Genomic DNA, 144179 nt, shown 5'->3' with positions numbered 1-144179 from the left:
AATAGGGGTATAGTGTGAATAGGTGCGCTCTTTCCATGGTATGGGGCTGTGGTGTGCGGATGTGGTTGGTGTTGGTGTTGAGAGAATGGAGGTAAATGAAGAGACAGACAAAATTGTGGAGGCCAAATAGTTTATTAGAGCAGACACAATGCTACTCCGATAAGGTCTTGGGGAGGGGGGGTTGGGGTGGAGGTGGAGGGGAAGGATAGAGTGTGATGGAACTTTGGGTGGGAAGGTAGGTGGACCCTAACCATGCGGTTCTTGACCAGCTCGTCTTCCCTGCTGGACCTATAGTCTACAGTCTTAAGAGCCTTCTGGGAGTGTCTAGGTGCCTTGAAAGTCAATGATTATATTATAATTGTCCTGCTGTAGGCGGCGTCCCACACAGTGGTTCAATAGCCACAAGTACTTATCTACCGGTAGGTTTTTGGCGATGAGTTGACGATGTGGCCGTGTTGCTTGGGGTGGATGATGTGCAGTGGTCTTCCTGGTGGGCTCTGCTGGTTCGGTGTTTGGAATGCAAGATTGCAGAACGCTTGCTGCAGGAGGTAGCTGGACAGACATGGTGGGTGGTTTGATAAGTTAGTGTGCCCCATGAGCCCATAAGGTCTTAGCATGGCTGTTTGCTGTTGATGTGCTCACAGTGTGTGTAGGGTTCCAAGTCCCCTGAGTCCGCTGACTGCTGCTGTGAAGTCTGTTGGGCTGGCAGTGGGGATGACCTTCTTCTTCAGAGGACACCTGTGTTGCACCACAGTGGGTGTAAACACCCTTTGTTGAGAGGCTGGTACGGGACAGGAGGCCGGTCACTGATGGTGCTATCGACAGTCCAGACCAATGGATGCCCCTTGGTGTCATGGGTGGGTAGCCATGGGTAGGATAGAGGTGGAGTGAACTGGCACTGATGATCCTATTTTCCATATGCAGGCATCGGTGGGTTCAATAGGGGGTGTGTGGTGCTGGAGTGACTCCAATGCATTTTGGCAGTATGTGCCTTCTTCCAGGAGTTTGTAAGTGGACAATGCTGGTGCAGGTGTTTTATCGGGCATCTCCCTGTGGTGTATCTGTGATGTGGCAGATGATTCTGGGTTGTGGCCAATGAGGGATGGGACTGCAACCAATGTGGAGAGGGTGGGAGGGTGGCGTCTTGCTGTGATGTATCTGTGACATGACGGGGGATTCTGGACTGTAGCCAATCAGGAATGGGAGCTGAAGGACTGGGTATGATGGTGTGTGGAAGAGGTGAAGTGCTGATGGAGGTTATGTGAGCTGATCTCCATGGTGGAAAAGGGCTGGTATGTGGTGTTAAGGTGGTGAGCTGGGATGTGGGAGGACGTAAGTGGGGAGGCATTGATATGTAGTGTTCTTGTAATGTGGGAGGGAATCCTGAGTGGCGTCTCAATAATGCAGCCAGTAAAAGTGGGGCTGATTGGAATGGGGTGTCGGTGATCTGTTAATCTGTAATAGAATGTGCTAGTAAGGGAAAGAATCTGGGTTGGTGAGTAATGCAGTAGTGATGATGTGCTTACATGGCTGAGGAGTGTGTGTAACTCACACTATTATGATGTACAGTCCTTGCTGAGAGCAATGTCACTAGGGGTCCTTAGTATTGTGACGGGAGGGATGTGCATGTGATACTTGCGTGATTGTGGGGTTGTGTTTGTCGAGCATGGATGGGAGAGGGAATCTAGGTGGTGGAGTGTGGATCACTCCATCAAAGTGGACCTGGGAAGTGTGGTGGAATAGATGTGTATGCAATGGTGTGAAGGATGGGGGGCTGTGTGGAGAAATAGGTTATGGGATGGGCAAGTAAGGAATGTGTATGTGGTTGTTAGCAAAGTTATGGTGAGTGGGGATGAAGGGCTGGGTATGTGGCATGGTGGGGAGGATGTGTGAAGTGGTGGTCGGTGGCTGTCAGGGAACAGGCTGGGGAGTGGGGCTCCCGTGATCTGTCAGGGTAATCAGGGGTGATGTGGTGATACTATGGTGCATTACAGATTGGAGGATTGGTGCTTGATGGGGTGGGGTGGAGGTTGGGGGGGCATGGATATGTGAATGTGGGTGGTTGGGATGTGTAAGGGGGTGGTGAAGTATAGTGGTCTGACTGTGGAGGTGCGTGATGGGTATAGGGAAGAAGGGGGTTTGCTTGGGGTAGAGTGGTGCACAATAGAGGGCAGAGATAGGGAATGATTGTGTGGTAAAGGTAATGGTTTATATGGTTATGATGGATTTCACATCGTTATCAATGTTGAGTCCTTTATGTGTCAGGGTTTGGAGCATAAAGATCCATCTAAGCTCCTCTTTGTTAAGGATTCTGGTGTGGTCTCCACCTCTCCAGTTCTTCTTCACATGTTTGGTCCCTATGAATCTGATGCCATGAGTCTTGCTGTGGTGGTGCTCTTTGAAGTGTATGGGTATGCTGTAGTTATCTTTTTTTTTAATTATATTTCTGAGATGTTCATCGATTCTAGTTTTGAGTTGTCTGATGGTCTTTCCTATGTATTGCTGGTTGCAGGGGCATTGTATTAGGTAAATCACATTGGTGGTGGTGCATGTGATGTGTTCCTTTATTTTGTATGTTTGTCCTGTTTGTGTGGACAAGAATGATGTGGTGGGTGTAGTGTTTCTGTATTTAAGGGTTGTGCAGTTTGTGCATGTGCCTCAATGGAAGAAACCTCCTATGAGTTTTGAGCTGTTTAGGGTGCTTTGTATTGAACTTGGGGGTGGTATATGGTTGAAGACCAATTTGTTATGGATGTTGGGGGCTTTATGGTAAATTACTTTGGGTTTGGCGGGTAGTATGTCGACAAGCTGATCATCTTTCAGCAACAAAAGCCAGTGTTTGTTGATGATTCTCCTTAAGTGTGTTGCATGGGTATTGTACTGTGTGATGAATGGGATGTGGCTTTGTGTGTTCTGTGGGCCTGATTCAGACCCGCTCACAAGCACTATGCATTTGTGAGCGGGTCAATGTTTGGTCACTGCGCATGCACATGCCAGAGCCAGCTCTGACGTGCGCAAGACCCGGCTAGCGATGGGCACGAGACCACAGCTATGCGAGCGGCACGGAGGCCGCACCAAAAAAAAAAAGCGCCCTGATTCAGAGCAAGCGCTCTTTCAGAGCGTCTGGCTCTGAATCAGGCCCTGTGGTCGTTATTTGTACTGTAGGAGAGGTTTTCTCTCTTCTTCCTCTATTTGGGTGAGTGTTGCTTCTAGTCTCTCTGGTTTGTATGCCTTGTTTATGAATTGTTGTTTGAGAGTGTTGGTCTGTTCCCAGTAGTCTGTGAGTTTGGTGCAGTTTCATCTGATGTGTTTGAATTGTCCAGTGGGGATGTTGTTGAGCCAAATGGGGTGATGACCACTACTTGATAGAATGTGACTATTGTCGTCTATGGGTTTTTGGAAGGTTTTCATGTGAATCTGGCTGTTGTCGATGAAGATCTCAAGATCAAGAAAATTGACTGAGGTTTGGCTGTAATTTGTTGAAAAGCAGAGATTTCTATTGTTGTTGTTAATGTATCAGATGAATTCCAGGAGCATTTGAAGGGGGCCTTTCCATATGCAGAGGACGTTATCTATGTATCTAGTCCACAGCATGCCTATATTGTGTGACTGTGGGTGTTGTTATATTTTGATGTACCTTTCTTTATAGCAATGACTCATCAAGTATGCTGTTTATGTAGTTTATTTATTATCAGTAATATTTGCATTATTACAGGTAGCTAAAGACATCATCTCTTCATGGCTGTTCTCCTTTCTCCTACTTTCTCCTATATCTCTCCACTTCCTGATCACATGTCCTTCTATGCTGCAAGATCCTTAAAGGTCCACTACCTCATTTTACTATTACATGCCAATGCACATAAACTATCTTTATAGATACTACAGGTGTATCTGCATGCTAAATACTACGTTACTCTGTTACAGCCGCTGACACTGTAACATATCATTTTGCATGCAGATGCTCCCGCACTCGCTCAGAGAACATAGGCATGCTGCATATTATTTTAATAAGCAGAAGCTGCTTGTGCTAACTATACTCATCGCTGTGCAAATAAGACACATTTGAAGGTAAAAAGATGCACAAAAAGACGCTCAGCACTACCAAGTCACACCACGGCAAGTTGTGACTATAAGGGCTGTTTAACACGCCAGGAGGCTAGATGTATGTGGACCCATCTGTATCTTGCGTGTGTTATTGGCATGTTGATGGAATTGAAGTCTACTAAGAAGAAAGCATATGTAGACATCTGTCCGACTTCAATCTGATCTCTCGCACAAATGAAAGGGATGGTGCACATGTACAGTATGCTGCTGATGAAGATGACTGCTACATTCACCAGCAGATGGATGGAGACAGTGTAGTTGCATAGATGCCACTCTCTCTAAATAAAGAGTCAGTTGCATCTATTGTAGTTCATCTCCAATTTCATCCATTTGTAGATTGACACACAAGGCCTGAAATTACTTTCCTGCACTCTTTGTGCCTTGTTGGTATAATATCAACATTATGGGCCTGATTCTGAGTCAGACACCTATGTCTTTATGATAACTGTTATACCTTTCCTGGTGTACATCCATGTGTCTGAATGTCCAAGGACTGAGATTCCCACTTGCAGTGTCTATTGACGCATTACTGTCTGGAGCATCTTTAAACTCATCATCAGTCGCACTATCAAAACATGCACCTGCCCTATACAAGGTGCAGTTTCTCCATCTGAGTATGGTCTTTGTACTCAACTGCTTTCAGGGACACACCTGCAACACTCACATAATATGCAACATTTCTGTTTTTATTTTTAGTCACCATCCTGTTACCTCCAAGTCACTGTCCAGGAACACCTCATACATTTCTGCTACTGTTAGAAGAAAAGGAATATATGCGCTCAGCTATAGTTCACCATGCTTAAAATGCGGAATGTTTAATTGGGAACTAAAGAATATAATCAATATTCTAAATGTGCTTCTAAGTGACAGGATGAGATATATACAAATGAATAGAATGTAATAAAAGAAACAACACTTTACTAATATGAAAAACGCAAAACACATATATGAAAGCAGTGTTTGAAAGAACATAAACACATGCATACAATAAATGCAATATCAAAGTGGAATAGTAATATCGGGTCTGCCAGGGGAACCCCCAACACGGAATAGATGCTAACATAATGATAATCCAATGTATCATAGACTCCTGAGTGTTCTACTGAGTCTAGTACATGATAATATTCAACCAAGTAGAAGTGAGTGTGAAGGAAAAAGCTGGCTTGTACTGATAGTAAATAGCGGCGTCCCGCTAGGGTACAATGTATATACAGTGCTGCTGGCCCAGGGTGATCTTCCCGAGGAAGGCAGTATGGGTTTGCAGCAATGGACGGTGGAACTCCACACAAGCTGCTAACACCTGGTGCTCTAGCCGGCAGCACACCCGTCGTGGAGGTCTGCCCGCAGTGCATGCTGAGGAAGCTGCTGTGGATGGGGAGGAGATGTCAAAGGCTCGGGCTTGCTGACACCATCCCCCGTGCTCCCTCTCCTCAAACAGAGACACACCTTCCTGCGCCTTGCCGATAGCCACTCCTTCCTCTAGCCGGCTGTGCTGTCCTGCGGCCGCTAAAACAAACACACAGCTGCCAGCACCGACGGCTGTGTGTTTGTGCTGTGCCATCCACACTACCACCCTGCCCCAAGCTGATGCAGCAGCACTGACTGTGCTGCTGCATGCAGTAGAATGGTGGCAGCTGCAACGCGCCCTCCTCCCAGGAACAGGTGCCGCCGGCACCTGTTCTCGGCAGGGTCACATGTCACCAACCCTGTGTGGGGGCCCTCTGTGTGTGGGGGCCCAGGGACGACCAACCCTGTTGCCCCCCCCCTTAATCCGGCCCTGCCTACATTCCCTACCACAAAGAAACAAACAAATTCTAGGGGTAAATTTACTAAAGGTAGATTTTGGTCGACTTTATGTTGTTGGCCGATTTCCCATCGGTTTTGCATAATGGAGATTTACTAAAGTCAAAACCGACCGCAAATCTACCAAAAATCAGACTTTAGAACAAGTTAGAACATTGGACCAACAATCAATACTTTCACATACTGTAAACAAGTATAGAAACTGGAGATTAACTAATGGTCAGTTTTAAAACCAACCAAAAATCGACGCCAAACCTGAGCAAACAATAACCCTGCTTGTGGCAGGTGAGTTTGGGAGAAACACTGCACAGATCAGTATGATCTGTGCAGGCTTCTAAGGGTTACAAGTATAGAAAGAGTTACATTATTTAAAAAAAAAATAGCATTGGGTCCCCCCTAAATCCATAACAAGTACAGGACCTTTCAGCCTGGTCTGGTCATGAAAACTCCAGGCTGAACCTGCTAAGGGTCTTACTCTAAAGCAGGGAGACACACAGCATTGGGTCCCCCTTCTATAATGCAATACAATCTCTAAATTGATCAGCCCAGGACTGGAAATCCTTGGAAAAAATGGGGTCCCATCTCCAGAGAATCTAACTGTAGGGACAGTGTGAAGAAAATATTAGAATAATGATAGGAAAAGGATAACGAATTCATGGGTTGATGATCTTTGCAGTGCTTTTGTACAGGTTCGCCGTCATGTTTTAGGTTCTGTTTGCTGTTGGTTTTGAACTAAAATATCAACACCAATTGAAGTTGAAACCTAATGGATGATAAATATGTAGATTTTTCAGTCGGAAATCCCATCAAAGTTGGTCAAATTAGATTGATTGGATCGATTTTAAAATTGAACTAAAATGACCTTTGATAAATTTGTCCCTTGAAGTAACCTACACAAACATGAGGAGAACAAATAAACTGCACAAAGGTCAAAATCAAACCTATAACATGGCCATGGACAGAATCAAACTCATAACCCAAGGAAACAATGCTAACCACTGTGCTGCACACATGTTACATTTAATGATTTTACTACCTCAGTAATTCACCAGGTGTGATGCCAAATGCTGCATACTGTATATTTATATTTGTTAGTCAGTGTTTATTCATGATAATGAACATTAGCCTAAAATGGGTAATGTAACCTCCTCCTTTTAATACATTAAAATAAAGGTTTATTTTTATTGTATGTATTGAGGTGTTGTGGAGTGCTGACCTCTTGTTTATTAATAGTGCAAAGAAGACAAACTACTAGTCTTGCACCTGCTGCAAGGAGTGCTGCCTTTTTTATTCTCATGAGAGATACAACTGTTCAGGAGATGATCATCTACAGTATACTACACTTCTACATTTTACAGACTGCTAGATTCTCGGACTAAACTAATTCACATGCATATATCCATGTGGACAGCGGTTTCTGCTCAGAAATATTAAACAGTTACAAATTGTGAAGGCAGTGGGAAATCACAAGGTGGTGTCAAACAGTGTCATCACGCCAAGGATCCAGAAGCCATCTCAGTTTGGATTTTGGACCTACAAATAAAACTGCTTTTACTGTTGCTCCTCTGGTCGTCTCTGTGGCCACCTTGATGGCAACTTCTGCATCTATGAGTATAAAGTGTCTTGGCTCTATGCAGTGACACACACCAACTCTGAGCTGGCAGATAACTGTAAGAGTGCTCAAGGTGCAGCATATAATCGACTTCAGAACCAGAACAGGATGGAGGTTTCTATTCTTTATTTGGCTGCTTTGATAATGGTGGTTGATAATATTTCTGCCTTACAGTTAGTCACACAATCTTTCTCCACCAGCTGGAAATTTTCTTTCCACTACCTTATGTACAGTATTGATTGTCCTCCACACCTATTACATTGTAAACTCACTTTGAACATGGTCATTGTTATATTTCACAATTCCTTGTTAATATATATTAATTATATGTATAATAAATCCAATTATTGTACAGCACTGCACACTCGAATGTAACAGTGAAAAATGGAGAGTGGTTGATAAAATCTCCGACCACAAGCTTCTGAAGGAGGTTAAACTTGGCTATGGGCCATATTCAATTAGTCGCTGGAGTTCACCCACGACTAATTGTCGCGCTGATCCAATTCAATTAGGGGGGATTCCTCACGTGGGAGTCCCCGCAGTCGGAATTTACTATGCACCTCATGGAGGTGCGAGGTAAAATCCACATAAAAACGGCCTAATCGGCCTTGCGCGCGAGGGAAAAACACACTGATTCTGCAGTTTACGCACATGAGCCCCGATTTTATGATGCAGGGAAAAAGCTATTTAATTGAATAGCTAATCCCCGTGCTGCGGGACTTTGGGCCGGCAATTAGTCGCGGGTGAACTCCTGCGGCTAATTGAATATCGCCCGATGTGATTGCAGTGTGGAAATTCAGAAGACAGTGGCTCTGATTCAGAGGTGGTTGCTGTTGTGTCCGCTCTTGTGTCTGTTGTTGGAATCGCTGCTGCGATAATATGATAATGCTAGTTTCTGACTTCCCCTGGTGTAGTAGCCTGTGTTTGAAGATTGAGCAAGCACTGAGACACTGAGCGTCTTTGCACACTGTAACACCACCAGTTACTCTTGCCACTTCAACATTGGTGCAACATTGTGCACACCATCAAAACTTGCACCTGCCCTATGCCAGGAGCAGTTTCTCCATCTGAACATGGCCATGTGGCTGCAGCTGTGCATCCAAGAATGCAGCCGCTTTCTCTGATATGCCCACGGCACTCCCATTACACACCCATGGGCCTGAATTTTTTGCATTCACTTGAGGCCACCTCCCAGTCACCAGCCGGGAACGCCCACCACTTTGCCACCCCATATCTGATACCATCTGTCCTAAGCGCAACAGTTTCTTTGTGTCTACACTCTGTAATGCATGTGCCGTAGGGGCTTTCTGGAATTTTTGTGCATGTGCAGTTGTAAACAATCTGTGAACATCAGCAGTGGGTTCAAATTGCATGCACCTCTTAATCAGGCCCAGTATGTGCAAGATCACTAGTGTTGTGATTCCTGGGTTTCTTTATTCCCCTTACTTTTTATCACTCATTCATACAAGTCTCTTTTTCAAGATGTTTTAAGGACATAACGTCATTAGTTCAAATTGTTTTTGTTTTCTGTTTTGATATTTTTTAATATTACTTTGGCATTACATGAGTTTTCTAATAAGGTACAATAATGTTAATTAACGATAGTTTGGTTTCTGAAACATATTCAAATATCAATCATCTTTGTAATTCATGGCTCATTATTGTTAAAAATATAGGGGTCTATTTACTAAGCAGTGTTAGGAGACAGAGTGAAAAGTTTTAAGGAAGTGATAAGGTGCCAGCCAATTAGCTCCCAACAGCCATCTCCCAGGCTGTGTTTGAAAAATGACAGTTAGGAGCTGATTGGCTGGCACCTTATCACAGACTTATCACTTTTCACTATGTCTCCTAACACTGCTTAGTAAATAGACCTCATAATTATTTGTAATGAACATGAAATTAAAGACAAATAATAATACTAATAGCAATAGCTATATAAAAATTATTATTAATCATTATTTTATTATATGATAGTGCATGAGTCAGAAAATACTGTAGAGTACTATGAGGACCTACACATGGCTAAGATCCAAAAATATGGGTTAGAAATTAAGGAAATAACCCATCCGGTTTTATGCAGTACGCTTGCTGCAATTTCTATCAGCAAAACCATGAATTGGAATAATAAAATCTACCAACATTAAACTGCATGAGTTCTTTCTAGGTCATCAGATTGTTATTTTTAGGTTAGTTATACATTTGGTAGTCAAATACTTACTTACTTAAGTTTATTGTAATTAGAGTAATTTGCTCAGACATTGCTTTTTATTAATGAGCGATATAATAGATGTTTGCTTTCCCTCCCTTTCACTACATTTTTTTCCGTTGGGAAAAAAAGATTGAAACTGCAGTTTTAATTAATCTGCAGGTTAAATAAAATAAATAAATAAAACAAAACCAGTCTGGCTACTTCTTTCCCCTGTAGCACTTAGACAATCAATTCCATACTCCTATCTTGGTCAATGTGAAATTCAGTGACTCATAATACATATTAATGCTTGAGATTGAAATTCTCTTATTTAAACAAAGGGCATAATTTGATTCTGTCCACAAATACTCATTATCTTTTGTTCTATTTCAATATATCTATACAGATATATATTTTATAGCTGAATTACTTATTTTAAATATTGCCAGGCATCTAAAACTGAGCAAAGAGGATTTTATGCCAACCAGGAGATCAATCCTTAATTATACAAAACAAGATCCAAAGAATAAAATGTGAGGATATGTTTGGCTTGCTTTGCTGGCTGCCATGTGGTCTGCAAAAAATATTTGATTACTTTCTAATGAAGTTTTGGTGAAATCTTAAACAATTTATTTTCCTAAACTCATCTATGTTGATTATGCACCACACTAACACTCCCATGGTTCATTGTAAAGTACTGTATGTAATTTGAAATGTTACAGTTAATGATTTTCACATGTTCAGACAGTTATCATTGCTTAGGTTTCTTGTATGTCCATACTGAAATGTTACAGTTAATGGTTTTCACATGTTGAGACAGTTATCATTGCTTAGGTTTCTTGTATGTCCATACTAAACTGTATATTAAAATAATCAAAGTAATTTGCAATGGATAATATAAATAATATAATCCCATCAGAACGAATCACAGAAAGGTATAGCCAAAAGTATATACTGTATACAGTATATATTCGAGTCAAAAATTATCCACACCCTGGTTGTAGAATTTATTTTAATCAACTTTTAGAAAAGACAATTACATTATTTTTCGACATAATCTCTCTGCTTTTCAAAACACTTTGTCCATCTACTGTATCAACAAGCTTTTGTATTCCCTCATTAAAAAATGTTTTTGGCTGAGCTGTGAGCCATGAATGTACTGCTGTCTTCAACTCTTCATCAGACGTGAATCTTCATCCTCTTAGGTCTTCTTTCAGGGGACTAAACAGGTGATAGTCCAATGGGGTAAAATCAGGACTATAGGGAGGATGCTTTAACACCTCAAAACTAAGTTTTTGGAGAGTGTCGACAGTATGAACAGTGGTGTGTGAACGTGCATTTTCATGCAACAACACAACTCCCTTGGATAGCAGTCCTCTGCATTTTGTTTGAATTTTAGGCTTCAGCTATTCAGTGGCCATCTCACTGTAATGAGCACTGTTGCTTGTTGAACCTTTTTCCTGATAATCCCAGAAAACTGTAAGCATCAATTTTCCAGCTGATGGTTGACTTTTTAACTTTTTCTTGGTCGGCGATTGAGGATGTTTCCATTCCATACTCTGCTATTTACTCTAAGGGTCGTAGTGATGAATCCTTGTCTCGACACCGGTAATGATTATTTTAAGAAACTTTCATCTTCCTTAGAGTATCAGTCCAAATTTTGTTTGCAGATGTCCAAACGCTTCTGTTTGTGCTCTCCCATGAGTTGTTTCAGTACCCATCTCACACAAACCTTTTGAAACCCAAGTCTGATATGGATTATTGCATAGGCAGAGTCATGGCTAATTTGAAAATGATTTGCAACATAATCCACTGTCACTCGTCTACCCAACAGAATCAGTTCAAGTGCGTGCTCAATGTTCTCATCAGTCATGGACATGGATGGGCGTCCGGCTCCTTCTTCATGGCTGACACTTGTGTGACCTTCTTTGAACTTCTCTATCCATTCATACACACTTCTTCATGTGTATGTATATATATATATATATATATATATATATACCCCTCATCTGTGTGGCACTCCACGCAAAAGAAAGACTCATTAGTCGTGGCTTCAAAGGTCAACGTTTCAATGCCTATGTGGTTGGCATTTTCATCAGGACATACAAAATACAGATACATGTCTCACCTTAAATAAGGACACCCAGTGAACCAGCCTCGCTGTAGTGGGACTGCGCACCCGCCTGGCGGTGCTAAGATCTGACGTCATCAAGTAATAACGTGTGACGTCTGTGTACCATCACAGTGGCAACATATAAACAAAACAAATCCCACAGCACGATATAGCTGCAGCAGCACTCTGCCATGCAAATAATGGCACAAGTATCAAAATAGCAAACAAAATACATGTGACCGGAATAGCAGATATGAATACATATAAATATAACATCACATATGTAAAACCATTATCAATGCTGTCTAATTACAAGTAGTTAGAACAATATGGATGGATAATTTATGTATATTATTCAATGGATCAAATATATCTAGAAAAAAAGAAAATGTAAAATAGGTAGAAAGCATTCCGTCCATTGATATATTATTTATAGTGTCTCTGTTCAGTTGTTAATTTTGTTGTTATTTTACATTTTCTTTTTTTCTAGATATATTTGATCCATTGAATAATGTACATAAATTATCCATCCATATTGTTCTAACTACTTGTAATTAATAATGGTTTTACATATGTGATGGTTTTACATATGTGATGTTATATTTATATGTATTCATATCTGCTATTCCGATCACATGACGTCATGAAGCACATCTCGATGTAGACGCATCGGCAAACTGCTGGGGGCATGTCCACCCTTGTGTACCCATTACCAAGACAACAAGGCTACACAAAAACAAATACGATCAAATGACACCAAAGAGCAACTATTGAAATATAGATGGTACTAAATGAAAGATATAATCTAAAACAGGAAAATCCTGTAATAAAAAAAAATGATTTCTATGAAATCATGGCACAAAACTAAAGAAATCAATTAAATGAAATTCTCTCATTTAACCCTAAGTGGTAAATTTATTAGGAATCATGTCTGGTCTGAGTTTAAACTTTCACAGCATCGCTGAAACTTGGGTGGCTTTGCCAGATGAAACTGACAAATTTTCCAAGAATTTTGATTAGCTGAGTAGAATTTTTTTGATGGTGTATATGATCGAGTTTGTCACCAAGTTCCCTGAGTCTGACTGCAGCCAAGCTCACCCGAACATGCAGCCTACACATATCAGTTAGATCTTTGCAGGCTGCTTGTGTTAGGATAAAAAATAACTAAAGGGTTAATGTTTTTTTTTAAATGATGTACGGTCCCCCCCCAAAAAAAAGCATAACCAGACTCGGGCTCCTGAGCCAGTCCTAAATCTAAAAATACAGGGTAAAAAGCATGTAGGGCTCCCCGTATTTTATGAACCAGCACTGGGTTCTGTGAGCAAGTCCTGGTTTTAAAAATAGGGGAAAAAATGGCATGGGGTTCCCCCTATTTTTAAAAGCAGCACTGGACTGAAACCTAGCCGAGGTGTAATGCCACAGTCAGGGGACCCTTTCACCAGGTCTCCCCAGCCGAAGCATTAACACCCCAAGCTAGTCAGACCAAGGTGGGGATCTCAGGGGAGGTGGGGACACCCCCAAAAAAGGGTCCCCCCTCTGCTGCTCACCCTAGGCTTATGCTGAAGCCCGGGGCTCTTCCCTGCATCCCTGGCTGGTATGTGCAGGGGTAATTGTGTCAAAAACATATTTATTCTATTGTTTTTTTACAGTGAAACTAGAGATACCAGCTTTCCTGTCTTTTAGCACTTGTGAAACTACAAGTGCCAGCAGGCGGCCGGCATCCGTACCCCCACTGTAAATAAAATACATAACAAACTCACACATACCTTCCTTCCGCCAGATTTCTGTTCACTTCTCTAGTAGAATTCCCACGGTTTACCTGTGAAAAACAAATCCAGTACTCACCTACCTCCTGGCGTTGCATCTATTCCCTTCTCCAGTAGGCTCCAGAAGACTTGGCAAAACAAAAAAATGAGTTATGCAGACCAATTCGGACATGTAAAGATATATGTGTTACCACATATATCTCTACCACCATGAATGCCAGAAACCGGGATGGTTCTGTTATTCATCTGGCCCGCCAGCTAATCAGAAGCCACTCTACAATTAGCGGACGCTGATTGGCTGTGACCCACGTGCTGTTGACTGACAGCCACATTGACTGCACATTCTATATCACTTGCAGAAGAAGCTCCACCACTTGATGTCTCCGTATCAAATTGGACTTTTCTCAATTTGGCATTCTGTTGTTTTTTGTGATATGTCGCATCAGGGCCGTAATGAGAATCGTGTGACCTGTGCCATGGCACAGGGCACCGCAGGGCAAGGGGCGCTGTTTGGGCCTGTCAATTTTCCTATTGTCATTCTCACTTAGCTTCCTCTTCTTTTATCCCCTGCATCTCCTGGCCTCCTCTGTCTCTTCCTTGGCCCTTCCCCATGAAGCCAAGGCCCTTCCCCATGAGGCCAAGGCCCTTCTTCAAGTGAACTATCTTATGTCCTTATTTGAAAAAATGGAGGGGCACCAATGCTGTCTCTGGCACAGGGCACCAAAAAGTCTAGATACGGCTCTGTGTTGCTTTAATGTTTTCCCAACTGTAAACTCTATTATATAAAATCCAACTGGTATTTATCGATCTGTGTAGCAAATTTATCAGTCCATTTAGTAGAAGGATATGACAATAATTTTGTTAGATGTAACTTTTCAATTTCCTCAATCCTTGTTCTCACTAGGGCTAGATTCCTTGCCGATTCCTCTATTACTAGAAGGATGAGATCGAAGGAACACTTTTTAAAAATCCCAGCCCATATTCTACAGAATTCTGGATTGTGCCTGCCCATTGTGGGTATATTTTTGATTTGAAAACCTCGGGGTATCCTTTTATCATGAAAGTAATCAGAAAGTGTATGAATCTCTTTTTTCTTTCACTTCATCAATTGGGCATACATTTGCTCAGGTGTATCTTCTCCTGCCATATTACCAGCAGCAGCTCCTGCCCTCTGACCTGAGGGGGCTGTCACTGCTGCTGGTCTGGCTATGGCCAGCTGGGTCCTGGCGCCTGTGCAAAGAATCTGACAGGTGCTGGGACCGGCGCATGCACATGAGCGGCAGTGGCGCCGAGCATGTGCATAACAGCAGCTTCTCAGGACTACATTGGTTGCAGCCACAAGAAGCCCTGTAGGGCTGCCCAAGAGGCAGAGCAGTGGCTTCCACTGGAAGCCGCTCTATGCTAACTGCAGGCCCGGACTGGCAGTCCCAGGGGGAGGAGACACCTCACCAGGGGGCTGCCTGTCCTTTGCGTAAATGTCAGGTGGCACTTCCAATGGGAAGCCATCTCCAGTCACAGTGAAGCCAGTGCAGTCACGGACTGCAACTGTCTCAATGAAGTAGCAGATTTTACTGGGGGGGGAAGCTGCAGCCCCTAGGTAAAATCTGCCACTGCGTATTACCCAGTATACTCTCAGCATCTTAAAATTTGAATGTCTGTGCCTCTCAAATCATCCAAGGAATCTAAGCTGAAACATTTCCATGCATGTTACTAAGCTTTCATATCTTACATTGCACTGCTGCTGCCATCAGTGAAAGCAATCCATGAAATAAAGTGGAAATACTTTTCAAGCATACGACTGTGTTTAATGAAAGAACCATGCCCCTAATTTATTCTCAATAACTTGCTACTTGCCACTACACATTATTTTGTATTGAATTGTTATGTGTAATAGGAATAATGAAAAGCTAAGACCTTTTTTTCAGTACATTCAGTGTCTTTTTCCATTAAGCACTCCCTGTAATTGCTTCTGTCTCTTCTATATTTTAGCTGAAAAGAGTTCAGAGGTGCCCTGTGGATTGTACAATTGTGCTTGAATGGCGGAGGATTGATTCCGCTCAGCAAAAGAGGAGTTGCCTATATTATCTGGGACTCTGTGTGTGTCCAGCCCAGTTCAATCTGTATCGGTGGCCAACAAGCATCTGTCCATGTATTCAGAATTCACAAGATGCCACAAATCTTAAATATCAAAAGCTAAGATGAATCACTTTGGGGGAGAAAATCTTGCCGTTGACCTTTTGGAGGTATTCGTTAGCAGCTTATTCCTTGATTAAATTTATCAGTGATATTGCATGTGAACACAGGAAACTGCATACTAACAACCAAACAACCAGAGGCTGCAGTGTCTGCAGGGACTTAAATTGTTATTCAACACGTGTCACAGCCAAGGAATAATGCCATGTTTGTGCTCTAATCAGTCTTGCCATGTTATTATTATTTTTGCATTAATGTAATACCTGCTACAAAGGCCAAATAAGTTATCTTTGAAATTATGTCAAGTGTATCAACTGCCGAATGACATTCCAAATTCGAAATATGTTGGAGTAATTAAGCTTTTGATAATTGCAAAGTTTGCCTTATTAGAAATAAGGCATTTTCTCTATTTAGACATCTATTTATTTCAAACAGACATCTTCGTGCTGCGACACTTAGTAACTAGGAGTCTTGCCTTTAACTCTTTAATGTCCAGATTAGATCATTAAGTGGATACATTCTATTCTACATTACAATGAATCTCCTGGAGTGTGATTAAGCTCAACAGGAGCTGCGATGAAACTATTGATTCTTAATTCATGTTGTGCTTTTGTTTTGCTAATTTGTGAACAACAATTTTGCTTATGCGATCATTTGCAATTTGTTTTTGTTATTATTTGACATTTTACAGTCAATGCACAGTAAGAATGTCAACATGAACCCAAAGCAGTTGTCTAGTATTTCTCACTCTGATTGTGTTGTTTGAGTAGGGAAGTACATACCAGAGGGCCTGATTCATGGCTGAGCGCTCGCAAGCGGGTCGATGTTGCCCAAGTGCGCATGCGCACGACGGAGGCGGCTCCGTCGTGCGCATGCGCGAGACCCGAATAACGATGGCCAAGCCGTCGTTATGGGTCTCGCACCAAAGGGGGCATGCTGTCGATGGTGATTGACAGCACGGCCCCTTTGGTAGGCGTGCTGGGGGTGTGGCTGCCCAGACGGAGGCGTTCCCATGGGAACGCCTACCGTCTGGGGCCGGCCCCACTGACATCACTAGTGATGTCAGTGGGAGTGCTTTTGGCTCTGAGCCAAAAGCACTCCAGGGCTTGCGGCAGATGAGACCCTACTGCAAGGGTCTCGTGGCATGCCCGATGGTCGCGATGGTCTTGACCATCGCGACCGTCATTTTGGCCGCTCACTATAGCTGTCGGTGGTCACCCACAGCTATGCGAGCGCCAGGAGGCTGCTCCAAAAGCTAAGAGGGACGGCCCTGATTCAGAGCGAGCGCTCTGTCAGAGCGTCCGGCTCTGAATAAGGGCCAGAGTGCAGTCACTGAGATGTGTCTTTGTGATGATAATAGCTCTTGTGTATTTGTTGCAGATATGTCCCTCAATAAACTCTCTATTACTAGAATGGGTAGATCTGAGACATAATTTACTATTTATCACTCAAGACTCACTTCTTCTCTACAACCCATCCTGTTTCCATCTGATACTACTTTTGCTGCATGTTTTATGAGCCCCAGTCCACTCCTGTCCTATAAACGCTCTATGGTCAGATCACCCAACACACTCACACACACCATGTCACATCTTATCACTAAAATAAAGAGACAGACACAGTACATTGGCGGGAAACGGGTCAGCTTTTTATTGTTACTACAATAATGACCTATTTAAATGAAACTATCTTTATTTAACTAATGAAAATACTAATCCTTCTATGGAAAAAATGGTGGCGGGGATCTGAACGGCCTAGCACATGGCTAATACAATATGCGAAAAATAACAAAAGACAGGCCTAATCAGCCCGCTAGAAATTAAAACTCACGGGACCCACTGCCACCTTCCATTGCAGCTCGCAAACGTCTTTGGCCTCCTGCCTGACCTTGCGGGGTCTACAACTTGGGGAGCCACCCCTGCGGCCTAGAATGACAGGACTCACCTGGACCGGTGGCTATCCCAAATCCTTCTCAAGTTGTCATCAAACCAACCCAGCTGCACGGTTAAATTCCCCAGGGCACTAAAACACACAGAACCAGTCTACGTACCCAAAGGCCATTCAGAATCAGGCCAAGCCAGGACTTAAGTCCGCAGCCGTCACCATTGAACTCACTACCCTAAACGTAAGCATTTAAACCTCTGAAAGCTTCCACTAATGTCCTTTACAAATAACTTCCATCTCCCCTGGATAGATGTACCACATCACTTCGTAAAAAGTGTCTATCAAAAAAACAAAAATTCTGGGATGTCTCGCTACAGCCCCAACTCTCTCCATCACTTCTCTGCTGCAAAAAGAATGAATCCTCCTCCGAAACTGCTCAAAGGTTGTAGGGGTAACTGCCCACCACCAAACTAATCCCGGAACTATTTAAGATCCTGTGAGGCAACAAAAAAGGGGCCATCTCTCTAGCAACCTCACCGCATATTAACTACTTAAGACATTTAGCTCGAACCCAAAACAAACCTCTGACCTAGCCAGCCAGAAAATATAAGAATGATCCAAAACCCATATGAACGAGTCAACCCAATTGACAACTTGGTAGAAAAATCAAAGAAATATGTTATTATTTAGAGCATTCAAATTATAAACCAGAACAGTAGCCAAAACAAAATTATTATAATGAGGCATCACCTCCCTAAGCTCATACTAGGCCTATTTAAAGGAACCCTAGCACCTGACAAGGAATGGGTGATTGGGCAGGGGAAAAAATCCCAACTTGACAAGAGGCAAAAACACAAAACCTCCACTGGTTGACAAAAGCCTCAGTTAACACCAGTGGTCAAACAAAAATTCCTCATGACCCCCACCGGAGTGTCTAGTAGCTAGTCCTCAAGTTAGGATGGAAAGCAGACTGAACTCTGATGTACTGTAACTGAAGCGAACACCCATCCTTCAATCCACCTAAGTGCCTGAGGGCCTGATTCAGAGCCGGACGCTCTTTGCGCTCGCTCATTCAGAAAAAGGGGCCAGATATTTAAATAGAGCACTCGCTCTTTGCGGTCTGTTGACACCTCTATGTCTGAACGAGCGAACGAAACATGCGCTCGCTATTTTGTAAAAAATGCCCCCTGGCCGCTCGCATCATACGTCATCTCCGCTATTTATTTGATTAATTGAGTATATCGAAAGGCGTATGAACTGCTCGCAGTGCTTGTGGTAGGATTTTCCTACCGCAATCATGCGAGCAGTTCAGGCTAAAAGAGAACCAAGTGACGTGGCCGATGACGCTGCTTTGTTAATTATGCACACCCTTAAAACGCCAGTTTTGACCGTTTGGCACGCCTGCGTTCGGATCACTACTCCCCCGTTTTCAAGCACCTTCCCCTGTTACTACCCACAAACGCCTCATTCTGTCACTCAAATTAGCAGACATTCGCTATTTTGCGAGCACACAATTTCCGACCGCAGTGACTGGTTTGCGCATGCGTATTACAACCCATATGCATGCGCAGTTGTGCGAACATCGCTCAGAGCGAACGAGCTCTGAATCAGGCCCTGAATTCCCACCGCACCGGTCAATCCGCCCAGTATGAGACGATGCGGGCCGAAATCAGCAGGCCACCGACCCAGCAACCAGGTGCAACGTCGCAAACCCCTGCCCCAAGACTAAGCTGGATGAAAGCTGGCCTCAACAGGACAGGAACACAAAACAGCCACTGCAGAGGCCACTGAAACATGCCTGCGGCCCTTCCAGCGCTGCAATACATCCCGCGTCCTCTACCAAATGTAGGCTCTGTGGGCGGCACCGTCGACATCCCACGGCCCCTGCTTCTGACTGCAGGGTGCCTGTAACAACGCCCTGCAGCCAGCATCACTGCAACAGTGCTGCCTGTAGCGTCCCGCAACTGTGAAGCCCCCTGCAAGCACGTCAGTCTTGCTCCATTTACAAAAAGCTCTGGAACCCCATTCCTGAAACCTGTGTGTCCCTCAACATTTGCATATGGTGAAAACCCTTAACCCCATCTACCATGCGCTACCCTTCGTAGCCCTAAAGTGTTGTGCAACGAAACCTACATCTATACAGCTACGAACTACTCCAGCCCCCGCTCCCCCTATCTCTTACGCCAAGCCCTCGCCACTTCATAGCTTTACAGCTGATGGCGAAATATAACATAGCGTCCCTGCCTGGCCCATACCTAACCCTCCAAAAGCACCCATATCCCAAGCTGTGATCGCGCATGACCCCATAGGGATGCTAAATGCAAATGCAAAACTACTAGTAAAGAAGACGCCTGTGCTTGCTTCCCTACTTGCCACCATTTTCCTCCACCTCCCCAAATCAGAAGAGGAATCTGAATAAGTGGGGTCAGAGTCGCTGCCCAAGGAAATTACCAGCCCATCGTAGTCCGCAGATGCTCACCATCACAAACACCCATCGCGCATTTTGCAACGGCTCCTGCGCTTCCTTCGAACCATCTTGACTTAGCATCCTGGCATCGGAATGTACCCTCCTTTTGGTAAACAAACAAAATCATTCATAACAAACCTATTCAATGTATGCCCCACAGGTTCTGGCCCAAATCCCCCACCCGAATTGCTCTCCATTGCAGCCGCAGCAGCCCGAAGCACAATGCCAACAGACTGACAGCAAATGGTTCCCCTGCAGAGCAATTATGATGCAATGACCCGGAATGGTTGTTTAGCCAGCAGCGACGCCGGGGAATAACAGAATGCAGGGACATCACACGTCCAACCCAACAATTAAAAATCCCCCACTCCTACACTCACCACGCCGATGTCTCACAGGCCAGTGGCGCCGCTAGAGAACCGCGACCTACCGCTGCAAGCTCCTGGTGGGCGTGAACCAGAAACAGTTCTAACGGACCCATGTGTAGAGAATATAAAGTACCAGCTGCAGCTGAGTGTGTAAGTCACAGTGAAATAATATCACATACCAGGTGCAGGGTAGATTGTAGGGTCCACCGTGTAATAATATGAGTATAATGGATTCGGTGCAATGAGGGACTCAGTGTAATAATATATAATGTAATAAAATAATGTACCAGGTGCAATGAGGGACTCACCGTGTAATAATAAATAATGTAATAATATAATGGACCAGGTGAAATGAGGGACCCACAGTGTAATAATATATAATGTAACAAAATAATGGACCAGATGCAATGAGGGGCCCACAGTGTAATAATAAATAATGTACTAGACGCAGGGACCGAGTGTAGTAGGTACAGCATAATAATATAATGTACCAAGTGCAGGCACTGAGTATAGGAGTCACAGTGCAATAATATAATGTACCAGACGCAGGCACTGAGTATAGGAGACATAGGGCCTGATTCAGACCCACTCGCGAGCGGCTGTCCACTCGCAAGTGGGTCGATGGTGCGCATGCGCGAGATGCGACGAGCGAAGGACTTTCCTTCGCTCGTTGTGTCTGATCAAAGGGGGCGTGCTGTCGATGTTGATTGACAGCACGCCCCCTTTGGTGGGCGTGCTGGGGGCGTGCCTGCCAAACGGAGGCGTTCCCAAGGGAACGCCTACCGTCAGAAGCCGGCCCCACTGACATCACTAGTGATGTCAGTGGGAGTGATTTTGGCTCTGTTAGAGCCAAAATCACTCCTGGCCTTGCGGTTGAGAAACTCAACCGCAGGCTTCTGCTCGCACTGGCGATGGTCGCGATGGTCAAGACCATCGCGACCATCATCCTGCACGCTTGTATAGGCTGTGGGTGGTGACCCACAGCTATAAGAGCGTCCAGGAGGACTCTCCATATTTATGGAGGTGGGCCCTGATTCAGAGCGAGCGCTTTGGTCAGAGCGTCCGGCTCTGAATCAGGGCCATAGTGCAATAATATAATGTACCAGGTGCAGGCATTGAATATAGGAGACACAGTGCAATAATATAATGTACCAGGCGCAGGCACTGAGTATAGGAGACACAGTGCAATAATATAATGTGCCAGACGCAGGCACTGAGTATAGGAGACACAGTGCAATAATATAATATACCAGGCACAGCGTGTGGCAGCTACCGAGCAATCATAAACTGCACCATGTGCAGGCACTGAGTGTAGTAGACCCAGAGTAATAATATAATGTTACAGGTGCAGCCATTGAGTATAGTAGACATGGTGCAATAATATAATATAACAGGTGCAGGCAAACCGTGCGGCAGTCACCGAGCAATAATGTAACAGGCGTAGGCACTGAGAGTAATTTAAGGTGGAATGGAAAGGACTGACCCCAAAGTGACCAGAAAGGGGTGTGTGTTGACACGCCCCAACTATCCGAGACCACGTCCCCTGTGACCGGGGGAGGGGCCTGGGCCCCAAAGACCCCTTTTACGCCAGCGAGTCTCAGTGCATCAATATAAATGAACCAGGTGCACATATGTGTGAGACTGGTCCTTAAATGTAGCACAAACTTGGACCCGTTCCCTTTCTTTGTGAGAAGACTCCGAATTTCCAATGAGTTATGAAGCTGCCATTATGGCTGGTGGTACAGTACTCACTTTGGGAGATGCACCAAGTCTTAGAGAGTGATAAAGTGGAGAGTTATAAAGTGCCAACCAATCAGCTCCTAACTGTCAGTTTACAGGCTGTTAGGAGCTGATTAGTTGGTACTTTGTCACCACTTTAGTACTCTCCATAGTTTTGTGCATCTCCCGCAAAGTGGGGCCATTCAAGTAGCCGCAAACTGCAATATTTTCCATGTGTATTCCAGCTATTATTGTGAATGTGTTTATAGTGTTATAGTGAATGTGTTATGAAATTAAGTTAATGCTCCGCTCTGTTATTGGGCAAAACATTGTTGGGAATTACTCTGCAGTCTGTGAATACCTGTTAAAACACATAACAGTATTTTTCTTAAGCAGCAGATTTATTAAGTGATCTACTATATTTCAGGTTTGATTTAATAACAATTAAACTGAACATGTAACATACAGTACAGTATATCATAATAATGGCTTTGGCAGTGAAAAGTAATAACTTATTGCCACAATTTACCATTATTTTATCAGCTGAGCAATACTCAATTTCTATGGGAAAAATATCCAGAGCTAAAAGTGTTAATTATTAATCTGGAAGCAACAGATTACCTGTAATGAGCATATAGGAGGCTTGGATTAAGCTTCCTGTTCCACTAATAGAATGAAAACCCACACATTTTTTTTATTTTTTTAATTAATAATAATGTTTTAGATATAAAAATTTAGGTCAGCTATCATATAAAGTTATGTCATTATTATTATTATCCTTTATTTATATGGGGCCACAAGTGTTCCGCAGCACCTTACAGAGTACATAAACTAATAAGTGAACAAGAAACAAGTAACTTACATTACATTACAGTGCAGTGCAAGGACATGGTTTATATATATTACTGCAATAGCGATTAAAACACTCACAATAAGCAGCAGGGTGTTAGCAGTCACGTGTTAGGTGCCGTTGTGGGGAGGGGAAGATGTCCCTGCTTGTGAGAGCTTACATTCTAAAAGGAAGTGGCAGACAGACAGTGAGGAAAGAGCATGAAATGGGTTAGGATGAAAGCTGGAAGACCTTGATGAAGCAGTGGGTCTTGAGAAGACATTTGAAAATTTGTAGATAGGTGTAAAGTCTGATAGGGAGAGGGAGAGAGTTTCAAAGGACGGGAGTAGCATGGGCAAAATCTTGGAGGCGGAAGTGGGAAGAAGTAATCAATTGGCAAGAGAGGTGGCATGCATTTGTTGAGCAAAGTGGACGCGCTGGAGTATGAAGGGAAATTAAGTGGGAGAGGATTGGGTGAGGGCTTTGTAGCTGATTGGAAGGCCCTTAAATTAGCATCTGAAGGGGAAGGGGAGCCAGTGTAGGGCTTGAAGGAGAGGTGAAGCAGATGTAGAATGTCTGGAGAGGAAGATGAGCCGAGCAGCAGCATTGAGGACTGATTGTAGTGGAGGAAGGTGGTAGACTGGCCAGCTAGGAGAAGATCACAGTAGTCCAATCTGGAGATGACCAGCAAGTGGGTGAGGGTTTTAGTAGCATCCAGGGTGAGGAAGTGTCTAGTCCTGGAAATATTTTTGAGATGGAAACAGCAGGACTGCAAGAGGTGCTGAATGTGTAGTTTAAAGGAGAGGGAGGAGTCTAGGATAACTCTAAGACAGAACACTTTAGGGCTAGAGGAGATAGTTGTGCCATCAATAGATAATTAAATTGTGGGAAGTGAGGTAAAGGAAGAGGTTGGGAAGATGATCAGCCCAGTCCTAGACATGTTAAGTTAAAGAAATTGCTGGCACATCCAGGAAGAGATATCAGAGAGACATTTGGAGATATGGGTGAGGAGAGAGGGGGAGAGGTCAGGGGTGGAAAGGTAGATTTGCGTATCATCAGCATAGAGATGATATTGGAGGTCAAAACAGTTGATTAGTTCACCTAAAGAGGACATGTATAGGGAGAATAGGAGAGGTCCAAGAACAGAGCCTTAGGGAACTCCTACTGTTAGTGGAAGTGGGGGGGGGGGAAGGAGTCATGAGAGGAGATAGAGAAGGAACAATCAGTGAGGTAGGAGGAAAGCCAGGAGAGGGCAGTGCCATGTAGACCAAGAGAGTGAAGGATTTGCAGGAGGAGAGGGTGGTCTACAGTGTAAAATGCAGCAGAGAGGTCAATGAGAATGACCAGAGAGTAGTGGCCCTTGGATATGGCAGCAAGGAGGTCACTGAATACTTTCATGAGGGCAGTTTCAGTGGAGTGGAGAGAACGGAAGCCAGATTGAAATGAGTCAAGGAGGGAATAGGAGGAAAGAAGGGTGGTAAGGTGGTTGTAAACAATGCGCTCAAGGAGTTTGGAAGCAAAAGGGAGCAGAGAGAGGGGTCGATAGTTGGAGAGTATGTTAGGATCAAAGGTAGGTTTTTTTAAGAATGGAGGTGACAAGGTTAAGTTTAAATGTGGAAGGGACAGTGTCAGATGATAGGGAGAGATTGAGGAGGTATGCAAGATGGGAACAGGCAGAAGGAGACAGGTAACAGAGGGCCATGACTTCCTCTCCAGAGTTGGTGAGACAGATGGGGAGGGGTGATCAGGGAAAGAAGGGGCAGGAGTGTTGATGGCCTGATGGGATATGATGTCCTCACGTATGGAGTCAATTTTAGATGTAAAGTGGGTGGCAAAGTCAAGGGCAGAGAGCGAGGAGGGGGGCGAGGAAGGGCAGGGCAGAGGAGGGAGTTGAAAAGTGATGCCGGGGTTTGAGGACTGGGTGGAAATGAGGCTCTTGAAATATTGGTAAATATGTATGCACATTAACACAAGTTTGTTATTGAGCGGAATAAAAGTGGGGATATAATGCGTGCAGAATTTGAATAATAATGTAGACTGTAAGCAGATAAAGGATGTGATGCTAGGAAAGAGAGTAAAGATAAAAAACAATATTTACCAGTGGAAAGAGGCAAACTGACATACTGTAGGCACAAATACGGTATGCATTGAGATGTATGTGAAAATCAGAGGGCCAGCATTATTAATAGCAATAGAAGAGTTGAGTTCTTGCCGTGACCACACAGGGAGTCCAGTTGTAACAGTCCTGGATATGTAGACAGCTGAGGTTTGTCGCGATGAGATTTTGAATTCACAACTTTTGATGCAAGTTTGTCCTTATACTGAGTGGATTGATTTAAGAAGGAATATTCTCCTTCTGTTTATCTTTGGTTTAACACAGGTATAACACTACAGTTAAGCACTTAAAAAAAACTGCTCTTTGAAAAAATGCACCCTCCAGCCTAGATATAGGAATAAAACATACTACAGTACAAGAATATACTCTTGTTTACCCCCAGAAAATAAAATATTTATTCCTGTAAAATGTGTATTACAGTAACTTAATTCATTGTAGAAAGTTTTTTTTGTCTGAAAAAAAAGTAAATAAATAAACATTGCCGTAATTTTTTTTTAAAACTTCTGTCTCTTAGTGGTATATTTACTAAAGTGCAGGTTTTTAGAAATGGAGTTGTTGCCCATAGCAACCAATCAGATTCTAGCTATTATCTTCTAGAAGGTGCTAGATAAGTGATAAGTAGAAACTGAATGGTTGCTATGGGCAACAACTCCACTTCTAAAAAACACTTTAGTAAATATACCCCTTACTGTCTTTTTAGATGGCATTAACAGGACATAATAATTGAAATAAACTATAGAATGTGCAATTTACATGATTTTCCTAAATGCCTCTATTTTTATAAAAGACGATATGTACAACTCAGGGGCAAACACAGGATTTTTAAGGGGGGTTCCATTGTATATACATATACACACGCAGCACCCACACACACATAACACACACACAACATACTTACAAACACACACGGCATACATTCACATAGCAGACTTACCCACACCCTAGTTGCCAGGCTACTGCTGCTTGGGTGGCCGTGATGATCCTTCCCTTTCCCTGGGACTCCTATGTCTCACACACATACATCCCAAACACCCTTCCCCTCCAGGACTTCAATGTCACACACACACACACACACACACACACACACACACACACACACACACACATACATATATCACACACACACAAACACATACAACAGACACACATACAACACACATACCACCTACCCGGGCCAACACTAACAAGAGTGACCTGACCTGTCTCTTCAGGGTTTGAGCCTCTCAGTGCGCCAAGCAGGAGCCAGGGGAGGCAGAGGTCACAGAAGGGTTGTGGATAGATCCCCTTCCATAGCTTTACCTACAGAAAAGGGATCTATAAAGGGTGTAGTAGGTATTACCACCGGACGCAGGGCCGGCGGTTCAAATCTCGACAGCGGAAGCTCAGCAAGAGTGAAAATCCCAATCATCCCTAAGGTAAGTATCGCTAACCTAATTCCCCCCCTAACCCTAACCCTCCCTAAGGGGTGTCTAACCCTAAGTCCCCCCGGGAGCCCTAAACCTAACCCTCCCCCCCTGCGGCTGCCCGCGCCCGGTTTACCTTCGTTCAGTATGCCGGGCGTCAGTCTTCTGGCGTCTGGTTAATGACAGGCATCGAGTTTTCGTCGCCTGTCATTAGTACCTCGACGGGATTAGAAAGTCTGGAAGCCAGCGGTCGGCATTGAGACCGTCAGCTTCCAAACTACATCCCTCTATAAACAATCTTCACAGCAGTCAGGACAGCCGATTGCGCTGCTGATATACATCACAGCAGGCGCCCGGCAAATACACATTGCAGCAGCTGCTGGGCAGACCTCTCTCCAGAGAACTCCCACAGAGGATTTTCCCCTCTGTGCGGCCACCCTGGATACAGCCTTAGACGTAGACAAGACTGTCTCCGTCAGAAACCCCCCCTGCGTGCGCTAGTGCAACTTTTCACAACTTTCTGAGAAACGATTTTCAAAGCATTTGCCACTAGTGCAGCATAATAATGCACAATAACTTTAGAAGGATTTAACAATTAAATTGGACTTTATATGTCTGCTTATAGTTTTTAATAGAAAAGATGAAAATAAATATACAAAACAGGGACATATACTCTCGGGAGGTGAAAAAACAAATATCACAGATGAATCATTCAACCATGTTCATGTTTAACTGAATTGTCCCATGAGCTGCATTGTAAGTAAAATAAACATTTTAAATGAAAATGAAAAACACCAACTACCATTTTCCCTAAAATACAAATCTCAATTTTTTCTTATTTGTTTGAATCCGGTCTATATTTTTACTAGATAGGAGTCTAAAGCAGTGATTTTCAACCTTTTTCAACTCAAGGCACACTACACAAGATTTTAAAATTGCCAAGGCACACCATCCAGCGATGCGGCGTGCATGACCAATGAAAAAACATAAACACTGGATCCCACATAAAAAAATACACACGCATTAGCCTCCACAGGAATAAAACACACACATTGGCCTCCACAGGAATAAAACACACACATTGGCCTCCACAGGAATAAAACACACACATTGGCCTCCACAGGAATAAAACACACTACATTGGCCTCCACAGGAATAAAACACACACATTGGCCTCCAGAGGAATAAAGCACACTACATTGGCCTCCACAGGAATAAAACACACACATTGGCCTCCACAGGAATAAAACACACTACATTGGCCTCCACAGGAATAAAACACACACATTGGCCTCCACAGGAATAAAACACACTACATTGGCCTCCACAGGAATAAAACACACACATTGGCCTCCACAGGAATAAAACACTACATTGGCCTCCACAGGAATAAAACACACACATTGGCCTCCACAGGAATAAAACACACTACATTGGCCTCCACAGGAATAAAACACACACATTGGCCTCCACAGGAATAAAACACACTACATTGGCCTCCACAGGAATAAAACACACACATTGGCCTCCACAGGAATAAAACACACTACATTGGCCTCCACAGGAATAAAACATACTACATTGGTAACCACAGGAATAAAACATACTACATTGGTAACCACAGGAATAAAACATACTACATTGGTAGCCACAGGAATAAAACATACTACATTGGCCTCCACAGAAATAAAACATACTACATTGGCCTCCACAGACCGCCACGGCACACTTCACAGTGTGACGTGACACAGTGGTTGGAAAACACTGGTCTAAAGGGTCAACTACTGTATGTGACATACTTATCGCACAAAACAAGATGACAGGATGGATAGAAGGAGCTAAGCTACTTGACTTATTCATTGCAATGTGCACAAAAGCGATTGTGGTATATTTTGTCAACATTCATGATGTCGACACGAGATTGTCAACATGGTTGTAATATCAACATGCAGAATGTTAACAAGCTTGGCATGCCGACATTGACCATGTCAATATTCATCATGTCTACACTGATGAAATGTCAACATGATTAGAATGTCAACAACACATCCCTGGTGGTCTAGTGGTGACTTACCTGGTACTGAAGGTCCGATGGCTCCAGCGATGTCTTCTGGGTCCAGCGTCAGCTGATGAAGACTCCTAGCAAATCCAGTGGTGCTTCCTGCTTTGAGTATCACTTACCTAACTCTCCCCATTGTGCCTAACCCTAACCTCCCCTCCACAGGCTAACCCTCACTCTTAGCTACCAAACCATGCAGAATGCTGGCATTTCACATGTTGACATTCTATGCATGCTAACATGTTCAATGTTGACATTTTAATGTTGACATTATAACTGTCGATATTGTGATGTCAACATTATGAATGTTAACATTATAAATGTTGACATTTTGACTTCATCTCCGCAAAAGCATATATGTTTATTGTCTGTAAGTTAACCATATTCTTACTTATTTTTAGTTTTGTGATCTGCATGCAAACTAGTAAATGACAGGGTTAAGTCCTTACTGAATGGCAGCAAAATTGTGTATTTTCAAAGTGAATGACTGAGCTTGGATAGTGAAAATAAGGAGAACACTGCGCTTTATTATTCAAGCTGGGATATCAGTAAACCATACATAAATACAGATGAATAATAAAGATGTATTTATTTATTGGATGGAGCCTAGTCGCACCATACAAATCACATTAATTAAACATACATTATAAACAATTAGCACAATGAATCCTAGTATACCTATAGGCAATAAATACAATATATTCAACCAAAAAAGAGTTGACCAGACTCTTGTACAGGTATAAAAAATAAAAACAATTGAAAAATAAAATGAAATAAAAATGTAGCCAAAATAGTATCAACAAGAGAAAAGTATCCAAATGACTGTTGCAAATGGGTACCTCTAAACGATACCCTGGAGATCCTAACAGGAGTTTGGGCATGTGGCAATTCCTTCTGGTAGTAAATATTGATAGTCACCTACCAGTATTGTATTAAGGAATTAGTAGCCATAAAAAAGTCTATATCTAAATAGCCAATGTTAATAGCAAACTTCCGTAGGTCCGTGTCTGCTCACAGCAGATAATTAGGCAGTGGATATTCACTGATACTCTGTATCTGAAGCTGAACTTTCTAGCAGAAAAGTATAAGTACAGAGCATATCGTCAGCCCCAAAGTACTCACGGCTCTGATAATGATATGGTGACAACGGCACAAGTGGGAGGATCTTCTGCAGGGTGTTCTGAGCCACCGTGAGCTTGGATAGTGGTCTCTTACCCTTTAGTAATTATATATATATATATATATATATATATATATGCAAAACCAGAACAAACTGGTACACCAGCACACCAATGTTCAATGCAAGAAAAGAGTTTTATAGTTCCATATCAAAAAAATGTCTTCTGGCACCTTCCTTCTGGGGCATAACCAACGCACTGAGCATATGCCCTATATAAACCATTGTTAATGCATCGCACCTGGTCAGTCAACAACCTATTACACCTGTATAACTCACCTTAATAATATATCAATCTCCATGGCCGTGCTGTCCGCCACGTCCAACGGGGACCTGGAAGTGACGCAAACGGTCCAACGGGGCTTGCGTGTCAATAGCCGGAAGTGATGTTCCGGTCAAAAGATCACTGCAGTAAATCTGATACTTTTAAGCAACATAGTAACAGGCGCATATGGTTGATGACCCCAGAAACGACTGCATTAAATGGTAAAACACAGAACAAACAAACTTATACATAAAAGAGAAAAAAGGAAAAGAGTACAAAAAGTGAAGAGAAGAATGAAGACTCTATTGTGGGGGCACACTATGTCATATAAAACTAAACTTTTATTAGATCTATATTAGATCAGATCCACAAACGGACCTTGGACGAAGCCTTTAGGGTGAAACGCGCGTTGGTCACATGTGTGGGGGTTTTTCCTGGACTGTGCACACCAGGCTCTCTCACACTCGGCAGCAGACTTCCTGACTTCTCCCATTTGTATACATATGGAGGTACTCTTTATCTGTCTCTATATTTCTAGGATACAAGGCTTTCAGATAGTGAGGGTTATCCTCACCAAGGGAATCATTCCCCCATATCTGAGTATAAGCCTAGAATCTCTATGCCTCTTAGTAGGTCATCTGGCTCTGACTGCTGAGTATTCACTGCAATTAACACATACTTTGTTCAGCTCTGCCAATTGTGAATAGAACGGAGGCTTTATTTTTCTATCTTCAAGAATATATCCTATATTTCCATTTGTCCTCCTGAATAGACATAGTGGTACAAGTACAGCATGCAGCTGTGGTGAAGTCTATATATTAGAGAACTGTATATATATCTTATATCTATATTATGGAAGTCTGACAATTATAAAAAGTGAATAAACACTGTTTAAGAATGCTTATTGATTAACAGCATGTCATAATTGAATACAATACATATGTTCACCCGTCTTAGGACAAATCTATTGCTGTTGTGATTTTTACATTTTCTCATATTAAGGTTATTATATTTATATGTGGAACCCTATATTATTGCAATCACATATAAAAAAATATCTCTCTCTTTTTGTTTCCCCCATCTGCACTTTCTGTAATCTCATTAGTTCCATCTCTGGGAGCTGAAAGTAGATGCAGGGAAATCTTTGAACGTTTGTTGTTTGGGGTGCGTGACTCTCATTAACCATCTCTGCCAACGGGCAAATGGTTAAAAGCAGATCACTCCCCCAATTGGATACAGACGCTTTTCATTTGACTTTTTCTATATCAACATCAGACATGGACACAAGATGTAACTGGTTCACAAATTTTTAAATATTCCTCTATTGAAGATAAAAGTCATTATATATCTTCTCAATTCATTTTATGTATGATTTTGAACAAATTTGTTACTGCATACTACGATATTGCCGCTGAGCAACTGTTATTGAACAAATTTCTTTATCATTATTGTGGTAACTGTGTTGTCTGGTCAGATATTATTGCTGTTGTCAAAAACGATTTTGCATGTTTAAGATTATTATCTACAGAGGGAGATCTAGTGTTTATCAGATATAGTCATCTATAGGATCCATTATAACCAGGTATTATCCAATACCAGCTGTTTAATAACCAGATATTATCTAATACCAATCATTCCAGCTTAATACTTTTTTAATTCTGGGTGTCTTTTTGTGTATATGTGATATTGATTTTTTGTCCCACAATGGTCCAGTTCTTGTAGTTTTTGTATTTATTTATTTTTTGAGTTTGTGGATCTGCTCTAATATAGATCTAATAAAAGTAAAGTTTTATATGACATAGTGTGCCCCCACAATAGAGTCTTCTTTCTTCTCTTCACTTTTTGTACTCAATTACATTGACTCCAGGGGAGCACCACCGGCACACATATAGAATTGTGTATCGTCTCTAGAAAACTTTATCATAGTAGACGTCTGATCCCCGGTTAACTATTTTCCTTAAGTCTCACGGATTTATTGTGTATCAAACTTGTGCCCAGACCACCCCCCAAAATATTTTTATACAAAAAAGGAAAAGAGCAAGGAAAAAGTATATTGCTATACTAGAGAAAATCATTACAAAAAGCAATTAAAGTTCAGTTCTTCATTCAAACCCAGAGGTGATAGTGTTTGTAGATTATATATCCAACGACTTTCACTCTGTAGCAGACATTTATTACGATCTCTGCCTCTCGTAAATGGAGGTATGTGGTCAATAGGCATAACTTTAAAATCCAGAGGATTATGTTTGCTTTCAACAAAATGTCTGGCGACCGGAGGAGTATTGCCATCAATAATCTGGAATGCTTTGCGTTTTAAAGATCTATGTAATGCAATACGTTCTTTCAGCATTCTAATTGTTTTGCCAACATAAAGATGGTTACATGGGCACTTGATGATATATACTACGAATTTGCTTTCGCAGTTGAGACGATAATTGATTTTATATAGCCTCTTAGTCTTGGGGTCTTCAAATTGGTCACTGGTAAGTAAAAATCTGAAATTAATGCATCCTGAACATCGAAATACTCCTTTCTTTAAGGACAGCCACGTTCTAGGACTTTTAATGCTGATGTCAGACTGAGTGATGATATCTTTCAAATTATTACTTCTTTTTTTTTTACAGCTTTCTGATAGAAGAGGGTCAGTTTGCACTATGTGCCAATGACATAGCACTGCACTTTTAATAATTGGTGAACTGATTGGTCTTCAATACTATTTTTTTCAGTCTCTCTGATTTTTTATCAGTAATTTTGCTGCTATTCAAAAGAGTAGTTCTGTCGAGCTGTATACATTTCTGTACAGCTTCATGAATTTCATTTGGATCATAACCCCGATCTACAAATTTCTTGCCCATCTCGTTTAAAGCATTTAGTAAATCATTACTATTAGAAGTTATGCGGACCACACGGAGAAGTTGGGAATATGGCAAACCTTTTTAAAGAGGTAAAGGATGAAAACTGTCTGCAGCCAAAAGAGTGTTTTTGTCAGTTTTTTAGAGAAAACAGAAGTCTCTATTACACCAGTAGAGACATATACATACACATCTAGGTAGTTAATTATCTGTGTACTGAAACTGATGGTAAACTTAATTGTACTTAAACCAGTATTCAAATCATCCACAAATTTAAGGAGATTTTGTTCACCACCAGTCCACACCATGAAGATATCATCTATATACCGTACATAAAAACTTATGTATTTAGCAAAGTGATGAGTCATAATATGTTTTTTCTCATACACATACATATGTAAATTCACATATGCCGGGGCCATATTCGAACCCATTGTGGTGCCTCGGCATTGTAGGTAAAAGGTGTTATCAAAAAGAAAATAGTTCTTATGTAAAATTATACCTCTAAGCAAAATTATGAAATCAACTGGTGGACCCTCACAGTGTGAACTGGTGGTAAGCAAATCTCTGATGGCTTGCATGCCATCCGCATGTGGAATATTAGTGTAAAGATTGACGATATCCATCGTCACTAATAATACATTACCATGAAAATTGTCTCAGCAAATTCAGGAAATGTGTAGTATCTCATATATAATATTCAGATTTTTGGACCAGTGGCTGCAACAGAAAATCAACGTACTGGGAAAGTGGTTGGCATAAAGAATTTTGGGGAGGAAATTATCGGCCTACCAGGCGGGTTAACTAAGGACTTGTGAACCTTAGGTAAAATATATAGCAGGGGAATGACAGGATGTTCTTGAGTTAAAAATGTTGCTGTGTTTTCATCTAACCAAAAATTAGATAAACCCATGTTAATAATACTGTCGATTTCTTTTTTGTATTTCCACGTAGGGTCAGTGGGGAGTTTTTGATAGCACATCTGATCGGATAGTTGCCTCATAACTTCATTGATATAATCAGATCTATTTAAGATGGTTATGCCTCCGCCCTTATCGGCTGGCCTAATTATTATTTCTTTATTATCTTGAAGAGAATTAATCGCTGCTAATTGATCAACCGTAAGACTTGCACTTGACCCCTCCCCTTCTACAGGGTTTTGGTTTTCTGGCCTCTGTTGGTTTTGTATAAAAGGTTTTCCTTTTAAAACATTCGTCTTTGACTGAACACTATCTGAGTCACTCAAAGACATGTATGTCTCCAGATCCGTATATGATCTATTTATCCGTTGTTTCCTGTAAACAACACCTGAATTCCATGCACGTCTCTGTTCTCTACCATGCACCCACTGGTACACTCTATTATCTTTGTAATCTTCACGTACAATTCTATATTTATTTTTTTTAAACATCAACAGATCATTCCTGAAAGTTGACACCATATTCTCTAAACATGATAACCAATCAGTTTCAGTATCATCAGATAAAGATTTTAAGCCAGTGGTTTCACACAAAGCAATTTCTTTTTCCAATGCAACAATCTCTGTATTCACTTGTTGAATCACTAAAATCATAAGATCAAAAGAACATTGATTTAATATTAAACACCATTGTCTACAAAATTCTGAGTTCCCACGACCTAATGTCTGTTGATTTCTGATTCTAAAACCGCGTGGGATAAGGTTTTCCTTATGGTATTGAGACAGGGTAAGTCCATGCAAAGTCAATTCACCATGTCTTTTCTTCAATTTCAACAAATCATTATAAATCTCGCGAGGACTGTCCTTGTCAAATTCCAATATCTCAGTATTTGGAAACAAGATTTGAGATATATCTTTTTCACAAAATCTATTAGTCCCAGTAAAGTCACTCATGTCCAGTGATTGTGAATCCATTTCTCCTTTATAATTTCATTCAATTTCTTTTTTTTTTTAAATAATGAAAAAAATATAATAACTAGTAAAAAATCAGCGGAGGTGCAATAACTTCATACAGATAGTTACATAGAAAAAATTTCAAGTCCTGCACACTCAAACCTTCTTTTTTATAATTCTGGGTGCTTGGTCATATGTTGTATATAGAAGCAAAACCAGAACAAACTGGTACACCAGCACACCAATGTTCAATGCAAGAAAAAAGTTTTATAGTTCCATATCAAAAAATGTCAAAGATAACATGATATCAGTTCACTAAAGTGCAAAAAGTGCTAAACAGTGCATATCATAAAAAGTATTATCAGTGACCATTCATCGTGAACCGATATAGCAGCATAGTGAGAGGAATTTAAAGTTATGCCTATTGACCACATACCTCCATTTACGAGAGGCGGAGATCGTAATAAACGTCTGCTACAGAGTGAAAGTCGTTGGATATATAATCTACAAACACTATCACCTCTGGGTTTGAATGAAGAACTGAACTTTAATTGCTTTTTGTAATGATTTTCTCTAGTATAGCAATATATTTTTTCCTTGCTCTTTTCCTTTTTTCTCTTTTATGTATTTCTTTGTTTGTTTGTTTGTTCTGTGTTTTACCATATAATGCAGTCGTTTCTGGGATCATCAACCATATGCGCCTGTTACTATGTTGCTTAAAAGTATCAGATTTACTGCAGTGATCTTTTGACTGGAACATCACTTCCGACTATTGACACGCAAGCCCCGTTGGACCGCTTGCATCACTTCCGGGTCCCCGTTTGATGTGGCGGAAAGCACGGCCATGGATATTGATATATTATTAAGGTGAGTTATACAGGTGTAATAGGTTGTTTGACTGACCAGGTGCGATGCATTAACAATGTTTTATATAGGACATATGCTCAGTGTGTTGGTTATGCCCCAGGAGGAAGGTGCCAGAGGGCGCTGAAACAGCTGTCGGGCTTCCTCTCACTATGCTGCACACCCTGAACCCATATCTATAATGGGTTCAGGGTGTGCGGTGCACACGGGCCCTGGGCCCCGCATCTTACACCCTGCACCCATATTATCTTAATACTTACCTCTCCGAGGTCCCACGTCAGTTGTCTCAGTCCTTCACAAAATGGCGGAAAATGCCCTTGACACCTAGCAGGGTCCATAAACCCTTAAGTTGCCAGCACAGCAACATAATCTACCTCTTGACTACATTAGCCAAAAGCTACCTAATGGTAGTGGTGGGCCAGGTTATTCCTTATAATAGTCACTTTTAATAAATAAAGATTTAAATATTTATGTTGGATTTGGTTTACTTCAGCTTTCATTGAATTTACTTTATTTATATGAGGGAAATTATTTCTGTTTTGTAAGAGGTCTGTCTATTAATCAGAGAGCTTGTCCATGGTGAAGGTACTAGGTGTAACCTGGCGCAGGGGTGGTTCTTGGGGTATTGGTGTCAGTGTAATCTCTGGCTGAGGACATTTAAATGGAGAAAGAGATGAAAAGCAAAATGAGATGTTTTATTCAAACACAATGTATGGACACCGGTAAGATATATTATACATCTTTCACTGTCTGACATAGCTAGCCACCAAAGACAAGGTTAATACAGTTGTGTTCACACTACTCACGTATTTAAAGTAATTATTATCCATTATCTGAGTTACGTATTTGAGAACCATAAAGTAGTAGATAAGGGCATATGGCTTTCAGATAATGGATTGTTAAATACTAGCCATTGTGATTAAATAAGAAATGTTCAGATTGAATTTATGTTGTCTTTGAGCACTGGCTGATTATCATAAAATGTATATGATTATTTTAAAAGTCTAGAATGCTGTGGAAAGCTTGGTCTTGTGTCTGCTATGTAACTGTCAATCACACTGGCCTTTATACTCCATTACCCCTAAACCACTCTCTTTAAAATGATAAAGCTAACCAGTATATTTAAATAAATACATTAGTAACACATTTTACATTCAGTACAGAATTGAAAAACAGAAACAGAAAGTTCATGTTGCCATGACAAGATTAATTTGATTTTTGATAAATTTTGTATAGGTTTAATTTATTTATTTGACAGCTCTGCTTACTTCCTATCATTAATGTCATCCATTTTGCATTTATAAGGCTAACACTACAAATATATGCTATACATTATTTTACTTAATTTCCAAAATGTTATATACTTTACTTAAAAAGCACAATTTTACAAAAAGTGTAATATATAAATAATATTTTTTGTTATTGCTATATCATTATCATACCTTTGCTTTATAATTTGAGGCACATAAACTAGTTAGAAGTTTCCTTGTGGGAGATATCAGATCATTTTACACAATGTTGTGATCACAACAGAGCTCTGGCATATTAGAACATTCTCATCATTGTACTGTGCTTGGTGTAATCCTTAATTTAGCTTCAATCCAAAGCAAAGCAATTATATTGGCCACAGAAAGCTTTGCCATGACAGGAGCATATCAAAATGTATGCATGCAATGTAAATACTTATAACAAGTGCTTTTGTTCTATGAAACAATTTACCAGTATGTACTATGAAAGCAATGTCTCCCTGGTATATTAAGTAGCTGACATGTACTATTCTGGTGATATAAGTTCTAAGAAGGAGTGGTAAAATTAGGGATGACCAATCAGCATTCCCGTATCGATCTTTAGGATCTTAGGGGTCTATTTACTAAGCCTTGGATGGAGGTAAAGTGAATGGAGATAAAGTTCCAACCAATCAGCTCCTAACTGTCATTTTTCAAGCACAGCCTGTGACATGGCAGTTAGGAGCTGATTGATTGGGACTTTATCTATGTTCGCTTTTTCTCCATCCAAGGCTTAGAAATAAACCCCTGTATGATAGTCTAAGAAGTGTGAAAACAAGGTACAAATGTAAGTAACAAGCCTAAAAACAATGTTCCCATTCACAATAGTCCCATCAGAGAAAGATGAATCTAGCAGTAAAGAAAACTATTAGAACTGTGGCCCTGATTCAGAGCCGGACACTCTGACAGAGAGCTCGCTCGGAATCAGGGCGTTTTTTTTTTTTTGTTTTGTTTTTTTAGAACAGCCTCCTGGCCACTCGCATAGCTGTGGGTGACCACCCACAGCTATAGCGAGCGGCCAGGAAGATGGTCGGAATGGTCAAGACCATCGCGACCACCAGGCTTGCGACGAGACCCTTGTGGTAGGGTCTCGTTGCCGCAAGCCCCAGAGAGCTTTCGGCTCAAACAGAGCTGAAAGCTCTCCCACTGACATCACTTGTGATGTCAGTGGGGCCGCCCCCAGACGGTAGGCGTTCTCATGGGAACGCCTCCATCTGGGCAGCCACCCCCCCCGGCCCGCCCACCAAAGGGGGCGTGCTGTCACTCAACATCAACAGCACGCCCCCTTTGGTGCGAGACCCGGAGCGACGGCTTGCCTGTCGCTATCCGGGTCTCGCGCATGCGCACGACGGAGCCGGCTCCGTCGTGCGCATGCACTCTGGGCCACAATCAACCTGGTTGCGAGCGCTCAGCGCTTGCGACCAGGTCTGACTCAGGCCCAGTGCCCAAATTGCATGCAACTCTGCATTCTAATTCATGAAGGATTTGCTATACCAATGGTCCTACTTTCATACTTTCAACATTGCATCAGCACTATTGGCAGTAACCTCCCTATCACAAGCACTGAACATTCAGACCTCTTCTGGTCCTACAAATCTTGTTTGCTGCATAATACAGTGGCCACATATGCAAAAAGAACTGCACTGTTCACCCTGAGACAGGCTAGTTCAGCGCTTTCTTTTATAGTGTGTGTTATTCAGCATGTGCATTTGATGTACAGATAGGCCAGGTGTTTAAACATTTTATCCATCAGAATTGTACTAAAACACTTTATTAAATAACAATTCAAATGCAAGTTAGCAAAATTGCATTTCCTTGTGCATTTGACCAATGCTTAACTAATAATGGTGATTATCTATGCTGGTACATGCTCAGGGACCCGTGCCATATATTTTACATAAACTCAACACACAGTGGATTTGCAGAGCGTGGAATGAAAAATCTGCAGAGGAGCTACAAATCTGGCATCTCAGCATATGCTGTATCTTAATGCCAGATTGCTTTATCTTTTTATAGTATGCACATGGAGATCCTTTTAGTAATATTTTTATACATATTGATATATAGCGGCAGGTACAGATGTTATTTATTTACACTACAGTACTGTGTTAGTCTTCTGTTGCTGATAGAATCTGTCAGGTAATGCGTGATTTTTAACAAACAAAAGTATTACCACCATGGAACAATGTTTATTTTACAGTACTTGTCTTCTTGTCTAAGTAATACCTCATGAGGTGTCACACATTATGTATATACTATTTATTATTTAGTATTGCACTTTATGTTATGTCTAGTAAAACAAAAAACAAAGTCTCTGTTAGTTAAAGTTATTATTTCATTATAATTGTTATGGCGGTGTATACTGTACATATAATTGTTATTATTTTTATTATTATCATTAATAATAATAATAATAATAATAATGATAATAATAATAATAATAATAATAAGACACAAATTGGAGAATTTACGAAGCAGCAGCTTCTGTAAGCCGCTGCTTCCTGGTTGGTTGCACGAGCATATTTAAAATGGCACCCGCAGTCAGTGTAAAGCCCGGCATTCTTTACACTGATTCCTGATGCCGTTTAATGCTGCATACACACGGGACGATTGTCCTGAATGATATGAACAATAACGATATAGTTGAACGATATATCGTTCATATGGTTCATTTTTAGGCAGTGAACGATCGACCAGCGATGCGCGTTCCCACATGGACGATAAAGATATCTTTCATCGTCCATGTATACAGGCCAACTTGGATGATATTGTCAATTTTCCCTGTTCAGAGATGTGGCAGGATGACTCACTGAAAGATATCTTTGAACGATCTATGAACGATATCTATGAATGATATCTTTGAAAGATATCTTTCAAGTCGTAATGGAGCATACACACGGTCAGATTTGTCAGATGTGTCAGATGAACGATTGAACGATTTGACCAACCATTTGAACGATTTGAACTATGAACAATTTTTAACTGCATTAAAATGAATGGAATAATCCAAATCTAACTGCAAACACATCAGATGTCAGATATCGTTATCTGACCATCGTTCATCGTTCAGACATGTCAAATATGTCAGATTTTCCTTCAGATATGAACGATTGAATGATTTTTTAAATCGTTCTTTCAGATCTGAAGAAAATTCTGACCGTGTGTATGCACCAAGATATTCCATACTTGCCTACTTTTGAAAACTGGTTTCAGGGAGACATAAGATTGTAGTAGAATGTGCCGCGTGTAGCAAGGCGTTGAGGTGGGGTGGCCATCTCTGCCCAAAAGGGCGTGTCTATCCACCTGGGGGGATACCCATCTACACCCCTATTGTATGGTATACAATACATGTATTGGTAACTACACTGGACTGCATATATATATATATATATATATATATATGTATATACAGTATGTAGTTGGCTTGACCTTATTGAATAGCAGCTTGCCATGCATGACAATGATTTGTGTACTGAAATATATATATATATAGCAGACAGGGACACTAGTACTGACAATGTGGGCTCACCTTTTCCATGCTCCAGTCCTGGTGCAAACAGTCCTCAGCTCACTCCGCACTGCAAACAGAGTGGAGGGAAGCAGGCTGGTCCAACGCTGATCAAAAGCCCCACACTGGTGTCCAGGGGACATGGGATTAGCTTGGGCCAGCAGCCTGGGGGAGAAGAGGATACAGCTGCTGCCGCCAGTCGATGCCATTGGGCGTGTAGGCAATGCAGTCAGCGCGACTGCGTGATGGGTTGGTGACCACCGCTATCCACAACCCCGTGGTGGCTGGCCTATAGTATTAACGGGATGTAGTCAGGACTTCCTCGAGCCCTGGCCCTGCCCCTGCTACATCCAGACTCGCGCATGTGCAGTCCATATTTCAATGGGACAGTGGGGAAACCGGGGGATTCTCTGTACTTTCCGGGGCAGCGGGAGCTCTCACCTTAAAGCGGGAGGCTCCCACTGAATTCGGGAGGGTAGGCAGGTATGAGATATTCACATGCAACTGGCTGGGAGGAAGTGGCTTACAGAAGCTGCTGCTTCGTAAATTCTCCCCAAAGTGTCCCCAGCACTGTACAGGGTAACAAAGAAACTTTATACAATAAAAGTATCAGAGAATAATTACAGTATAATTCCAGTACGGTTGAACATAGCATTAAACTTTACAATAACACCACAGACAGGGAAGGAGAGCTACAGTAAAAGGTAGGGGGAATCAATCAGGATAGCAGTAGCATGCTATGGGGAGGTGTGGGTCAGGATCTATACAGTAATCAGTGCACAGTGATCACATACCCCATGTAAGCAGCATGAGAGCCTAAATGGAGAGCAGCACTTGTGCCATTGGGAATGCTGTCTTGCAGAGGGTGGAGCTGGAGCTGCAGCTAGGTGCATCTACATTGTAGAAGCATCTCCCAAATGTAGAGTGTAGGTATGCACCATGATCAAAATGAGTGCACCATCGAGATGTAGCTGTAAAAAAGCAAAGAAATATAGGTGTGCATTGTTGTACGTTATAAATGACCTGCTGTGACTGAATAGCCTATGTTCTTGCTTTGCAGCTAATGAATCTTGTTGCTGTGGTAATGAAATGGTCTAAAGGGGCCTATCCATTAGCAGATGTTTTTCTGAAAGATGAAAGACAAAATATATCTATTGAAATTCCGGTGGCTGTACTGAAAGTTATCTGTCATGTACATGACAGATTTTGGCAAACGAAGAACGATGAACGATATCGCATGACATTATTCAGGGAGTGGATTTTTTTCTCTGCAGCGCTCTGTAGCTGCTGCTAATATCTTTCGTCGTTTGTCGTTTACCGCATATAAACTGCCAGATATTTCTAATATCGTACAGCTATATGCGATAATTGGCCAACATGTTGGAGAGATGAAAGATTCAATTTATCGGCTGCTGGAGTGTGCTTCTGCCATTGTTCAGGGCCTATCCATAGCAGATAAATTGAACGAATGAACGATATATCATTCAGTTGTTCAATGGATAGGCCCCTTTAGTTTGATCCTATGCTGCTGATATGGCAAAATGTAGTGACGTGAGCAGTCGCTGCTTTGTGCAAATCATCATTTTTCTTTGACAACTGAAAATGAGTCATAGTTGGAACACCAATGTACTGTACTGTACTGTACTGTGAACCATATAGTGTTATAGGCACCAATATGATAGGGATATACTGTACATTGCCATCATTACCAGTAGTCAGTAAGGAAGAACTGTTTCAGCAGATTGGTAATGAAGCAGGTGGGGGGTTTCAGTAAGAAAAAACAAAAACTTTGAAACCTGTTATTATAGATAATAGGAAGTGTTATTTTCTATTACAATAGAAGGGGATTCTCTTACACTTTCAACACTTTGTGTGGGGCTGAAGAAGTAGTTAAAGAACCTCTTTGACATAATATAAATTTAAGGAGTTAATTCCTTCCTTTTTCATAAGAAATAATTTATGCCCCTTTCACATCGCCAAAATAACCCAGGTTATTCCCTGCTTACTTTTTCTGCTCAACCCTTATCAAAACTCATTTGAAATTGTAAATTAATAAAAAAAAAAAAATACAATAATCATAATTTAAAAAATGATAAATGTTGCAGAGTGTATGCAGTGTGTAGGTGGGAGGATACCACCAACACGCTTGATAACATTACTGCTGTTTTGTATATCCTCACTGCAAATCGAATTATTCTATCTCTTGTGCCCACAGTATATACTGTACCGTCAAGGAGGAGGAGGCCAAATAAAACTGAGCAGGCAGCCAAGGCCATGACGAGTGTTTTGCTGGAAAAACTTGAGCAAATGGATGCAACTTTGGCAGCCAGGGAAGATGCTCGCATGGAGCGTAATATGCTGGCGATACAAAATATGCAGAACAATTTTCTGGAGCAATTCCACAGAGATGCTTGTGAGAGCCAGAGGGAGAGCCAGGAATTTATCTGGTCTCTATTTGATCGCACTTTTCCAGCTAGCGAAGGTCAACGTTCAGGGCCCCCACATCATCTGCCTCACCAATATGGTCACTCTTATCCTCAGTATAACCCTGCACCTTACCCAGCCCCATATGGGTATGCTCATCCCCAACCTCCTCCTTCAGAAAGGCCGGAAAATCCCAATAAACCGCTTTGTCATAATTTGCCTTAATCTATTAATTTTACTTATATTTGTTTGTTTTCTTGATAATATATTTCACATTACTTTTCACTTGAAAAAAATATTTTACATGATATTTGCTATGTTTATTGCAAATAATTGTAAGGTTTCACACCTCCTTTGTTAACCTTTAAAAATTTAATATGTAATCCAAAAACAAAGTGTAACACACGTCTATTCGGTTTTAGCTGTTGTACATGGGCAGTTTAATGTCAACAAACACATTCTGATTTTTGAATACTATAACAAACAAAAAAACATTTAAAGCAACAAAGATGAAAGTTTGGTCATTATTGGAGCCCTAATTTGTTCTGCACTTGCAGTATGGTCACCCAAATAGGCCTCAGGATCAAGTGCAGGATAGACACATTCTGAGTCCTCTACTGCCCACTCTGGTAGGAATTCCTCCCTCTAAAACTCACATAGATTATGTAGGATACAGCATGCAGCCACAACGTTAGGCATAATCAAAAGGTCGACATCATTACGCTTCAAAAGACAACACCAACATAGTTTCAAGCATCCAAATGCATATTCCGCAACCATTCTTGCAGAGCTTAGGGCAGTGATTTTCAACCTTTTTCAACTCGCGGCACACTGAAGAAGATTTTAACATTTCCAAGGCACATCATCCGTCCCTCATGGGAAAAAAACACACACATAGGCCCCCACGTGAAAAACAAACACTCAACTTGCCCCCCACAGAAAAAAATAAAACACAATGGCCTCCACAGAACAAAATCAAATGCACTGGGACCCACAGAAAAAAAATAAAATGCAATGGCCAAACAGAAAAAAATATAAAAGAAAATGATCCCCACAGCAAGAACACAAACAATCACATTTGAAGGCCCCCACAGAAAAAAAAATAAAATAACCAGCGGAGAAGGTACACGGTTGTCCCTGTCCTTTCCCTCATCCGCTAGGGTAGCTTAGTCACACTCAGTGACTGAGCGCACAGGGCCGGATTCAGAGCCGGACGCACTGACCAAAGCGCTCACTCTGAATCAGGGCCCTCCTACCTAAAAATGGAGCTGCCTCCTGGCCGCTCGCATAGCTGTGGGTGACCACCCACAGCTTATGCGAACGGCCAAAAAGATGGTCGCGATGGTCTTGACCATCGCGTCCATCGGGCTTGCGACGAGACCCTGCGGTAGGGTCTCGCTGCCGCGAGCCCAGGAGTGCTTTTGGCTCTATCAGAGCCAAAAGCACTCCCATTGACATCACTAGTGGGAATGCCTCCGTCTGGGCAGCAACGCCCCAGGGGCGTGCTGTCAGTCACCATCGACAGCACGCCCCCTTTGGTGCGAGACCCATAGCAACAGCTTGGCATTAGGGCACCATCGACCTGCTTGCGAGTGCTCAGCGCTCGAGAGCGGGTCTGAATTAGGCCCACAGTACAGAGCTGGGAGCTGGAAGGCGTGCAACGCAGCGTGCGTGACTTATGTCATACCAGCCGTGTCACCATAGGTCACGGCCTTGGTGCGTCTGAGCCTCCCTGAAGAGTCCAGCACTGCCCAGGCCAGTAAATTCAGCTCTGACCTCGCGGCACACTTAACAACCACTCGCAGCACACTAGTGTACCACGGCACAGTGGTTGAAAAATGTTGGCTTAGGGCAGTGTTGGCTAACCTTGACAATCCAGCTGTTATGGAACTACATAACCCAGCATGCACTGCTACAGTTTTGCTATTAGGGCATGCTAAAACTGTGGCAGGGCATGCTGGGATATATAGTTCCACAACAGCTGGAGTGTCAAGGTTAGCCAACACTGGCTTAGGGTGTGAGTGTACGTAATTTGATTTTGGGACAGCTGGACGTGTTGCGTGAAGCCCTTCATCAACCATCTTCTTAAAGGGTAGGCTGCATCACCAATTATATGTACCGGTACTTCCACTCCATCAACTGTTTTAGATTTCTATTTTAAAAAGAGAAAAATTGCATTCAGAATAGGACCAGAATCATCCATGAGGGTCAGACTGGTGGGCACAGAAGGAGTGTTGTTGTTTGCAGGTATGGAATATTTGTGTGCAATGGTCACTGAATCACATTCTTTAGGAAACATTAACCACTGTATAAATGCTCATGATGACAGGTTACAAAAATATACGCATGAACAACAACAGAGCCTGCTATTATAAAAAAGATTAATTAATATTTATTTACCTCTCTTGGGAACAGCCAGCCACCTTGCTTGTCCACTGCTAGCTGGAAAATTTGGAAATTGGCAAGTACTCAAGCATCATGTGCCCGTCCAGGCCACCCTATAAAGACATCTGTGAAGCTGGAAGAAAACATAAATTAGTTTTAAGAAAGGGGCTGCCAAACTAAAATAATAAATAAAAAATGGACAGAACAGTCTTACCAATATTTATAATCCACCACAGCCTGTAAAACAATGGAGTGCTATCCTTTTCTGTTGTAATAATCTGCATGGTTTTTGCTAGGGGCAATTATAGGAATGTGGGTACCATCAATTGCACCTGCGCACTGTGGATATCCACGGGCCACAAAACCATTTATTGTGTCCTGTAAACGCTGTCCTTGGGGAAGACAAATAAATTGATGGTATAGACTTTGCACCAGTGCCCGTGTGACCTGATAAACAATGTAGCACACTGTTGATATGCCCACACCAAAGTGACACGACAGGGTGCGATATTCACCAGGAGTAGCGTACCACCACAAGGCAATGGCTAGCCTCCTGCTTGGCTCGATGGTTGTCCGGAAATTAGTGGTCTGCCTAGAAAGTGCTGGGGTCAGTAAGTTCAAAAGGTACTGGAAGGTCATTCTGAAGTGTGACTTCCACTGGACATACTCAAAATTAAGTACACTTTACATGAACGCTTGCCCATGCTGCCGTTCTCTAGACAACAATCTTCAGTCAGAAGAGAGGTGGAGGTTCAAGATAGTTGTCACCGAAGCAGTTATGAGAAATCTCCTCCTACGCAGATACTGTCTCCACAAAATATCACTTTCAGCCAAAACCTGCACCATCCACGGGCTTGGAACATAGCTGCAGAAGAAGCTACAGAAAGTGAGAAGCTCTAATAACCTCTCACAAGCTCAATCCACCAGCAGTATAGCAGAAACAATCATAAATGCAGGACTCTATGCTGTGACATGTGCTCTGTCAGCCATGATTGATGCACTGCAAGCATTCCCCAGCCCCTCCTTTTCTTTACTGAAAACATCATCATAATTGTGAGCCAATAAAATCCTTTAAAAATGACATCACACTGTTTTAACATGGGCAACCCGGGTTGAGTTAAAAGGCGCCAAATATGCAATAACCCAGGAATAACCCAAGTTATTAAGGCGATGTGAAAGGCTCTGACCGGGGTCCAACCCGTTTTTGTGATGCAATAGGGGTATTACTGAGTGTACGCAAAGTCCGCTGTTGCGAACAGAGTTGCTTGTAATACAGCTGGAGGACAACATCCAAGGACATTACTGGGAGGCGTATGGGAGATGGTCTGAAGTGAATGTAAAAAAAGGCAGTCTCATGGGTATGTTATGGGACTGTCAAGGGTGTGTCAGTGGACATGGCTGAGATCTCAAATGCAGAGCCGCAGCTAATGAGGACATGATTACAGAAAGTCAAGAGGAAGCGACCCGGCCAGCCATAGGGCATCATAAGTGTTGAAGGTCGTTGCGATGGTGCGCCAATGTTGTAGTGATTGAGTTCAGTGGTGGATTTCCACTGACCACAGACATTAATAGTGAGCATCTCAGGGCTTGCAATCACTGGCACTTGCAATTTAATACTAATATATTGCCCTAGTTTTACACAGTGCGGGCTACACACTAAAAGTAAAGGAACGACCATAATATTTGACTAATTGACTGAGTACTGTGAAAAGGACACATAAGACAGCAATGCTATCTCTATACTGGCAGAATTCAGACTTTATTCAGATATTATTTATAAGTGAAAGTGTTGCACAAAATTTTATTATAGTTATTTTTAAACATGTTTTAGTTTTTATGTAATACCTCATGAGGTGTCAGACATTATATATTTACTAAGGAGTATACTTCTTGTTATACTTTATTCATGTTCAGAATCAAATAAAAAATGCACACTTGCTTTCAAGGAGTCTTTAGTAAATATACAGACTGTGCAGCTGTCTCCATTCTTAGCTACACAAATACAATGCAGCCTGCATAATTTATTAATGTTTTAGTTGAAAACAGTGCCTGTAACATTGTGTTGATAGTAAAAATTATTTTTAGTTGTTAATATTCTATGTGAAAAAACAACAAAACAAAACAAAAATCATATGCTTCATAGCAGAAAAATAATATAAACCCTATGGACAGTGACAGATCTAATAGAGCAAAGCATTGATGTTGAAAGGAACAAGGTTATTGCTGAGTGGATATGGGTAGGAGACTAATTGCTATGCATGTTACTGTGCAATCCCCCATACCTTTATTGTAAAGGCAAAAGATAATAAGAATGTTTCAGCAAATAAAAGAATGTAATTTAATTTGACTTCACACTTCCATCTAGTAAGCCCAGGGTTGGGACAAGGCATAGACTGCACTATGTGCAAATATTCAAAGGGATATATTCACACCCTTTGCTTAATCAAAGATTCCCTCTTAAAAAATGTATTCTTTGTAAATGTGTATGCTAGCATTATAATATTAACCAAATTGCGGTTTAAAATAATAGTTTCTAAATATCTGGAAATAACAGTTTATGTTTGCTGCTAATTCCTGTACATACTTCACACACATCATGTATGTAGAATTAAATGTAATTGGTATAAAATACTGGTGGCTGAATCCCAATCCCATAAGCCTGAACAATGAAGATCCCGACAGGGGTGGTAGGTATACTATCCCAATCTCTCTCCCCCCCTAACCCAAACCCTCCCTCTATGGTGCCTAACCTAACCTCCCCCTGGTGGTGCCTAACCATAACCCTCCCTTACAGCACCCTAGACCTAACCCTCCTGGGGGAGTGCCTAATCCTAACGTCCCCCCGGGGGTGCCAAACCCTAAACACCCATTCCCCATAGTCTAACTATAACCCTCCCCAGGGGGTGCCTAACCCTAATCTCCCCCCAGGGGTGCCTAAACCTAACTCCCCATCCCAGGGGAAACTGCAATACTTAGTGGGGTCCAGACATTCAGGATTCCGAACACTGGTATCCTGATCTCCTTTGGGATATCAGCGGCGTCATAATGCCGGGCGACGGGATTCTGGTGTCAGCATTTTGGCGGCTGGCATCCCGTCCACCGGCAATTTAACTACATCCTGAATTAAATATATCATGGCATCATAAACAAGAAATAATGTGTTATTGTTATCTGTGACAAACATACTAGGGGCTTATATACATTGGAGAAAGCATTTTAGGGTGTTCCATACATTACAGACATCATCCTGGCAAACACCACACAATACAGAGAGCATTTTAAGGACTTCAATAAAATATTGAGAGCAAGCCAATCCATATAATGCAGAGCATCCAAATGACTGCCATTCAATAGAGAGAGAATCATAATGACCACCAATTAAGAGAGCATTCTTGTGACTACATAAAAACAAAGAGCATTATAGGGACTTATACACAATACAAAGATCATTCTAGGGAATGTATATAACGCCATATAGCATCCTAGTGTTAGGAGGCCATGGTGGGAAAGTACAGCTTTTCACTACCTCCTCAGGTCCCGCTGGTTGCTAGGAGATCTAAACGTCAGCATCAGTTGCCATGCTGTTCAAGTCATTGCTAACGGACTGGGATGCCAGGTATGTGATTAGAGGCTGCACAGGTATGTCTGCAGCTGGTGTTTAATTGCTGAGATTCTCAATAGTTGCTATTTTATGTGTAGCAACACACATGTAACTGAGGGCCTGATTCAGAGCCGGACGCTATTTGCGCTCGCTCGTTCAGAAAAAGGGGCCGGCTATTTAAATTTAGCGCTCGCTCTTTGCGGTCTGTTGACACCTCTATGTCTGAGTGAGCAAAGTAAACATGCGCTCGCTATTTTGTAAAGACGCCCCTAGCCGTTCGCATCATACGTCATCTCCGCTATTTATTAGATCAATCGAGTACATCGAAAGGTGTCTGAACTGCTCGCAGTGCTTGTGGTTGGATTTTCCTACTGCAATCATGCGAACAGTAAGAGACAACCAAGTGACGTGGCCGATGACGCTGCTTTGTTAATTATGCACACCCTTAAAACGCCCGCTTTTGACCATTTGGCACGCCTGCATTTGGATCTCCACTCCCCGTTTTCAAGCACCTTCCCCTGTTACCACCCACAAAGCCTCATTCTGTCACTCAAATTAGCAGGCACTCGCTATTTTGCGAACACACGATTTCCGACCGCACTGACTGGTTGGTGCATGCGCATTACGACCCATACGCATGCGCAGATGTGCGAACATCGCTCGGAGCGAATGAGCGGCCGCTTACGAGCGGCTCTGAATCAGGCCCAGATTTCACTAGCAGGGGGTTGGTCTTAATTGATGTTTGTCATAGGTCTCTATGTGTGTTAAAAGGCAGCCAGGCCTTGCATGCTGATTTGAGTGAATGGTGAATACTCTGTACTGCTGGTATCCTGAATCTCTGTGTGCTATCTAGTATGAGCCATGGCCTCCTGCTCCAAGCATCACCTTACTTAGTATTGAAAAAGTCTCACATAAGTTATTCTACTAATCTAGAATTAACTTGATTATTGTATAAACTTCTACTATAAGACCTGGCAACATCTCAGTACTGATGAGAGCATCTCTCTCTATGGGAAAAGGACAGTTGTTATAGGCAGAAGACCTCTGTAGTGTGGTTCTAGAGGGTTTATGCAATTGATTAAGCTATCAGAACATCTAATTAATGTTATGTGAGTACCTTAGTGTAATATAAAGACTGGAGAGGGATCAGCTAATAGGAATCTCATATATCAGAGTTTTCCAAGTAGCCCCACTGGGACTGATTCTGAGTCACACCTCAATGTGCATGTTATGAACTCACAATGTGCATAAACCAAAACACTAATCAGAACCAGTTGCAGGTGCACAAAATAGGGTTTATTTAACATAAGCACAAGTGAATGCAGGTTTTTAAGTGAAAGCCTTGCAGGCTGTAGAATATGAATACAAAACTCAAGGTACAATTCATTGCAGGGTAGCAAAATAAACAAAAATGTAAATACAAAGTGTCAGAAGGTTGCTGGTGAATATAGTTCAAGTTCCTGGCACAGAACATGGGCAGGTTGCAAATAGCAAGTCCTGAATCCAGACAGAGGACTGTGACAGAAGACAAAGTAATCCAAATTATTGGCAGTATCTGTGGCAGGCTGAAGACAATCTAAACAGGCACAGGAACATCAGAAGGACACAAGTCCAACACAGGAAACATAAATGAACCAGCAATAAGTGCTGGTACCAGGCTAACTTAAATAGGCAGGTGTCAGGTGCAAACCATAATGGTGATATGAAGTAACCACTTGACCCCTGGCCACATAACAAACTTAGGATAGCAACACCTCTTGAACTTTACAGTACTGCAGTTCACGTAACCAGAGGCCTGATGACTCCTGGTGGCAAGGAATCATACTGCAGGGGGACAATGCAAATTGACAGTGTTCTAACAGTGTGCCTGATTCAGCAAAGAACGCAGTTGCTTATACTAATGCAATCTGCTAATTATTTCGTACTGCGCATGCACACGCACTGCAGTGTGCGTGTTTGAACCAAATGCTGCGATCGGAACTGCAATTGCAGTGACCATGCAGATCCATGGCAGAGAGGTTGACAGGAAGTTCTGTTTGTGGGTGGTGACAGGGGGTGATAAGACGAACGCAGGCGTGCCAGTTCGTTCGCACACCATTTCAGTGGCATGCATAAATTATCCACTGTGAAACCATACGCAGCCTGAGGCCTCAGAAGTAAGCAATTCCTGAGTGAGGTGTGACCTGCCTTAACTGTGCTTTTGGGTCCGATGTTACTCGATGTTACCGATTGTTTCACTTTGTTGCTGAAGTATACAGATATCAGTATGGGGAAGTGGGCGTCCTTATGTTAGGCTGTGATTGCAGTGCAAATGCAGACATTTGAATATCACAGCTGATATTATCAACTGCGTTGTGTTCGTATAAGCAGAATCATGCTGAATCAGGCCCAGTGCTAGCAGTGCACAGATCTCACACATTTCAGGATACTGCATACTGTATGCACTAAAGAAACAAATTGTGTGGGTTAATTGGCTCCTGACAAAAAATTAACCCTAGTGTGTAAGTGTGTGCATCTACATGTGGTAGGGAATATAGGACCTCATTCAGAGCCGGACGCTATAAGTCGTTCGCTCGTACGCATTCAATTGTTTTAAACCACACATGCGTCCAGTTCTCATTGCGCATGTGCGGCCGGATCATTGCGGTCATTTTTCGTTCGCTCGTATACGCAGCGAACAGGAAGTGACCTATGTCATTTGATTGACAGAATGTTCCGTTTATGGGTGGTAACGGGGGTGGAGATGAGAAAACGCAGGCGTGGCAAGGCGTTTTTTGGGCTTGTATTATCTTGTGCGAACGTCCAATGTGGACGCTATTTTGTACACGTCACTGTGTGACCCAATTTCCATTAAGACTGCTCGCTCAGCTTGTGGTCTGGTATAGTCTACCGCAATGACGATGGTCTCCTCATACTTCCCCGGACTCATCGATGGTGTTGCGATTAATTAAGTGAGGCAAAAAAACCAATTAACTTTTAATTGCTAAACAGTTTCTAAGGTGTTTCGCAAATAGACCTTTTTTAGTAGCTAAAAACCGAACGCAGGTGAACTACTCAGCTGCTAATTTCTGGGGCATACAACCAATTAGCTAACAAATGTTTGGGTTTTTTGAGTGCTTCTTATATATTTGTAAGTGTTTATTTTGTAGACAAACAATATTGTACGCATGTTTTTTTCTTTTTTTTTTGAACCAAGAAACCAATCGTCCTTTTTTTTGGATAATTGTTAATTAAAACTCATAAATTGATTTTAACCCTTATTTTTTAGGCAAAATATGAAATGTTTCTATTTCCGTTGTACTGTTTGTAAGTTTGTTAGAGGGATTACCTTTTAACCAGTTTGTGAATAAATCAAGAATAAATTTTTGCAATTTTGTTTCCAAAGTGTAATCATTTTATTGTTATTTTTGTTTCAAGTTTTTTTTAAAGTAAACATATTTTTTTTCATGGGACAAAATCTAGAAATCATTTTGCCCACACACCCACAAAATAAGTGGCATTTTGCATAACGGTGGGTTTTGTTCTGATCGAAATGAAATAGTACCCATGTGACCAATATGAGTGAGTACAAATGAACACACGTTATTTACAAGTAACAAACAAACAATTAACAAACAACATACAAAGTATACTGTATACTCAACTTTTGTCTATGTATTCAGATGACACCGGTAAATCATCATCTTTAGCATAAGATGTACTTCATCTTATCTTCTCTCTGGGGAGCCCATCGTTTCACAACGCCCAGGTTATTCAATATACATTGGCAGCATCCTACTGCAGACTCAGATCTACCATGAGCTAATGGGTCCTTTGTGTACCTCTGGTTTATATACCCTAAAATGGGGTGTTGGCTTTCCGGATATTAAGCCCATACTAGTTACAAACAGTGCTAGGTATCAAGCACTCATTAGTCCAGCATAGCATTGACCAAACTTATCTCTCTTGCACATGCTCCGTAAGCACTAAGATATACTACCAGACAAAGACATACAGTAATGACGTATCCTAGTATGGAGATGAACTCTATTTCAAGGCTCCTTTGTATAGAGTCTGGACATCACTATTAATTACCCATAATGCTTAGCATCTCTACACATCTTATGATGGAATGTAGCTAACTGATAAGAACATAGAAGCTATGAATGGCTCATTATACTTATAGTTGCAATAGAAATGACAGGTAGAGCTAGGCCTCAATATTTATGTCTTCTTTGACCCCAAAAGTTAATTTGACCATTCTATGGTAAAACAGCAACTGTATTAAGACAATCTCATTTCAAACCTCAAGAGGCCTAGCAAGGGGTATATGTGTTTGTTACAAGTTATATGCCTATGTAGAAATTAACTATTTAATCCACTGATTACATTCCACCCTTTGATTTCTACATATCAAATATAAGGAACATGATCCCCATTGCATAATCTAAACCTCCATTGTACTTTCACTACTTGTCCTTACACACAATATAATAACATATAATATAACAAGGTTAATACTACGATTACATGTAACGAATAATATAAAATCACACTAAGCAACATTTCCATTCAGGACTTGACCACTCTGGCTGTATTGCAGAATCTGTCAATAAGCATCACTGAACTCTTGTTTCATTTCTAACTCTCTACATATATGTATATATTCCTTTATATCGTGTGAATATTCTAATAAAACAGTGAAGAATGCATATGATTATATCAAATATATCAGTTACTTATAAGATAATTAATATCAGTAAAGTAAAAGTTCAGTTCAGTTCAATGGAATCTTGAAAAAGTCTTGAGAATATTGGTGAGTGTGGATCCAGCCAATATAAGGCACAAGTTCAGTCTTGCAGAATACACTTAGATGTATGTAATGGCTGTACTGTCAGATCTTATAACTCTGTTGTCCTCCTGGTCTCTCTCCTGTATAAGAAATCACTCTCTGGCCATCGCCATCTCAGGCACGCCTCCAGCGATGTTCTCTCACCTCCTGCTCCAACCAGCAACCTGTTGGCTTAAACAAATAAACAGTGTGAGATAAACCATAACAACAAAACAAAATAAGCATTTACTTATCCTGCTGCAATTATCTCTTACATCTGTCTCTATTCCTCTTCCTACTAAACATTTCTTAACAACCTTATCATAAGTGTTTGTGTCTGTGCACCAGATATCTTACTTAAAAAGTTCAACCTTTTAACCACCCTTCGGTTATCAAAATATATGTACTGTGTACAGCCTGCTCTAAACACCCAACATTGTATATATATGAACATTCCTGTTTCCTAAACAACACATCCACTCATTCAATCATACTGATGTCAGTTTTGTGAATGGTATGAAGCATAGAAAACCCAATATACTCCATGTTGTGTCTGCAGAATGGGTGTCTTTGTCTGCTAGAATCTTCTCAGACATCCTATAATATCAACAAATCAGTCTGTGTCACATCTTCAGGAAAGTCTCTTATCTTGTATCACTCTGCTTGAGACAACTTCACTCCTGAATGACAGTGTTCTGTAGCTGTTCAGTACAACACTCGTCCTCCATCTTCTTGGTGGCAAACGATGAATTCAAATTGCCAGACTTGTGCAGTCATTTCACAGTATATGAGGCCTTTATCAGTAGCAAGTAAGGTAGGCCACATTTCCAGCTGTTGGCAAACACAACAGGTTTTTGCAATGTCTCTGACCATGGTTTGGATATAAGGAATCCCATTGATTTGAGCTTGCTCGAATGCAGCATCAGCTCTGTCATGGCTTAACAGTTCTAGCACCATCAGTGCTGTCTTTGCGGTGAATTGCACACCATGTTCTCTGCTCAGATCACTTGTGCACACACCATTGAAGCTGTAGGTGTGTGTATCAGCATGTCCCACGTCGATCTTCCAGCTTTGGACAGCAGCGCATAAAGAATTTGTGTCAAATGTCCATTTCTCAGTGTGAAGACTTACAGGGTCTTTAGTCTTGTCAGTGACTTGGAAAACAGTCATAGATTCCACAAGTTTGCTAGCCCCTTCTTCTGTCTGTCGGCTGTCAGCTTGTAAAGATAGCTGCTTTGCTTCAGCAATGGTCCACAACAATCCTGTGTGGGTGCAGATAGCACCATAGTCCATACACCAATAATGTTCTCTGTCTTGGAAATCTTCCCACCACTGTGGAGCTGTGATCATAAAGAAATCCAGTATGGACAGTTCAAACATTGGTTTAAATTTCACTCGGCCAGCAAGTAGTGCTTTGATCTCCTTAATTAGCATGAGCGTTTCTGCCATTGTCGTTAGCAACTGTGTGTCTTTCAGCTGCTTCAAGACCTTTGGCTGGTAAGGCTTTGTAAGGAAATACACTGGGATGTGAATTTCATTACCAAACACAAAATCTACACCTTTGTCACTACACAAACCCACAGTCAGTGTGTCTGTACTGCATGTATACCCATTGTGGTTAGTCAGTGTGTACCCACCAATCCCTCCTTCACAATGAGCAAGTAAACCATGCACATCATTTGAAATGGTTCATCAGAAAACACATCTTGTTCACTTTTTGCATTTTCAAACTCAACAATGACACGTTGATCATGCCATGTAAATTTAATGTTGTCATGGGGGAAGTCTTCAGTCTCAGGGGCATGGTCATTTACTGAAATCCCTTCTATCTTCCACCCCTTGCATTTTGTCTCATTGGGCAAGGCAAAAGGCATCATCACCACCCCTTCACTTAGCGACACCCCTCTGAATGGCCATGCAAACACATCATTTTTTTCAATCAGTTCACAGTGAATGGCAAGCTGGACAGTCTTAGGCAATTCAGACATACCATCATTCACCTCAACAGTATCACTAACCAATGGCATGTTATCAGAAACCTCATTTGCATTAAATTTTGAATCTGATTTCTGGACATATTCCCTGCATTCATGGATTTCAACATTTTGTTCACATTTTGTGAAATCAGAAATTTTCATCACACTGCTCTGATAAAACACATTTACTGTAGTGTGAATACAATGCTTAATTTCTGTTTCAAGTTCTTTCTGCGTAAGTTCACACACTTCTCTTTGTATTTCAAGCTCACAAATTTCTACACTTTCTGTGTGTAATAAATCAGCACTTAAATCTGCGCTAGCTGACATCTCATCTCTTGCTTGTGAGGATTCCCTCCTCCTCTCTAAGGAATTTTTTAAAGGCAAACTGGCAGAATACTCAGAAACATGTAAAACTTCATCTGATTCAAAATCAGTTGCTTTTAAAAATCTCACATCACTACATTGTAAAGGCATCCCTAAACATGTTGGATTAATCTGAGATTTTTTAACACATTTCTGAAATTTCACCAACTTTTTCTGTAATCTACCCTTAGCATTTTTCACATGTTTCAAAAGTTTGTAAAACATTTTTCTCAATTTTCTTTTTTTTAAAAAAAAGAAAAAGATAAAACAACATATAATGTGATTTAAGCTAAATCACAATGTTTTTTCTCATAGGAATGAGACAGAGAAAACATACACAATGCAATATACAGGTCAGCAGAGAAAAAGCAAAACATCATTTTGCACTTTTTTTTTTACAGAATCAATCAATCAATAGGTCACAAATTATTTAACCCTTCCGATCCCACTTCTCGACACCAAGTGCATAACGGTGGGTTTCGTTCTGATCTAAATGAAATAGTACACACATGTGACCAAGATGAGTGAGTACAAATGAACACACTTTATTTACAAGTAACAAACAAACAATTAACAAACAACATACAAAGTATACTGTATACTCAACTTTTGTCTATGTATTCAGATGACACCGGTAAATCATCATCTTCAGCATAAGTTGTACTTCGTCTTATCTTCTCTCTGGGGAGCCCATCGTTTCACAACACCCAGGTTATTCAATATACATTGGCAGCATCCTACTGCAGACTCAGATCTACCATGAGCTAATGGGTCCTTTGTGTACCTCTGGTTTATATACCCTAAAATGGGGTGTTGGCTTTCCGGATATTAAGCCCATACAAGTTACAAACAGTGCTAGGTATCAAGCACTCATTAGTCCAGCATAGCATTGACCAAACTTATCTCTCTTGCACATGCTCCGTAAGCACTAAGATATACTACCAGACAAAGACATACAGTAATGACGTATCCTAGTATGGAGATGAACTCTATTTCAAGGCTCCTTTGTATAGAGTCTGGACATCACTATTAATTACCCATAATGCTTAGCATCTCTACACATCTTATGATGGAATGTAGCTAACTGATAAGAACATAGAAGCTATGAATGGCTCATTATACTTATAGTTGCAATAGAAATGACAGGTAGAGCTAGGCCTCAATATTTATGTCTTCTTTGACCCCAAAAGTTAATTTGACCATTCTATGGTAAAACAGCAACTGTATTAAGACAATCTCATTTCAAACCTCAAGAGGCCTAGCAAGGGGTATATGTGTTTGTTACAATTTATATGCCTATGTAGAAATTAACTATTTAATCCACTGATTACACATTTGAACAGACATAAAACAAATAAAAACAATTCAAAAGAAAGGAGAGGGAGGTTTTTGCCTTGCAGGAATATGGGGCAAACACAGAGATGGATTGTGGGGAAATTAGCCAGTGCTGTCATCGCCTTTTAGGCCGTTTGGCCGGGGGTTGGGGGGAGCCTGAATGGGTCCGGGAAGTCATTCGGCCTGGCCAGAGGCAGATCTTGTGGCCTCTGGACTAGGCATAGGGCTAGGCACATTTGGAGGGATGGCTTTTGTTGTGTCAGAGGTGGAGGGTCCTGATGTTCTGGCAGGAAGGGAGGCCAGCTCCAACATGTGCTGGCGAACAAGCTGCTCCAGGGCATTTGCTATTCACACATTAGCCCCAGTATTTTCCGCAAGGGTCTTAGCAATGGTCACGTTGGCCGCAGCACTTTGCTCCAGTGCGTCCGCCACCCGTAGCACCATCCTCAGCAGAATCTCGGTCTGCTGATCCGTTTTACCATTGAGATCAGTGAGGAGGGCCACTGCCTGCGAGGGGGAATGCCCTGGACTGTCTGCCACAGGGTCCCCAGCCGGATCTACTGCTTCCTCCCCTGCAGAGCCAGAAGAAATTCTGCGGCCAAAGCTCACCTCTGGAGCAGACTCATCCGCCTGTGTCTCTGTGAGAAAAAAGAGAAAAGAGTAAAATTATAATCTCGATATTGTCAAAAACACATTTCTGAGTTGTTAACATTACAACATTTACCTGGGGCAACATGAGGAGCCGCAAAGTCTGGCATGTCGGTATCCATGTTCGACATGCCAAACACCTCCTCATCCTGCACACACCCCTGGGCCAGCTCCTCCAAATCTGTGAGCTCAAGTGACACAGGGGTGGGACCCCCACCTGTCCCCCCTGCATGCCTAGCCCTATCAGCCAGTTTTTGTTTAAGCCGATATTTGAAGTCGCTCCATCTGTTGGTTTAAAATTTGGCATTATTCCTGCAGTATTTTGACCTGTAAACACTTTTTACTAAAATGTAGTTTTTACGTACCGGCGTTTGACCTCCCGGGTTGAACGTTCAAACTCACCCACACCATTGACACCACTGGCTATGTCGTCCCACAGTTTCCATCTCTTAGTTGCACCCATATTCCTTGGTGCCTGTGCCAGGTTGTCATTGCACATTTGCACCAAAACCTCCATCTCCTTCCTTGTGAATTGTGGCTGCCTTTTTTTTGGCCCTAGTTTGCCTACTAGGGCCAGCCGCCTCTTCCATGGCATCCTCCACACCATTTTTTTAAAATGTTAAAAAAGATTTTTAGTAAAATGTTTTAAAATGTAATGTTAAACATACGCATTTTCCCATAAAAAAAAAACACTTAAATGGTGCCTGTTGGCTAGTACTTTGCTGCTCTGTACTCATTTTTTTTGTCAATGTAGCAGACCGATTTTGGCCTTCAGTGACGCTTTTATACATGCGTCAGCATTATTCGGCTGCATCATTCCTTGTGCACTCCTACTGTCCGTCCTTAATTTGAGAGGGAAAATAAAGCCTATTTATGGCTTGGTGTGACTCGAGTCGAGGTGGCATGTTATGATTGTTTGAGGTTTTGCATTGGAGTGGATTGTTGGTGATTGTTGTGTAGAAGGAGTACTTGTTTTTTTGGATCTTTTGGTTTTTTTTCTTACTTCTTTCTTTTCCGTTAGCATTTTTTTTTATTGTTTGGCTATTTTAATTTGAATTTTTGAGTAAGTATTTTATAAAACCACCGTAAAACATAATAGTAAATAGTTTACAAATTTTTTTTATATTTTTTTTTTTGACAGTTATTTTGGCAGTGACCCGGTGACGTTTTTGAACTTTGGGATATTTGTCTGTTTTTGGTAAGTGTTTTAGGCTTCATTCATTTACAAATTCGATGTGTTGGTCTTAGCATATGTTTCGCTAAGTAATGTTGTTTTTTTTCTGTGAACAATCATGTCTTACCACTAAATGTAGCGTACTATTTAGCGAACTAATGTGTCCTTATTTAAATGTAAAAGTAGCATACTATTTAGCGAACTAATGTGCCCTTATTTAACTGTAAAAGTAGCGTACTATTTAGTGAACTAATGTGCCCTTATTTAACTGTAAAAGTACCGTACTATTTAGCGAACTAATGTTTTTGTGGTTTTAACTGTAAAAGTAACGTACTATTTAGCGAACTAATGTGCCCTTATTTAAATGTAAAAGTAGCATACTATTTAGCGAACTAATGTGCCCTTATTTAACTGTAAAAGTAGCGTACTATTTAGCGAACTAATGTGCCCTTATTTAACTGTAAAAGTACCGTACTATTTAGCAAAACTAATGTTTTAGTGGTTTTAACTGTAAAAGTAGCGTACTATTTAGCGAACTAATGTGCCCTTATTTAACTGTAAAAGTAGCGTACTATTTAGCGAACTAAAGTTTTAGTGGTTTTAACTGTAAAAGTAGCATACTATTTAGTGAACTAATGTTTTTTTATATTTTAAATGTAAAATTAACGTACTATTTTGCGTACTAATGTGTTTTAAATTTTTCTGTGTAAAATCATGTCTTACCACTAAATGTAGCGTACTATTTTGAGAACTAATGTGTGCTCCCTTCTCTATTTTTTAGAATATGAAATTTGTTTTCAATCATAGTTTTTTAAATTAATATCTTAAAAATGTTCTAATTTTGAAATGTAGGTTGATTTGCACATGACTCGTCCCAGGCCTGTAAGCATCTTTGGTTTTCTTGGAAAAGATAAGTATATTTTTCTTAACACATTTGTCTAAACCAATAACTACCTTGCTTAACATTTCAGGTTGATGTTGGTCGTATTATATTGGCCATGGTTCCAGAACCTGACCAACCGCAACATCGTCCCAGGCGTAGGCCTCGTAGGCGTGCAAGGCCCCAGATATATAGAACACGTGTCACCCTTTTTGGAATGCCAGATGATGAGGTGTTAAGGCGCTACCGTCTTCCGCCACAACTCATCATAGACACTCTCTCATTAATAGAGAGTGATCTTGAACGGCAAATTGACAGTCCTACAGCAATACCACCACTTACGCAGTTAATGTCGGTGTTACATTTTTGTGCCTCAGGATCCTTTCAAACCACTGTGGGAATAGTCGCTGGAATATCCCAATCCTCCTTTTCAAGGATCCTGAGGGCAGTGATGGAGGCCCTATTTAAACACCTCCATCATTTTATTAAAATGCCATTGGATATGGGTTCCCTTAATGTGGCGAAGGCTAATTTTTACCAAATAGCTGGCTTCCCACACATCATAGGGGTTGTGGATGGCACTCACATACCACTTCAGCCTCCAGCAAGGCTGGAGGCTATATTTAGGAACCAAAAGCACTTTCACTTGATGAATGTAATGGTGGTATGTGATGCCTCCCTCCAGATCCTGTCCCTGAATGCCAAATTCCCCGGCAGTGCACATGATTCCTTCGTCGTCTGGCAATCAGGGATTTGGCACAAATTAAACAACCTACAAGCTGGTGATGCATGGCTTCTGGGTAAGTTGACACCTTCTGTTGAAACAAATGCAAAGCTTGTTACACAATGGTCCTGATGTTTTTTTATATATTTTTACAGGTGACAGTGGTTACCCTTGCACGCCCTGGCTGCTCACTCCTTATTTGGCTCCCACACCAGGGCCACAAAGTCAGTATAATTCTGCACTTACAGCCACCAGGCAGGTGGTGGAGCGCTGTATCGGCCTTTTAAAAGGCCGATTCAGATGTCTCCTCCGCTCTGGTGGCGACCTCATGTATTTGCCGGCTATGGTTTCGAAAATTGTGGTCCTGTGTGGGATATTTCACAACATCGCCATAAGGAGTGGTGTCCCAATGCAGCCAGAGGATGCCTTGCCTGAGGACAGCCCCCCCGAGGTTGGTCGGAGGTCAGTATGTGGTGGGGCCATACGCAATGAAGTTGTGGCCAGATTTTTTAGGTAATTATTTCCTCATAATGTTTAAAAATGCCACAATGTAGACATGTAATATTTTAAAGTACACTTTTAACTGTTTTTTTTTTTTTTTTAATCCCTAAAATGACCATAAAAATCCATGCCTACTACCTGATCAACACAAATGACTTTATGGGGACACATTGGATATAACTTCGGGAACAATGATTTCTTCTCCTCATTTGTGGATTCATGTTGGCTTGCTACTTCTTCAAACAGTTCCTGATTGTGTTTTTTGGGGGGTTTTGGTGTGTTTTTGACTTGTGTGTGTGTGTTTATTGTGTGTATTCACTTGATGTTTATTATTTGTGTGCCTTAAAATTTAATTTTACTTTCACCAACCATTTCCATCGTAAATTACAACCAAGTGAATCCTGTTTCTAAAAATACAAAGTTGCTTAATACCTAATACTGTAATTTCTTATTTGGAATAGTTTAGTACCCTGCTTTGTTGCTAAAAACAAACACCAAAGGTATTATGGTGAATCAGTATGTTTGCAATTGTAGTCCTAAGCAGGTAGCTTTAAATTTAACATTACCCACACCAAAAAACAATCACATTTTGAGGTTACTTCTCCAAACCTATTGGTATTGTTATGTGTTTAATGTGCAAGCTTACATACTTACTTGAGCTTTCGACAAACAAATTTACATTTCTTTAAAAATCAGGGACAAATAGTAGACTTATGTAAGGTTCAACAATCTAAGATTTACACACAAGGAATGAGACTTAAATAAATCAAAATAAATTTTATTTTTTACAACATTTTTTTAGCGAAAAATAAAAAATGTAGTGGCTCAGGCGCGCCAAAATCTGATCCAAGGCCACAAGCATGGCAACGACATGGCCCCTCAAGATCTGCAAGCCAGCATAAATTTCTGTGTTACGCCTCTGGTCCTCTGTGGGTATAAAAAATGTGCGGATTACTAAAATGACACCTTAATTTATATTTTACAAAACAAGTAAAAAATCAGACTATACAAAAAAGGTGAAAAAAAACATCTCCAAAACAAAAGGAATGCCAAACGAAAAGATTGTTGAAATAAAAAGACAAAAAATATTTTTCAAAAATAACACAAAAGAGAGTTACAACTACGCAAAAATTTGTAAACAACATTTGTTGGTACCGTAAACAAGAAAGACACAAGTATGAGTGTTTGGACATGTGTCATATGTGTAAGGGGAAAACATCCTAGACATTGTTTCACAAAGATATATATCAAAAACATTAGAAATACTTTACAATTTTGAACTGCACAGGCAAAAGGACAACATCAACCAAAAACAAAATAATGAAAAAACAACCATAGTTTAAAAGGGAAACTTACCGATCATAATGCCTGGAGCCACAAAATCGTCCTCATCAGAGGTGGGCCAGTGCAGCACGGATGGAGGAGGGGATATTTGGGAGGAAGTTGAGGGTGAGGAAAAGAGAGGGGGGGTGGAGGGGAGTGTGAAGTTGGAGGGATGGGAATGTGAGGAGAGGGAGGGGCCTCACTGTCGGCCAGGTCTGGGTTGGAGGGGGAATTTGGGGAAGAGTGGGCAGAGGATGTTTGAGTGGGAGTGGGGGATAGGGGACAAGCCCAACGTCGCTGGCGTTGGAGTCTGCGCTCAGCCCCTAAATGATGTAGAAAAATTTATATTATTACATATTTCATTTTTTGGGAAAAAAATTTACACACCAAAAAAACCCCCCCAAAAACAGGGCTATACGGTAAACATGCACACGCAGGTATGTCCAAAATAAAGAAACAGGGCTATACGGTAAACATGCACACGCAGGTATGTCCAAAATAAAGAAACAGGGCTATACGGTAAACATGCACACGCAGGTATGTCCAAAATAAAGAAACAGGGCTATACGGTAAACATGCACACACAGGTATGCTTACATTTTAAATAACATAAAAAAACACTTACTTTCATGGATCTGCTGTCGCAAATTGGCCAACAGGCGTGGGGATCTGCGCCTCAGATCGGACCACCTTCTTCCAAGTTAACCGATATTTCTGCAGTAGCCGATTGAACGCAGGCGGCACCGCACCTCCGCGTAGGCCAGCCGCTTGTGGAGGTTAATGATGGGGCGCGGGTAATTTGTGATTCTCTGGTCCATCACTTCAGTGAGGACCAGGAGTTCACGGCGACAAAAAGCGGCGGCTCTCATGATGGCAATGATTTTTTTTACACAAAACAGTTTTAATAAAGGTCCTAGAAAAAATTTGATTGGCTAATGTACTTTGTAAATTAACAGAAACCATTCTATTGGTTATTGTATGAGTCATGTGACCTACACCCTCACAAATATAATGTGAGTTATGATAGGCTTGATGCAGTGACATGCGTAAGCTAATTTAAATATTAAAAAAAAAGTAGAAAAATCGGCCTATAAAAAAAACGCAAAACAATAGTAGCATTCAAATCAACTTTTAATTTTGAAGAACCATCCCCTTGGTACAACCGTACGTATTCTGCGGAAGCAATGACACACACTAACAATAATATAGTTTACTGCCATTGAAAAAAAAAAAAAGGATTGCATGTGAATAACAATTAAGCTAATTAATATAGTGATTGCCATTAATCGATTCAAGTATGTTTGCTGAATGAAATAGCAGGCAATCGAAAACTGACAGGGCCACTTCCGGAATTGACTTGTGCGAGCGTTCCCTGCAACCAAAGAGGAGTCGGACGGTCGCTATTTAGAACATTCGCTAGCTAGAGGAGGGGTTGGGAGACTATGGGGCGGAAAATTAGCTGCGAACGAACATACGAGTGAGCGCTTGAATTTTATTATTTCCGCTCGTACGGCAGACGAGCGAACGGCCACTTGCGTCCGGCTCTGAATCAGGCCTATAGATTGTAAGATCCACTGGGGCAGGGACTGATGTGAATGGCCAAATAATCTCCGTAAAGCACTGCAGAATATGTGTGCGCTATATACATAACTGGTAATACATAAGGCAGTGAAATTAAAGGAAAAAAATATTTATTTTTCATGCAAGATGTAACCTATGAAAAATAGATAACAATTATATTAACCTTTAATATCTAACCTAGCGGGAGATGTATTAAGTAACATTACCTGTATTTTAGCTAACTTTGCATGTTATGTGCTGCAATTATTGCTTCCCTACATGCAAAAATGCAGGGAAGTTATCAGAATGACATGGGCGCTATGCATAAATAGGACATCGATCTGGTGTGGCAATGTATGAACGATCAGTGGCACTGACCATTCCGACAACAGCAGCTGTCAATTTTGACAGCTGCAGTTGTCATTGCCGCACCACACAACACTGTCCCCGGTCTGTTAGGTCTGACAGCCAGGGATTGTGCATACAAGAAACAATAAAGATTTATTTTTAACAAAGCCATTGGTGCATGCGTAGAATACAATTACTGGTGCATGCATAGAATGTCTGCAAGTGCCAGTCACACAGCCGAAAGAAGGACAGGTGAATAAACACTCTCCCTCTTTGGTAAAACAATTTATAATACATGTGGGCAGTGTCTGGACCTGCTTTACCACGATAATTGGCGAATACATTTTACATTTGTTAGCCACCCCTTTATAAATCTCTCCCCTAATGTTTGAACACAGATATAGGGTCTCAGGGGTGGATGCAATACCGAAGTTTGTGCATGCGTGAAAAGTCCTGTGTTCTCCTCATAGAGATCTGGTAATGGGTGGTCCCAGTTTTAGCACCATGTCAGATATTGTGTTACTGTTTCTTTCTATCACACACACATCAGTGGCGTCCTTCCCCATGGTGTTACCCATGTGCGTGGAGGGATGTTGTGCATGCGCCGTAGCTGCTCGCCGACAAAAAAGGGGGTGTGGCCTCATGGGCAGGGGGCATGATCTCTCAGGAAGGAAGCATGGCCTCGTGGCTGGAACCCCAGTGGTCTGGTGTGTGGGTGGTGCCAAAGTTGCAGGTGAGCACTGTGCAGTGCCGGCTCCCTCACACTGTCAGGAGCCAAGTGCTGCACTTAATGCTACAGTGCAGCACCCAGCTCCTGTCACCTTGGTGTCACCCCTCAGCGGGTTTTTGGGGCCCCAGTCAGTCTTAAAGTCTTTTCTCTGCAATGGGGAACCTCTGAAGAATTTGAGCCTCACTGGGCAGTGTCTTCAGCCAGTATTCACTATTCATGTAGGAGATCAGATTGTCTGGAAGATGCCTGTTTACGTAGAAATATAACCCATGTCATCATCATAACCAGATAATATATACTGTAGTAACAGAAGATTTTGTGCAAGAAAAATTTCCCTGATCAAACTTCTGTCTCTCCAGGCTCCCCTGTGTTACTCCAGACCCCCAATGTCTCCATCCCCAGGCCCCCTGTGGTTCTCCAGGCTCTCTGTGTTTCTTTATCTCCAGGCCTCCATGTCTCTCCATCTCCAGGCCCCCTTGTCTCTACCAGGACCCCCTGGGCCTCTACATCCCCAGGACCCCTGCATATCTCCATCCTCAGGCCCATCTTTAGCTCTCAGCCTCATTCCCCCAGCCCCAGTGTGCATCTCTCTGCCCCATTTCCCTGACCCCAGTGTGCGTCTCTCAGCACCATCCCCCCAGCCCCATTGTGCATCTCTCTGCCCCATTTCCCGAGCCCTAATGTGCGTCTCTCAGCCACATACCCTAGCCTCAGTGTGTGTCTCCCTAGCCTCAGTGTGTCTCAGCATCATTCCCCAGCTCCTACGTCACCTCAGACCTGTGTTAACACCAACCCAATATCAGCCCTGTGCAGTCAGCTACAACCTCCCACCCCAGCCCCCTGTGCAGTCACCCACAGATCACCCATCGGTGTTGAAACATGTCGGAAGAGTGTTTTTCCTCACCCCATTTGTGTCTCAGCCTCTTTCCCCCCCACAGCGTGTGTCTCAGCCTCTTTACCCCCCAGCGTGTGTATCAGCCTCTTCCCCCCCAGCGTGTCTCAGCCTCTTTCCCCCACCAGCGTGTCTCAGCCTCTTTCCTCCCCCAACGTGTGTCTCAGCCTCTTTCCATCCCCCAGCGGGTATCAGTCTCTTCCCACCCTCCCCCCAGCGTGTCTCATCCTCTTTCCACCACCCCCCAGCGTGTATAAGCCTCTTCCTCCGCCCAATACCACCACCTCTTACCTTATTTCCTTCTCCCTCTTCTGCTCCTCTCGATCCGCGGCTCTTTTCGATCCAACAGCCTGGCCCCTTGTTATGACACGGCGCACGTGACGCCATGATGTCACGTGCGCTGTGTCATAACAAGGGGCTGGGCCAAGGCAGGTGTCTCTGTCATGTTGGAGCCGGAGCGGCCGAAGCGGGCCCACTCTGGCTCCAACCATTTACTTAATGGGGCCAGGTCGGCGAGAAGCGGCGCTGTGGATGCAGGCAGCCATGGGCCCTTGTACCACAGCAGGCCCATGTGCAAGGCACCAGCTGCACGGCCTCTAGTTCCGCCCCTGATGTAGACGGACTAGTATCATCATAACTGGTGGCACTAGCAGCAGCTCCAGCACTATTATGTGGTTCCTGCTCTCCTCTTAACTGATCGTTCTCCATATCAACAAACACGAATGAACTGGGGTACATCACACATGTCAATTTGTACCAATTTTAAATATTACACTGTGGCATCAATGACCTACAGGGTCACAATATTTTTATGAATAATAAAATAATAACACACTGTGCTACCACTTACTGTATCACAAGTTTTTTATGAGTAAAACACTGTTCTACCCTTTACAGTGTCACATTATTTTTTATGAATAAGAAAATAATAACACTGTGCTCTCACTTACAGTGTCACAAGATTTTTATGAGTAAAATACTGCACTACCACTTAGTGTCACAGGATTTTTTATAAATAAGAAAAGAATAACACACTGCTCTACCACTTACAGTGTCACAAGATTTTTTATTAATAACACACTGCGCTCCCACTTACAGTGTCACAAGATTTTTTATGAATAACACACTGTGCTACCACTTACAGTGTCACAAGATTCTTTTATGAATAAGAATAACACACTGTGCTACCACTTATAATGTTACAATATGTGGATGATAAACTGCGGTCTGGCTGGCAGTGTTACTGAACAATATTTTTTTTTACACTAGGTAGAAGCACCCCTGGATGAGGCAGCAGCCCCTTCATGAATAACACAGCACCCCTTTATAGACAGCAATGCATCCCTGTAGAGGGCGGACGGACCACCTGCGGAGTCACAAATATGTGGATGATAAACTGCGGTCTGGCCGGCAGTGTCACCGAACAATAATAGCTAGCACACACAAAAAAAAATAAGGCAAAAGATCTTTTATTTTTTATTTTTTGTAGAATGATAATTAAATGAATTATTAAGATTAACTTTTATTTTTTTTTACTCTGGGGAAGTGCACCCCTGGATTGACAGAACATCCCTGGATGACACAGCATCTCTTTATGTACTGCAGCCTTAGCCCCTTGATTGATAGGACAACAGTGACACAGCAGCACCCCCACCTTATGTACTGCAGCCCCTGCCCAACAACACTGCACCCTTGAACAACAGAGAAGAACAGAGCACATCTGTTCTGTACACTCTCCACAGCCGCCGTGGAATTTATAGAATCCAAAACCCGCAAAAATCCGACAGAGGGAGGATGACGTTTTGCCTCATTTTTGGATCTGAGTCAGGCGTGATGACTCAAGCCGAACTTGGATCCGACTCGGAAATGCCTATAGATTGTAAGCTTGCGAGCAGGCCTTCCTACCTATATATCTGTCTGTTATTACCCAGTTTCGTTCTATTTGTTTCCAATTGTAAAGCGCAACGGAATATGCTGCGCTATATAAGAAACTGTTAATAAATAATTGCAATGTTCATGTGGGTCTGGTTCTGGAAGAACTGGACCCGTTCATCTCTAGTTTTAAAGGGTGTATCATTTTAAGAGCTCTGACACTGATGACAAAAATAAGAAACTGTGCCCAGCAATTGTAAATTAAAGTTAATAGAAGAGATATGCAGATGTAAAACTGAATGTTATGCAAGCCTACTGTAGAGACACAGTAGATCTGCATATACAGGGTGCCTAAATCACTTATAAAATGGGAGAAAATAAGCATTAATCTGCTGGATAGTGTCCTTTTAGATAAGACACCCGCTATATCTCTTCAAATCTCTCTCTGTTAATGACTTATAATACACACACCAATTGTAATTCATTGTTTAAAAACTTCAAAGACAAAATTACTTCCAGTTCTAGTTTACTACATACAAATGAATATTAAGCTGCATAAATACTATTAGACTCAATGAAAACAAATTTGACACATGCAAAGCATTGCTACAGCTCTGTAAACAAATCAATGGGAGCAACTGGCCATAAAATTCAAGAATAGTGCATGTCTATAGGAATTTTTATTCTTTTTATCCTTATATATTGTCCAAAATTCATAGCAGGGACAATTTGTATTCCCACTATTCTGTTCTACATCCTGCTGTCCTGATAAATAGCCCACCATCCAGCTGCAACCTCCATAATCAAGCCATATTAATGCTTAGACGATAATTGTACAGCCAGGGGCGGAACTAGCGGCGGTGCAACCGGTGCCTTGCACCGGGGCCCGCTGTGGTGCAGGGGCCCATGTCCGCCTGCATCCAACAGCGCCACTGCCCGCCTACCTGGTCGGACCCCATTAACTAAATGGTTGGAGCCGGAGCGGGCCTGCTTCGGCCGCTCCGGCTCCAACATGACAGAAACCAGCCGCATCCTGGGCTCCTTGTTATGACACAGCGCACGTGACGTCATGACGTCACGTGCGCTGTGTCATAAAAAGGGGCTGGGCTGCTGGAATAAGAGGATCGAGAGGAGCCACAGAGGAGAAATAAGGTAAGTTGCGGTGGTACGGAGGGGGTAAAAGAGGCTGACACACACATGCTGGGGCTGGGGAGGGAAACAGGCTGACACACACTGTGGGGGGGAAGAGGCTGACACACGCTGTGGGGGGGGAAAGAGGCTGACACACGCTGTGGGGGGGGAAGAGGCTGACACATGCTGTGGGGGGGGGAAAGAGGCTGACACACACTGTGGGGGTGGAAGAGGCTGACACACGCTGTGGGGGGGGAAGAGGCTGACACACGCTGTGGGGGGGGAAAGAGGCTGACACACACTGTGGGGGGGGAGAAGAGGCTGACACACGCTGTGGGGGGGAAAGAGGCTGACACACGCTGTGGGGGGGGAAAGAGGCTGACACATGCTGTGGGGGGGAAGAGGCTGACACACGCTGTGGGGGGGGAAGAGGCTGACACACGCTGTGGAGGGGGGAAGAGGCTGACACATGCTGGGGGGAAGAGGCTGACACACTGGGGTTGGGACACACACTGGCAGGAGAACGAGGCTGACACACTGGGGCTGGACAGACTGGATTTTCTGACCGGGGGAGCAGTGAGTGGTGGTGATAAAATAAGGCTGGGCAGCAGGACAGACACTGTATTTAGTTACTGGGGGGGTGGTGAATAAATGTTGGGGTGCCAGGAATTGGCGGGGTGGGGGGGGCCTATTCTTTCACCTGGGCCCACCACTCTCTAGTTCCACCACTGGCTACAGCAAAAATATAGCATGTCTCTCAGAAGCTAAACATATATGTAACATATGACATATATAGCAACAAGTATAATGTGGGTTTTTTGGTTCAGTTTTGTAAAGGAAGATGCATCATGCACGTGTAACAGCACACAGTTCCTTTGTCATGTCCTTTATTTGGTATATATATTTAAAACTAAACATAACCTACTAATATTACCATTTGGAAGTTTAATTCATATAATATTCATGTTTATGAGGTAATACAAAATTGTGGTGGAATTGTAGAGTCGATGGGCTATATTTATGAAGCAGCGTCTTTTATAAGTCGTTGCTTCTCGGCGGGTTGGAGCTGAAAATTTAAAGCAGCACTAACAGTCAGTATAAAACCTTGTGTGCTTTACACTAAATGTTAGTGCTGCTTTAACTGCAACAAAAGTCCAGGAATGATGATGTTCGTCCATGCAAGATGACGTTTTGCCTCTTTCTGAGTTCCGTTTTTTTGGAGGGAAAAATCCGAACTCAATGTGCAAACTCGAACCTAGCCGAGCCTGCACATCCCTAATATATATATATATATGTATATATATATATATATATATATATAGTAAATTTGTATAATTAGTGCCATTTCCCACATTGGTTATAAAACACAATGATCCCTATTGCTACATGCATTTTCATATAAAACCCCTTGCAAAATACAATAAATGAACAAGCCCCGAAATGTATCAATGAGTTTTCAGCCATAAATAGGTCCTAATAACTGTTTTGGGGCTCATTTACATTTGAATGTAAGTCAATTTTATGGCACCCCTCTCAGGCACAGCAGTACTCTAATGCCACGCTCATAGATGGTGGTTTCACAATCTCCCTGAAATGCTTTTTTAAAAGGAGGCAATTATGCTGTAGGTAGTTGGAGTGGGTGGGAAGGGTATAAAAGAAAGCAGGCATATTTAATCTGTGTGTCAGGGTCAAACACTAGCAACTATCACTATGTATGTTTGTTTGTCAGAATTTAGAAAACTGCAATCTGCGAGTGTGATGCACTGATTAAGGTGATGATACAGGTGGTGTGGAGCAGGTGCAAGATTTATTATTATTTATTTATTATTTATTAACAGTTTCTTATATAGCGCAGCATATTCCGTTGCGCTTTACAATTGGAAACATTGATAGAACAAAACAGGGTAATAACAGACAGACATAGAGGTAAGAGGGCCCTGCTTGCAAGCTTACAATCTATAGGGAAATAGGCATTGATACACAAGGATAGGTGCTATATATTGCAATTTGGTCCGGCCAGAATGCAGAGTTTCTTGGTGGGCTGCATGATCCAGTCACACAGGAATGTCAGCAAAATGTCAGGAGTATGTGAAAGAAAGACAAAATATGAGGTTATGTGTGGACTGTGAGAGGGGATGTGATAAGACATGGAAGCTATGAATGTTATGTGGTCGGTTCTGGAATCTGATAAGCTTGTCTGAAGAGGTGAGTTTTCAGGGAGCGCTTGAAGGATTGAAGAGTAGAGGTAAGTCTTATTGTGTGTGGTAAGGCATTCCATAGAGTGGGTGCAGCCCGAAGAAAGTCCTGTAACAGTAAATGGGAGCAAGTAATGCGCGGGGATGAGAGACGCAGATCTTGTGCTGAGCTGAGAGGTCGGGTTGGGAAATATTTTGAGATGAGTGAAGAGATGTATGTTGGTGTAATTCGGTTAATGGCCTTATGTGTAAGTAACAGTATTTTGTATTGAATACGTTAGAAAACTGGCAACCAATGGAGGCACTGACAGAGCGGGGCAGCAGACGATGAACGTTTGGCAAGGAAGATAAGCCTTGCAGCTGCATTCATAATGGATTGTAATGGCGATAGCCTGTTTTTGGGAAGACCAGTAAGGAGACTATTGCAATAGTCAATGCGGGAAATAATGAGTGCATGGATTAGAGTTTTTGCAGTGTCTTGTGTGAGATATGGTCGAATTTTGTATATGTTTTTTAGATGTACGTAACATGATTTTGAGACAGATTGAATGTGGGGAACAAAGGACAGTTCAGAATCAAGGATGACACCAAGGCAGCGAGCTTGAGGGGTGGGGTGGATTGTTGAGTTATCAACAGTGATAAAGAGATCAGATTGGTAACTGTTATTGGCCGGTGGAAATATAATTAATTCTGTTTTAGAAATATTAAGTTTCAGGTAGCGAGATGACATCCAAGATGAAATGGCAGAAATACATTCAGTGACACGGACCAATACAGATGGTGATAAATCTGGAGAGGATAGGTAGATTTGAGTATCATCCGCATACAGATGGTACTGAAATCCAAAAGAGCGGATTAGTTTGCCAAGAGAGGTGGTATAGATTGAGAATAGTAAAGGAACTAAGACAGAGCCTTGCGGTACTCCAACTGATAGAGGTAGCGAAGAGGAGGCAGAATCTGAAAAACGAAGAGAAAAAGAGCGATCAGATAGGTAGGAAGAGAACCAAGAAAGGGCTGTGTCCTTAAGACCTAGGGATTGTAATGTTTGTATGAGAAGAGAGTGGTCAACAGTGTCAAAAGCAGCAGAGAGATCTAGAAGAATTAGAAGTGAGTAATGGCCTTTAGCCTTGGCAGTGACCAAATCATTTACTACCTTAGTCAGTGCTGTCTCTGTGGAGTGCTGGGTATGGAAGCCAGACTGAAGTGGGTCCAATAAGTTGTGGGTGTTAAGAAAGTGTGTGAGGCGGGTGTAGACAAGTCTCTCCAGTAGCTTGGAGGGGCATGGGAGCTGGGAGATAGGACGGTAATTAGAGAGAGTGTTAGGGTCAGAATTTTGTTTTTTCAGAATCGGAGTAATCACTGCATGCTTGAACAGTGATGGAAAGATGCCAGTAGAAAGAGAGAGATTACAGATTTTAGTTAGGGTTGGGATGAGGACAGGAGACAGAGCTTTACTAATTTGTGAGGGTATAGGATCTAGAGGAGAGGTAATAGAGTAGGAGGATGAGAAGAGTGTAGATACTTCATTTTCTTTTTTCGGGGTCAAATGAAGAGAATGTGCCAGAGGGTTCAGGTAGGGAATTGAGTAGGTCACTAGCTGAGGAAGAGAATAACATTTCATTTCGGATATTATCAATCTTGTCCTTGAAATAGGAAGCAAGATCTTGTGCACAGATAGTAGCAGGTGGCTTGGGTGAGGGAGGGGTAAGAAGCAGTTTAAATGTATTAAAAAGTCGCTTGGGGTTAGACGCTTGAGCAGAGATAAGAGATTGGCAATATATTTGCTTGGCAGTGTCCAGAGCAGTACGATAAGAGTTGTAGATAGACTTATATGTGAGGAAGTCACTTGGAGTGCGAGACTTTCGCCACTGATGTTCTACTTTACGTGAGAGTTTTAGTAGATGCCTTGTTAAGTTAGAATGCCACGGTTGATGTCTGAGTCTATGCGGAGTGTGATGGGTAGCTGGAGCTACTTCATCAAGGGCTTTTACTAGAATCTGGTTTAGGTGTGATGCAGCAGTCTCAGGAGAAGTGAGTGCAGAAATTGGTGAGAGTCGTTGTTGTAGAGAGGTAGATAGTTGTTGAAAGTTAATCACATTAATATTTCTGCGGGTTTTAGGAGGTTTGGTTGATTTCACTGACATTGAGGTTGATGTAATGGAGGAAAGTGTGCAGGTGATAAGATTGTGATCTGAGAGAGGGAAAGGAGCATTAGTGAAATCAGAAACTGAGCATAGTCTGGTAAATAGAAGATCAAGGCAGTGGCCCTCCTTATGAGTAGAGGAGTCAGTCCATTGGGAGAGGCCAAGAGAGGAGGTTAGAGAGAGTAGTTTGGAGGCATGAGGAGATTGTGGACTGTCAATGGGGATATTGAAATCACCCATAATGATGGTGGAGATGTCTGAGGATAGGAAGTGAGGGAGCCAGGCTGAAAAATGTTCCAGAAATTGTTGCGGTGGCCCAGGCGGGCGATAGATAACAGCAACTCGCAGAGAGAAAGGGGTAAAAGTCCTGATAGAATGTACTTCAAATTATGTAAATGTGAGTGAAGGTACCTGTGGGAGAACTGTGAATGTGAAAGATTGGGAGAGTAATATTCCTACCCCACCTCCTTTACAATTGCTAGGCCTGGATGTGTGTGAGAAGTGTAGGTTACCATGTGAAAGTGCAGCAAGGGAGACAGTGTCTGATTGTGTTAGCCATGTTTCTGTTATTGCCAGAAGGTTGAGGTTAGTTGAAATAAAGAGGTCATGGATGGATGTTAGTTTGTTGCAGACAGAGCGTGCATTCCATAAGGCACATTTTAGTGACTTGGATGGTGAAGGGAGGCATGCAATGTTTATGAGGTTAGCTGGATTTATAGTTCGTTGTGGGTGTGGCATGTGGGTTGGGCCTGGATTTGGAGATATGTCACCAGCTAATAGAAGCAACAGGAGCGAGATATAAATATATTTGTGGCATTTGACTGAATGTTTGTTATGGCGAGAGATTGTGGATGTTATTGTCAATGTGTTTAGATAAGTTAAAAGCTCATATGTGTTTGTAAGAGAAGAGGAAAGTACTGAGGCAGCAATATGTACAGAAGGATGAGCTGCAGGGAGAGTAAAGGATGTAGTAGTCTTAGAGATGAATCCATGGAGTGAGATCATTAATAGAAGTTTCTGATACATTTTTGCGATACATTCATAAATTTACAACACACAAACTACTGGTAAGGAATGATATAGTAATTACCTTGTCGTAGATTTTGTTCAATGTTTGTTCAACTGTTTTTTTTAACTGTTATATAATTACTCTTTGTGTTATAACACACTTAGTGCTTATAATACGGCTGCCATCGACATCCACGGCTGCCTCTATACTGATTCTAAACTTAAAGAAAGTCTGATTGAGACATGCTACAGCTGAGCACAAATGCTAACTAATCAAAGTTACCTTTCTGATAGATTGACCTTTTGGCTTCTTTCTTTAGTGTCATTTTCTAACTCAGACCATGTCCCAGCAGAGAGGCAAGGGTTCTTCCCCCAGACACAGTCAATGCACAACCAGGCTAACATGCACAAGGATGGAGTATTTAAATTAACTGACATCAGGTGAGAACTGAAATAATAAATCAAAATACAGCCTCACAGTTACTGGTAATTTTATAACTAATGAACTATCACTAAAAACTACAGAATGATTCTTTAAGACAAATTCTATATACATAAATTACACAAAACTGCATATTCATATGAACCTAACAAAATATGCATTATGCTAGCATTCTAGAAATGTCCATGGAAGTAATGGAGGGTACTTTAACCCAAATACCATTATTTGATATTTAAAGGGAAGACTGTGTGTTTTTTGATAGGCAGCACATACTACTGTACTTACTGAATGTAGTGGTCCCATCACTTTCACCCCAAAATAATTAAAATAAAAATATTTTTTGTGGTTTAAAAAAAATTTCGTCTTTCAATTTAATTAGATATTTAAAGGGGAGATTTTGTGTTTTTGTGAGGTAGAGTATATTACTATACTTACTGGATGTAGGGGTCCCATCAGCTGCACCCCAAAATAATAAAAGTTATAAAACATTTTTTTGTGGTTTAAAAATAAATATTAAGTATTTAATTTAATTTAGATATATCAAGGGAAGATTATCTGTTTTTGAAAGGCAGCATACATTACTGTACCTACTGGGTATTGTGGCCCCTTCAGCTGCACCTCAAAATAATAAAAGTTTAAAAAAAAAAATAATTGGAATTTTAGAAATTCTGTAGTGGTTTAATTCAATGTAGATATTTAAATTGAAGCCTGTGTGTTTTTGAGAGGCAGTGTATATTTACTTACTGGGTGTTACAGCCCATTCGGCTGCATCCCAAAATAATATAAGATAAAAAAGTAAATAAAAATATTGGTTTAATAAAAACATTAAGTCTTTTAATACAATTGCATGGTAAAGATAACAGTCCCTCATCTCCCTATCTCATTGTATGTTGACTTGGTGTGGTGGCAGTTACACGTTCAGCTACAGTAGCTTTATATTGTCCTGGTGTAAATCAATCATGAACTATCATCAAAATGAACTACAAATTCCATGATGAATACCTTTGCCGCCAATTACAAAAAAAAGACTGGAATGGTGGATTCCAGTGGGGGTGAGCTTATATTGTGTGATGGTGATATTAACAGCATAGATGATGGTGATGGATGATGAGGATGAAGACATCTTGAAATCTGAAAATGATTAACACTGTTAGTCCTAAACACATTGGTACTGTAGCTTGAGTTAACCAAACCACCAAAATGTTTTCTTTTGTGGGGGCCCAAATATACCAAACATGCCAGCCACAAAAGTGGCAGTCCCTGTCGCTAAAATGCTTGGTTTGTTAACCACTTAACTGGCAAATTTTTTTTCCAAAAACCGCTCCGAAATTGTAGTTTTTTTTAATGATTGAATTAGGTCAAGAACATTTTTTTAAAACTATTTCAACTCATTTTTTTTTTAAACACCATATACCATAAAAATTAAAATTTTTATGGTATACTGTAGTTCTGGTCATTGACAGCTGTACCATCGACGGCCGATTGGTTCAGCCATCGATAGAAACAATCGATTGTTTGACATCGGTTGGGGGCTCCACACACACACTATATATATATATATATATATACTGTATATTCACAGTATATGTATATATCCACATGTATAGATCACACGTGTATAGGACTGTGGACTGTGATTTGCTGGTTGGAAAAGTTTATTACCATTATCTTTTCAACTAGGCAGTTACTCCTGCTTGAATTGGCCTGAGATCTGTGATTTGCTGTTTGGTGAACTGTGTTGGTAATATATTATATTTTCTACTAGGCTTTCATTTTTAGGCTATTAGTTTATGATCAATAAAAACATTCTATAGAGTCATATAGTTTATTAAGCTGCCATCCTGTCTCCCACTGATGTGCAACTATGATTCATAGGGGTTGGGTACAGAATGCCAGCGTTCGGGATCCTGGCAGTCAGAATCCCACCGCTGGCATCCTGACTAGGTTAGCATCCCGACGACTGAAGTTAAGTATACCTAACCTCTAACCCTCCCCATTGCCTAAACCTAACCTCCCCCCTAGTACCTAAAACTAACCTTCCCCCTAATGCCTAACCCTAACCCCTAATCCTAGCCCTAACCCTCCCCCCAACCCTGCTACTTACCTTCGGGATTCCGGCGGCTGGGATGCTGGAGCTGGTGTTCCTTTAAGTGTCGGATTTCAGCATTGGCATTTTGACCGCTGGACTCCCCGCTGTTGGGATATTAAATGCATCCCGTTTCATAGATGTGCTATATTCTTTTAAACTGCCATGTGTTTGTGTCACTGCTCTGTGGTTTAATTTAGTCTGGCAGTTTGCTGCAGCTTTTGGCCAATATTGGTGAAAACAATATTGTAAGCTTGTCAAAATTGACTTGAAATTTATATTATTGATGTTAATAATACTGTAGGAACAAAAACAGGTCAAAATGAAATGAGTTTAGCTTTTTTTATCATTTCTAAAAGAAATCCAGATCCAAAACACTCGAGGGTGATTATGCCAAAACCAAAACAAAAGGGTCTGTGCACATCTCTACTAGATACACACAGATTTGCAATACATTATTGGTAGAACCTATTACAAATGTCTTTCAGTATTGTATACTGTACATATATGGCATTAATATTGCCATGCAGCTGGTACCATGTACAATATGAGTGAAACCAAGTCCAGGCATATTTCTTTTCTACAGTATATTCAATTTACTGTGCAAAAAAGTGGTTTTGATACCAGATGTCTAAAGTCATACGTGGTAGATGCTGGATTAAATTTTACACATTGTCTGTGGTTACAAGACAAAATAATGCCCTAGTCACTTGTGTTTATATCTCACAGCACATTGTATCATAAAGTACAGTATTTGTAATTCAGATCTGTTCTTTGCAATACAAGCATCCTGTATCATCATTACATAACTGTGTATAATAATAATTACAGTAGTTCAGTTGGATCAAAATCTAACACACAAACATTGTATGACCGTCACAACTGAACACTGTTCCACCATCATAATAAATAAACTCTGGACTAATCCCCCCCTATACATAATATTCACATTGATGTTCAGCAACATGTTAGCCATACAACTATCACCTACAGTATATCAGTTTAGCTGCTCTGAGCACTATCCTAATGTGTCACAGCCAAGGCAACAATAACTGAAGTTATCTCTATCTTGAACCCAGGAACTTTATATGTTCCTATCTCCATCTTGGCACTTCAATCTGGATTATTGGCTGTGACACATTTTGGAACATCTTTCTCTCTCTTATTTCGCACACAAAACTCTTTTAACACTGTTCCCAGCCCCACCATTCACATCTTCATACTAACTTTTATCCTCACTCTTATCACTTTGATTTATAAATCTAAACCCAATTTATTTTCTGCCCTTTTGGGATGCTGTTCTGTCTTTAATAGGTTATCTTCCATACATTGCATGTTCATCTACAGATCTCTAAAAGTCCTGGCTCTCATTAAACCTAGATGTTGCCGTCTTTCATGAACATCATGTATGCTACAAAACCTTGTGACAAATCAAGCGGGATGTGGGTCTCCTGCTCTGACTCATCTGCACTTACCATCTTCACACTCCTCCTTCTTTCTCTACTTGTGCTCTTTCAAATTTCAACTATTTGGCTATTCTGGCCTCTCTCACAATGGGTAGTACTGACATTCGGCTCTACAGTACTTCCCAATTTCTTGACAATTTGTTTTTCTATTTTGATATATCCTCTCCCATATACCTATCTTCATACTTGGTGGTTTTATCATCAGCATTGGTCAAACGTCTAAGATTTTCTCCATTACCACCTCATATTGGACTTTCATAAAGCATGACTACTCCACTGATCATGTTAGACTTGTCTTTAATAATTCTTTGAAAAACAGTCAGCATCACTAACCTACTTACTCAGCTGTCCTGCTCTCCAACCATAACCTATAGTACTTAACTTTAATAACTCTGCTTTATCCACATCCTCACCTCCTCCTAATCCTGCCCATCTGTATAAAGATTCCATAGAGTGAATCATAATCATTCCGTCTTATTTATTATCCTTACTGCACTTCTCTAATTTCTATCCTCTCGTACCCTGTCTTAGCAGTCTCATAGTACAAACACACACTGGTATTTGGATAAGGTTGCTCTGCTAAATTATTTTTTCTCACTTTTTTCTTTATTGAAGCATCAAAAGACACATGGTAAAAAGATTTAATTATAGTACAAAATTATAAACAGAACATTTTAGAGTCAATTTTAACATCACATATTTGTTTACAATACAAAAACAAAGACAATATGCAGGAACTCCAGAACTGAACCAAACGTCCCCAGTATACTAAAAAGGTATCGGTGAAGGAGGATACGAGTCTCGTACCACAAAGTGTTACAAAGTGTTAAAGTGATGCAGTGATGGATAGTATCCTTAGTGGAAGCAGGGAGAACCTCAATATACTGTAACTCTTCCATGTTGCAAAGAATCGTTTAATACGTGTTTCTTTCTGGAGGGCAGCTTCTATAATTCATATTGAAAACAAAGAAAATTTTGTCTTTAAACAATTCAAGGGTTGGTGGGGAGTTCTGTATCCATAAATGCAAAAAAATTTTGCGAGCAGCAGAAGAAATTGGCAAATTACCTTTTAGCATCTCTGGGAACTTGAGTATGAACAGATATAAGGTCAAATATAGCCCATTCCGGTGTTAGTGGTATATAATTCACAAGATGAATAGTAGCAAAACGCCAAACCCCAAACCAAAATCATCTGATAATGGGACATGCCAAGAAATAGTGGTAAAGATCAGCAGATGTTTGTCCACATTTGGGTCAGGCAGAACTGTTATACTATTTTAATTATGTCCCACAAAACCACAAACTTGGCATTCATGTCTTATATAAGCGCTCCAACAAATACTATTTCATCCATCCTCTGAACTCCCATAGTTATTATCTGTTCTCTTGTAATAACACCATCCAATGCATTCACCACACAACTTTTCTTTCATGGGACATCAACACCATCAGGCTTTCTTAGAATGTCAGCATCTTTACTATACTATTTTCTATAAAGAATTCTAGGCCAGGTACACATCAGAACGACGGGCAATTGGCACGATGGTTGACCCAATTTCCCTTTAGCAAACCATATTGAGCGTACACACTGTGCAATCCTTCAAGCAACGCAACGATTTAATGGGTGTTTGATAGTATATGATTTATTGTTGTTCCTGAACACACTAGAACAACATCTTTAAGATCACTGTCTGGCAGTGGCAAGAGGTGACATCTTTAGAGGCCAAATCAGAACGGCATATCACCTGGTCATCCAGCTGGCCCTACACACTACACAATGTGCACTACATCGTTCACAATATCTTCTGATTGACCGTGCAGCATGGCCAACCAGAGGATGACATATATGACATGCTGGAGTGCGCAATTGTGCATACTCAATATATGATATACACGATTTGTCATTCCAAATTGAACAAATTGTGCCGATATCATTCTAGTGTGTACTAGGTCTTAAATTTCTCCCGCTTCTCCATGATCACTGTTCTTTGATCAACTCTTCATAACAGTATATGCCATCACTTTCCTCACCTGTAGTTACAAATCTTTTCCCATTAGCTTACATACTGTATCAAGTGTTCCACATGCCTCTTTGATGAAGGATAACTTTCCCTTCTCTTTTATGTAATTTCATGTATGATCTCCTCAGTGTGCAGCGCTGTATACTATGAAAGGATTATAATAATAATAAGCAGTTTTTTGTGGTAAAATTGTATTGAAAATCGTTTCTACTTGCAATATTTTGTTCTACAGGAGGAGTCAAATATAACAAACTAAAAACATTCCCTTTTTTCTTTTATTGCCAGAGGCATTGCGACAAGAGTCAGGAAAAAGCTCTGTTTTCTTATCCTAGCTCAGGGACATGGAAGTTACAGCAAGCGATTCTCCTATGCATAAACCAAAAGGTTATGGAAACATTGAATGTTGTCCAAGAAACTGTCTGCAAAGAAAAAAATGTGAGTCCTGCACTGAGGTGTTTTATCATTTTGAAGTAATGACAATTACTACCTATTCCACTAAAAGATAATTAGAACAATGTTTCCGCAGGTCACTATTATCCTTTCAGCAAGTGCACCTGTGTCATAATATGCAGAACAGTGATGTGCTATACTACATCACATTTCCATGAGCCCTCGCAAAACAAAATTCTGCAATAAGGTCACATGCATATAATAAACTCTATGGGGGAAATTTATTAGTGGCAGTGGCAATGGAAATAAAATGCTAAAGGAACAACAGAATATCATGACCTACAGTATAGAGAAACTGGGAAACTGGTGGCTTGAGGGTACCATATTTAACCGATGCACAGTCAAACATTGTGGCCGCACATCACAGAGAATTGAATACTGGCCTATATTTAACTTGGAACTGCATCTGGCCTATATTGCTGGGAAACAGAGAGTAAAAGCAAGTGAAACAAATGTATTGAGCTTGAACTCTATAACAATAAATTCATGCACATGATGAGACAATACAATTATTGATGATGATTTGGCCAGAGATTCACCCCATGTTCTATTCTGTCCTACTTTCCAGTTAGATGTCTTCAAACATCACAGCTCCACTGACTGAAAGCATGGACAAGGCAGAAGCCATTAGTACAGGATCCATCAATAACAATTTGTGGTACCACACTAAAGCAAAGATACTGTGACAGTGTGGGGGTGTAATGTGTGTCTGTTCCTCCATTGTCCATAGTAGGCATTAATGACATACACACTGATTAAAATCACCCCAAATCTGAAATAGAACTGTACATATGTTAAATCAAGCAATTCTGAAAGAGAGTGACAGTTATGAATATTAATGATGATGCCGTTTTGGAATGTCACCACAGCGTTGTCCATGACCCTATCCAGCTCCTTGAGTATGATAGATAGGGACCTTCACTGTAATTGAGAATAATCATTCAGAGGCCTCAATGTTATCAGTGTTTAGAACAGAGAATTCTTGAATATGTTGGAAACATCTGAAATAAACAGTTGGACCTCCAAAAGATAAAGAAGCTTACATCTGTTGCAATTTCCTTCAATATCATAATGGTATGACCAACGAACTTAAGGCCTATGGCCTTGAGCATGTCTAACTTGGCATAAGGTGGTAGTAGTGTAACTACAGTCTCTGCAGCCCCCGCGATGGCTTGGAGGCAGCGCCGAATGAGGGCGGCTCAGGCGTCAAAGAAGTGAGGGGAGAGTCGCAGTAACTGCTGTGCCTGTGTTTCCGCTGGAGTCACTGTCAGGTGGGCCGTGGGCACGTGTGAGCTGGTGAATCACCAGCGGTGATACAGGGCTGGGCAGCAGCTGCTCCTTGCTTGTGTGAAGACCGTCATATCCGCGCTGATCTGTTCAGCTAGAGCCTGAGGTGAGGGCCGCGGCCCATCTGCGGGGACAGGTGGGTGGTGCTGGGCTCAGTCAGTGGGCTGCAATGATGGGCGCTGGCTATATGTGTTATATGTTAATACAATTTACAAATCACAATGTCACCTGCTGGCTTGCCCTTAGGAAGGGATGGAATAATAACAAAACCAGGCTTTAGTTTGATTTTCTCTTCACTATAGTTTCTAAATAATCTATACAGTACTGTATTGATTATTTATTTAGTGAAGAGAGAAACTATAGATAACCTATTTCCTTGTTTTGTAATCTATCCCCTCCTAAGGACATGCTAGGTGACATGGTGATTTGTACTACAAATGTGTGTGTTTGGGTACAGTACACACTGCACATATATATCTGCAGATGATGGTCGTTAATAAACTGAACGACCATCATCTGCTTCTGGCCGTGGGTCCGCTCCCCTCACAGCGGCCTCTGCTGCATGTGTACGGGCGGTCGGCAGACTGCCCATACACACTGCCCAATGGACAGATATATCTGCAGACATATCTGCCATCGGCTGTGGAGCAATTATTTATACCCCTGTGACTATCATCGCAGTGATTCTGAACACATCCTCTTTTCTCCCCACCCCTTTTTACACACTTTGGCTGGTATCCTAGTAGCCATGAAAATTTTTCTCAGTTGGTACATGGCAAGCCACAGCCTACTGTACATCCCTGCATATGTGTAGTGATACTATTTCAGTTACACTTTATCTTATTCAATCTCAGGGTACTCTCATTGTAAGGGTGCTCTTGATGGTCCCTGCGTTGAATTTATCAGGTTCCTCCTGGACATGCTGCAACAGTAGAAGGCCACTTCTCTTTTTCTCACCTAGTGGTGTGCTTCTGGCATGCTCATATGTTTTTAACTGCTTGGCAGTGGCGTAACTAGGTTATTTGGAGCCCAGGGCAAATTGAAAAGGGAGGACCCACCCCCAATGTGCACGCGCCTAAGGCACGCGCAGCCAAAAAAATGGGTGTGGTCACTTAAAAATGGGGTGTGTCAACATGACACACCCCTTTATTTTCACACTGAACATTCCTATCCATATGCACCTTAACCCCAGTAGTACCCCTTATACAGTAGTCCCAGTATGCAGTTGTGGTCCCTCTTATGCAGGCCCATAGTGGTGCCCCTTATACAGTATCCCCAGTAGTGGTCCCCCTTATACAGCCCCCAATTAGTTCCCATTACTCAGTACCCCCAGTAGTGGCCCCCCAAATGCGACCATCGGGCTTGCGACGGAGACCCTGCGGTAGGGTCTCCCTGCCACAAGCCCTGGAGTGATTTTGGCTCTATCAGAGCCAAAATCACTCCCACCGACATCACTAGTGATGTCAGTGGGGCCGGCTTCAGACGATAGGCGTTCCCATGGGAACGCCTCCGTCTGGCAGACACGCCCCCGGCACGCCCACCAAAGGGGGCGTGCTGTCAATCAACATCGACAGCACATCCCCTTTGGTGCGAGACCCGGAGCGATGGATGGGTCTTGACCATCGCGACCATCGGGCTTGCGACGGAGACCCTGCGGTAGGGTCTCCCTGCCACAAGCCCTGGAGTGATTTTGGCTCTATCAGAGCCAAAATCACTCCCACTGACATCACTAGTGATGTCAGTGGGGCCGGCTTCAGACGATAGGCGTTCCCATGGGAACGCCTCTGTCTGGCAGCCACGCCCCCCGCACGCCCACCAAAGGGGGCGTGCTGTCAATCAACATCGACAGCACGCCCCCTTTGGTGCGAGACCCGGAGCGATGGAAAGCCCGTCGCTTCCAGGGTCTCACGCATGCGCACGACGTAGCTCCCTCCATCGTGCGCATGCGCAGTGGGGAACATCGACCCGCTTGCGAGCATCCTGACGCTCACGAGCGGGTCTGAATGACCCCCAATGTTCATATGCTAAATTCTGGAGTTATAAACACTGCATACTTATTAACTGCCTATTAACTGCTTTACATCCAAGTGAGTGGTTCTGAGCGAACAACCCACAGAATTGGTAGTGAGGGTGGATAACTGCTATAAACACAATCTGCATGCCTATGCAAAACACAGTATGCTATTTGTTTGCCTTGAAATTATCTACACTACTACACATTATTGATCGCTGTGGAGACAATTTGCAGAATATTGTATGCTTGTTAATTGCTTTGCATTCTAATACTGTGTTAATGCTATATCTTTTTTATATAAAATGTTTACTCTTTAATTGACTTTATATGTGAAATTACGATCCTGTAGTTAGGCACTACCTTGAAATTATCACATGCTGAACTACTCTCATTTTTGCAATATGAAAAGGAAGGAATTTCTCCATTACATATATTTCATTGATAACTTATACTTTCCCCGGCAATCAATCAATCTTTTATAGCGCAAATTTATCTATATTTGTCTAGTATTTCTTTTTTATCAGTACATTTTATTGTGACATATTAAAAGTTAAGTTTTACATTTCAAAGATTGCCCTTACAAGATGAGTCATTTTTTCCTTGTAACCCTAATTATCATAGAAATAATTTTAATTTGTCGAATTTAGCCTTACAGTATTGTTATTATAAGTTTTAACAATTTTCTTTATTTTTCCCATAAATGTCAAAAAACGGCACATAGACTCATGCATTATAAAAACAACACAAAATAAAACAAAGAATCACTTGGGTGTAATGGAGACTCCTAACAGAAATGTGAATTGTACAAGCATGTAGACAAAAGTTCCTGTATCCCAGAAAAAACAGGGACAGTTCCATACTGGCTGATTTTTGTCGTGCCTTCTCTGGGGAAATCCCGGAGACAGGATGTTGTGGCAGAGAGTGTGGTACAGAGAACTGCTCTGTACAAGTCTATGTTTCTCAACATTGTTCTGCTGGTTTTCACATCACTGGATAAGTGGGCAGGATATGGATGGCTGGTCTACTGTCTGACAAGTCTCCATGACACTGTCACCTGGCTTGGGGGGTTCTCCAGAGGTGTGTACTGGTTTGTGTACTTCCAATTCTCATCAGGACTACCCCCTGTACCAGATGATAGTGCCAATGAGACATGCCCCTGTTTTTTCTAGGACATTGTACATTGACTTTTGTCTACAAATTTAAAAAAACTTGAATTTCTGGAGCAAGTTTACATTACACTGTGATTAGGTGACTCCTTGTTTCTTTTGTTTTGTTTATATATATGTAATTTTATGACATTTACTGTAAAATAAAGAAAACTGTCATTAGCAATATCACACTAGGGGCCTCATTTACTAATGAGTTTTATCACCAAAACGAGTGATAAATTCACTCCAGCCAATCAGCTCCCAACTGTCAACTGTTAGAAAAATGACAGTTGGGAGCTGATTGGCTGAAGCACCATTTATCATACACAGTGACATTTATCACTCATTTTGGTGATAAAACTCGTTAGTAAATGGGGGCCTTAATTTGCTCATTTTCACCTCTGGAGTTCTCACTTTGGCCCTGATTCTGATGTGAACAGTATTGCACAGCCACAGGGTAGCTGCGGTGCAATATAATAAAATGCAAAAGCAGCAGGAGGTGTCTGCAGGAAATAGAAACTTCCTGCATGCATCTGCGATCTGAGTGCAGCGTCCATAGATGCTGCTTTGGATCATCAGTTGCGATGGTTGCTTCCCTCAGCCAAAGCTTACTCAGCCTGGCTATTGGAACCTTTCTGCCAGGTCCAGGAAGTCTGTGTCCGACTCTCAGACCCTGGGCTTGGCACACCTACAGTTCTGGTCAATGCCCCCACTTCACCCTCTAAACTCTGCATCAATGCAATCATGCTGCGGCTAAGGGGGGATTACAAACAATCATGCAGAACCCATTCTACACATGCACAAAACTGGTCCTGCGCATGAGCAAACCCACAACAAGACCTCCTGTGCACAATGAATGCTCTGGGCCTCACGCAAGTCATTCCTTCTGCCACACATAAAAGTGGTCACACTCTTGATCATGTCTTCCAGATTGGATTATAAGTTTCTGACCTAACTATAAACCCAGTCACATGGTTAGCCCACCATTGAATTCGGTTCACAGTTCCAATTGCAATCCGTCAAAATAGAACTTTACCCATTTAGTTGACCAGGTATCCTCCAAGGAGGAGTAGGACGCCCTCTTGCAGCAAACATGGATTTCTCTGTGGTAGTGGGGGCTTGTGAAGATCCTTGTTCCCTAGTCCATTACTACAACAGGGATGTGACAACTGCAATGGATATTAGTGCCCCTGTGCGTATATGACCCCACATACCGTACCATCAAGCCCCTTGGTTTTACAACAGTGTTAGTGAACTCAAGAAAAGGGGTCATAGACTTGAAAGGTAATGGAGAAAGATGTACCTTATAGAGTATAAATTAAAACTAATCAAACATATTGGAGAATATCAATCAACAATCACCCGTAAGAAAACAGAGTTTCTTTCAAATGAGATCATGACATCAAACAATAGGCCAGCTCAGCCTTTCCGTACAGTAGAGACAGTTGCGTAAGTTCATCCCAGACGCTCGGAGGCAAGTTATAATTTGGTGCCCCCTCTATAAAAATAGGGAAAATAAATATGGTGCATATCTATCTATCTAATCTATCTATTACATATACACAAAAACACTTATATAAAATAGCTTTAAGTGGGGTGAATATATTGTGGGCAAAGGAGGAGGTGCCCCTTCAATGCTTCTGACCAGGCGGTAGGCGTCTCCATTGTCTCCCATAGTTCTGCCCCTGATTATCACTCTGTCATGTAAGGGGGAGGGTGATATATTTAAAGAGCATATGTTTTATCACTCTGTAATATATTTGCTTTGGGCCCCCTTCCTCCGCCCTACTCCAAGTTCAAAGTGCAGTGGGTGACAAGGAGAGGTAGAGGGTGGCAGGGAGAGGCAAGAGGTAGACAAAGAGAGGCAAGAAGGTGACAAGCAGATAGTGACAGGGAGAAGCAGTGGATGACAGGGAGAGATAACAGGCAGTGGGTGACAGGGAGAGATAACAGGCAGTGGGTGACAGGGAGAAGCAGTGGGTGACAGGGAGAGATAACAGGCAGTGGGTGACAGGGAGAAGCAGTGGGTGACAGGGAGAGATAACAGGCAGTGGGTGACAGGGAGAAGCAGTGGGTGACAGGGAGAGATAACAGGCAGTGGGTGACAGGGAGAAGCAGTGGGTGACAGGGAGAGATAACAGGCAGTGGGTGACAGGGAGAAGCAGTGGGTGACAGGGAGAGATAACAGGCAGTGGGTGACAGGGAGAAGCAGTGGGTGACAGGGAGAGATAACAGGCAGTGGGTGACAGGGAGAAGCAGTGGGTGACAGGGAGAGATAACAGGCAATGCAGTGGCAGAACTAGCAAGTGGTGGGCCCACTACGCAAAAGAAAAACTGTGGACACAGGAGATTACCAATTTAATTTAGCTTGCATTTATTACACTGTGTGACACAAATAGTGTAATAAATGGAACACGAATTACATTTGTCATTTCCTGAGATGACAATGAGCACAAACCTGCCAGATGTTGGGCCTAATGATGTCCCTAAATATACAATATTATGGGCATATTACTAGTTGCACACATAAGACTACACTATGTAGAAGAATCAAAAGTTGGCCCATGGTAATATAAATCTAGCTGCATTCTAATGTCTATTCAAAAACTGCTTGTCTGATCTGCACCAATCATAACGTGATTGAACCCTTAAAAAGAAATAGAAATATAAATTTCTGGTAAAAGCACTACATATTTTGGAAATTAGCATATTATTACTAGCACTGTATTTTTTTCTACCATTTTATTTCCCTCCATTTCACACTGCCCTCCTTGCAGCACACACTTACCTCCTCTCAGCCCACAGCACCCTTCACAGCTCACTGCCCCCACACAACTCTCACTGCAACCATCACACACAGCTTACTACCCCCCCTTATAGATAACTGTCTCTCCTTGCAGCACTCACTCCCCCCTCGTAGCACACACTGACTCCCTAACAGCTCACCTCTTCCTCAAAGTTCACTGCCCACCCACTGGCAGCACTTGCTGACCCCCCCTAAAGCTTACAACCCTCTCATAGCACACACTGACCCCCTCACAGCCTACCTCCCTCTCATAGATCACTGCTACCCCCACAGATTATGACACCATCATAGCATGCACTAACGCCCTCATAACTCACACAGTCCTCCCTTGCAGCAGTTGCTGCACCCTCACAGCTTAGTTCCCTATCATAACGCACACTGCACCCCCTCCAACAGTTTACTGTTCCCCCTTGCAGCACTCATTGGCACCTTTCCCTGGCAGCACCAACACAGTTACCTGCAGTGGCGTCCCTTCCTCAGCTTGCAACCGGAGCGGGCAGGGACCTGTACTCTGCACAGTGCCGGTAAATAAGGGGTGTGGCCTCACAGATGGAGTGTGGCCTCATGGATTGGGCGTGACCTTGCCACCCAGACCCCCATTTTTTGCCAGAGGTGCAGGCTGCCCCCGGACCTCGGGGCCCTGTAGCAATGATAATTCTGCCTTTGGGAAGGGACCTTCCCTCCTATGGCCGGACCGCACCAGCATCCTCATTCTTGGTTAGGGCCTGGGCATACTGTAATGAGTCAGTCTGACTCATTTCTATGCATCTGATAATGCCATGGTGGAGCCGGAGGAGGAGCGTTGCTAATGCTGATCGGCACTCAGCTCAGCGACTCCTCTACTACTAGTTAGCCCTTCAGGGCTGGCTCCCAGCAGCATCTGACTCCATTGTCGCCGGGAGTTCCGCCACTGAGTAGAGATGCTTTGTAATCCAGCCTGTCTGCAGTGTGACAAATCCCTGTCACAGTCAAGATGCAATGCTTTTGCCAAATCCTTTGCAGATAAAGTATCTTCCAGCCGGGCTGAAATCCCTACAGTGCCATCAAAGGAGTGCCAAACTACCAGGCCTGCCAAGGTAAGCCACCTGTCTCCATGGAACAACTTTGACATAATGGATGTAAAAGACATTGCTAAAATTACCGGAATGTTGCATACCACAACTTGTAATCTGGACCCTGCCACAACCAAACTTCTGAAAAGGTGTATGGACATGATTGGATTTGCAAAAATAGTTCAATCAATGGTCATTGCAGACAGGCATTTTTCCTGAACCACTGAAGGAAGCAATTGTTAGACCACTTCTTAAAACACCTAATTTAGACACTGCCTGCATGACCAACTATATGCCGCTATCAAACCTTCCTTTTATAGGAAAAAATATTAAGAAAGTGGTAGCAACTCGACTAGAAATCCGCCTGTCTATCATGATATTTATGATCCATTCCAGTAAAGATTCAGGCAAAGACATAGCACTGAAACAACCCTGGTATGAGTGCTTAATGATCTTCTGACAGTAAGAGACAGAGGTGACTGTTCAATCTTAATCCTTCTGGATCTCTCTGCAGCATTTGATACCCTGGACCATGGGATTCTAATTGAGCACCTGAAAAATTTCTGTGGACTAGATGGCACTGTCCTTAACTGGTCCAAATCATTTTTCACTGGCAGGTCACAGAGCGTTTCTTCTGGAGTAAACTCTTTATTACCAGTGCCACGTCCATGTGGCATCCACCAGCGTTCTATAATATCTCCCATGCTTTTATCAATATACATGCCACCACTGGGTGAAATAATCAGATGTCATGGCCTGGTCTACCACTGCTATGCAGATTATAGACAACTGTACCTGTCCTTTGCTCCAGGTACTGAGAACCCAATACAACCCTAAATGGTTGCCTAGCTGAGCTCCAGGAGTGGATGAATGCCAGTTGGCTTCGACTGAATCAGAGGTCCTTATAATAGGTCACAGAACAAGGCTGCAGTATAGCCAACCAACAGGACTAACACTTGGGGGTTCAGAACTAAAAAAACACTGAACATGTTTGTTATCTTGGTGTTTTCCTGGATAGTGGCCTGACACTTAAACATCAGGTAGCAGCCACAATCAAATCCTCATTCTTTAATCTGAGGAACATAGGCCCTGATTCAGACCCGGACGCAAGTGGCCGTTCGTACGTTCGGCGTATGTGCCGAAATATGTTCATTTAAGCGCTCGCTCGTAATTTCGTACGCAGCTAAACTTCCTCCCCAAAGTCTCCCAACCCCTCCTCTAGCTAACGAGCGAGCCAAATAGCGAGCGTACATCCCAAATGTGGCTTGCAGGGAACGCTCGCACAAGTACAAACCGGAAGTGGGCCTGTCAGATTTCGTTTACCTGCTCGTTCGTTCTGCCTACCTACTTCAATCGTATCATGCCAATCAATATATCAATTAGCTTAATTGCTCTTCACATGTTTTCCAAATGTTTTTTTTTCTTTTTCAATAAACTTTACTCTTGTCCGTGTTTTTGTTTACCCGCAGAATGCGTACGGTTTAAACAATGGTTTTCTTTTTCCAAAATACATGTTTGATCCAATTATCAAATTGTTTTCCGTGTTTTTACCCACGCATATTTTACTGGTTTCATTTCTTTATTTAAATTAGCTTACGCATGTCACTGCATCAAGCCTATCATAACTCACAATAGATTTTTTGGCCTGTAGAACACATGACTCATACACTAACCAATAGAATGTTTCCTGTTAATTTCCCAACTACATTAGCCAATCAAAAGTTTTTTCTGGTCTTTATTAAAACTGTTTTATTAAAAATACACCATTGCCATCATGAGAGCCTCTGCATTCACCAAGCGGGAGCTTATTGTCCTGACAGAGGTGATGGAACGGCGTATCACCAGCCAGCCCCCCCATCAGCAATCGGGAGAAGCGTGCCGCCTATGCAGAGGTTCGCCGCCGCCTGCGTTCCTTCGGCTCACGCCGACAGATCGGCAGCTGGAGCGCAGGTGGTCCGACCTTCAACGGCGGACGCCCCGCTTGCTGGCATGTTTTCGCCAGCGTATAGCGGAAAGTAAGTTATGTTTTGTTTGGTTTTCATGTTTTTATTTGCGGCCCTATCTGCACGTGCATGTTTTCTTGTTTGGCCTTTTTCTTTTTTTCACACATATCAGCGTGTGCATGTTTTCTTGTTTGGCCTGTTTCTTTTTTTAACACATATCTGCGTGTGCATGTTTTCTTGTTTGGCCTGTTTCTTTTTTTCACACATATCTGCGTGTGCATGTTTTCCTTTTTGTTTGTTAACCAATTAGCGTTTGGAAAGGTGATGTTCAAAACTAACCTCAATTTGTTATCCATCATTTAGGGGCCGAGCGAAGACTAAGGTGTCATCGCCTGCGAAGACGTCGCCCTCGTCCCCTCTCCCCAACTCCGAGCCCAACCTCCTCTCCCCAAAGTTCCCAAAATTCCCCCTCCACCCCAGCCTGTCCAGACCCTGATGCCCCTCCCTCTTGGAGATTTCCCATCCATCCAAATTCCGCCCCTCAACTCACCCCTCTCTTGACCACCGCATCACCACAGTCAGAAATCACCCCGCCGACCTCCTTAGGAAATTGTCCCACCTCCGAGGAGGACGATGGTGTGGTTCCTGGTCCAGGCGTCATTCTGACCGGTATGTGTCCCTTTTATCCTTTTTTTTTTTTTTAATGTGTTGATGTAATCCTTTGTCTGTGCCTTTTCCTTTTTTTAGTATTTTAAAAGGTTGGTTATATATCTCTTTGTTTATAAATTTCTCAGATGATTTCCCCATACACATATCACACATGTCAAAACACTCATACTTGTATCTCTTGTTTACGGTAGCAAGAATGGTTTTTTTTTTTTTTTTTAATTATTTTGTGGGGTTTTTTTTTAGTTTTTGGTTTGAAAAATGAATTGGTGTTTTTGTGGATTTGTGTAAAACAATTGTCACTTTTTGCTATGTCGATTTTGCTTTTGAAGTTTTTTAGAATCATAAATTACGGATTCATTTTAGTAAGCACCACAATTTTATAACCCACAGAGGACCAGAGGCGTTTGGCGGAGCTAGCCGGGTGTGTCCAAATGTTGAGGGGGCATGTGATCGGCCTGCTGGTAGTCCTGGATAGAATGACGGGGATCCTGCGCCACTAATTTTTTTTATTATTTTTTTTGTCAAAATATTTTTAAACAATAAACATTTAAATTTTGCGTACAGTCTCATTCCTTGTCTGAAAATCTTAGATTGTTTAAACTTACATAAGTAGGCTATTGCAGCAAGTATTTGAAACTAATGTACTGTAACTAAGATTGTGTAAAGCTGATTTTTTTAAGCAGGCACATGAAACACCTAACACTAACAATAGGTTTGTAGAGTTACCAGCATTTTTTTTTTTTTTTTGTTTGGTTTTGTAAATATTTTTTTAAACCTGCTTAGGCCGAGACTCTAAAACATACTGATTCTACATAATACCTTTTGGTGTTGGTTTTAACCCACAAAGCATAGTAAAATAATGAGCAATTTGACACATTACAGGATTAGCCAATAAGCAACTTTTCCTGGGGTGAACCAGCTTACACTTGCTTGTAATGTCAAAAAGAAATGATGTTTTTAAAATAACCAAAAATTTATTAAATATAAATAATAAACACAAAGTGTTGGGTCACAATCAATACACACAGTGATAACAAACTCAAAAATCCAGCCTACACCATAATAAAAAAGCAAAAAAACAATCAAGAACTGGTTGACGAATGAGCATGCCAACATGATTCCACAAATGTGGCGTTGCAAAATTGGGTCCAGAAGATATATCCAATGTGGCCACATGAAGTCATTTTTTGGGAGCAGGAAGTAGTCATCGTTTCATTCCAAAATATTTTGAAAAAAAAAACAAGATGGGAAATTAAAAACCAATTAATTTGATTTCAAAATAGTAACCTTTCTACATTGTGTCAAATAACTAATTTTGTGTCAATAATTACCTAAAGAATCTGGCCACCACATCATCGCGTATGGCCCCCCCACATACTGACCTCCGACCAACCTCGGGGGGGCCATCCTCAGGCAAGGCATCCTCTGGCTGCATTGGGACACCACTCGTTATGGTGATGTTGTGAAATATCCCACACAGGACCACAATTTTCGAAACCATATCCGGCAAATACATGAGCTTGCCACCAGAGCGGTGGAGGCATCTGAATCGGCCTTTTAAAAGGCCGATACAGCACTCCATCACTTGCTTGGTGGCTGTAAGTGCGGAATTAACATCACTTTGTGGGCCTGGTGTGGGACCCAAATAAGGAGTGAGCAGCCAGGGCATGCAAGGGTAGCCACTGTCTCCTGTGAAAAAGAAGTGACAACATCAGGATCACTGTGTATCAAGCTTTGCATTGGTATCTACTAAAGGTCTCCACTTACCCAGAAGCCACGCATCACCAGCTTGTAGGTTGTTTACTTTTTGCCAAATCCCTGATACCAGATGACGAATGAGTCATGTGCACTCCCGGGTAATTTTGCATTCAGGGACAGGATCTGGAGGGAGGCATCACATACCACCATTACATTCAGTGAGTGATAGTGTTTTCGGTTCCTAAAAATGGCCTCCAGCCGTGCTGGAGGCTGAAGTGGTATGTGAGTACCATCCACAACCCCTATGATGTGTGGGAAGCCAGCTATTTGGTAAAAACTGGCCTTGGCCACACTAAGGGAACCCATATCCAATGGCATGTTAATAAAATGATGGAGGTGCTTTAAAAGGGCCTCCATCACTGCCCTCAGGATCCTTGAAAAGGAGGATTGGGAGATTCCTGCAACTATTCCCACCGTGATTTGAAAGGATCCTGAGGCACAGAAATGTAACACCGCCATAAATTGCGTAAGTGGTGGTATTGCTGTAGGACTGTCAATTTGCCGCTCCAGATCACTCTCTATTAATGAGAGAGTGTCTATGATGATTTGGGGCGGAAGACGGTATCGCCTTAACACCTCATCATCGGGCATTCCAAAAAGGGTGACACGTGTTCTATATATCTGGGGCCTTGCACACCTACGATGCCTATGCCTGGGACGAGATTGAGGTTGGTCGGCTTCCGGTAGCATGGCCACAATAATACGACCAACATCAACCTGAAATGGTAAGAATTGAAGTTAAGGTATGTTGCCCCAAAAAAAGACTGAAAAATACTTATCTTTACGATACAATCCAAAGATGCTTACATGCCGGGGTATTGTCATGATTTCCAAAACCTACATTTCAACAGACCATAAAAAGGACAGATTTTGGGGTGACCATTTTGTAAGCTTGATTTTTGAAAAGGAACAAAAATAAAGGGGGTAAACACACATTTCTACAAAGAGCAAACCGACATTGCGACGACTTCCACAATTTGGCCCCAAAAAAACAACCCAGACTGTGAACGCAAAATAGTTCACATTTTAACAAGAGAAATCAAGCCTACAAAAGTGCGCAAAATAGTTCGCATTTTAACAAGAGAAATCAAGCCTACAAAAGTGCGCAAAATAGTTCGCATTTTAACAAGAGAAATCAAGCCTACAAAAGTGCGCTAAATAGTTCACAGTTTTCACATCCCCAAAAACCCAGAAGAAATCAGTAATGTCCCCAAAAGATGCGAAAAACAAGTCATGTACATTTAACAAACAAGTTAAAATCCAAACTTACCAATACACGATATAGAAGTCACAGAACAAAAAGGTCGTTGGGGCACAGCCAAAATAAACCTACAAAAGAAAAAAATATATTTTTGGACCAAAACCAAACAAAAAGGAGAGCCATATTTTACAAAAGGATGACGGGAAGAAACTTACCCAAAAAATACACCACAACTAAAAGAACCACACCAAAAAATGCGAACGGAAGGTTAAGCCAAACAAAAACGCCTCTAACAAATTCCAAAACACCTCCAAATACAAATCCCGCCAACAATCCACTCCGACAAACGTAACCTCCAACAACCAACACCCGCCACCTCGACTCGAGTCGCCAAAAGCCATAAATAGTGTTTCTTTTCCCGCTCAAATTAAGGACGGATCATAGGAACGCACAATCAATGAAAAATGGCTATAGACCAGCCAAACAATGGCCAAGAGGCGGCTGATAAGTATTTCTCACATTTCAAATCAAGGCTTATTTAGAAGCAGAATATAGTGAAAGATTGACATCTAACTTAACAATAATTTAATGTAAATAGGTGTTGAGGATGACATGAAGAGGCTGCTGGGCCCAATATTCCGGCCAAAGCTGGCAAAAAGAAAAGGCAGCCACAATTCACAAGAAAGGAGATGGAGGTTTTGGTTCAGAAGTGTGTGGACATCCTGCCACAGGCAGACAGGAATATGGGTGTAAGCCAGAAGTGGAGAATGTGGGAGGAGATAGCCAGTGCTGTCAATAGGGTGGGTGATTATGTCCGTCTAGCCCTGGATGTCAAACGCCGGTAAGTAAAAACTTGACCAACACAAATAAAAAGGGTCAAATAATGCAGGAATAATGCCTACTTTTTTACCCACATATGGCAAGACTTCAAATATCGCCTGAAGCAAAAAATGGCTGACAGGGCTAGGCATGCAAGGGGGACAGGTGGGGGTCCCACCCCTGTGTTATTGGAGTTTAATGATTTGGAAGAGCTGACACAGGGGTGTGTGCAGGATGTGGAGGTGTTTGGCGTGTCCTACATGAATACGGACATGCCAGACTTTGCGGCTCCTCATGTTGTCCCAGGTAAATGTTGTGATGTAACCAACTCTGAAATGTTATTGTGACAATATCTAGATTGTAATGTTCCTCTTTTCTCTTTATTCTCACAGAGACACAGGCGGATGAGTCTGCTCCAGAGGGGAGCCTTGGCCGCAGAATTTCTGCTGGCTCTGCAGGAGAGGAACCAGTACATCCGGCTGAGGACCCTGCAGAAGCCAGTCCTGGGCAATCCCCCTCGCAGGCAGTGGCACTCCTCACAGAACTCAATTTTAAATCGGATTCCCATACGGAGATTCTGCAGAGGATGGACGCCAGTCTGCTACGGGTGGCTGAGGCCCTGGAGCAAAATGCTGTGGCCAACGTTACCATTGGTCAGGCCCTGGCTGAAAATACCAGGGCCAACATCCGAATTGCCAATGCCCTGGAGCAGCTCGTTCGCCAGCACATGGTGGAGCCGACCTCCCTTCCTGCCGGAACATCTGGATCCTCCACCTCTGGCACAACAACAGCCATTCCTCCAAATGTGCCTAGCCCTGTGCCTAGTCCAGAGGCCACAACATCTGCCTCTGGACAGGCCAGCCAGAGGACATCCCGGACCCGGTCTGGCGCCCACCCTACCCCAGCCAAACGGGGAAAGAAACGATGACAGCACTGGCTACTTTTTCCACAATCCTTCTGTGCTTGTCCCATGTTCCTTAAGGGCCAAAACTTCCCTCTCCTTTCTTGTGAATTGTTTTTTTTTTTGGTTTTTTTTTGGTCCAAAATTGTTTTTTTTTAAAAGACAAATGTACAAAATATTAGTGGGTAACAATGACCCCAAACTTTTAAGGCAAAATGCACATGATTTGTTCAAAAATGTGTTGAAAAAATAAAAAATGTTCGCAACTGTATTGTGACATTATTTGAAAAATGGTTTATAGTTAATCCTGTACCACAAGGCAAAAACAAAATCTTAGCTTTAAAAAAAAAAAGGGTTAAAAAAAAATGTTTCTTTAAGGAACACTTTGTTAAAAAAAAAATAAATCTCCAGCCCAATGCAAAAGGTTACAATACACACAAACATGATGACAATATTGTTACAATATCACAAAACACTAACAAAATTGTAAAAAACATTCCTACAAAAAAACGCTAATTGATTGTGTAATCCTGATATTTGTGCTATCCCAAAGAAAAAAAAAACACATTACAAGCTGGTTTGCAATCCAAAGTTGATTGTTTTTCTGAGAAGCCGTGATAAATCGATGAAACATCGGGGAGGCCCGGACCAGAGGACAAGGCCATCGCCATTGTGGTCGAGTAATCCAGACCCCAAGCTGTGCAAGCAGTTTGAACGGAAAGAGGATCAGCCAGTGACGTATGACTTGGTACGAACACATTGGACGTTCGCATGAGCTAATTTATGTACACCCAAAAAACGCCTCGCCACGCCTGCATTTTCCCATCTCCACCCCCGTCAACGCCCAAAAACGGCCTGTTCTGTCAATCACATTTGACATGTCACTTCCTGCTCACAATTTGCCGAACGAGTGAAAAAAAGCTCGCAAACTGCCGTACGCACATGCGCAGTTACACCGACGCATGCTCGGTTTCTCAACATCGGAACGCAATGAGCATACTGCTGCTAACGAGCGGCTCTGAATGAGGGCCATAGTCAGAATCAAGCACTTAATTCCCTCAGAAGATCTGCCTAAAGTCTTACATGCATTTATATAATCACGCCTAGACTACTGCAATGCCCTCTACCTTGGTCTCCCAGCAAAAAAATTGCACCATTTGCAGATGGTAGAAAATGCAGCTGCAAGGCTATTAACCAGCCAGCCTTGTTCCAGCCACATAACACCAATTCTCTACTCCTTTCACTGGTTGCCTGTAAGAAGGCAAATTGTTTTCAAGATTGGCTTACTGACTTTCAAAACCCTACATGACCAGGGCCCAAGGTACTTGAAGCAGCTTCTGATCCCTTACTGTCCCACTCAATTATTGCAATCCATTGATGAAGGACTATTAACAGTATCTAGAATCTTCCAGAATTCATTTGGGGTCGAGCTTTCAGTTTTGTGGCTCCGACTCTATGGAATTCACTTCCCAGCACATTTCGAGAAGCTCCCACTCTAGAATCCTTCAAAAATAAACTCAAGACTCCCCTATTCACCCAAGCATTTCACTAATGTCCCTTGTTAAGTTTGTTTTGTATTTTGTGCTGTAAAGGCAAATGTAGAGTCCTATTAGGAGAAAAGTGCTATATAAATAACATTATTAATTATTATTATTATTCCCTTTGAGAAAATGTCCTACAGTACCATCCCTATTTTCTTTGTTTCCCCATATCAAACTTTATCAGTTTGACAACAATTAGGATTTCAATAGCACTTGTGGGACCATATTGTTTAAAACTGAGAAAGGAATACTAGACCATCATTTGATTTTGAACTCTTATCACAACATTTTATGACTTTGACAGTGACAACCATTTACAGGAGGACACTTGTGGAAAAGTTTTCAACAGGGTCCTATCGCCTAAATGACTCATTTACTTATGATTTCACACTACTGCATATTCCTTTATATTGTGGTGAGAGTTAAATAAGAGAGCGTTTAAAGTGTCATGTAGATTCCCTGAAGTCAGATTAGACTGCATTCAAGTTAATATATTATTATATAGTTAACATAAGTCAATTATCACCAATTAATATTTTCTCTCTGTAGCTCCTTAAGCATTCTGTATCTGATAATAATAATAATAATAATAATAATAATAATAATAATAATAATAATAATAATAATAATAATAATAATGCACTGATATCTATCTATCAAGAGAAAAAGGTAAAAACCTGCCTGTGCATAAGCCTGTTAAATGTTAATATTACAAGGGTTTCTAGGCAATTCAGTTTGAAAGTCCCAAGCTAATGTATGTGCACATACCTATGATGTTAACATCTAATTGGTGTTTTGCTATACAGAGGTAGTTGGAATACATATTTCACTCTAGCACAGTTTCAAGATGTCGGACAAGATATATGTGCTAAATGTAGGTCATTCCATTACTTACAATAAGGATAATTTATTTATAAAATATATTCTTTGAAATAATGTATCCAACATGAAATATAAATAGATGTTTTCCCCGATGAATCTTTCAGAAAAAGTAACATTAACTCCCATGTTTTCAATTAACATCTGATATGGCATATTTTAGTTATTCTTGCTAATATATGTCCAGGAAACCATAAATCAAATATAACATCTATATTCCATTTCCAATACAATTGTATACATGAGCAAAGCAAACCATAGCAAAGTTTAACACTCTCATCTTATGCTAACCCATGAAATATAAAGTTGTTTCAGCATTTGGAGTGGAGTCATGGCATTTACCCACTAATCCAATAGACTAGGGGGTACCATATCTGCCTGCAAATAAATTGGCATTTAAAAAAATTATAAAAACAAATAAAAAGTTTTATTAAAGCCACGCTAATGCCAGGTAAGTACTTGGGGTGGTTGGGGGCAGCTCCAGAAATGGCCCCCATTTCTGGAAAGTAGGCCAGCTACACCCACCCCCCACCCACAAACTGCTGCAGCCTCACAATCAGGCTGCAAATTTGGGGAACTGCAAGAGATTTTGCAGTAGAAGACCGGCGCACGTGCAGTACAGCTGCAGCAAATGCGCCGATCTTCTAACATCAATGTACGCAAACCATCAGGTTTGCATCCATCTCTGAATGAGAACAATAAACCAACCTTCATGAGTTATCTAATTAGGTTAAAATTCTAAATAAAGCACTGTACAGATAATGATAACTGTTAGAAGGAGCGCTATACAGGAAAGAATATTGTTTATTTATTGCATAACGTAATATCACATAAGCATTAAAATCAAATGCACATAACAATAAAAATTAAATACAAGAAATTAGTAAAAAATAAAGAAAAAAGAAAAATTAATCAGTAGCAACCATCCATGATGTTAATCATATAAAGTAAGTTTTTAGGGGTCACCCCTGTAGTGAATATCCCAATGTATAGAACACTTATGGACATGCAAAATTGTAAGGAGTTTTAATTAATGTTCAGTCCAATCTCCCCAGGATTTTCCTCAGGTATAGAGTTTCTCCAGAGGATTGATAGAAAAAAGTTCCAGCTTAAAAGGATAACTGTCACATTGAATGCATAAATGTCCTGGGACAGATTGTGCTTTTAGTGTCTTTATCAAAGAGTCAATATATTTATCTGACATTCACAATGACTGCCCATTCCAACCAAGATGACACTATTGGTGAACAGGATATTCCGTGTGGATGTTGTTATGATTATTCACACTGCAGTAACTTACCACCAATGTCTACACTGCTTAAGGGATATTCATTCCATAAAAATAGGCTGTATACGCACTACTTTCTCTTCCCACAGTTGGAAATACGCAGGGGATCCAATATTTCATCCCACCTGTAGAAGCTGCTTTATCGGCTCACTGTTTACAGTCCCACTTCTTTGTCAGAAAGGCTCTTATGCATTTCTCCACCCACTTTCGGGGAAAATGCCGGCATATGCTAAAAAGTATCATAAAAATCCAATAAAGATAAAAACAGATAAACTAATAAAAAATATTGCAGAACCAATGATTCTGTTGCAAATGCTCTTCTTAGTCTCAGAGGACATTAAGTTAAGAACACATAGGGCTCAATTTAATTCAACGCGAATTGAATAGCAATGGGAAGGAGCTTCAATTCAGTGTGCTGTTATGTTCGATAATGGGCATTTTCGCACCATAAACATGGTGTTTAGTCGTGCGAACCAGCATTCTTCGACTAAACTGACCAGCGTGATGCTATTTCTGCTGCACTAAGGGCAGAAAACAGTATTGCGCCAGGAGTTATGTCTGATTTCTGCTCGCATCTCAGGAGGGATGCAAGAAGAAATCCGTCGGGCTTAACAGCCCGCTGTATTGACTAGCTCTGGGAGCTCCTTCCCGGCACTATTCAATTTGTGTTGAATTGAATCCAGCCCATAATGTTAATTGCAGTTTGGGAGTCTGTGCTGTCTGTCTCAAATTTATCTTGTTTTCCAAAGCAGTGGATATATTATTTTTTCACAACTGGCTATAACGGAAATATTTGAATAGACAGTCACTGGCATTCATATAAAATTATGGGCCTGATTCAGAGCCACTCGTTAGATGCGATCGCTCGCACAATGTGTATGCAAATTGCATAGGCAGTGCTACCACACAGCAATGTATTAGCACGCCCAGTATTTCTTAGAAAGCAATCACATAGTGTATGCAGACACCCACCAGCCTGTTTTAAGACTCCCACTTGTGCACATCATGTCCAGGAAGTGTATGCAACCATCAGTACATCGGATGCTATCGCAGCGCTTGAGGTTGACTATACCCTACCGTAAGCACTGCGAGCACTTCAGTGTAATAACAAGCCAGGTGACGTGTACTATGATGCTGTATTTTAATTATGCACACCTCTAAAACACCACGCCTGCGTTTGCACCTCCACTCCCCCATTTTTAATGGCCAGCCCCTGTTACCACCTACAAACGGCTTCTCCTGTCACTCACTCTGCTGGACTGTCTATGCGCAGTGAGCGAGTGCATTGTGAACTTTCGCTAAGGTATGCACATAAGTACTGCGATGCATGCGCACAATGCATACACACTGCAAACCATCGATAGCAGTGAGAGTATGCATCTTAGTGAGCGGGTCTGAATCAGGCCCTATATGTTTTGGATCTAGCACTGTATTGTTTTTCTAGTGTTTAGTGTATATTAAAAATGTAGAAAGTAAATGACATGTGCTCTGATGCAGTTTGCTAAGGCTGATGAGAAATGGAAAATATTGAGGCCGATTCATAGTTGGGAGCAAAGCAAAAAAACTTAGTAACTTTGCACCTGGACAAACCATGTTGCATTGGAAGAGCTGCAAATACATTTATTGTTTTTGCATGCAGGATAAATATCGACTGCTTTTGATTGTAGTACACTAATACTGGATATCTTTAGTTTTACACTGCAATTTAAATTTGAGCTACTGTAGGACACACTACTCCCAAATCTCTGAATATTTTAAATCTGTCTCACCCTCAGTACAGCATGGGTTTTCCAAGGTGTAAAGTTACTCCTTTTTAATGCTTTGCTCCATACTTTCCTACTCTTCTGGTAGTAGATTAGACTCACCATTTTTCAGTTAGTCCCCCGCAGAAGTACTAAGTACTAAGAAGTACTAAGAACTACTTCATAGTAAAGTGGACGGGATGGGACGATTATACAGGCAATTTGCGGTTCCATACGGAGGAGCAGAACTAAAATAATGCAAATTGGGTCATTTAGCAATGTTTTGCCAAGACGGGGACGGGGCCTAATAACGTCTAGAGTCTAGGCTTGCCCCCCAAAGCTCTCAGCAAAATCTCCTCTCCAGGCTTCTCTAATTTTCATACTGTATTTCTCAACATTAATTTACATAGTGCTAGCATATTCCATTTTACAATTGGGAACACAGTATTCAAACAAAACTGATTAGTGATAAACAGACAGAAGAGTACGAGGGCCCAGCTCACAGTCTAACAATCTATAGGGAAATAGGAATTTTATAAATAAGGTTAAGTGCTTAATATACTCAGTATCACATACGGTTGAGGTTACCAAAAGGTAAAAAAGGGCAGACTAGATGGGCCAAGTGGTTCTTATCTGCCATCAATTTCTATGTTTCTATATAGAAAGTGCTTAGTTTGCTGTATGATCCTTCTAAACTATTGCTTATTTTTTATTATGCACACAGTCTGCAATATGTTTGTATATACTGCATAGTACATATTCTCTTCATGGCCATAACAAGGTGTGTCCTGCTAATGCTGCCACCCAGGGTGTAAGGGCATAAGGGGTGGCATGGTTGTACCCTGATGGCATCCCGTTTTCAGCTTGCAAAGTATTTAAGTTATGGGCAGAGTTTATACAGCTTCTTCTCCTTTTGGATGTCAGCTTAATAAGTAGTCACTGTGTCACTGCTGTTTTCTGGTTTATACTGTGTTTTTCCTGTTGCTTTCACATTCTTTCCTTCTTTTTCCCCTTTTGTTCCCTCTTGCCTTTTCTTTTCTGTCCTCCATTGTTTCAAATCCTCCTTCCAGGTCCCTCCAGTTCCCCTTCTTTTTGGTGCCCCCCCTCCCATCCACCTTGCCAAAATACTCCAACCACAACACACTTTCTGAAATTTTCCACTCTTTCCTATATCTCTACTCTAGATCACCGTGGATGCAACCAGTGTCACTACCCCTGGTGCTCCTGTTTCCAAGCCATATGCAGGGAACCTTTGTCAGATCTGGATCCTGCAGCATATCTGGCCTACTATTTTTGTCTGCTTCTGCAGCAATCAAGGCAATTAACACCACAGAGCCCACAAGGCACGGCGTCTCTGTCCCCATTGTCCCAGGCTTCCCCTTTGGTCTTTATGTCATCTGATCCTAGTGCCACCCACTGGCAGGTGGGGTCATCTGGCATCGTAGCTGGGGCCTGATTTCAGTCTGCTGGCCCAAGTTAATGTGGCTGGACCGATGGCCATTTTTGGCCTGGTGGCTGTTTTGTCTGACACTCACCTTTACGGCTTGGCTACCTTTTCCTCTACCCATCCTATTCTGCCTGTACTATCCTATTCAATGGAGGCCATTTTCTCACCTACTTGTTTCTCTTCCCAGGGGAATGTCATTAGGGGTGTGAAGATGCTTGCTTCTGGGGTGCTTTAACCTATTGCTGTTGTTGTTTCTTCTTCTACTGCACTTCAGGGTTATGCTGGGGCATGCACCCTCTTTTTTCCACTTGCCTTTACACCACAATGCACATACAAAAGAGGGAAGGCCACCCAGCGCTGATCTGAAAAAGATCGTCAGCAAGTCAAATTATATCATAAATAGTTCCTTTGTGCAAAAATATCAAACATAATCTTCAGGGGGTCCAATCAATCGATTCTAATGTACTTGAATGAATAAATGCTCACCTCAAAATGGTGAGATGAGTACACATAAAGGAATCTTTAGAGGATCCTCTATGTTTTTTTTCCAATGTGATCACTTGTCTCACTGTGATCGACTCTCCCAAAGACCTCAAACATAAATCATAAAGAATGACCTCCCATCATGTAAGACAGTAAGGGTATTTATTTACAACAGAACAAAACACTGAACATGCAAATAAGGCAGATGAATAAACCAAACAAAGACCCCCTTAGGGGTTCCTGCATACCAAAGTAGGCTTAGAGGTAGGCACTGTAAAGAACATAGGTAGATATGTTAATCCGGATACATCTCCTCCCAGATCAATCCAGAATACTCCCCTCTTAGGTCCAACCAGGTAGCAGTAAAGTCTCCCACACCACCAACGCATTTCAGACTGTTCCTTCCTCAAGGTGTATGGGAGAAATGAGAACTGAAGCTCATTTTATACATGAACCCTTATCAAGTGACTCTCATTAGTGAAAACACCTGTGGTCTCAAATTCATATATAACATAATAAATATATTATTATTAATAATCTAAAACATCCACTTGCTATACATCGATATATAATGAAAATACTACAACCAACAATAAATAATTAAAAACAATCAAAATACATTTCCATTCCCCAACCAGTGAAAACAAAAGTACAGTGCAAAGTCCTAAAGCCAATATATACAAGTCCATAGAAATCCCATAGCTGTATCAATCCATTCCCCTTCTTGGTAGTGGAACGCAATATCCCAATGATATGGCTGTGATGCAATTTCCAAGTTCTGGAATCCGAAAACGGAAGTCGTCACCAACATGGGTGGTGGTCCGTAAACTTGTCCATCATAATGCGCAGACTCAGTTCCCCACCATAATCTAAATGGTATTTCCGGACGGTGGAACGCACATCAGGAAGTCCTTGCAAGAGACACGGACGGGTATCTTAACAGTGCGGATACCAGCTGGTCACACCCTCGGACACATCATTATGCACAGCATCTTAGATTACCGAATGGAATTGTGGGGATGGTAGTTCTTCCGAGAAATGCCCATAGAATCACAGGAATAAAAATACCTCATAATAAAGTGAGAAAAATACAATTAGAAAACAACATAGAGACATATCCTACAAACTGTATCAATAAAAATATAAAAAACACTTATTCATAAAATCCATAAAGAGATCCCTCAGGGTTTAGAGTGCACAGATCATAAATGGTCCTCATCCCTTATCGCTTATGAAAACTTATAGAAACCACTTAGTCTCAAAATCGATGTTGAGACCCCTTGGGGTTAAAGTGCATAAATCATAAATTGTCCTCATCTCTAACCTAGCCAAATCCCCTTCTTGATCCTTTGTTCTCCATTTGGAGGGGGATAGTTTAATGCCACAAAAAGAAATGAGAAATCTAAGATCGCATGAATGTTTTTCCTTAAATTGGAGAGGAACACTGTGAGTCTCTACACCCTTATGGATGTTTCTACAATGTTCTGAGAGTCTCTCCTTTAACATACGGGTTGTTCTATCCACATATTGGCTCCCACAACAACATTCCAGTAAATAAACACAATTCTTATAATAATATAATGTAATAAAATCTTTAATAATGTAGGTTTTCCCAGTTTGATTCGATCTATATTGAGTGATTTTATCTATGGAACTCTTACATGCTTTACACATCGCGCATGTCCCACAACAATGAAACCCCTCTGTTTTAATCATTATTCTAGGACCTGGATCAGATGTCATACTGCGTACCAAGGAGCTTTTTAAATTATCAGCTCATCGATAAATAAAAGTAGGCTTATTCTCTATAAATTTCCTTAACGTGGAATCTCTATATAAAATCTGCCAATGTTTTAAAATAATATTCTCAACTTGACGGAATTGGTTATTATATTTGGTGATAAAAGGTATGCATTCCTTATTATGCTCTTTATGCCCTCCATCCTTTTTATTCAGAAGGTCGTTCCTATTGGAATTCCTAATCTTTATATGTGCTCCTTCAACTTCGCTAGCATCGTAACCCTTTGACACAAAATGCTTTTTCAAAATTTCTGATTGTGTCTCATATTCTGTAATCTCAGTACTGTTTCTATGAATTTGTTGGAACTGTCCCGCAGGGATACTTTTCAACCAATTAAAATGGTGATTACTTGTGTAATCGATTTAAGAATTTCAACCAGTGGGTTTAATATAATTCTGTGTAAGTAGGCATCTATCTTTTATGTATAAAGTCATATCTAAAAAATTAACCTGACTCTTGCTAATATCAAAGGTTTAAACAATATTACGGGTATTAGAGTTGAGAAATTAACAAAATTTATCCAAGGATGGTCTATTTCCCCTCCAAATAAACAAAAATATCATCTATATAACGTGTCCAGGGCACTAGACTGGCCCCAAAGGAATGGTCCTCAAAAACAGAGGACTCCCAATGGGCCATAAACAAATTGGCATAACTCGGGGCCAGTCTAGTGCCCATCACTGTCCCAGACACCTGAAACTTGCCGTTACCTGCTTCTTTCCTTCTGCAGAACTCTTAGAGTTCTGGCTTCCTTCCTCCCTTTTTCTGTGCCCTCACTCCCTGACTTTTAATTTCTGTATTGGTCCCCCAGGTCCCCCAAAGTTTCCAGGCTCCAGCAGTATAGCCCTGTTTCTGCCCCCTGCACCACCAGTGGTACTGCCACACCCTCTTTAGTTGTCCAGCCAACAACCGGCTCTTTGGCCCCTCCCTGCCCCTGCCTATGTCAACAGTGCATGTTCCTCCACCCCCTCCTTCTGTTGTTTTCTTTTTACCTGTGCTTAATGTCTCTGCCATCCTTTCAGACATCCTTTTTGTCTTGGTGGGCAATAGGATTTACTGCCAAACTGTTATTGTTTTGTTTCCGATAATCTGGAAATTTGGGTTCCAAAGTTGGCTAAAAATATTGTTTTCTTGTGTGATAATTTAGGAGTTGTTCATGCTGCTAGTAATCAGCAGCCATCTCCTCCTCCTCATTTTTTACAGGTTTTGAAACATTTGGTTCTAAGTTTTCTGGAAGCAAACAATCATTATCAGGTTAGCATGTGCCAGGGGTTAACAAATAAAATAGAGGTGGCTTTGTCTCATTTTATCTCTTATGTTTTTGGCACTGGTTCCTGCAGCTACTGTAGTTGGGTTACCCTGTCCTTTTTATGTCTGGCAGATTATCATATAGACATACGGGCATGACGATTGTTGGCTCCGGCAAATTTTCGCATTTATAATGCAACCTGGCATGATTGGGAAGCAGACGTTGTCAGAGGTAATTTGAAGGGTAAGTCAGTACAGCAGTGTTTGTTGGTGTTTGTTTGGGAACATTATCAGAGGAGTCACTCTAAAGCTGGTTGTAATGAAAACCTGGTAATGTATGGGAGCAAATGACAGTCCATCATATGGTTTTAAGCACTGAAAAAAGGACAAAAAAAATGTTCAAATTGGTTAAATTTGTGTGTTTTAATCAATTTGTCTGAACAACCATTTTTGGCTATTTTCCAGTGTTTGTGAGCAAATGGACGATTGTCATTTGCTCCCATACATTACCAGGATTTCATTCCAACCAACCAGATTGGACAGATATCTGACAGAAAATTGTATAGTGAATGGCCAGCTTAAGGCTTCCATGTCTGCAGTAGTGGTGGGGAGTCCTTTTTTTGTAAAATTTTTAACTTGACGGATCCCACTAAAACTTTTGTCTTCTTGAAGACTCTTAAGGGCTGGGCAAAGGAAATCACAGCCAGCGCTTATTCTTGCAAGACAGTAGATTTACAGTTGTTGTGGGCATTACATGGGACAGTTTGGCTTCATATGCTTTTGAGGTACATTTATTTAGTTTGGCTTTACCATTGCTTTTTAGGTGCCTTTTGGGCTATATAGTTGGTTGCTTCCAGAAAAGCATCTGTTTCTACTGGGTTGCTGTTGTGTAATGTTTTGGTTATTGAATATTTGGTTATTTCTAAATTGCAAAGACCTATGACTGATCAGATGGGTAGGGAATGTTGGTTGATGCCCACTGCACATGCTGACAGGTCAGTGTGCCCAGTTAAACTCTCCACTGCCTATTTATGTTTGCATCTGGCTGTATTGTCAACCCGATGGGGTGCACCTAAATTTGGGTTAGGGATTTTTCATTAAATGTTTTTTGCCTTTCCTGGATTAACCTGTTGTCTTATTGAGTGATGGGCCTGGGTCCAGTGGACGCTTAATGTGGTGGGAAGGTGCTACATCTTGGGGTACTGAGTACTTCTTTGTAGAAGCGTTCAGACTGTGCGCAATTATGGGGAAGTGAGTCTTCTACAACACAAGTGCATCAATAGGGATCATTTTAGCCATTCCCCATTTTGTGTCTGGTTTAGATGCTAGACTTTAAATTTATAGTGCCTTCTTTGCCACCTTTAGTTAATAATTACAGTACCAGTCAATAAAAGCTGTGACCTTTTCACCAAAGCTGTGGTGGTCATGTCTTTATTTCAGTTATAAGATTACGTTTAAGGGTAATTATTGGGAGTTAATTAGCAATAAATGAATGAACCTCTTAACAAGCAATATCCCGGCAGTGACTTCTTCTGTGACTTAAACAGAAAAAACTACAGTTGATGTATAATACCCTAAATTACCAATGACATTGTGAAAACCCCTATTGGTTGGCATAATATAGACATATTATTTGCAAAGAAACTATATAGGACATTGGACATAAATATATGCATGCATGGTAATCATAACAGTGCTGTTCAGTTTTGCAGTGGAACTTGTGTAATGAATGAACATAAAGTATTTTCATTGTGCATTAAAGGCTGGTAACAGACCACAACATGGAGGAATTCTGCCAGTTTGTGTCTAATTAATAAAAATGTACATCCGCCAAACACATGACTGGCACGATATTCAAGCCACAACTCCGCCGCAAGCCAATTAGCAGGGAGAATAATGAGCCATGGATGGCGCAAACAAGTGAAAAGAAGATGGAATAGGGAAACAATCAGGAGTTGGTCAAAGTAGTAGGAGAAGGTCTCTGAGTCACTCAGCAAGTACATTTTGTGACTGATTGATCAGTAATATAGCAGTCACTTTTTTAGGAAGCTATAGTCAGGAGAAGACCATTAAAAGAGAGAGGAAAAAAATAGCATTAGAGAGAAGTAAGAAACAACAAGAGCTTAAGTGAGAGGATTATTGGATGACAGGTGAAGTGGGAATAGTAGATACTGACAGCAGAAAAAAACAAGACAATTGATGTACAGAGAATCAATAGATAAATAGTTTGAAAGAGTAAAAATTAAGATACCAAGAACAAAAGAGGAATTAATGAGAAATATAGAGATAGAACAGAAAAAAGAAAGATTAAAAAAGTAAATTAAAACTAAATACATGAGCAATAAATGAGAGATGAAATAAAGACAATATATAGAAATGGAAAGACAAAAGGAAAGTGACCAGGGTAGAGAAACAGGTCTATTCAGAGCGGGAAAATGTTATGAAAGAATATTAATATAGAGGTAGAGGAGATTTAGACAGTAAAGAAATTGAGAGTACTGTAACTCTAGTAGCAGAAGAGCTATAAGTCAGAGAAGCTGGATCCGAAAAGTCACAGGCAGAGTAGCATAGAGAGGGAAATTACCAGCGATAGAATTAGCGATCTAAAAAGCAAAGTAAATAACAAAATATGAATTTCAGGTGTGAGAGGAGAATACAGTAGGAAGACATGGAAGCAGATCCAATTAGCCATCAGGACTACAGGAAGGACTTCAGCTGAGACCTGGCAAGTCCAACAATCACGTAAAAGTTGCCCAAACTACAGTAAACTCTCAGGGACCAGCAGGAAAGAGACAGATTTATCTAACAATTTGTGGCATTAACAGCAACAGAATAGTCATAACACTTACTAAATTACTTAGTTTTATGGTCATGATAATTGTATAGTATCTATTGAGTGAAGGTAATTATGCAAAATTAACAAACAATACATGTTTTGTATGATTGAGATGAATTTGTATATAGTAATATTTAGTATTTAAGAGGTAATTCTGATAAGTATGATACAGTATTTTTTCTAGTATGAAAATATTTTATAGTGACTTTCTTTGATATGACTAATAGAATTGTTTAGATGGAGATACTGTTTAGAAGGAGATACAGTAGCAATTACAGCAAGCTAACCATATCAAGAACATAATAGCAAGAATTATATATTTTTCCTGATCATTTTGCACTATCAAGAATCATCCATGTATACACACTTACTAATTTTTCTCCCTTGCTCTAGCCCAGTGGTTCTCAAACTCGGTCCTCAGGAACCCATACAGTTCACATTTTCCAGGTCACCTAGGGAGTGCACAGGGTATATTCATTACTCACTGACACATTTTAAAATACCCACAGATGGAGCTAATTATTTCACTTGTGATTCAGTGAGGAGACCTGAAAAACATGCACTGTTTGGGGTCCAGAGGACCGAGTTGAGAACTTGTGCTCTAGCCTATTAAAGTCATACTTGAAAGAGTGTGGTTGGGTTCTTGCTTTTCTCTGACTCAGGGTTGTTGATAATCTCTTGAGATAGAAGCAGAGCAGTCACTGTTGCCAACAACCAGACCAGGGCCAGCTGTAGGGGGAGCAGCACACTGTGCCAGTATCTGTCATTGCCCTTTACCCACTGCGCACAGCTGAAATGGGGGCAAGGCTTAATTTCTATACATCACGGCTTCTAGGTGACGTTATTTGGGGCGTGCCTTCCGTTTTACATTATGCTGGGGGTGAGCCCCGCACTCCGTCAGTAGCTGAGCTGCCCCAGTTGTCTCCCTGCACTGAATGGACACCATGAGCATGTGTGCTGCATACATTCAGCTTCACCGGCCCCGCTGCTCTCTGCATAGCAAAGTAGAGCTGTGGTGGTGCGTGTCCCCAACCTCCCAACTGACCATGGGACACTTCGGCCCGCAGGTGAAACAGCGGGACAGTGACCAAAAACGGGACTGTCCGGCTGAAATCATGATGTATGGGAGGACTGCACCATCTATGGGGTGGCACCCCTGTTTGACCACACTGGTCGAACACTGGTCGAACACCCCAAGAGCCGGCCCTGAGCCACACACATAACCACATAAGGGACTACCATACATTCTTTGCCTTGTAATGAACAGTTTCCCTAGTTCTAACTAGAGATGTGCGATTCAGTTTTCCTGAAAAGATAGCATACTCAAACTTATGGGTTCCGAGTTGAATTGAGTTCTGGCTCGGATCACTTTTGGGGTTCAGAGTAGAACATAGTCCCGGCTCTGGTCTGCTGTAAGTTCAGAACTCAGATTTAAAAAACAAATCTTTGGTTTTGGATTGCATGTAAACAGGTCCATGTTACATGATTTTAGCTGTTTTTATAAAGAAATCCAAATCCAAAACCGAATCGAAACCAAAACACTTGAGAGTGGTTTTGCCAAAACCATAACATTTAAGGGTGGTTTTGCCAAAACCATAGCCAAAACACGGAAATTAACACACATCTCTTGTTCTAACACAGATCTGCACAATATATTCACCCTGATCAAGGTTAAAGCTAACACTACTTATCTACATATAACACCCACCATTGTTTAGTATTGATAATTTACAGTAAATCTTCACTCTAAGGGCTCTATTTACTACAATTCGCATATTGATTGCAGATTGTAGTGTGATATTATCGACTGAATTTGCATTGCGAATTCAGGCAATATCACAGGGATTTACTACAAATCCCTTGTAGGGACAGAGCTTGCGATAAAGCTCTTTCCCCACAAATCCCCTCCGCACACTAGTCACGGTATTTTCACAAAAAATTCCGTGACAAAGTGCCCGCGCATGCACCGACTGGCCGCCGCTGCTACCCCCTGGTGCTAAGCTCCACCCCCCGGCACTAAGCCCCGCCCCCACAATTGCAGACCCCCGGCAACCCCCCCTCTCCCTTAATTATACTTACCTGCATGATCCAGGCCAGGCATGATCCAGTCCTCCGGTGATGTCCTCCATGCCACAGATCAGTAGATCTCCCATACTGCACTGGGACCCGATCACCTGATGACCGGGCCACAGTGCACTATGGGAGACCAGCTGACCTGATCACTGGTCCCTGGAGTCAGGTAAGTAAAACATTTTTTTGACAATTTTTTTTTCTTTTTTGTTATGGTAATCAGCTTGCGATCTGTTTAGACCACACAGCTGATTACTGGGACCGACTCCCGGCTCTGCTCTCCTCCTTAGAGTGGAGTAGGAGTCCATAACCGGGGGAGACCCTGGATAACGCCATTAACACAGGGCTTTCCCCGATATTTTTTTACAATTTATTTTTAGTAACTTTGGTCGGATCCCATTTCCCATTACAGTTATGGGAAATGCGATCTGATTACTAAAAATAAGTGATACTTAGGGGTTGGAGTAGAATTTTACGAATTCTACTCCAATTGGCCTGTAATAACTATAGGTGATACTAAAATAATGTGAAGAGGGTGTGAAAACACCCTTTTTCACTTTATTTTAGTAAAAATAATGTTAATAAATAGAGCCCAAAGACATGTAGAGGCTGATTCTGATACGCAAACAAAGCAAAAAAAAAGTAGCTTTCACCAGGTCAAAACCATGTTGCACTGCAGGTGGAGCAGACGTAAAATGTACAGAGGGATTGATATTTGGAAGGGTTGTGTTCAAACTCAAATCTAAATTCCAATGTAAAGATAAAGCTGTCCAAAAGCTGCAAGGGTTTATCTGAGTGGAAAAAATTTAATTTGCGCCCCTTGTATTGCAACATGGTTTGTCCAGGTGCACAGTTACTTGCTTTCTTTGCTCCCAGTAGCAAGTCAAAATAAGCCCCTTAACTGTTTCTATGCTTAAAGCTAAAGGGATTTATTTGCACTGAACACCAAGAATTGCAAAGCTGTGTGAAGTTGCATTATCTTGTGCAACCTGTGTTTTCATTAAAGTTCAAAATACAGGCATTGCTCTTGGTAGGAAATGGTGCTTATCCATAATAAACTACTCTTTGGACTGGTTGTCTTATTTTCTGATCAGTGAACCTTATGATGCTCATCTAATTTTCTTCTAAATGCTATATTGCTCATTGCTTTCATAGATATTGTAATATGTCTCAGCAAATTCTACTGCTTCAATATTAATATATTAGGTGCAACATCTACTGCTCATTAATTATATATCTTCTTACATAACATAACATAACAGCAGCAGTATTTAATTGCTTCATTCAATTTCTCCCATTGGGGCGCAACGTTATGGCTATGGGGTTGATTCACAGTCACATACAGGGCCGGCTCCAGGTCTACTAGCTCCCTGTGCAAGGAATTTTGCATCATCCATCCCCCGGATCAAACTATATAATAGTTTTATTAATGAAAGAAAAAAAAAATTAAACAAATTATTCGACAGAAAAAAAACAAAGAAATACTATGAAGCCTAGCCCCCACAGGGAAAAAAAACACACAGATTGACCCCCACATAAAAAAACACACACATTGACCCCCACATAAAAAAATCACACACATTGTCCCCGACAAAAAAAACACTCACATTCTCCCAAACAGGGGAAAAAACACACACATATTGTCCCCAACAGGGAGAGAAACACACACATTGTCACCAACAGGGGAAAAAAAAAACATTGGTCCCCACAGAAAAAAACAACACACACATTGGCCCACATAGGCAAAAAAACTCACACAGTAGTCCCCACAGGAAAAAAAACATACACAGGCCAGTGAGTGTCTCTCTCCAAAGAGTCCAGACCAGGCCAGTAGGTTGGATCTTGGTCCCTCACCCTTCCTCACCTGGGCCATCAGCAACTCATCACTGTCCTCAGCCCTCATCACCTTTCTGATAATCTCAACACTAATCACTGCCCTCGTCACCTTGCTCGGCTCCTCATCACCATCCTCAGCCCTCATCACCATCCTCAGCCTCTCATCAACATCTTCATTTATCATCACCATCCTCAGCCCAAAAGCCCCTCAATAACTTCCTCAGCCTGAGACCCTCATCACCATCCTCAGCCCCCATCACCATACTCAGCCCCTTATGACTGTCCTCAAACCTTCATCACCATCCTCAGCCCTTCAATACCATCCTCTGCCCTCATCACTATTGTCAGCCCTCAGCCCCTCATCACCATCCTCAGTCCACATTCCCTCATCACCTTTCTCAGCCCTCAGCCCCATCACCATCCTCAACCCTCATCATCCCCTCATCAATTTGCTCAGCCTCTCATCACCATCCTCAGCCCAAAAGCCCCTCATTATCTTCCTCAGCCTCAGACCCTCATCACTATCCTCAACCTGTATTACCATACTCAGCCTCAGACCCTCAGCATCTTCCTCAGCCATTATTTCCAGCATCAGCCCTCATCACCATCTTCAGTCCAAAAGTCTCTCATCGACTTCCTCAGCCCTCAGCTTCTCATGGTTATGTTCAGTCCTCATCACTATCATACAGCCCAAAAAACCCTCATCACCTTCCTTAGCCTCAGACCCTCATCATCATCTTAAGCCTTCATTGTCATCCTCAGCCTCTCATCACCATCCTCAATCCTCAGCTCCTCATCACCTTCCTCAGCCTCTCATTATCATCATCAGGCTTCATCACCATCCTCAGCCCAATAACACCTCATCATCTTCCTCAGCCTCAGTCCCTCATCACCTTCCTCAGCTCTCAGCCTATCATCTCCATATTCACCCGAAAGCCTCTCATCACCTTCCTCAGCCTCATACCCTCAACATCTTCCTTAGCCCTCATTTCCACCCTCATCACCATCCTCAGCCCTCATCACCATCCTCAGCCCAAAGCCCCTCATCATCTTCCTCAGTCTCAGCCCCTCATCACCTTTCTCAGCCTATCATCTCCATCCTCAGCCCAAAAGCCTTTCATCACCTTCCTCAGCCCCAGACCCTCAGTATCTTCTTCAGCCCCATCACATTCCTTTACCCCATCACCTTCCTCAGCCTCCAGCCCCTTACCATCATAGCCTGCCTCAGCATGGGCAGGGATGATGTGAGGCCACGTGACCTACAACATGACCAATAATGTCACACTGCTGCATTGCAGATTGCAAGATTATGCCTGGCCCAGGTCATATCTGAGCCATCTGTAAGAGCCCAACACTGCACAGGCCAGGCTACAATGGAGCTGCACAGTAGTTATTGGTCCTGCACCCAACTGGAACAGTTCTTGAGCTGGCCCTTGTTGTACAGTATGATTTTGCACTTGAGAGATTATCGGTAAACTGTGCATGTGTACTGTATGCCTCGCAATGCACATTTGCCAACCACCTCTTTGCGATCATGCACACACAGCTTACCATTATGCAGGGTGATTGACAGGAATGTACCATTTGTGGGAGGTAGTGGAGGAGTGGTGGGAAAAAAGTAGGCTTGTCGCTGCAATTCTCTGGGTGTTCAGGTGGCTGTGTCTGCGATACCATACGAATATAGAGTGGCTCCAGCATCTAAGGGACAGGTGGACATGCGGCGTGGCCATAAACTTACCCGAGTGGCTGATTACCAGCAGGGCCGCCATCAGGGGGGGACAGCCAGTACTCCTGTACCGGGCGCGGACAGCTGAGGGGCCCGGCAGCCGGCAGAGTTAATTATTTGTTAATTATTCATCCTCACACAGGCTGAACTGCTAGTGCTTTCTGGAGATATGAATGCGTCACAGCTCCGCTGTGTGTAATGTGATGAGTCATTCATTAACTCTCCATCCAGCTCTGCTTAAGCATAAGCACACACCTACCCAACACCAATGTCCTGCGTCTGATACTGAGAATCAGAAGCACCTGCAGGAGGTCAAGATTATAATAAAGTTAGGAGCACTGGGCCCCTTTCCACAGACAGGTTCCCCTCTCAGGACCCCACCAAATAAGATTCTTCTTCACCTCTGCTGCCTCCATAGTGCTCCACCCTCAGCTCTCCTACTCTCCTCCCCCGGCTCTCATTGGACAGAAACAGCATTCACTGCACTGACTGAAGAAGAAAATGTGTGAGAGTGACTGCAGTGCACTCTGCCCCCCTGCCTCCTTTACTATTCAAAAATCCTGCTTCTGTCCCCCCTCCATCCCTAAACAATCTTTCCCACTGTCCCCTGTATTAGTCCTGAATCCTGCCTCTGCCCCTCCCCCAATACAATCTGCCCCACTGTCCCATTTACTATTGCAGAATCCTGCCTCTGACCCTCCCTCACAAAATCTGTAGCTCTGCACCCTTCCCATATGTGGCTCTGCTCCCCCATATCTGTGCCCCTGTTCCCCCATACCTGTGCCTTTGCCCCCTCTCCATATTTCTGCATCTGCCCTCTCCCCACCTGTGACTTTGCTCCCTTCCTATCTATCCCTGTGTCCTTTACCCAAGTGTGCCTCTGACAATTTGAACCTCTGCCCATTTTACCAAGGTGTACGTCTCCCCACGTGTGCCTCTGTCCCCTTGCCATATCTTTGCTGTGTTCAACACCACATATAGTATACAAATCTAAGGATAGCAGGTAAGCACAGGCTTCTGTTATTAAATCATTAGGCTTTTCTCACTTTTAAAAAATCCTTTATTCCTTTGTAATCTTTAAAGTCAAATATCTTAATTTGTTTATTTTATATATAGTCCATATAGCAGAGTCCATTCATAAACCTAGAATAAGTAGCACTCTCTTCTATGTAATCAGATACATTTATTAGTAAAGTTCATACCCATATCTAAGCTGTGTCACGTCCATGTCGAATAGTGCTGCCTATTTTACATTTGTGGATGGACTCTTGTTTTGTGTGTGTATGTGTAAGTCTGAGGGGCATGTGTGGCACGTCAGTACCATGGTGGGAACTCATTGCATGCACTTGCTTCAGGTACCAGAGCTCAACGCTGCACCTATGGGTCCACCAGGCCTTTGAGGGGAGGAACCAAGGAGGTGGAGGGTCTTGCCTTTTTCATTTGTACTGGGCCCCACAATTTCTGATGGCAGCCCTGATTACCAGAAATGATGTTTGTCAATTGCAAATGTGTACTCAGTTGCTGATCTTTTGTGGTGGGTCTGGTATTGGCGGCTGCAATTTTATAATTCAATCGCATATCGGCAGCTTGCAAAGTCGCAGCAGCAATTGCAATAGCATACAACTTAAATCAGGCACAATATCTGTAAAACTCCTTACATTCGCATCTAGATAAGCAGTTTGGTTTTAACTCGGTTCTTTCCAGCAAATTAGCACAAGTTCACATTTATCTCATTGACTCTCTAATACACGTTTTTGAGATCCGTTCATAACCAAGTAAAACCAAACTGCTCATCTTTACTGATTCGTTTATGTTTACTGGTAGAATTTGCTGCATTCTAAAACTGTATCTCCCCATCTGATTAGGATGTATAGATTTTCTAATGACATCATCTATTTGACACTCTATATCATTTAGCTTTGTAATTAAATACTTTTGCTACTAATTTTCCTGACTGTGCATTGTTATAGTGCGTTTTTGGTGGTTTTATTTTTAAATTAAGTATTGCTACTTTCTAAGAAGTTAGATTGAGTGCCTATTATATGCTTACATAAGTTATAAAATTATCCGACCTAATCATCAAGCAACTACAGTATACAACACTACATTCTATAAACATACAGAACAGTTACTTTTTTTTACAGTCTCCAAGCTGAATCCACAATCTTGCTACAAAATTATTAGGTAAATAATACATGAAATTATCTGGAGTCTTCTATTGAAAAAAAGGAAAATAACAGTTTTACACATTGTAGTTATATGGATAGGTGTAGACCACCAACATGAATATTCAATTTTAAAAAGCAAGTCAAGGATTTCTGATGCCTTTTCATCTATAACTCTTGTTGAACAAAAAGTAAACATCATATTCTTTGGATGCACAAATATTTCAATTTCAAACACACACTATACCTATTCTGCTGTGTTTATGTGTTTATGAAACCAGCCTAAGACTACGGTCACAGGCACTCATGCAGAGTTGGACATCAATGTATTTTACAACTGTTTTCTCCTGCAAAATGCATTTTTTAGCACAGTGCATGCATATCATATTGCTATACGTAAGCCAATTGAGTTGCATTTAGCACTTATAACTCAAGAATTGGACCTTACCCGGGATGGGATGGGCATGTAGATGTGGACTAAATACAGTAATGGCATGTTCATGCAAAATGTGTCTCAAGCTGAGTACCAAACAAATGTACATGCGCCAATTTAAGGTGGATCACTGACCACTAAAGCAAGTGGCAAACTGATGATGATGGCAACTGGCAGCTGGATCTGATATGCTTCATATACAGTAGTTCTCACAATTATGCTATTATTCACATAATAATTCTGATGAAACCCTGTTGTGTTTATTACTGTGTACTTAAAAACACATAAAATTTGCTTTTGCATCTTTTCGCAGGTGCATCTGCTCCTGGTGTTTTTTTCTTTCTTTTAGAGGGCATTGTACCATTATGACTAGACAACATCAGTGTGAGGGTGTGACAATTACACCTTTTAGTCAAAGTTCATTGTGCATTAATGCATTTTATACACAACGTGTTATTCATTTGGTGACTTGCAGGAATACCTGACAGTGATTGTGTGGGGTAAATATAATAAAGTGAGAGTTTTTAGAAGTGGAAATGTTGCCCACAGCAACCAATCAGATTCTAACTATTATCTTCTAGAAGGTGCTAGTTAAATGTTATGTAGAATCTGATTGGTTGCTATAGGCACACCAGAGCTGTAACTAGACTTTTTGGTGACCTGTGCCAGAGAGAGCATAGGCGCTCCCCCCCCTCATTTTATTAAATAGGGACATAAGAAAGTGCACCTGAAAAGAGGCCATGGCCTCATGGGGAAGGGTCAGGAGATGCTGGGGATAAAAGAAGAGGAAGCTACAAGTGAGAATGATGATAAACAGGGAAGTTGACAGGCCCAAATAGTGCCCCTGCCCTGCGGTGCCCAGTGCCATGGCACTGGCCGCACTACCCTAGTTACGGCCCTGGGCAACACCTCCAATTCTAAAAACTCTCACTTTGGTAAATTTACCCCTAAGTGTATTTTTTTTTAAAAAAGTATGAAACTGCAGGCCAGCGTGGCATATTACATTTTGAGATGCTTATTTTTGTGGAATTTACCTGTTTATATAGGGAAATGCATTCAGGCCAAAATGGTGTCTGCTGAGGCGGTGCCAAATTCTACTTGTTTGGATGAGTAGACTTTGAAGGGTATATTTACTAAAGTGAGGGTTTTAAGAAGTGGAGATGTTGCCCATAGCAACCAATCAGATTCTATTTAACATTTATCTAGCACCTTCTAGAAGATAATAGCTAGAATCTGATTGTTTTTTAATGGGCAACAATTCCACTTCTAAAAACCAGCACTTTAGTAAATATACCCCTGGCAGTTTAAGGTGTTGATAGCTATTTGCAAGCTAGGCACACTTACATGCCCAATTCTACATATACATGCAATAAACAGATTTAGGGGAGATTTATGAAATCTTGTAGAGAGATAAAATGGAGATGTTGCCCATACCAACCAATCAGCTTCTAAATGTCATTTAACAGTCTGTGCTATAAATAATGACAGAAGCTGACTGGTTGCTAAGGATAACTTCTCGACTTTATCTCTCTCCAAGATTTGATAAATTTCCCCCTTTGCTATGTGGAATGAGAAATGTGGAGAGAACATTTATGGGAGTACTCCCCGTGCAGTGGTTGGCTACAGAGTGTTTTTTCCATCACATCAAAATAACTTATGTTTTTCACTTTTTAAATGTGATGGAAACTAGGGGGTATATTTACTAAAGTGTGGGTTTTTAAAAGTGGAGTTGTTGCCCATAGCAACCAATCAGATTCTACTTATCATTAATCTAGCACCTTCTTGAAGATAATAGCTAGAATCTGATTGGTTGCTATGGGAAACATCTCCATTTCTAAAAACCCGCACTTTAGTAAATCTCTAGGTCTACACTTTCATTGGGATGCCTTCTGCACCTTCCGTGTAAACTTTATATGGTAAAGAATTTCCACCAATGTCATAAAACATTCAATTACACAAAGTTACACACGTAATAAAGACAGTGTTGATATCCCTGCACTTGAATGGTTTAAATAAGACATACATAAAATACGATGGAGTTTTGATTCATATTCAAAGAGCGCCTTTCTGCTGAAAGTGTCTATCTAAAACCAGAATGTGGTTGCCTGTATTGCACAAGACAAAATGTTCTTCATCGCTGCATAGTTTGTGGTACACATAAATGACCATTTAAGACTTTTCTGTGCTTCACCCAGCCTTCTGAAAACATTATATAGTAATCTTTTTATGTATTTTGTAGCCTGTGGGGAATTAAAAAAGATGCTGACAGGTCCATGACTATGGGAGATTCGGAGCAGAATTGTAGAAGTTTCCCCCCTGTAAATTGAAGCTTAATGTTTTTTCGTTTTTTTCTCTGTAAATGGATCTGGACTTTAGCTGGATTTGGGAACATACAAGCTCTATGATTATTTGTAATTACTGATAGAATACATTAATTATTTCTGTTATACAGGCAGAAGTGGCCCATAGGTGGGGGGTGAGCTCAAAGTTAAGGTAATTAGAGGATGGTGAAAACTAAAATCAAGGGGTCTATTCGTGAATTAGAGAAGAGCCCTGTTTAGCTGAAATAAGGGCTCTTCTCTGCTTCATGCTAATCATGGAGCATGTTTACAGTGGAGAAGTGTATTACTTCTCCAGCGGCACCCCTGCTCCGTACCTGCATCACATCACCATACTATTGCATGCTGAGTGCAATTCATGAAGGTACGGAAAGCTCAGCTCTTTGTTCCTCTACTGCACTACAGATTCGCCATCTGAAGATGGTGTAATCTGTACCGCAAGTCGAACAGAGCAGGGAAGCTGCATACTTCCATGCTGTCTGGCCGGCATTCGGCGTTTGCCCCGCCCGCTTTTCCCAGCGTCCATTGCAGCAGGTGTGACCTGACCTGCTGCTCTCAGACACCAGAGCATGCGCAGTGAGAGCAGGCATATAGGGCTCCCGATATGTCTGTCTTCTCACTGTGTACAGGGATCGCAGAGGGGCCGGATATCACCCGAAGGCGCCGGACAGGTAAGTATACATGAATGGCTACTAAACTACACAATATATTGCATCGATGTGATGCTATATATAGTGATATCTTTTAGTAGCTACTTCATTTTGTACATGAATAGACCCCTTAGTCCTTTACTTGGCATACCATGCCATAAGTTATATGCATCTTACTAGGGCAAGACCAGATGGTGATGCTGTTAGCTGAAATCTTTTAAAATAATTTTAAATTGCACACTGTACATGCAGACAACTTGGGCCAATCACTGGAGGTGGCAGATTTTTGCTAGGGATGGGGTTACAGACTAATACCCCTTAGGTAGAATTTGCCACTGTTTAGACCCCTTGCACTTGGAGAGGCAGATCAGGGGCATTAATGTGCAAGTTCAGTGCAATAGAGATGGGCAGATGTATGTTTAGCATGCCACAATCAAATTAATCCTATGGGGCATATTTATTAAAGTATTTTTGAAGAAAATCCTCCGAAAACTGCTGTTTTTGGAGGACTTCTAATTAAATTAAGTGTCCCGGGATTGTATTTTCTCTAATCATAAAAAGCAGTCCCCTTAATTTTCGATTGTGTCTGTGATATTCCCAAACTTACCAAGCTCTGAAAAGCTTGCCCCATTACAGCTAAGGCTAAGGCCTGCAGCCTACACTAAGGCAATTTACCAATGACTGCACATGCACATTTAACATGCTGGGTCTAAATATAGAAGTAAAGTAATAGCCTGTGTCCCTGCAAGACTATCTTGATACACTGACATAATAAATATTTTCTTTTTGCTAAGATATGCAGCAATAAGAAATGACATTTATGGGGCAGGAATGCCAGCCATGATAAATGTGCACATTAGAATTTCATAAATCTTTAAATTTGTTATTTATGAGTAGTTAATTGTGTTAATGAAAATGATTTCATTAAAGGTTGTACATATCATAAGATGTGTGCAACTCAAAATACAAATGTGAAAATGCATTTGTTCATACATAATAGAGGCAATTCTACATTCAACTTTTAAGTGTCTATTTAATATACAGTGAGTAAAGCCCTTCATCCTATTTCCACATTTCACAAACCCCCATAATGACAATGGGTATCATCTGCAGTAGTTTTTACCAGCACAGCAACAAGCTGCCTAGGTACCCTTTGCGGGCTAGGCAGGGCTGCAGGCATCATAAGTGCAGCACTGCCCAGAAGTCCTGAGGTGCCGTTCTATGTGCTCTGCTAGCCAGTAGCAAAGGCCATGGGGCAGCGATGATTCCGCCCCTAGGGTCCTCCACCCTTTGCGACAGAACATTTAGTAAACCCATAGTTACGACTCTGGCATTTGCCTGCTACCAGTGGCAATAGCTGCCTCTTGCAAGGCATACCACAGCCATTCTCTTATCGCTATCACCATCTCAGCATGGAAATAGCAGGAACATGCAGAAGGAAAAAATACTTTATTAAATGACATAAATAATATTTTTAATGTTTGATTGATTATATGAAAAATATTTTTTTAAACAATATTTTATTTTTTCTTTTGGTGAAATTTCATAGACAGCCCAAATCAGGTCATGCATGTGCATTTGGTTCCAAACCAGCCTGGTAAACTTGCCAGTCCAACATTTCCGGGCAGCTAAGCATCACTCTGTCCCAACAAAGGGCCTGATTCACTACCAATCGCAAATGCGATTGCAAAAGCGACTACGCACACAGTTTAACTGCGATAGTATGCTAATCCATTGCGATCACTATGCCGTCGCAGCACTACATAAGGACGCCCACTTTACCTTACACACATCCGTAATGTTTAGCAAGACTGCAAAACCATCGGTACAATCGAGTACCACTGCAGCCTCACGCACACTTGCACAAGCCCTGACCTAACTCAGAAATTGCTAACTTTAGTCCACGCTATGTGTCCTCAGGCTGCGTAGGGCATCGCAGAAGATAATTTATGCATGCCCATGCAAAGGCGTTCAAATGCACTGGCACGCCTGCGTATTGCCGACCACCTCCCCTTCACCACCCACAAATGGCATTTCCTGTCAATCACTCTGCGATGGATCTCCGTGGTCACTGTCCCGATCGCAGTGGCCGGCACATGCACTGCGATGCATGCGCAGAATGCAACAATCGTCTGATTGCATGCGTATTAGCAACTGCGATCCAAGTTGAATAAGGACCAAAGTTTTAATGATGAATTGAAACAAAATCTTATTATTTTCTTAATGAGGCCCATTGTAGTTACTACTTAGGGTACACACAAATAAGTGTGGTGCAATAAAGTGTGGGGCGTTTAGCACCTCACAAAACTGAAAGGAATATTAATTTAAAAAAATATATAGTGAACATGTTAACTGCCAAGAAATTATGTTTTCCTTTGAACCATTGTGTTATAGGGTAAACATCAGAAATGACTTGTGAAATGGAAATCCACCGGATCCCACAGTAGCTGTAAACTAAAACTTCATGGGGAATGATATGCATGGCCAGATAAAAGTCCGTGACTGCCTGACCCCACAATTACAGGATGAGATTTTCTAACTATTGTACCTTGTACACACATTAGCTCTATACACAGATTTGGATCTAAGTGGAATCTGACAGTTTACAAGTTCAGAGTGCAATTTAAATAAGTACACTCCATACAGTGCAATCTTTCTTTTGAGATTTGTGTAGCTGTCTTTCCTTTTAATCATTATCCAAGTACTCAGTGTTCTGTCCCAAACAGCTCAATTCTATTTTTGTAGGTTTTAAGAATATGCATCATGACTCTAATTGCTGGCAACAAGATGCTTCCCCCTGGGATATAAAGAACGCCGGTACTGATTTCAGGCTGGCGTGCATGTACTGCATCTGTACATTTCATTTGGAATCTGCTCAGAACATGTTCGGACACGTAGGCTTTCAATCATTTTAAATATCTCCAAAAGAGGCATGAGCACAAAGAATACTTACTGATCCACGCTGGAAAAGGTACAAACAAGAAATGCAATTTTAGTTACACATCTAAAATATGTAATGTATGCCTGTCCAGAGCTTTCTTGCATCAGACATCTGATAAAAATACATTATGTTAAACATTTCAGCAATCATTTAATACAACATTAAAGATAATTTCTAAAACTAGCTAGAGTTGTACAATATTTGTTATGGAATCTTATTATTATAGGAGGGTTTCACATCTACTGTAGATGCAGGGGTGTAACTACTACCATAGCTGCAGGGGTGCCATTGCTATGCAGTCTGGATGCCTTCGGGCCCCACCTCCCCTGCACACAGCTGAAGTCATAGGCCACTCTCTGAGTGTCTCCTGCGCTGCCTGCAGCCGATTGGATTACTGTTCCGCAACAGCGACTGTTGCCAATCTCATTTTTTACACTGCTGAGCTCACTCTCACTCTGCTGTAGATCTGTCATAGTGGGAGATGTGTTGGAAGAAGTATGCTCTTGCACTGCCTCCCTCCAGCATCCTGTTAGTTACAGTGAACTGGCATTCTCTAGGACCCCCCGGAGCTCAGTCAGAAGTGGTCCAACCTGTGACATGCACTAGCTTACTGCTCATGAACGGCATCTCAGCCACAGTCATTTCAGCGCCCAATCATAACCTCAAGTACCCTGTACCACCATCGACATATAGTATTATAGGGATACCAGGGCTGCCATCCCAGTTCATGTCTGCAGTGGCGTATCTATAATGGGTGCAGTGTGTGCGGGGCACACGGGCCCCCGGGCCCAGGGGGCCCCGCACCGCACACACTGCACCCATATTTTTTTAAACTTACCTGTCCGAGGTCCCACGTCGGGTGTCACTGCTGCTCAGAACACCAGAAAAATGGCTGCCGTGGCCATTTTCCAGTGTTCTGCGCATGCGCAGTAGACTCCGGGCACTAGAGTGTGCCCAGAGTCTACTGCGCATGCATAGAACGCCAGAAAATGGCCGCGGTGGCCATTTTTCTGGCGTTCTGCGCATGTGCAGTAGACTCCGGGCACACTCTAGTGCCCAGAGTCTACTAATGCTCCGGTGGCTGGCCAGCCAACGCAGTCGGCTGCCAGCCACCAGAGAGAGAGGAGGGGGCCCTGAACGAGGAGTGTACACAGGCCCCCTACTCTCTTAAAATGCCCCTGCACATCTGGTACACTACAATGTCCAGCATTACCCTAAGATCCAGGCTGTTATATTCCATACAGATTTTCTTATCCCTGTGTCTTTTATTACTTTGTGTTCTACCAGATTACAATAAATCTAAGAACTGGTTAAGCACACCATGGACCTGATTCAGACCCGCTCGCTAAGGCGCGATCGCTCGCTCTGAGCAATTTTCGCCCATCTGCGCATGTGTATAATTCGCAGTGCGCGTGCGCAAGCCATCCGTTGCGGTCTGATATTGGTAGCTCATAAGCCACTATCAGGTCGCTGCTTTGAGTGACAGATAGTGCCGTTTGTGGGTGATAACAGGGGAAGGTGCTTGTGAATGGGGGAGTGGATGTGCGAACGCAGACGTGTGGCCACCAAATCGCCATTTAAAGGGCGTACATAATTAGCAAAGTAGCATCATCATACACATCACCTGCATGTATTTCAGCCATCGCTGATCGCTGTGCTTGCGGCAGGCTAAGGCAACCCCAAGGGCTGCGAGCAGCTCCGATGGCTCACGATGGTTCCGAACAGCTCCGATGGCTCACGATGGTTCCGATTAATCCTTAATTTCCTGGAGTTGACGTGTGTTGCGAGTGGCAAGGGGGCATCTTCAGACATTTGCGAACGCACTTTTCTATAGCTCGGTAAAACTTAGTGGGCGTCCTTACGCGACGCAGTGCGAGCGCTTAATTTAAATATCCAGCCTCTTTTTGCCAGCGAGTTATCGCATCTTGCGAGCGGGTCTGAATGAGCACCCATGTGTGGAGTAACCATCACCAGTACCAACAACTACATTACACACACAGTACCATCAGTACCTTGGCCAATACATATATACCTGGGTTTAACTTCTTATATGGAGGACTACTGCACAAAGCACCTTACCCTATGCATATCTGTGACAGCTTTACTCTGCTACTGCTATCTGCTGTCACCATACTACTCTGTTAAAAAGATGGTGAAGGTCATCAGGGATGCCGTAGGCAATTGTTCCGACGGGTTGGGCGCTGCAGCCATTTACAGTGATTGCAGTGCAGAGGCACAGCCTATTCTTCCTGCTGTGTGGCTGTCTGTGATGGTAACGTGGCCACACCCCCTCCGCCATTTCACAGATGTTCTACTTCTACACCTCCTCCGCATACCTCAGAGACTCAGATCAGTCTCAGACTGACATAGTGAATCCTGGCTGCCATAGAGTAGACTTCATGTTCAATTATTGACAATACTACTTTCCAGAAGCCCTGAGGTAGTGTCAGTGTTAAATAGCTTGAAGTTGATTTTACACCTATTTTTTTGTCAGTAGATTTTATTGTTTTCTTTTATGATTTTCAAACAAGAAAAGCGCTATGGTCCTGGTAATGTTACTGTTACTGGGAGTCACAAACTGGAAAGAGGAAAATGGTTCCTCTCTCAGACTATTTACATGGAATACCTAATCCATCCCATTAAAGAACCTGATAGGATGGCTAAGGAAGATTGACACCTAACTGGTGATCTAACCTCACATATTTAACTCTTAGCCAAGTAATTAAGTAAGTAAGCAAGTAAGAATACATAAAAAGCAGGTACTTTTATATACTTAAACTTAAGTCTTTGGATATTTGTAAACTAAAGCATACTTGGATACTTCCTCAGTGTTTGGGAGACTCAGTAATTTTGGTAATCCACCAGGACTTCTGGGAGAGTAGACTATCCTCGCAAGTACAGTTGGTGGTTCGGTAGCTTGATGTGAAATGAGCCTTCACCCACTGTTGTTCAATGGCAGAAATCATGGCACTGATCAGCAGGAGGTGGAACCATGATGATTTGATTCATGGCACCATGCACCTACACCTTCCAGCTTGATCTTTTCTCTATGATCTCCAGACTAAAAAGTAAAATATTAACAAGTTTAATCTAAAGGTGTACAACCTCTTTAATCTTATTCCTAGCACTGGTAGTAACAGGACATTTTAGTGAAATTATACTGCATTATCAGGTGATTTATCACAACTTTCACTGGTACCTACTTCATACTTGCTTATTCTCCAGGAATGTCCAGGTGATGCTCACATTTTTGACTCCCAGGAGAGCAGTTGACTCCTCATCACATCCTGCCCTCTTTTTAATGAAATGGGTGGGATGGAAGGTGTGATGCCGCGATTCCCAGCTAATTGTGTCGTCGTATATCCACCCTCTGCATGATGCTGTGATTTGCAGCATTGCACTTTGGGCAGCGGAGCCACGAGGGTGGTTCAATAAATTAGGTAACCAGAACCTCTCATTGCATAAATTTATCCAACTCGTACATACAGTATACTTATAATAAATAGTATGGCTATGGCACAGATTATTCTTCCACATAGTTCCCATACTTGTCTAAGCATTTGTGCCAAAAGTACTCCAAGGCATCTATCCTGGCATAGAAGAAATCAGTGACAAGCAACTGAAGCCATGACATGATGACATGATGGCTTGCTGAACTTGTTTGTAATTCCCCCCAGGTGCTCTTTCTTCAATGGTTCAAAGAGTTGGAAATCACTCAGTGGCAGGACAGGGCTGTAGGGAGGATGGTCCAGTTCCTCCCAATGGTAGTGCCATAACAACTCACGAGGATGGTTGGCCTGTTGTTATTGTGCAGAAATATATAATTTGAAGGCAGAACCACTTGGCCCAACTAGTCTGCCCGTTTTTAAACTGTTGGTAACCTAAACCCTATATGATCCTTAGTTCTTTGTAAGGACATTATTATGCTTAACCAAAGCATGTTTAAATTGCGCTACTATCTTAGGGCAGGATGTACCAACCATCGCATCTGCAATGCAGTACATTCCGACACTTATTGGTTACATACAGGCATTACTTACGTCGGTATGTACCTAGAATTGCAATTCTAATTGCAAAGGGCAGCTCTCCCAATAAGAGCTATCTTTTACTATAGAGTCCTTCTGGCGTCATTCTGCGCATGTGCAGAATGATGCATGGGGTGCTGGGAGGGATCCGCTCAGTTAGGAATGTGGAAAGTAGCCCATAGGCTTCTATTGGGTAAAACCATCTAAAGATAGCATTACGCATTGGGACCAAGCTCCAGAATGAATTGCATTCTGGAGCTCAGTACATACAGCATGAGAAATGACACCTGATCGCAGCAACCCAGGTCATTTTTGACAAATTGCCTTCTGCAAATGGCCCACTGTGTCACAATAGTGAACAGCATTCACAGTGTCTCCCTTGGTGAGGAAATCAACAAGAAGATTGCCCTGGTGGTCCCAAAACACAGTTGCCATGACCTTCTTTGATGATGGAGTTCTTTTGAATTTCTTTGAAGATGGGGACGATGCGTGTTTCCATGCCATGGATGTTTGTTTCATCTCCGGTGTCATATGATGCACCCATGTTTCATTGCCCATAACAATAGGCTGCAGCAACTGAACTCCCTCCTGAAGGTACCACATCAAGTGCATGGGAGAAAATCTCACCCTACTGGTTTTGTGAACTTCTGTGAGTTGCGTGCACACTTTTTTTCCAGTACCCCAGTTGCTTATACAATGTTGCGCAGAGTATCCACTGAGATGTTCAGTTCATCAGCAAAATCACTAACTCAAATTCAAATGTGTCTGTCCTCTTGAATCAGACCTTAAATGCGGCACAAATGTTCATCTTTGGTGGATGTGGCCTGGCCGATTACTGTTCATCTTTAACAACTGTCCTGTTGTTATCAATGGCAGTGCACCAAACCTGTTTCCATGACATGATGTTATTATCGTACAACGCAACAAGTTGCCAATGAATTTTAGATGCCGACGTGCCCTTTAGATGCAGAAATCAGAACACACTATGCACCTCAATGTTTGACCATGTTTCCTCCAGCCCCGCCATCTTACAACTGATTTTGGGCTAGTATGACTTTTACTAGGCTAAGTCTAATGGCCATGAGGGGTAGCAGTGGTCTACCTGCTCTGGCCTGGTGGGAAATTAGAAGGAAATAGAAAACATCACACATGTGAGAGATCTTGTTACATTACATATTGAAAAATACTTGATTATAGATCTGATTCACCCTAGCTTCCACAGTGGCCACCTACATATCTCTTCCGGGAAATCTCCTGAAGGGGAATGGTATGACCTAATTGAGGTGCTATCTTAGCAACACAAAACTGCAGAATAATTACAAGAGATCATTCATCTGAATGTTCACACAGATACTGTAACTTATACCCCTTTCACATTGCAAACTCAGCTCTAACCCCGGATTTTGAACACGGGTCCAACCCAGCTGTGACCCGTTTCAGACCCATTTCACATTGCACCTTCAACCAGGGTTATTCCCAGGCAAGCCCTGTTCACACTGAACCCATGTCAGCTCTGTAAAGCCCTATGGATGTCATTAAAAATTGACTTTTTCAGGCTTACAAAGATAATGCCACAAAAGGAAACACAAGGGAGGGATGGGGACTGCTCACAGCATTGCAGGAATCATTGCTGATGGATTACAACTGTGTAGCCCTGAGTTCATGAGTGTTTGTGCTTTACTGCTATTTGATTCAGCCAGTGAGAGCATGATGCAGCTTCTGACAGCATAATGTACAGTTCACTTCTTCATCACTCCAAATAGCCATCACTGTAATCAGGGCCGGATTAAAGGGGAATGACAGGGGCAGTCGTCCCAAGGGCCCCCACACAGAATAGGCCCCCATTTGTCCCCACCAGGGGTTAAAGTGTGCCGGAACGGGAGACAGAACCAGTTCCACCTCCTCCAGCCCACTTCAGCCCGGAGCCGCAGGGAGGCTCCATTTGCAGGCTATCCGCTGAGACTTTCTTACCAGCTTCCTCCCCGCAGCACCAGCTGGAGGCCGGAGCTCACTCCTGCAATGTGCAGTGCACTATGGGAGAGACGTCATGACATGTCTCGTATAGTTCCGAGGAGCCAGGTGGACCGGAGGCAGTGAATGCGGGAGCGGGGCTTAAGGTAGTCTGAGGTTTTTTTTGTGAGTAAGCAGCTTCACTATAGGGGGCACTACTAGAGGGGTCATTACTACTGGGGACAGTACTAGTGGGGACATTACACAGGGCGCATTACTACTAGGGGCATTACTATTGGGGGCACTACTACAAGGGGGATTACTACAAGGGGCTATACTACAAGGGGCATGACTACTAGGGACATTTCTATTGGGGGTACTACTACAAGGGGAATTACTACAGGGGGCATTACTACAGGGGGTATTACTACTGGGGGCATTACTACTACAGGGAGCACTACTACAGTGGGCATTACTACTGGGGGCGTTACTAATACAAGGGGAATTACTACAGGGAGCATTACTGCAGGGGGTACTACTACTTTGGGCATTACTACTGGGGGCGTTACTAATACAAGGGGAATTACTACAGGGAGCATTACTGCAGGGGGTACTACTACTTTGGGCATTACTACTGGGGGCATTACTACTACAGGGAGCACTACTTCAGGGGGCATTACTACTGGGGGCATTACTACTACAGGGGGCATTACTACAGGGGACACTACTACTGGGGGCATTACTACAGGGGGCACTACTACAGGGGGCATTGCATAGGGGCACTGCATAAAGGGCACTAATACTGTGGGCTGTGCATAAGGGACACTACCACTGTGGGCACTGCCACTACTGGGGGCACTGCATAAGGGACACCACTACTGGGGGCTCTGCATAAAGGACACTACCACTGTGGGCACTGCCACTTGTGGGGGCACTGCACATACCCCCATGTGGGGACCCCTATTGTATATTTAATAGGGACCCCCACATGTTTGTTGCCCAGGGCCCCCCACAGACATTAATCTGGCCCTGACTGTAATGACAGTAGTGGTATTAACTCCTTTCAGACTGCTGGAAAGCTGCCTCTGCTGTTGTTTGCAATGTGCTGTCTGTGTGTCTGGCTGCTGACATCATCAAGTGAGACCCAGGAACATCCAATCAGTGGTGTTTGCTGAGTCCCAAGTTGGAAAACCCGGGTAGGGCCTGTTCACTATGCACTTCAACCCGGCTTGTTCCGTGTTAAACCCTGCAGGGTTGAAATGCCAGGTTGCCCGACCCGGGAATTTGTTTGGTTATGCGTTCACACTGCACGTCGACCTGGGTCGACCTGGCAATACCCCAGATTATTTTTGAGATGTGAAAGGGGTATTAGTGGTAGCATGAAGATTAACTGCGTAGACAGATATCACTGTAAGAATTAACTTATACTGTATTTTCCTTTAGAACTGCATGTTTTTTTTAAAAAGAAACAAACATATGTCTTAAAAAAAATGTAAATAGAATAACATTGTGGAGACATTTTGGTAAACAAATAAAGAAATTGGAACACTGATATAGCAAAATATCTAGAATAGGCGCAAAAATATATATATTTATAAATAATCCGTCGCTCCAGGGCTCACTACAAGACGGGGTGGCTGCACAAACGCAAGCGTTCCCTTATTAATGCCTGGCATTTGTGGGCGGCCCTACTGACATCACTCGTGATGTCAGTAGTGGACTTCCTGCTCTATTAGAGCAGGAAGTCCACTCGGGCTTGCGAGACCTGAGACCCTATCACAAGGTCTCCTCGCAAGCCCGATGGTCGCGATAATCGCGACCATCGCCAGGCCGCTCGCAAAAGCTGTGGGTGGCCAAAACTAATTTAAAAAAACGCCCTGATTCAGAGCGAGTGCGCGCAAATAGCGTGCGCCTCTGAATCAGGCCCCAAATACACAACAGAAAAAATACACACAAGGGAGCACTGTAATAAAAAGTTACAATTTCATTTAATATAACATGATTGGTAGGATATATTTTACACCTTACATATAATAAAACCACGTAATATGGTCAAAGATAATTTAAATAAATAAAAAACTAGTATAAAATAGGGCAAAGTAGCCACAAGACGAACAAATATAAAGTTTAATTACTTTAGAAATCCGTTTAGAATGCAGGGATCCACTTTGTGAATTAACATGTACATTTATCCAGGTATATAATATAAGGATCAATAAGCCCAAATGCTGGCTTTTCAAGCACAACCTCCTCACCGTGAATCAACCTCACCACCTTGCAGATCTCGCGCCCCAGTACTCTGTCCCGGAGTAGCCGCGGTGGGAGGGCAATACCTCAGTGGATTACGCTCACGATGAGATGTATACGCATCCACCTAATGTTGAAGATTGAACTGTGACCCTGATTCAGTGCCGGACGCTCTGACAGCGCTCGCTCTGAATCAGGGCCGTCCCTGCTCCTTTTTGGAGCGGCCTCCTGGCCGCTCGCATAGCTGTGGGTAGTGTAATAGATCCAAATTGCTTGTATCCACGGGTCCCGATTGTTCTCATATAAATCACCGGAATCTGTGGCAATAGTGTGCAAGCCTGCGGATAAGTCCTTAACCGGTTTCTCCGTTATAAACGTGTAACGGTTTCTTCAGAAGGGTTTGCAAATAGATAATACAGTTAATATATAGAGTTGTAGTAGAACCACTGATGGTAGAGTAACATTTTTGTGGTGGACTCTTATTGAAGCACCTATGGTCCTATTAAAGAAGACCACCCGTACACATGCAGCAAAGGCCGCGAGGAGGGGGGAAGACACACCCTTGACCCGCCCCCCGGCCGCCGGGACCCGAGGGCAGAAACAGATGATGGCCATTCAGTGTGTATGAATGAAAATCATCTGCAGATATATCAGCAGATCACTCGATCTGCAGATATATCTGTGTAGTGTGTACCCAGCATAATATATACGAAAAAACAATTTAGTCCTGCACTCACAGTACCAGCAGCAAATGTCCAGGTATCTGCATAGAAATAGTCAATGAAACATATGTGGAGGTGCGCCACTCATGGATCCCTTATTAGTAGTACTCCTGATGATAGTGTGAAGTAATACAAACACTAAAACGTTGAAGCAAGCTATGTCACTGTGAATGTTTATTATTAAGAGATCCATGAGTGTAACACCCCTATATATATATATATATATATATATATATATATATATATATATATATATATATATATTAGGGGTGAGCGGGTTCAGATTTCTGAAATCCGAACCCGCCCGATCCGAGGCCGATCCGAGTCAGGCTCGACTTTTCCCGCCTGACTCGGATCTGAAATCGAGGCAAAACGTCATCATCCCGCCTTCTGGGCCTCGCGGGTTTTGGATCCTATATAAGGTACCCGCGTCGGCGCCATTTTCTCACTCGGCTGTGGACAGTAAAGAAGGAGGGTGGGAGTTAGGGCTGGCTGGGCTGTGTAGTGTAGTGTAGTGCAGTGCAGTGTAGTGTTGTGCTGTGCTGTGCTGCGCTGTGCTGCTGTTGTCCATAGGGCCTGTGTCCACTACTTCAAAGTCCATAGGGGCTGGCTGGACTGTGTTGTGCAGTCAGTTGTCCATAGGGGCTGTGTCCACTCCAAAGTCCTGTGCAGTGTCCCAGTCCTAAAGGGGTGCTGTAGTGTTGTCCAGGGGGTGCTCTGTCCATCAGGGGTGCTCCCCCCAAGTGCAAAAAAAATATTTTTTCTGTGTTTGTGAATTGTGTGCACTGTGGCTGCATGTGCATCAACAAAGGAGCAGCGCCAAGCATGCGCCTGTGTCCCATAAGTAAAGGGCCAGCTGGCTTGTCCGTTAAAGGGTGCTGTAACCCCCAAAGTACACTCCAAACAAAATAAAAAATATTTTCTGTGTTTGTGAATTGTGTGCACTGTGGCTGCACATGCATCAACAAAGGAGTAGCGCTAAGTAAAAGGGCCGGCTGGCTCATTTCTTAAAGTGTGGTGTAACCCACAAAGTGCACTAGTCTCCAACAAAAAAAAATAATAATTTTTTGTGTTTGTGTGCACCTTAGCCGCACGTATATATCAATATAACTTAAATGGAGGACCAAACTTTCTCCGATAAAAATAAAATAGGGAAAGATCAAGAACTTCTTCCTCCTAGTGCTGAAGCTGCTGCCACTAGTCATGACATAGATGATAACATGCCATCAATTTCGTCTGCCAAGGCCGATGCCTAATGTCATAGTAGATAATCCCAAATGACAAAGTTCAGGAAAATGACCTTGAAAAAACCATTTAAATCATCTGAAGAGAAACGTAAACTTGCTAATATGCCATTTACGACACGGAGTGGCAAGGAACGGCTAAGGTTTTCCCTATGTTCATGACTAGTGGTTCAGCTTCACATGACGATGGAAGCCCTCCGCCCGCTCAAAAAATTAAAAGAGTTAAGCTGGCAAAAGCACAGCGAAGAACTGTGCGTTCTAAGAAGATATCACAAATCCCCAAGGAGAGTCCAAGTGTGGTGGCGGTTGCGATGCCTGACCTTCCCAGCACTGGACGGGAAGAGGTGGCTCTTTCCACCATTTGCACGCGCCCTGCAAGTGCTGAAAGGAGCACCCACAGTCCACTTGCTGATATGCAAATTGAAGATGTCACTGTTGAAGTACAACAGGATGAGGATACTGGTGTACCTGGCACTGAGGAGGAAGTTGTCGAGGAGGATTCTGGATGCAACCTTTTAGCATTAACTAGATGAAACAAATAATATTGTAAGGTGGTCAAAATTGATTGGAAATGACTGGAAATAAATGATATTGAGGTTAATTATACTGTAGGAACAAAAGCAGGCCCATGTTATGTGATTTTAGCTGTTTTTATGATTTTTTAAGAAAAAAACCAAAACACAAAGGTCAGGTTTTGGCAAAACCAATCCAGATCCAAAACCAGGGGGATCCAGATCCAAAACCAAAACACGAGGGTCGGCGCACATCTTTAGTACATATATTATATATCAAAACATCAATTGTCAAATATCTTTCTCAATTTCTCAAAGAGTGTGCAGTGGAAGGCTGGGCGCACGTCCCAATGGCTCCCATCGCAAGGGAGATGGGACTCACCTAGGAGGATTAACCACTAGAAATGGGGTATTTATGGGATGGGGTAGGGGGAGGGGGCTCAGAACAGCCGAGAGGGGCGTGGGGCCGGACACTGTGGATCCTGGGATGGGGTAGAGTGTGAAGAAGGAGACGGGTCCAGTAAACTGTATATACAAATATATATATATATATATATATATATACATACACAGGACTAAACATAAATACATAGATTGGTGAGTGGATTTACTGATGAGAGCATAATAAAAAATTATTAACAGGGGAAGATCTCATATTCAAATAAATAAGAAGCATTATTTGCACAGTGAACTGTACTTTTAGCACTTTATCTTCCTTATTTGCACAAATATACATTTGCACAAATTGCACAGAGGACTATGAATCCAGGCACCCCAAGAACTATTCAAGATGAGGTGCCGGGATACAGTGAGTTACAATCCACAACAGGGCATCTATACAGTTTCACAGAAAATGATGCCAACAGAGTACTATTTAAAGAACGACTGTCTACCGTGGAAAAAACCTGTGGCATAGAAGACATTTACTATCAGTTACTAAAATTGAAACGTCGTGTAACAGATTACTTACTACATGGAATCTCACTTTCCGCTTACTTTAGGAAAAAAAAGATGATTTCCAGAGGATTCAGAGTGTGCAAAGTACCAACAATCGTCTGATTTAATCCTGGTTTTTCTAAAAAATGGGTAGGCATATTATATAACTGCAGTATGGATCTGATCTTGTTGGTCACAGAAGAGGCTGGACGTGAATTGTAGAATACTAGAGACAAAATCAGTCGACTGGAGATAGAACATAAGACAATTCTACAACATGATTCCAATGTGGAATGGATAAATAAATTACAACAACAATGTGAAAATTACAGGAAGGACTTGGTTAAATTCAAGAGTAATAAACACCAAATTGTCAAAGAGGATTATGAGTCAAACAAAGTCTATAGGTGGCTCATGGGAAGAGAACCAGGTAATCATAAACCTTACAATGATAGATCTAAGCACAGCTGGCGTAGACTCAGAGAGGCCAAATCCAAGGATACAGTGACCTCCAATAGCGACAGTTTGCTTTTTTAGACTCGGAGGGTTCACTAGATACTGTACATCAAGCATCCTATTAGGGACAATGACAGAGACCCCCAAGGAAATAAGAGTACGAGAACGCTCACCTACAGGGGCGGGCAAAATACAAGGAACCAGAGAAATGCCATCAAGAAGAAAACTCTTATTTTTAATCTTTTGGAGAGACAACTAACTGATGTTGAAGTGAGAGTGCTGGAAAAAGGACTACCTTTCGTTCCAACTAACACATTCAAAGAATTAACTTGGCAAATAGATTTACATTGCATCACACGTAAATTACGGCTCCAAGAATATTTCCAGACACAAGAACCCAGTACAAAAACCTCTCCACATCAAGTTTTTCTCAACTCCAGACATACATCGAATTTCGACCCTCAATCCTCCAACCCTGCCATCAAGTCATTTATACAGCTCCTAGATGGGTCAGTAATCAAACACTTGGCAGCCTCTACTAACAAAAACTACAATTTGTCCAGATCTGAATGTAAAGCGCTCAAACAACTGGGCTCGTATAGGGGCAACATAATTCGTCCTACCAATAAGGGGGGTGGTATTGCAATATTAAATCTTAAAGATTACAGGGAAGAAATGTATATGCAATTGTCCGACAGCAATACATATCCATGTCTACCATCGGATCCATTGGTGAAGTATAAAAAGGAACTGGACATGGTGTTGAATTAGGCTTGTGAAAATGTCCATTTAACTAAGAAGATTTGTCAAACTCTAAAGCAGTAATTTCCAGTGGTACCTGTCTTATTTACAGTCCCCATATTACATAAGAATGTTGCAAAACCTCCAGGTAGGCCAATTATCTTGGCCCGCAATTCCATTTTCCAGCCAAAATCGATATTTTTAGATAATATTATTCAACCACTGATTATAAAACAAGAGGGAGTCATCAAAGATATGACGAGTTTTCTGAACTACATTAACGCCATCAATACAGTTCCCAAAGGCACTATAATGTGTGTTCTTGACATATGCAGTTTATACACAAGTATCCCCCACCAACAGGGACTGGAAACTATGAGGGAGTTCCTAGTCAAAGAATACATGGACATTCTGGACTTATAATTGTTCCTTAAACTTTTAGAACTCACCTTGAATAGAAATGTATTTTTATTTGACATCAAATTCTATCGCCAAACCAGTGGATGTGCAATGGGCAGCAACGTCTCACCTTCTTTTACAAATATATTTATGTTCAGAGAAGAACAAATTATGTACTTCTCTGATCCTGAAATTTCTAAACACATTTTAGCTAATTCACGCTATATAGACGACATATTCATGTTGTGGACCGGAGGAATGGAGAAATTTAAAAACTTGATCCATAATATAAATGAAAGGAACTCTCCCATAAAAGTGACCTTCCAATTGAGTGAAGTTTCTCTTAATTATTTGGATGTACAAATGACTTTAGATGGTGATAAAATCCACACTGGGAAATATTCTAAATCCACAGATAAAAACACATTATTACAAGCTCAGTCATCACCCAAGGGCTCTTAAGAGAGGGTTAACTAGATCACAGTTAATAAGAGTAGCAAGGATCACTAGTGATCACTTCAAGCTTGAGCCAGCACCGGACGGAGTTATCTCTAAATTCCAGCAAAGGGGATATGATCCCAAATCGCTGGCACGTCATAAAAAGATATTGAATATACCAAGAGAATCATTGTTGAGATCCAATGACAAAAAACAAAAAACAAGATCCAGTGATTCCCTTTGTCCATCAGTATAGTACATCAAGTCCAGTTATTCCGAGAACAACAAATGCTTTATGGCCAATTGTCTCTACTGATACCCTGTTTTAAAAATAAACAACCTCTAATCTGTCGTACGAGAGGGAGAAATATTAGATGACATGCTCTCCCCTCTATATTCTCCATAACAACCCCTAAGTAGAGGTCCTCGTTGTTATAAATGTCTAAAATTCACCACCTGCAATAATATGGTGACTGGCACAACATTCAATCATTCGACTTCCAAGAAGACTTATAGGATCAAACGTGTACTAACATGTACATCAACACACATCATCTATTTGATCTTGCCTACATAGGAAAATCTATTAAGATGGCAAGAGAAAGGATGGCCTTACACAGGCCAGCCATCAAATCAGTGCTACAAGGAAAACTATCGGACAACCAGTGGCAAGGCACTTTGCGGAGAAAGGACACAAACTGGGGGAACTGAAACACCAAATCATTGACCATGTTCCTAAAAATCTTAGAAAAGGGGATCGAGCGGGGAGATTAATACAAATGGAAGCCCGTTGCATTTTTGAACTCAACACCATTAATCCACATGGTCTAAATGAGAAAATAGAGTGGAATGTTTTTAAGTGATGTTCTTCTGTATTTTTTTCACAATCATATTTTTTCGTCATCGTATATTGTCAGCGAAGTCTATATTTACATAGTTCATAACAATTAAATGGTCATGTCCATGCTCATTACTATAATATGTTATGGACATTTTTAAACACACATGGGGTCTGCACTTATTATACACAAGCAGTTAAAGTTCTACTGGGTGGTCAGAAGATGACGTCACTATATGACTTGTTGAATGCATAGAACATCCATTTTTGTGTACACTTATAAAGTTGTTTTTTTTATCACACAGATGAGACATAATCAGTGGCGGCTCCAGAGGTGGGTCTACAACGCAGTCCAATATTCAAATAACGGGGCCACACCAACTGCCACTGAGTTCCGGCCGGCGATGTTTGGCAGCGTTTGGAAGGGCAGTTGGTGTGTCTCCCCTATTTGAATTTTGGACTGCTCTGCAGCCCCACCTCTGGAGCAGCCACTGGACATAATGGTGTCAGTTAAGATGTCCATTTTCATTATAGATTTATACAGACACCTTGATGATATTAAGGTCACATAGTTTTAATTTGTTTCACACTTTTGTAACATATACAGTGCACTATATTATTTTATATTATACATTGGGCAGTCTTTAATATTTTTTACATGGGCCGTTTTATACATTTATCTAAATACATAAGTGTTTAGATTTCAATATTAGACTGTGGAATATGATTATTATCTATATTGCACATGTTTCGAGTTTATAGCATTTATTATATGTCTTTATTTCAGATACCCCTCATTGTGACAAACATAAGGTTATTATATTCTGACTTGTTTTTATACTGTCACATACTATTATATATGATATGGCTTATCTGTTTCTTGAGGTGACTCTATAGATGCGTTCCTTGTTTTTCAATACATTCACTGAGTGTGGAGTTGGACTTACTTTCTTCACTTAGCATTGTATTTCCTCTATCTTTCAGTGCACTCGCGGTGATCAGGCCAGCGACTTGGTTACTATGGTTTCCGGATGTGGCCGGTGCCGCAACGTCACTCTTTGGAGACAGGGCAGAAGTTGGGTGTGAACTCCCCGAGTCTCGGTGTAGATTCCACTGGCGGGCTTCTTCTCTTTTTATAAGGTATGTTAATGTTTGTTTATTTTGTAACACCTTGACAAAGGGGCAGTAGTGCCCCGAAACGTTGGTACTGCTTTTTCAAAATATGAGAATACACGTTTTATTTTCATCACGTCTCTGAGTGCAGCTGTTTGTTCATGCTGCTGATCCATATGTATATATATATTAGGGGTGAGCGGGTTCGGATTTCTGAAATCCGAACTCCCCCGAGCCCCCCTGATCTGAGGCAGATCCGAGTCAGGCTCGACTTTTCCCGCCTGACTCGGATCTGAAATTTTGGCAAAACGTCATCATCCCGCCTTCCGAGTCTCGCGGGTTTTGGAACCTATATAAGGTACCGCATCGGCGCCATTTTCTCACTCGGCTGTGGACAGTGAAGAGGGAGGGTGGGAGTTAGGGCTGGCTGGGCTGTGTAGTGTAGTGTAGTGTAGTGCAGAGTAGTGTTGTGCTGTGCTGTGCTGCGCTGTGCTGCTGTTGTCCACTACTTCAAAGTCCATAGGGGCTGGCTGTATTGTGCTGTGCTGCTGTTGTTAATAGGGGCTGTGTCCACTACTTCAAAGTCCATAGGGGCTGGCTGGACTGTGTTATGCAGTCAGTTCTCCATAGGGGCTGTGTCCACTCCAAAGTCCTGTGCAGTGTCCCAGTCCTAAAGGGGTGCTGTAGTGTTGTCCAGGGGGTGCTCTGTCCATCAGGGGTGCTCCCCCCAAGTGCTAAAAAAATAATATTTTTTGTGTGTTTGTGAATTGTGTGCGCAGTAGCAGCACGTGCATCAACAAAGTAGTGCCAAGCGTGCGCCTGTGTCATAAGTAAAGGGCCGGCTGGCTTGACCGTTAAAGGGTGCTGTAACCCCCAAAGTACACTCCAGTCCAAACCAAAAAAAAAATTATTTTCTGTGTTTGTGAATTGTGTGCGCAGTAGCCGCACGTGCATCAACAAAGTAGTGCCAAGCGTGCGCCTGTGTCATAAGTAAAGGGCCGGCTGGCTTGACCGTTAAAGGGTGCTGTAACCCCCAAAGTACACTCCAGTCCAAACCAAAAAAAAAATTATTTTCTGTGTTTGTGAATTGTGTGCGCAGTAGCCGCACGTGCATCAACAAAGTAGTGCCAAGCGTGCGCCTGTGTCATAAGTAAAGGGCCGGCTGGCTTGACCGTTAAAGGGTGCTGTATCCCCCAAAGTACACTCCAGTCCAAACCAAAAAAAAAATTATTTTCTGTGTTTGTGAATTGTGTGCGCAGTAGCCGCACGTGCATCAACAAAGTAGTGCCAAGCGTGCGCCTGTGTCATAAGTAAAGGGCCGGCTGGCTTGACCATTAAAGGGTGCTGTAACCCCCAAAGTACACTCCAGTCTAAACCAAAAAAATATATATTTTCTGTGTTTGTGAATTGTGTGCGCAGTAGCCGCACGTGCATCAACAAAGTAGTGCCAAGCGTGCGCCTGTGTCATAAGTAAAGGGCCGGCTGGCTTGACCGTTAAAGGGTGCTGTAACCCCCAAAGTACACTCCAGTCCAAACCAAAAAAAAAATTATTTTCTGTGTTTGTGAATTGTGTGCGCAGTAGCCGCACGTGCATCAACAAAGTAGTGCCAAGCGTGCGCCTGTGTCATAAGTAAAGGGCCGGCTGGCTTGACCGTTAAAGGGTGCTGTAACCCCCAAATTACACACCAGTCTAAACCAAAAAAATATATATTTTCTGTGTTTGTGAATTGTGTGCGCAGTAGCCGCACGTGCATCAACAAAGTAGTGCCAAGCGTGCGCCTGTGTCATAAGTAAAGGGCCGGCTGGCTTGACCGTTAAAGGGTGCTGTAACCCCCAAAGTACACTCCAGTCCAAACCAGAAAAATATATATTTTCTGTGTTTGTGAATTGTGTGCGCAGTAGCCGCACGTGCATCAACAAAGTAGTACCAAGCGTGCGCCTGTGTCATAAGTAAAGGGCCGGCTGGCTTGACCATTAAAGGGTGCTGTAACCCCCAAAGTACACTCCAGTCCAAACCAAAAAAAAAATTATTTTCTGTGTTTGTGAATTGTGTGCGCAGTAGCCGTACGTGCATCAACAAAGTAGTACCAAGCGTGCGCCTGTGTCATAAGTAAAGGGCCGACTGGCTTGACCATTAAAGGGTGCTGTAACTCCCAAAGTACACTCCAGTCCAAACCAAAAAAAAAATTATTTTCTGTGTTTGTGAATTGTGTGCGCAGTAGCCGCACGTGCATCAACAAAGTAGTGCCAAGCGTGCGCCTGTGTCATAAGTAAAGGGCCGGCTGGCTTGACCGTTAAAGGGTGCTGTAACCCCCAAAGTACACTCCAGTCTAAACCCCAAAAAAAATTATTTTCTGTGTTTGTGAATTGTGTGCGCAGTATCTGCACGTGCATCAACAAAGTAGTGCCAAGCGTACACCTGTGTCATAAGTAAAGGGTCGGCTGGCTTGACCGTTAAAGGGTGCTGTAACCCCCAAAGTACACTCCAGTCCAAACCAAAAAAAAAATTATTTTCTGTGTTTGTGAATTGTGTGCGCAGTAGCCGCACGTGCATCAACAAAGTAGTGCCAAGCGTGCGCCTGTGTCATAAGTAAAGGGCTGGCTGGCTTGACCGTTAAAGGGTGCTGTAACCCCCAAAGTACACTCCAGTTCAAACCAAAAAAATAATATTTTTTGTGTGTTTGTGAATTGTGTGCGCAGTAGCCGCACGTGCATCAACAAAGTAGTGCCAAGCATGCACCTGTGTCATAAGTAAAGGGCCGGCTGGCTTGACCATTAAAGGGTGCTGTAACCCCCAAAGTACACTCCAGTCCAAACCAAATAAAAAATTATTTTCTGTGTTTGTGAATTGTGTGCGCAGTAGCCGCACGTGCATCAACAAAGGAGCAGCGCCAAGCGTGCGCCTGTGTCCCATAAGTAAAGGGCCGGCTGGCTCATTTCTTAAAGGCTGGTGTAACCCACAAAGTGCACTACTCTCCAGCAAAAGTAAAGAAATATTTTCTGTGTTTAGCCGCACGTATATATCAAATCGATATAACATAAATGGAGGACCAAACTTTCTCCGATAAAAATAAAATAGAGAAAGATCAAGAACCACTTCCTCCTAGTGCTGAAGCTGCTGCCACTAGTCATGACATAGACGATAACATGCCATCAACGTCGTCTGCCAAGGCCGATGCCCAATGTTATAATAGAGGGCACATACAATCCCAAATGACAAAGTTCAGGAAAATGACCTTGAAAAAAACATTTAAATCAGCTGAAGAGAAATGTAAACTTGCCAATATGCCATTTACGACACGGAGTGGCAAGGAACGGCTAAGGTCGATCCCTAGTATGTTCATGACTAGTGGTTCAGCTTCACATGACGATGGAAGCCCTCCTCCTACTAAAAAATTCAAAAGAGTTAAGCTGGCAAAAGCACAGTGAAGAACTGTGCTTTCTAAGAAGATATCACAAATCCCCAAGGAGAGTCCAAGTGTGGTGGTGGTTGCGATGCCTGACCTTCCCAGCACTGGACGGGAAGAGGTGGCTCTTTCCACCATTTGCACGCCCCCTGCAAGTGCTGAAAGGAGCACCACAGTCCACTTGCTGATATGCAAATTGAAGATGTCACTGTTGAAGTACAACAGGATGAGGATACTGGTGTAGCTGGCGCTGAGGAGGAAGTTGGCGAGGAGGATTCTGATGGTGATGTGGTTTGTTTAAATCAGGCTCCGGGGGAGACAGTTGTTGTCCGTGGGATGAAAAAGCCCATCACGGTCATGCCTGGGCAGAAGACCAAACATTCCACCTCTTTGGTCTGGCAATATTTCTATCCAAATCCGGACAACAACTGTCTTGCCATATGTACCTTATGTAAAGGTGGAATAAGTAGTGGTAGGGACGTTAACCACCTAGGAACATCCTCCCTTATACGGCACCTGCAGCGCATTCATAATAAGTTACTGTCAAGTTCAGAAACTTTGGCTAAGACCGTAAGCAGTCCAGGGACACCTAAATCCCGTTGTCCTGATGTATCCAAGCGCCTGCAAACCACACCGTCAACTCCCTCCTCGTCAATTTCCTCCTTAGTCAGGATCGGAAGTAGTCCTGCAGGCCATGTCACTGGCATGACTGACTCTCCTATCCCGGATTCCTCCGGAGGATCCTGCATTGCTACGCCTCCTGCTGCCGCTGCTGCTGTTGCTGCTGCTGGGAGTCGTTCATCATCCCAGAGAGGAAGTAGGAACACCACTACTTTTACTAAACCAACAGTCCTTAGCGAGGAGGATGAAGTACGACAGCAGTCATCCTGAAGCAAAACGTATAACTGAGGCCTTGACTGCTATGTTGGTGTTAGACGTGCGTCCGGTATCCGCCATTAGTGCAGTGGGATTTAGACAATTGCTGGAGGTAGTGTGTCCCCGGTTCCAAATCCCGTCTAGATTCCACTTCACTAGGCAGGCGATACCGAGACTGTACAGAAACGTCAGAAAAAGTGTCCTCAGTGTCCTGAAAAATGCCGTTGTACCCAATGTCCACTTAACCACGGACATGTGGACAAGTGGAACAGGGCAGACTAAGGACTATATGACTGTGACAGCCCACTGGG

General features: G+C 42.1%; 1 pseudogene; it reads right to left on the bottom strand.

Annotated features, from left to right (window-relative positions):
• Nucleotides 1-43368: 43368 nt before the first annotated feature.
• LOC148481881 (uncharacterized) lies at nt 43369-111957 on the bottom strand (annotated as a pseudogene).
• Between the last annotated feature and the right edge of the window lie 32222 nt (nt 111958-144179).

This window comes from Taudactylus pleione, unplaced genomic scaffold (assembly GCF_031769625.1).
Source record: "Taudactylus pleione unplaced genomic scaffold, aTauple2 ptg000556l, whole genome shotgun sequence".
In the NCBI taxonomy this organism is placed as follows: Eukaryota; Metazoa; Chordata; class Amphibia; order Anura; family Myobatrachidae; genus Taudactylus; species Taudactylus pleione.
Note: the sequence above shows the minus strand (reverse complement) of the source record. Positions and strands in the feature narration are given on the sequence as shown.